This window comes from Lactuca sativa, chromosome 5 (assembly GCF_002870075.4).
Source record: "Lactuca sativa cultivar Salinas chromosome 5, Lsat_Salinas_v11, whole genome shotgun sequence".
Lineage (NCBI taxonomy): Eukaryota > Viridiplantae > Streptophyta > Magnoliopsida > Asterales > Asteraceae > Lactuca > Lactuca sativa.
The window spans coordinates 366,249,630-366,393,808 of NC_056627.2; the positions used below are offsets into that span (position 1 = coordinate 366,249,630).

Here is a 144,179-nt window from a genome sequence, read left to right on the forward strand (position 1 = left end):
TATCCTCACATAGCCAGCCAGATCAAACTATAATCACTGTGTTTGTATAGAGTTAGCCCTAATTTGCAAAATAAATTCTAGAAGAACTCGGTTACAGGAATGGCAATTCAACAATAAACATTCGCCCTCATTGAAATGGATCATCGACTCGCTTACATAATTGTAAATTTTGCTTCTAATCTTAGACACGACCTTCTTTTGTAGACGACGGACCCCCGAGTCTCTCGTTATCTCGTTTTCTTTTATAATTTTGTCGCTTGTCATTCTCCCATTCAATTAGCCACATGTCATTTTGTCATAATTTTGAGATATATATTTATTTTCCACTTGTCATTTACTTCATTTCTCATTTCCAATATATCATTAATTTAGTTTCCATAAATTAAACCTACAATAATGACTATTTATTTCAAATTTCATATTCTAAATTTTAATTTCAATTTCAAATAAATTTACAGTTTAAACCTTTGTGTTTAACATTTTGTTATAATTTACCCATTTAGTACACAAATTTGATAACTAAACACATAATTTTAATTTATTTATTTTTTGCATGTGTTTTTCTCATAATTTTCAATTATTTTGAATTTCAAATTCAAATAAAATTTTCATTTAATCGTTTATATTAACATTTTGTTTTAATTAACCCGTATAATATACGGGTCTCACAACTAGTTAATTAATAAGTTACTATTTTATTTAGTATAATATAAAATAGATATATTAAATATGCTAAAATTTATAAAATGCATTGGTACAATATCCCTGTTCTAATGCACTTCTTAATAAAAGAAAGTAGATCGATCTATCCACGTATGATTTTCTTATAAAATTGCAAAAATTGTCCTATGCTATGTATTAAGTTTTAGTCTAAATCTTGATATTTTTGGATCGATACTAGTTTATATGCAGTTTTGGTCCATGTCCAAACTAAAAAGATTACTGTATCCTTAATGATTTTTTTTTATTTCACTTATTAAAATTATTATTATTATTAAATATAAAACCCTCTCTCTCTCTCTCTCTCTCTCTCTCTCTCTCTCTCTCTCTCTCTCTCTCTCTCTCTCTCTCTCTCTCTGAAATCAATTCACATAGACACATGGAAACCAATTCACAAGTTTGCACTTTAACACATACTGACACATACATAGGGATGGCAAAAAAGCTCGTACCCGACGGGAAAACCCGAAACCCGATCATTTCGGGTCAGGTAACGGGTCGTTGTCGGGTTTTTTATCAGATTCGGGGCAGGAAGTAAGTTCTTTTCGTCACTGCTAAAAGTAATAGATCCATTAAAACTTCTCATTATTGTCATCAAATACAACAAACATACTAGAGAAAATACGTGGGGCCTAGGAAGGCGTCAATTAGATTTTGAATCGGGTTTATCTTTAGAGTAGAGAAAGTATAATCATATATGCTAAACCAGATTCATAATTATCGAAAATACATGATTTTAAACTAGACTTTATAAGCAACAGATAACACTGTACGCCTGAGTAAGCACTTTCGTGTATCCATAGCCATTTCCTAATTCTTTTCCAACACAAAGAACAAAAACTTTGCGTATAAAAAAATGACGCGATACTGAGGGATTTCAATTGAGCTATTATTATTGAACTAATGCAGACCTGTCATCATAATCATACCGTGGATATTACTACTTTTATGTGAAACAAGTGATTATTCTATTGAATGAAGGAAAACACAGACATGAAGTAATCCGTTACACGAATGAAGAAACGAACCTGAGATTGTCGACTCCGGCTAGTGCGGCGGCGGCTCTGCCTCTTTCTTTCTTCCTGCTGGGTCCTCGGCTCGAATGGGGAAAAGAGGAAACCCTAGGGAGGCTTATAAACGTATTTGTAAATCATTGGATCTTGTAAGTTACTAAGAAGTAAGAAATATTGTAAAGTACTTTTTATGAACTTTTGTTATAATCTTAAAAATAAACTTATTAGCTTGTAAAAATAATCATACTTTGAATAAATTGGATTTTGCATAATTATTATTTGATGAAATTAATTTATGCAAAAAATAACCTTGTGCTTAATTTTAGTTCTCATATTAAGGATATCAACGGGATCAAACGGTAGCGTAAAGAATTGTCACCCCCCTCCTGAAATCAGTTATTACCCTGGCTCAGGCCCCCGAATCCCACGTTTACCCTTTATCCCGCCCCCGAATACCTTCACCACCCCCGTTCTCGCCCCCATTCCCCCGTTTTATAAGCTTAAATTTGATTTTTTTTTTTTTTTTGCTAACAAATGCTATATTTTTGGCTAAAAAACTATTTTTCATAACTTTAAAAGTTTAAAATCAAGTTTTTTTAGCAAACTAAAAATTAAAAATCCAACATTACAAAACAACAAATCCAACAAACTTATAAATATAAAATACGATAAATCCAACATTAGAAAAAATATGTTGTTTGATTTACATCTGACTGAATATGTGACTGATGCAAAATGATCACTTTATCATGATGCTCTATATGTTTCTATGTGTTATGCATTATATAAAATCTTTGAGCAAATATATCACAAAAGAACTTTCACCTTAGTGGTAAGTATGTTGGCTTGTGAGTATGAGGTGATGGGGTTTGAATTCCGTTGTCCCTTTTCCTCTTTCGGATTTTTATAGCCCAATGGTAAGATTGGAAAGCCTCTCTTCCTTTCTCGATTAGCTAACTCCTAACTTCTTTCTCAATCAAAAATTGTTGATCGCGTCATACGTCTAAATTTTGTTTATCAAACACCTTCAGTTGATCGAGTCAGCCAAAAATGTCTGACCTGACTCGGTCAGACACATATCAAAGAGAGCCTAAAATACATCGCATAAGCTTATTGTGTTTTGGAGTTGCATAATCTAAGTTAGACACTTTTTCCTGAACTCTGTTTTAATATTATATAAGCTAATAAACATTTTTATAAAATGAAATAAAAAAGAAGTATAAGGTGCTTAAAATAATAATAACTTGTGAGAGTGACAAAGTTTTGCAATTGAATACATTTATTCGGGTTCTTTTAACATATTTAACTAATAAGCTTACATAATTTCTTAAAAAAAATAACCAACTTTTGACGACCAATAAACTTATAATATAACCAACTTTTGAAGTTGTACATCTATTTTTGTGTAGAATTCACCAATAAACTTAAGTTAAAGGCCAAATTTAGCTAGTTTCAAATGTCTATAGATATTGTTTTGCACAACATGTTACCAATTTTATTTTCTACCAATTTGACCAAAGTTTTAATTTTGTTATAAATTTGGCCCAAGCTTTTTTTTTTTTTTAACTTTTTTTACATTTCTTTTATAACTTTTTTACAACGGTTTTCAAATGTTCTCTTACATACTTGTACCAACCCTATTACAACAAGTTTTGAAAATAACTTACATTTAGCAAACTTCTTTGTTTGTACCAACTGTATTTATTTGTTTTTCGTAACATCTATTATTTCAAAAGATTTAGATATTTAGGAGATGAGTATGTATTTGCTATTAGCACAATATAGTTAAGGAAAGTTGTAGATCTTCCATTGATAATTATATGGATATAAAGATCGTCGAAAAAAGAGTTTGTATGAGCAAGTTATTGGTGTTTGAATTTGAGATGAAAGTACGTTGTTATTTTGAGAAAGTCAACGGAAGTCAAAGTCAAATGTTCAATTCTTCGATCACCATGGCGTGATGGTATGCTCGCCACATCATGGTATGACATGAATCATTAATCGATGTCGTTGTATCAATCAAAAATAAACCAACTAACCTACGTAGATAGGGTATGTTGGGTCGAATCCACAAGGAGTCTGTGGTCAAACTATGTGTCAAAATAGTCGATGGAAAATAGATTACTTGTAATTGTGACGAAAAGGTTTAAACAAAGATTAACCAAAAATACTTAAAACTTTATTAATTGAAACAAACTTTAAATGAGAAAAGTAAGGTACTCCTAGTTTAGTTGTCGGACAATTCAAATTCACACACTTTCTTTCCTAAAATCCTAGTTCAATTACTTATATGTAATTAGGGTTTATGATATTGCAACACATAATTTTGGGTACACAATATGTTCATGCAACTAGTTGTCTTACTGCCTATGTCTATTTTGATTAAGAACAATGATTGAATTGACAATAAAGTGTCATGTAACTACTTATTACAATATTAAGATTTAATATCACAAGTCGGAATAACACATGTGGATTCAACCAATCGTTTTTGTTCCTAAACTACTTGAACTTGTAATAATCGATGAATTGCAATGCACTATTTTAGTTATGAAATCAAACAAATTCATACAACTCAATTTCAATTATTATTACCAAAAGTTTATCATATGAAACACAAAAGAACAATTGAAGTTAACTAGAACCAAGTAATAATCAAGTGTGTTCATCCAAAAGTCCTAAACATCCCCGAAAGTAACCTAATGATTTAGCATTCCATTAAATTCATAAAAAACAATAACTTGGATGAAACAAATAAAATGCATAATAGAATTCATAAACAAACTTAAAATCATCTAACAATTATAGCCTAATGATTATCAAAATATGAAAACAAAAAAAAAACATTGGGGAAGAAGTAATCATTTCTGAAAATTACTAGAATTGATGAGAATCACCGATTGAATGATCTTACAATGTAGTTTGAAGTTGAAATTGATGAACTATGGACTTGAATCCGGATTGAAATGGAATGGATTTGTGTTTTCAAATGTTTCCAAGGTTTAGAAGCCTCAAAAAAATGCAAGAAAAAGCTCTGAAAATAAAAGGGTGGAACCATAAAAACGAATGCATAAGTCCATATTTATATTATTTGGCAGAAAATAGTGAAATCGGGCAATGTGTGACGTTGGATGTCCTAGGAAACGTCTTAGACGTCATGTATAATGTCTTGGTGTTTTATGTACGTCTTTGCATGCCTTCTGACATCCTTGAATTACACTAAAAATTGGCCAAAAATGCTTGACATATTAGGGGACGTCTTAGACACGTTCTAGGACGTCCTTCCTTGATTTCTAAACTTTTCTAAATACGTCGTTCCAACACGGGAATCCCCTAAAATGCCCGGAAGTCCTATGGCACGTCTTAAACGTTGTTTGAGATGCCGACATGGTCCTCCTATTCTTTTATACTCCGAAACTCGACTAGATGCTCAACATTTGACTTGGACGTCCTAGGGGACTTCTTAGATGCCCTGAGGTGTCCTTCACCTTCTGTGCAAGTTTTGGTGATCAAAATGACATAACTAGCAGAAATGCAAAACACAAAAGTTGTAGAAAATCTAATCTCCAAAACTTCTTTATCCATATCAATCAGAGCTCTTGAACTTGAAATATGATCAAAATATTGAAGCATGGTCAATTTTCCCAACAACGTTTCTTCATTCCTTTAGCAATTCGTTTTACTTGCAGGTTCCGCCCACTTTTAGTACAATATATATTGACCTTCATATGAAGTCCAACAAGTCATCAGAGTAGTGCCATTATTGGACAATTATACATCAATTCAACAAATTTATGACAATTTAGTACATTTATAAAATAGACTTATCAATCATCAAGATACGTGTCCAACGTTGAAGGACACATAGCAGAAGAAGGCAATATGTGGCAATTGTCGTAGAGACTCATGGCCACGGCGTGGAATCACTAATGGTATAAATAGATCTTATTTGGTGTCAATTGGGAGATTGTTGGCACACTTGATCAAAGATGTTGGTCGATAAGTGTTCTTGGGAGATTATAACGAACAAAATATACCATTGAACGAGAGATACATGGATGGGTTATGAGATTCATTGATGTATCTTTTACCCCGTTAATTGTGATTATGATATGTATTATTTGTTGAGATCTACTAGACTCAAGTATGTGTTATGGGATATGTTGTTTTTGTTGGATTAGTGTCTAAGTCCATAACTATTTTGGTATGTACTTGACCCGATGGTGCATGGTCATTTTGGGTTGCCTTCACCAAAGCAATTTGATTGGAGAAATAAATAAAGAGAGAGGTTATTATGATTTATCAATATGTTATAAGAATAATATATTAAAGGAGAAATCATATTTGTTTAATTAATATTGGTCAATAATTAATTAAGAATTAATTTTGTGATCAAGTGTAATTAATTAAACTAGAGGGGCTGAATTGTAATTATGTGATAGTTACTGTAACATCCCCCTCTGACACGTATCACAATATTGTCCGCTTTGGGCCACTCGGCACGAGGACTTCCCAGGGGGTCACCCATCCTGGTACTACTCCCGCCCGAGCACGCTTAACTGCAGAGTTCTTATGGGATCTGCTTGTAACGACCCAAATTTCACGTCCAAAAATTTCGTTTTAAAAACATTACTTTAGAAATACATTAATTGTTAAAAACATTGTTTGATCAAACCATAACAAAACGTAAGCCATGTCTAAAAATCAAATCATACAATCATCATAATATCAGAGTATAAATCCCAGAGAATCTTGTAAGTGCGGAAATCCGTGTGTGTGCATGATGTGCCGCTACCGCGCCGGCTCCTTCCCCTTCGACGAAGAGGTACCTGAAACCAAAACTATAAACTGTAAGCACAAAGCTTAGTGAGTTCCCCCATCGTACCACATACCATACAAACACGTAACATACATACTGCCAGGCTATTCTGGGGTGCCTGACTACCCCGTACGGCCGTTCTGGGGTGTCGTCCTACCCGTGTCAAGCCATTCGGGGTGCTGACTACCCATGTCAAGCCATTCTGGGGTGCTGACTACCCGTGTCAAGCCATTATGGGGTGCTGACTACCCGTCGGTCCTAACAACCGACCCTCGGGGACTATTCCACCCCCTACTGCTACTATCACATATATCATAACATAAACATACTATCAGACATATATGGGGTGCCTGAACTACCCTTCGGTCCTGACAACCGAACACAGGGACTGGTCCCCTCATACTACCTCTATCGCATATAACATAACAAGCCAGCATGCAAACATATCATCACATACTGTCAGACGTATCTGGGGTGTCTGACTACCCTTCGGTCCTAACAACCGAACTCGACTACTATCACATACAACATATCATGCTAGCATATAACATATCAGGTAGTAGCAACCTAGATGATATCACAAAGACAATCATCTATCATACGTCTCCTACTGGTGGGTCGGCATTGTGGCTTTAGACCCACCGCTACTGGAAGGTAACTCACCTCGAATAGGCTGCTGGTCTGTCTGGGAATTGGCTGTCTACTGCTGCTGCTGCTGCTAACGTCCCTCGACTGTAATTCCCACAAAACGATCAGTCAAACACGCTAGATGTTCTTAGGGTAAAATGACCCTTTTACCCCTCACCAAGTCAAAGACCAGGTCAAATTCAACTTCCAGTTGACTGGACTCGCCGAGTCTAGAGAGCAACTCGCCGAGTCCATCTCTCACTGATCCGGTCCCACTCACCAGGTCCCTCTTTCACTCACTGAGTCACCCCTGACTCGCTATCCGGGACTTTGGGGCCGACTCGAGTACCAACTCGCCGAGTCCTGCGAGCAACTCGCCGAGTTCCTTGAGCAGGTCCTCTGCTTGCTTCCAATCTACACTAAAACACCCCATTCGAGGGTTTGGGAGTTTCGGGACTACGTTATACGGTTAATTCCGTGCACAGGTACGAAGGGTTGAGCCTTCGACGCTTAAACCCCTCGTGTTCTGTGGATGTTCATATTACTCGCCGAGTTTGAAGAACTACTCGTCGAGTTCCAGGCAATCTTCATAGGACTCGCCGAGTTTGTTCATCCAACTCGCCGAGTCGACGACCATCTTCATAGAACTCGCCGAGTTCCACCTTGGGACTCGCCGAGTCCTTCGACCCACTTCCTGAGTAGGCCAGATTTAGGACATGCAACACTGCCAGACCACAGATCCATGGTCCTAGGGTTCATTTACCACGTAAAGTTGTAAACTTTACGTGCATGCATGGCCCTATGAGCTCAAACATGCACTTCCAAGCTATACAAGAGGTCCTATGCTCATTGGGGACTTCCACCACCTCAACCACAGAGACTTTATGCTACTATGAAGTCCAAAAGGTCCACATCCGAAGTTCTTGCAGAACATTAGCCATAAACACATAGAGATTTAGGTTTTTAGGGGTTAAAACCTCTTTTCTTAGGGACAAAAGGGGACTAACGAGCTAAAGGTCAAGTTAGGGTCTTTTCTACCTAAATAGAGGCCTTTCACAGAGTAGATTTCGGATCTCCTTCCCTTCTTGCACTCTTCAATCTTCTCCTTCTTCTCCCAAGCCCCAAATCACCTTCAAAATGTTAACAATCACCCACAAGGACACAAAGGAGGCTAAGGTTTCGTTCTACAGGTCTCTGGGAGTGCTAAGGGAAGTGGAGGCTGGGTTAGATCGATTAAATAGGGTGCAAACACCCGGGTTAGGGTTTAAGTCCAAACAGGGTCTACTCGCCGAGTCCATCGGACCTACTCACTGAGTAGACCGAGTAGATCCCGTGTCTAGTCCCGCTTCTACTCAGCGAGTCAGTCCCTCAACTCGTCGAGTCCAAGGCTAATTATGCAAAATAAGCAGATTTAATAATCACGAATACATACCAGGAATCATGTGCTACAGTTACAAAATAGGGCAATGGTTATCCTTGTTAAAGGATGGACGAATTCAAGGATAAGGATATCCTTAAAATTGTCCAAGGTCCAAAAGATAGGGATTTTCAAGGCTTATCTTATGGTTGCTTGATGGGCAAGCAACTAGATAGGGATAAGGATTGAAACCCTAATCGTAACCCTATATAAAGACCCCAAGGCTCATCAATTTGTCTAAGACTTCCCAAGAGGTCCTAGAAACGAATTCAATACCTCCCCTCTCTCCTTATACCTTCTCCACTTGCTTATGGTGTTTGTAAGCCATTAAGTGAGTGACACTTGTGACTCTAAGCCTTCCAAAGTCAATTCAAGGAGGAATTGGGATTGTTATTGCTACATAACAATCAAGGTAATATCATAAACCTAATTATATGTTAATATTGATTTCCATATGCTAGAATTAGGGTTTGTAGTCTTGGATTCAAAGCATGTACAATAGAGAAACCTAGATCCAAGCATTAGGGTTTGTATGAGCACATAGGATGTCTTATGACCAAAACCCATTAGTGGTATCAGAGCCTAGCTTGGTTTCAATTGTATTGATGCATTGTATAATTGGAAAATTCGTTTTTTGGGTTTCTGGAGGCTGGACTCGCCGAGTCCATAGCTGAACTCGCCGAGTCCAGGCTTGACTCGACGAGTCAACTCGTCAGATGGAGGTTATCTCGGGATTTCTTGCTGTTTTTGCATTGGGATAGTTACCTTATCATGTTAGATCAATATTAATCCGATTATATGATATATTTGACTATAATTTTGATCTAATTGAAATATTTATCAATTAATAAGATAATTGTTTCCTTATAAGATAATTGATTAATTATTTTGACTAAATTGATAAATTGTTTTGCAAGAAATCATTAAACAAATCAAATATGGGTAATTATGTGATTAAATGTTAATTTAAATTATTTGTTATTTGATCCTTGTTGTTATGAAAAGTTTCATATTTTGCCCTTTAGGTTTTATAGTTTAAATTTGAACCCAAAAGTTTTGTTGTTTTGAAATTTAAATAGTCGAAACCCTAATGTTTTGAAAAAGGTTTCAAAACTTGCCCTCAAGTTTTGGAATTTAAATTTTGATTAAATGGTTTAATTTTGATGTATATTTAAATTCAAAACCCTAATGTGTTAAAATTTTTCAAAACTTGCCCTCAAGTTTTGGAATTTAAAAGTTGATTAAAAGTTTAATTAGGAATGTTAAATTCTAAAACTCTAGTATAGTTTTGAAAAGGTTCAAATCACACCCTTATGGTTTTATTAATTAATTAAAGTGTATAATTAAAAGAGGTTTAATAAATCCATAAAAGTTTTGGTTTACAATTTAATTGAATTAAAAGTATAATTGTTAAATTTGACCACCTAGTATTTTGAAAGTATAAAATACACCTTATACTATATATAACATTAAAAGTCTAACATTATATATGAGTGAAAGTCAGTCTTACCGTTAGTAGGCCTCATTCACGAAGCTGGTATGTAAGGGGTGTTTAAGGAAATTGCCTATAAAATAGCGATTGAATGGGTATCCACTCTTACCCACCGCACTCTTGACTAGTGGAGGGTCGTTAGCCGAACGAGTAGGATAGGACGAAACCTTCCATTATAAGTATAATGAATTATTAAAGTAACTAAATGTTTTTATAGAATTCCCAATCTTAGTTACTTAGGCAAAAGTGAATTGATGCAATTCCATGAAATTACACTTTGTGCCTTTGCGAAGACGTTAGTGGAGCGTGTGTGGTTTACCGGCACACTAAATGGTTCTAAGCAAAGGTAGCAAAGGGTGACTCAATGTTTGTCATAGTTCGGTGGAGCGTGTGTGGTTTACCGACACATCGAATAGGTGACTGTAACATGTGAGGGCACCATGTAAGTTTGCATGGTTATTCACACCCGCTTTGTGATCCTCGACATCTCAGTCACAAACAAGAGGGGCATATCAAGATTTAAACATGACATTGAAATGTTCAATGAATCTCAAAGGATCTAGGAGTTTTCATAGATTTAAAACTTAAATTCTTTTTCGTTTTTCGTGGTAGAAATTAGTGAATCGTCATTCACTTACCTTCAAATATTCTGCAATTAGGGTTACGACATCCCTCTCCCGAGTTGTAGAATATTGTGTTGGGTCCTAGCCTTAGTATCTCATTTTGGTGATTTGCTAAGGACTCAATCAATCAACTAACTTGAATTCATTTTCTCCCGTATTGTAGATGTCAAAGTTCGACAACTATGGTCTTCCCAAATCCCGTGGAACAAGCATTCCACATGAAAATGATATTCCACGATTCGATCAAGGAACAAGAAATCATGCTTCACTTCCTCCACATCCTCCAATTATTCTCCCTAACCCACAAGTTCAAAGGCTTGAAAAGTTCAAGATCACTCAAGCCCTTTTGGCATGTAAACATAAAGAAGGAAAGTCGGTGTGTGCACACGTCCTAGGGATGAAGTCACACATTGATAGGTTAAGAATGTTGGGATTCGTTGTCTGTGAGGAAATGGCTGTTGATTGGGTTCTTCAGTCACTTCCTAACTCATATAGTGAGTTCGTAAGAGAGTACTATATGATGAACCGCGACGTGACCCTTATAGATCTCACCTATATGCTTATTGCTGCTGAATCAGCAATGGTTTGGCGCAATAGAAAAGCAAAGTTGATTGGTGAATCTGCCTTCAAGACCTCTATGGATATAGACAATGACGACGAAAGAAATGCTATGATCAGAAGGTTTGATCATATGAGAAAGGCAATGTCTAAAGTAGTTCCATGTCATGTTCCAAAAGAGTCAATTTTCTTTTATTGCCAAGAGAAAGGGCATTGGAGACGAAGCTGCCCCGTTTACCTAAGAGATCTAAGAGATGGGAGAGTCGAAACGTATGGCTCTAATATAGGTAAGATCCATTAACTAACTCTTTTAAGCTTCTATTCTAGATTCTTAATACATAATTTGATAAGATTACAATTGATGTTTTGTAGGATCGAAGAAAAGAAAGGAAGCTTAAGGGAAGAAGTGAGCAGAATCTAACCGTGAAGGAATGGATTTCGATCGCATTTCTCGAAGATTAGATTCTTGAGCTACTACTTAGAGTTACAATTAGATTGCTAAGAAAGATGTATTAACATAGTTTTTCAATGAATTGCGTTGTAAGGAAAAAAAATTTCCGCAATAAAATAAATTTTGATTTTAAATTTTATTTATTTATCCTTGCAATGGCGTGTATGAAAAATTGATGTTAAAATGTTTCGATAATGGATTTGGTTCTTATTATGTTATTTATGGGATGTCGAGAATTTACCAAACAGGGAGAGTTTCTCATCGCCCAAGTTTCAATTGGATAGAAACTTGGAATCATGCAACTTGGTTGCACGATGAATGAGAAATTTCATATTTGGAAAATAGACTAATTCATTGACAAAGTGTCAAGTGAAGGAGATCGAGCACACAAAGTTGCGTGTTGATCAAGTCCGCCATAAGAGTAACAATGATATTCGTCATGATTTACTAAAGGTTTAATAAATATGATTATACTTACAAGATTAAGTGTAATTATGAATTGATTGAAAAAGTTTAAATCAATAGCAAAACGAATAAGAAGAATCAAGTAGGCAGAAAGATAAAAGTTTCTCCATTCTAAGAAGAAGGGAGAGTAGCTTTTATGCTTTATGATAGGTCTTAATGATTAAGAACCATATCTCAATTGGTCCTCTAAGTGAGTCTTAGTATAGTTGTATATCTAATAAGAGGAATCGAGGATTGAAGAAATGGTTAAATCAAGAAGTCAATCATACTTCATTCCAATAACAAGTCTTAAAGTTAAGATTGTGACAATGAGTGAAAAGTATTAAAGGTTTATAACATTCATCAAATGTGGAAAGTTGTGATGTCTTGGATAAGACAAAGACCAACTAGGATCAATTTATGAAGTGTTTTGATAAAATATACACTAACTCCTGAATATTTGTTTGTTAAGAAATGTTTATTGACAAGAGAATCTTATATGTCAAGGAGTCAGTTGGAGTCTTAATGGTCTTGAAAGGTTTCAAGAACAAATCAAATAAACCTTACCGATCATCACTAGCACACGAGTTGAGGTTTACAACCTATCGTGTTGACATTATTTTGTTTCTGTGCCAATCCAATCGAGTTAATTATGCATGTGAGTTCTATGAGTTCTCATTTTGAACGCATAAAAGGCAAAACACCTTAATCAATGAAAGGTACATTGATAGGAAAAGGTGAGCTGCTTAACTACTTGGAAGACATGGTGGGCAGCTGTGCTACCATAAGGCAAGAAATCAAGATTAAGAAAGTTCGGTCCATATGAGTTTGAATTTATCGTAAACTTTGTTTTTGACAAATTCACATGGATAGGAACACATACACCGTTTAAATCTAAGTGTCATAAGATTTCCTCCTTCATGAAAATGATTGTGAGGAAATGCTTTCACTAAGAAAGATTTTAAGAAGATAGTGATTGTAAAAATTGCATTCTCGAATTCGATTATGGTTACGGTATCTGATGTGTGTAAAACCCACTAGTTTTAAACCTACTTTTAATTATCAAATAACACACAAAAGGTAGTGAACCTATCAATTGTGGTATAGCTAAATAAGCAGGGTATCGAACACAGGGAACGGCAAATTAAACTAAAAACTAATTTAATCTAAGTTAATTAAAAAGCAGGGGTTGTTCTCTAGTTTTACAAGACTAGAAACTTACTAATTATTACTAATTTAAGCTAGAAAATAAAGACTTTGACTAGTTTCAATAACGGAAAAGTACTTCTATTTAGTTCAACTTAATTGATCATATGGTTGATTTCAAGGTAAAAGTGCAATGGATTAATTCTTTTGCTAGTTACCGATTCAATTGATTAATTCCGTATTCACTTCATTAATCCTTAGCAAATAAATCAATTTAAACAATGGTCAGTTGTCTATTTCAATTAAATTTACTAGATATAATATTCGGGTTAAATTAGACTTGCAATAGCTAATTAATCTCTCTTTTAATTAACTTCTTGTTTAATGGTCATCTCACAAGCTTGCACATAAATTTACTTGATTTTCTTATTAATCCTAGTTTCATGTTCACTACACTAGACATATGATAAAAAGTGTTCACTAAGCATATGAGATCGATAACTAATAGATGTTCATGCTAATTAATTATCTCCCTATTAACAGAAAATCAATTATCATTCACACACAAGGTTCTTTAGCAAGCTAAAATAACTAAATTAACCAACATAGAATTAATCCTACCAAGAATCAAACCATACTACCAATTTCGTATCCCCAAATAGAAGTTTAAAGGGTTTAGCTCATCATTGAAGTAAAATTCAGCAAACAAACAGAATCTAAATGTTCAAACATAGTAACTAAACACAAAGATTTAAGAGGTATGATAAATTTTGCCTCAATTACTCTCCGGAATCGAATTCTAGCTTCCTTCGTCGTCTTCTAGGGTTTTTCAGGCTTCTCAATCGTAGCAAGATACTTCTGAATCGTCCCAAAACTCCTCTCTCTCGATCTGTAGAATTATCTTTAAATAAGCGGTCCGACTCGTCGAGTCAAGTGGTGACTCGTCGAGTCCCTCTCACATTCCCCGTATTGCGATAACTATCTGGGATCCCGAGTCATTATCCTTCTGATTCCTCGACCGGACTCGTCGAGTAGCTATCTGACTCGCCGAGTAGGTGCCTTTTTTAGTGTTTTTCCTTCTTCACTCCACTCTCTAGCTCCTAACTGCTTCTCTTGCTTCCTTTTGCTTCCGAGCTTCATCTTTGGACTGAAAAACATAATTTAACACTTTTAAGTACCTTTTGTCCATAATATGCGATAATTTAGCTAATATATGAATAAAAAAACTATACTAAATACACACTAAATATGCACATATCAGTATCCCTTTCCATAATTTGAATTGTGAGGTTTGGCAATTAGTCTTAATTCTTTAGACACACATATGAACTATCTAAGGCAAAGGTGTATAAGTTCAAGAAGCCTTGATAAAATATTATCAAATCACTAAGTATTAGAAACATAAACTTAAGAAATTCAATAAACATTGTTTTTCTGAAAGTTAAGATGTTTATGAATACATGTCGAAGCTAGTGGGAGCATAAGTGTTATGTTTTATAATAATCATCATGATAGTGGGAGCATAAATGTTATGATTGTATGATTATTAAGGCGCGTATTGCAAGTTGGCAATATTAATTAAAGAAAACAAGAGTTATACCTTGCAAAGTAGTAAGGGTTATAAAGTTGTTTTGCTATAATTCAGGGAGAGAATATTATGCTTCATTTCAAATCTAAAGGATTAGGTTGAGAAATGTTAATAAATTTAGTCAAAGGTACATAGTGTGTTCTTAAAATTTCGATTATGATTACGGCATTCCTCTTCACAATTCGAATTTTGAGAACATAGCAAATAAAACATTATGCGTCGTGTCCCATACTCTTCGGGTAAAGGATCGATTGCAAATGCTTTAATGTTTGACCATTCTAAGATTTTCCAAATGTCTAGCGCATTTAAAGGGAAAAGGGACTAGAATCGGTTTTGACTAAAATAATTAAACAACTATCAAAGGACAATCCAAAGTTCGACGAGGATTGGTTGCTTGTGAGTAGTTGGAAGCATGGTATTGAATGGACCATATCGACATTATTATGAATAGAAAAAATTCTATTAAGAATAAGTGGTCATATGGAAAATATGGAATGTTTCCATATTGGATGGACCATATCGACATTATCATGAATAGAAAAGATTCTATTAAGAATGAGTTGTCATATGGAAAATATGGAAGCGTGTCCATGTTGGGAATTGAATACTGAAAATCTATGACTAGATTAGGAACTTTTATGCAAAAGGATGTTCAAAGGAATGTACTTTGAGTGAGAGACATCATATCTAAGGAATTGTCTTGTAACAATCTCCGATAGAGGACTTTGTAGCATCATTGGCAAAAGTCTTTGTGACTTTGGTGCAGTGACATTACAAAAGGATAGTTGCATAAAATGTTAGAATCTAGCATATTCTATAAGTGGCAAGAATTTGATATTCTTAAACTTATGAAAAAGGATTTGAAGTTGTGAAATGAGAATGATTGGAAATGTGTTCAATGTGATGTATTTCACAAAGTAAGAACCATAGGTAAACATTGTGTGCATGCTAGGAGCATGGGACAAGTGTAGTAATTCAAGTAAGAAGTTGATTACCCGAAACGACAAATAATGAGTAATCAATATGGTGATAAATAAAAGTCGTTTTATTTATACTCAAGGTTTGAGGCCATATGGGATTAGTATTATTCTTGTGTTTCACATTTGCATGTTTTGGCTTCCAGAATAATTGAGTTTATTAAGAATAATCGAATTATTCAAACGGACCACAGTTAGTCATACGTTGGAAGTAAGTATGAATGAAGACTGTCATGAATTGGTTTGTAGATTGTCTAGAGCGTATTAGACATAGCAAAGGTTTGCTGCAACGTTCATGAGTGCTTATGAATATGAATTTGAGCATTGGATTAAACCCACGCTCACTTGGATCACTCCATGAATTGTATCACGAGTGATTGGTAAGACGATAACATCTTATATTCTTGAAACCGAGATGTGTGAGTTGCATCTTGCAAATCGGTTGCACATTGATAATATATAAACGCACTAGTAACTTGGTGTTATAAAACATATTGTTTTGTGTGATTCGGTGAGTGAGTGCAAGCAAGCATTGTATCAAAGTTTATCCGTTCCTTTTATCCAAGGTAGGATAAAAGCGATATCTTTGGGCCCCTCGATGATTTAGTGATGACAAACGTAAATGCTCGGCCGGGCTAGGGCTAATTTGATTTGTTCAATTAGTCAGTCGTCATAAATCGGAAATCGAGATATAGTACAAAGAGAATGATTTGAAATCATATCTCATATGATATCTAGAATGGAGGAATATATGATCCCTTATCTAAGGACACGCGTATCTGATATGATCAGAGTTGACAGCGGCTTTGGAAAGCTACGATTGCAGATCAGGATCTGAAGTCATACGCACAATAGTTATTAGACTTATCCAAGTGGGAGACTGTTGGATTAGTGTCTAAGTCCATAACTATTTTGGTATGTACTTGACCCGATGGTGCATGGTCCTTTTGGGTCGCCTTCACCAAAGTAACTTGATTGGAGAAATAAATAAAGAGAGAGGTTATTATGATTTATTAATATGTTATAAGAATAATATATTAAAGGAGAAATCATATTTGTTTAATTAATATTGGTCAATAATTAATTAAGAATTAATTTTGTGATCAAGTGTAATTAATTATACTAGAGGGGCTGAATTGTAATTATGTGATAGTTACAAAATAGGGCAATGGTTATCCTTGTTAAAGGATGGACGAATTCAAGGATAAGGATATCCTTAAAATCGTCCAAGGTCCAAAAGATAGGGATTTTCAAGGCTTATCTTATGGTTGTTTGATGGGCAAGCAACTAGATAGGGATAAGGACTGAAACCCTAATCCTAACCCTATATAAAGACCCCAAGGCTCATGAATTCGTCTAATACTTCCCAAGAGGTCCTAGAAACGAATTCAATACCTCCCCTCTCTCCTTATACCTTCTCCACTTGCTTATGGTGTTTGTAAGCCATTAAAGGAGTGACACTTGTGACTCTAAGCCTTCCAAAGTCAATTCAAGGAGGAATTGGGATTGTTATTGCTACATAACAATCAAGGTAATATCATAAACCTAATTATATGTTAATATTGATTTCCATATGCTAGAATTAGGGTTTGTAGTCTTGGATTCAAAGCATGTACAATAGAGAAACCTAGATCCAAGCATTAGGGTTTGTATGAGCACATAGGATGTCTTATGACCAAAACCCATCAGTTTTTGCAAACTCATTGATAAGATTAGTGAGTAAATCTTATGATTGATATCGAGTTTGAATGATTAGGGTTATAACCCACGATGATCGACAGATTACCCGTTATGAGAGATCTAGCTAGTGTCACACCCCCAAATCGAATTGGCGGAAACATTCGGGGGTGGAGGACGTCATGTACAGTATCACAACAATGCATAATAGTAAACAAGCAACAACATTATCCATTGCATTAATAGTATAATTCAATACAAGTGTCATCATATAAACATAGAGAGAGAGTCTAGAGAGAGAAATAAGTGGGGAAATGTGTGAGAAATGAGAGAACCCGACACTTCTATTTATAGGGTGAAATCCTGATGGACTCGCCGAGTCGGTGCCACGTGTCATCACCTGGTGGCTTTCCTTGGGGAGAAAGCCTTGGCTCATATTCAGCCACGCCACCCCTTTTGCAGCAGCACCCTGTCGACTTCTAAACCCTGCAACTTTCGCATACGAGCTCCGTTTTCAACGTTCTTTATATCCACGTGTAGGTAAAAACAAGATCTACAACTTTCATTTAGACTATGTCGGCTAATTCTCTAACCGATCTTAAATTTAACAATAGGAGGAGATTAGACTGCTAAATGACCGCAAAGAATTCGTAACTCTTTCATACGGACTCTGTTTTCATCTGTATTTTTACCGCTCGAACTAAAATTCGAGTTTCGGGCTGTACACTGCTAAGCGGAAACTTTGAAAAATCATAACTTCCTCATACGAAGTCAGATTTGGGCGTTCTTTTTATGGATGTTATCAGTTTAACATATACTACAACTTTGGTTTAGACCACTAAGGCTAAAAAGTATTCTATCATAATTTCACTTTTTACGCTTCCCGATGTCGTGCCGGTTTTGCCGTAAAACTTCGACGGGTCATAACTTCTTCGTTATAACTCGGATTTCGACGTACTTTATATCCCTGAAATCCTTGTTTCGACCACTACAACTTTATGTAAAGATATCGGACTTATCTCACACTTTAATTTTGACACTTATTTTTATCCTTTGTTAATTATAATTTTATAATTAAGTAATAAGCACACAAATACACATAATTCACATAGAATTCAAATATTTCATCTTTATTACTTCAAAAAGATTTACAATAGTTGACATAGACTATTACATTTTCTAAAAATGCTTAGCCCCAAAACCCGGGCGTTACAAAATAATCATGTGCGCATACTATCATATACTGGCATATACAAACATCCAACATATCTATCTCACTGATCATCAATCATAGAATTCTCCTATAACTAGAGTACCGACCTAGCACGTCACTAACATACCAATCCCTACGGATCATAAGAGCATAACATACTGTCTACCCCGATTCCGATCTAACAGATCATAACCATATTTAGTATACCATAACAATAACAACTAAAGGGTCGACTTTGGTGCCGTAGACCCTATCGATATAGTGAGGATAACTCACCTTGCAGATGTCGACTCGGAAGGTAAACTCCAACTCACGGATCACTTGAGACTGGCTCCACCACCTATTATTGTAACATCCCGAGTTCAGGAGTGCAAGTTCAGGGTTCAAAGTGGAAAATTGGAAGGGCAGCTCGGCGAGTCCATGAGTGGACTCGGCGAGTAGGGTCGCAACTCAGGTCGCGTGTTAAGTGGCCAACTCGGCGAGTCCAAGGCTGGACTCGGCGAGTAGGAGCTGAGTGAAGAAAACCCTAATTTCGGGGGATGAGCCCTATATAAAGGACATTATACCCTCTCTCCAGCCTCCTTACCTTCCCTTGAAGTCCAGAAAACCCTAGAAGCGTGATTGGGAAGGATTCGAGTGCAATTGAGCCTTGGAGAAGAGATTTGGAGGAAGATCTTGGAGAGTTAAAAGGCTTGGAGCAAGGGGCTTTGCTTAGATTCGGATTTCCTTGCTATTGGGGTTTCCTTTTGAGGTATTATCTCGTTTTTGGGCTGCTATTCATCTAGATTCATCATTTTTGGGATGTGTGGGAAGTTTAGCTTGTGGTATTTAGAGTTTGAAGGTTAGATATGAGGTTGCCACCTCAAATCTGGAATGGAGAAGGTCTAGGGTGCATTGAAGTCCCTGTTATTGAGTGTTTGGTGAAGCCATCTTGTCCCAAACCCTAGCCCTAGAGTGTAAAATGCCTATATCTCTTTGGATTCACGTAAAGTTTGCCACTTTACATGATGGAAGGATTGTAGAAGGGTAGATCTACGTTTTGGATCGACTGCATGGCCTGGAAGGCTTCTGTATGGGTTAAGAGCTAGTGGTACTTGGCAAGTCACAAGGGTGTACTCGGCGAGTTGCTTGAAGGCGGGCAGGAACTCAACGAGTTGAAAGAACAACTCAGCGAGTTGGTTGAAGATAGCCTTGGACTCGACGAGTCTGTTCTTGGACTCGGCGAGTCTGGTCTTGAGGTCTTAGCCTTTCCTGGTTAAGCTATGAATCGGTGAGTCAAGGGATGACTCAGTGAGTTGAGTGGGACTTTTCAATGTTGGAGGACTCCGCGAGTCATCAGGCTAACTCGGCGAGTAGAGTCAGCCAGAAGGTTTAATTTGACTTTGACTTTGATCAAGAGTTGACCAGTTGACTTCTAAGGGCATTTTGGTAATTGTTGGCTTTTGTTTTGAGTTCAGTGTTGGTGCTAGCCAGTGGTGGAGATCGTGTCAGTGGTCGGAGCATCTCGGTCTTATCTTTCCAGTCAGCAGTTGCGAGGTGAGTTAGCCTCACTATATCAACAAGGTCTAAGGCACCAAGGTCGGCCCTTTATCGGATTGTAATCTGGGTATCGTTGTTATGTTGTTGCCTTGTTATGTTTGCATCCGGGTATCAGGATGGTATATGCTAGTGACCTGTTAGGTCGGTATCCTGTTTAGAGTATATTATGATACGTGATCTGCTTGATCGGTTTGATTGAATGTGAATTGTTATATGATTGTATGTTTATGTGCACATGGTTGTTTGATTGGGGATGGGTTGAGGCGGGACCCGCTTTGTGCTGTAGCCCAACATACCCACGGCGGACCGGTTATTCCGAAGGCCTAGCGAGCGGTCCGGATAGGCTGTAGGCCCCACGAGGGCGGACCAGACGTGCCGAGGCTCGGAGAGTGGACCAGGCCGACTGAAGGCCCGGTGCGGGCGGACCAGTCATACTGTAGACTCAAAGAGTGGACCAGGTGGATTGAAGGCCCAATGTGGGCGGACCAACCACACTGCAGACTCGATGTATATGGCTAGACTCGGAGGGTAGACCAGGTGGACTGTTGGCCGGTGCGGCGGACCAGTCACACAGTAGTCCCGATATGCATGGCTGTTCTATGATTCGTTATGATATAGCATGTTATGTGTGTATGGTATATGTGGTTGGTATTTTGGGGGTATCTCACTAAGATTTCGGGCTTACAGTTGTGGTTTAATGTTTTTCAGGTTCTTCAGGAGACCGTGGCAAGGCAAAGGCGTGATCGTACCGCTCCTTGTGTTTATGTTTTATGTTATGGTTCTGGGAAGACTTTGATAATAATTGTATTGAAAACCTTTTTGTAATAACATTATGAAAATGGATTGTTTTGAAAAGTTAAAATTTATTGAAAATTTATGGTCGTTACAAGTTGGTATCAGAGCCTTGGTTTGAGTGAATTGGAGGAACATTCGTGTGAATCCAGTCTCAAATCAAGGAGAGTTTATAAAAGAGAATTTAAGATGGTTTTCAAAATAAGTAAAAGGGGGACGCAAAGGTACGATCAGCCGGAGCCAGTAAGTAACCCCAAAATACCATGCATGATATTTGTTTTCGAGCTTTGATAGATCACCATGCTGGTACTAGGCTAGAGATCTTCGGGATTTCATGATAATGTTGCATGTTTTATGATGCCTGCTAGCCTAGGGTTTCCTTCTGTATGAGATTTCCAGTGTTCCTCTAGGAGTTAGGATTGAGCGCTTGCTATGTATATTTGTCACTAGGGTGTTGTGGTAGTACTTCATACAAATATGGGTAGGTGTGGAAGGTAGTATGGGCCCGTACTACTGAAAGCACAGGACCCATACGCGTATCAGGGAAACCATGACCTTTAGGGTTGGGTTGGGAGTTGGTTCCTGGGTTAGTGGGAAGTATCTGAGATTTTGTGGTTTTTTTTCAGTATGGTGGTCACGAGGCATGCTGGGAGTGGATCCGGGTCAGGATCGGAAGCAGGAGAGGGAGGTCAGGGCGGGTCAGTACCCCCCGAGGTTGTTGGTCAGATGAGCTCCGGCGAGTTGGATGCTAGGATTCGTGAGATCTTGCATGATGAGGTTGCTGCGTTGTTCCGGGCCGAGCTGTCGGAACTGTTTGGGTCGATCAAGACCGCCATGGTGGAGTATTTTGATGAGCGTTATGCGGCTCTCGCAGAGACGGCTGCCGCGGCGGCTACAACGGCTGTAGCAGCGGCAGGGGGAGGAGCTGGTAGAGGTTTCCAATATCGGGACTTCGATAATATGAAGCCCCCTACCTTTGATGGAGTTCAGGACCCGATTGTTGCTATGAGATGGTTGTCAGACGTGGAAGGGTGTTTCTTCATGTGTTCATGCCTTGCTGATCAGAGGGTAAGGTGTGCTATGAACCTGTTGAGGCTTAGGGCGAAGGATTGGTGGAGATTGACCACGGGGTCATATTCGGATGCACAGAGGGTTGCAATTTCATGGGATCAGTTCCGAGAGATGTTTAGCACTCGTTATGTTTCGCAGGTTGAGAGAGAGAGGTTGAGAGGGAGAGATTGACTCAGGAGTTCCTTGAGCTGAAGCAGGATTCGGAGTCGGTGAGGGAGATCACCAGGATGTTCACTGAGAGGGCGATGTTTTGCCCCGAGTTTGCTTCGGAGCAGGCTCAGATGTCCCGATATCTGAGTATGCTCAAGAGGGATATCAGGCAGTTCGTGTCTACGTAGAGGTGCGAGACCTTGTTAGAGTTACAGGAGGCCGCCAGGCGGCGTGAGTTGGAGATTGAGTTGCAGTTACGAGAGCAGAGGCAGGCTCTGGTGCAGTCGCAACCAGCACCGAAACGGTCTAAGACCGTTGATTCTAGATTGGGGGATCAGAGCAGCCACACTTGTGGGAAGTGTGGGAAGGGTCACACCAGGGTTTGTCGGTCCGGTGGTGCATGCCGCAAGTGCGGAAAGGAGGGGCATTATGCGAGGGATTGTTGGCAGGCAGCCCCGGTTCGGGATTTCAGGATCTGTTATCATTGTCATAAGGTTGGGCACTTGAGGGTCAACTGTCCACAGCTTGCTGTAGGACCGGTGCAGACTCCCGCACCGGCCACGTTGAGGATCATGGGTGGAGGTCAGGGTGGAGCGGAGCCCCCAAGGGCTCAGGTCGTGCTTTCCAGCCTACGACGGAGGAGGTCAGGGCAGTGCCGGATGCAGCTGCGAGTATGTTTCTTCTTGATGTCTTATTATTTTATGATTATTGTGGAGTATTGTTTATCTGCTAGTCTCGTTGTGTGGTTTTCGGTATTGTATTCATTGATTTTGAGGATTATGGCATGGTTATGGGTTTAGTGTTAGAAATTTCGTTGGTTATCATTCATGAGGGTTATTCATGGGAATCGGGTGTTGGTCTAGATATCGGGTAGCATCTGCAGTCTGAGGAGTGGTTAGCTGAAGATCGAGTTTCTTTCGAGCCCGGGATGATCAGTTTTGATACGTGATTTGTGAAGGTTGCTCGTGTTAGTGGAAATCAGTTCGTGTGTAAGTGCTTGTGTCGTGAAGGGTTGTTGAGGGAGGTTGGTAATGGGGACCGGTAGTTGATAGTCAGTGCTCTAAGTGGGGGAGAATTGGAGAATTCTCCGGAAGATCGACGAGTTTGGGAGGTCGTTTAGCTGCATGGGATTCGGCAGTGTATCGGTCAGCCAAAAGCGTAGGCTGGTATGAGTAAGTGGCAGGTATGCGGGGCGGGATACAGACCAAGGGGGATTGATGGTGGAAGGCCTGGGATCAGGCCGGGACTGAGTATGTAGGATGGAGGTAGAGTTCGGAACCCCTAGAGGGCTAGAAAAATATGCATGGGAGGAGTTTCCCGAAGGAGTAACTCGGAATGTTGATTGCTAGTTGAGTGGTCCAGATAGACTGAAGGCCAGTAGGTGTACCAGTCAGGCCGAAGGTTCGGAGAACGGTCCAGCCAGACTAAAGGCCCTGGAGGGAGGTCCAGGTCTGCTGAAGGTTTAGAGAGTGGTCCAGTTTGGCCGAAGGCCTGGTAAGGCGGTCCAGTCATACTGAAGACTCTGCATGTGTCGTTAGATCGTTGCGAGGAAATGGATTGAGTATGTCGCGATACGTTAGCGTTGGAAGGTCTGGCCCCGGGTATTGATCATGATAGGAAGTCGAGCATGGACTTGAGAGTCTTCGCGAGTGGATTCAGAGTATGTGTGGTGCATGGGATAGCAGTTATGCCATAAGGAAACGGTGTAGTATTGGGTGAGCACCTTGGCACTTGTGGTAGTGTCAAGGCAGCCAAGTGGATCTCATTGGTAAGGAAAAAGGGAAGGAATGTGGCTCTGAGAGGGAATGTAAGTCACGAAAGTGAAATCAGTAGTGCGAAGTTATGATTGAAGTGTTTCAATTAGGGTTATTGCGCGGTGTGTGCGGCGGTGATATGGAATCACATCCGGTTTGGATGTTTGCCGAGGTCACGGAAGGAAATTCCGAGGGTGTAAAGTCAAGAGGCTCGTAAGAGATGCAGAGATGGAGTCTTGGATTCCCAGCTCGATTTCGGTTAAGAAATTGTGTATGTAGTGGTAATTCATCCTGGGGGATGTTTGGAGGTATTGTCAGTGTATCGGGTTTTCCAACCTGAGGATGCTAGAGCCAGTTCAGCATGGGTATGAGATTGCGGAGGGGAACTCATGAGAGTTGCTATGAGATTAAGGGATGTATCATCCTGTAAGCATGGAGTGGGTAAAGTTGAATTCAGACCGGGATTCTAGTGGTTCAGGGATTATCTCTATCTCGTATAAGTCAAGTGAGTGTTGTGACTTAAAGCGAGCGAAGTATCAGGGAGTGGTACTCGGTGGTTAGGTGTGATTATAAGAGTATGAGCCCGGTGGCCGGTTTGAAGCGGGGGTCAGAACACCGCAAGAAAAGAGAAAGTTGGGATTCGGGTTTCGATGGCTGTGTTTTAAGGGATCTGGTCTGGTTAATGCCAGGAGGTGCATTGCGAGAGTAGTTCTGAAGTTGTGTTGTCGTAGGCTTCGAGGACGAAGCCTAATTTAAATGGGGGAAAATTGTAACATCCCGAGTTCAAGAGTGCAAGTTCAGGGTTCAAAGTAGAAATTTGGAAGGGCAGCTCGACGAGTCCATGAGTGGACTCTGCGAGTAGGGTCGCAACTCAGGTCGTGTGTTAAGTGGCCAACTCGGCGAGTCCAAGGTTGGACTCGGTGAGTAGGCGCTGAGTGAAGAAAACCCTAATTTCGGGGGATGAGCCCTATATAAAGGAAATTATACCCTCTCTCCAGCCTCCTTACCTTCCCTTGAAGTCCAGAAAACCCTAGAAACGTGATTGGGAAGGATTTGAGTGCAATTGAGCCTTGGAGAAGAGATTTGGAGGAAGATCTTGGAGAGTTAGGAGGCTTGGAGCGAGGGGCTTTGCTTAGATTCGGATTTCCTTGCTGTTGGGGCTTCCTTTTGAGGTATTATCTCGTTTTTGGGCTGCTATTCATCTAGATTCATCATTTTTAGGATGTGTGGGAAGTTTAGCTTTAGAGTTTGAAGGTTAGATCTGAGGTTGCCACCTCAGATCTGGAATGGAGAAGGTCTAGGGTGCACTAAAGTCCCTGTTATTGAGTGTTTGGTGAAGCCATCTTGTCCCAAACCCTAGCCCTAGAGTGTAAAATGCCTAGATCTCTTTGGATTCACGTAAAGTTTGCCACTTTACGTGATGGAAGGATTGTAGAAGGGTAGATCTACGTTTTGGATCGACTGCATGGCCTGGAAGGCTTCTGTATGGGTTAAGAGCTAGTGGTACTCGGCGAGTTACAAGGGTGTACTCGGCGAGTTGCTTGAAGGCGGGCAGGAACTCGACGAGTTGAAAGAACAACTCGGCGAGTTGGTTGAAGATAGCCTTGGACTCGACGAGTCTGTTCTTGGACTCGGCGAGTCTGGTCTTGAGGTCTTAGCCTTTCCTGGTTAAGCTATGAATCGGTGAGTCAAGGGATGACTCAGTTAGTTGAGTAGGACTTTTCAGTGTTGGAGGACTCCGCGAGTCATCAGGCTGACTCGACGAGTAGAGTCAGCCAGAAGGTTGACTTTGACTTTGACTTTGACTTTGACTTTGATCAAGAGTTGACCAGTTGACTTCTAAGGGCATTTTGGTAATTGTTGGCTTTTGTTTTGAGTTCAGTGTTGGTGCTAGCCAGTGGTGGAGATCGTGTCAGTGGTCAGAGCATCTCGGTCTTATCTTTCCAGTCAGCAGTTGCGAGGTGAGTTATCCTCACTATATCAACAGGGTCTAAGGCACCAAGGCCAGCTTTTTATCGGATTGTAATCTGGGTATCGTTGTTATGTTGTTGCCTTGTTATGTTTGCATCCGGGTATCAGGATGGTATATGCTAGTGACCTGTTAGGTCGGTATCCTGTTTAGAGTATATTATGATACGTGATCTGCTTGATCGGTTTGATTGAATGTGAATTGTTATATGATTGTATCTTTATGTGCACATGGTTGTTTGATTGGGGTTGGGTTGAGGCGGGACCCGCTTTGTGCTGTAGCCCAACATACCCATGGCGGACCGGTTATTCCGAAGGCCTAGCGAGCGGTCCGGATAGGCTGTAGGCCCCACGAGGGCGGACCAGACGTGCCGAGGCTCGGAGAGTGGACCAGGCCGACTGAAGGCCCGGTGCGGGCGGACCAGTCATACTGTAGACTCAGAGAGTGGACCATGTGGATTGAAGGCCCAGTGCGGGCGGACCAACCACACTGCAGACTTGATGTATATGGCTAGACTCGGAGGGTGGACCAGGTGGATTGTTGGCTGGTGCGGCGGACCAGTCACACAGTAGACCCGATATGCATGGTTGTTCTGTGATTCGTTATGATATAGCATGTTACGTGTGTATGGTATATGTGGTTGGTATTTTGGGGGTATCTCACTAAGCTTTTGGGCTTACAGTTGTGGTTTAATGTTTTTCAGGTTCTTCAGGAGACCGTGGCAAGGCAAAGGCGTGATCGTACCGCTCCTCGTGTTTATGTTTTATGTTATGGTTCTGGGAAGACTCTGATAATAATTGTATTGAAAACCTTTTTGTAATAACATTATGAAAATGGGTTGTTTTGAAAAGTTAAAATTTATTGAAAATTTATGGTCGTTACAATTATCATAGTACAATATACTCGTAAGTCCTTAACCTTATAAGGTACTCCATAACCCACTAGTCAACCCCTAATCAAAGTTAAAACCCTCAGTCAAGGTCAATAGTACTATCATATACTGGCATATACAAACATCATACATATCTATCTCACTGATCATCAATCATAGAATTCTCCTGTAACTAGAGTACCGACCTAACAGGTCACTAACATACCAATCCCTACGGATCATAAGAACATAACATACTGTCTACCCCGATTCCGATCTAACAGATCATAACCATATGTAGTATACCATAACAATAACAACTAAAGGGCCGACTTAGGTGTCGTAGACCCTATCGATATAGTGAGGATAACTCACCTTGCAGATGTCGACTCGGAAGGTAAACTCCAACTCACGAATCACTTGACACCAACTCCGCCACCTATTATCATAGTACAATATACTCGTAAGTCCTTAACCTTATAAGGTACTCCATAACCCACTAGTCAACCCCTGATCAAAGTCAAAACCCTCAGTCAAGGTCAGCAGTCCATGTTGACCCCAACTCAATCCAACTCGTTGAGTCATTGGGGTGACTTGTCGAGTTCCTTCGATTCTCGTTCAAACTTTAAGACCACCCGTCGAGTTCCCTCCTTGCAACTCGACGGACACACATGCATACATATTCTAGGGAAAACTCACCCGACTCGCCAAGTTGTTCTTCAACTCGTAGAGTTTATGGCAATCTTTATCGGACTCCCGAGTTGTTCATCCAACTCGTCGAGTTCACGACCATCTTCATGTGACTCGTTGTGTCGACCTTGCGACTCGCCGAGTTCATTCAGTCCACTTTCCATACTGACTTGTTTTGAGCCATGCAGTGGCTCCAAATCACAGATCCAAGCTTCTAGGGCATGCTTATCACGTAAAGTTGCAAACTTTACGTGCATGCATGGCTGTAAAGGCTCTAAATGCCTATTTTAAGTTCTTAATGGAACTTCATGCTCAAGAGGGACCTTAATCACGACCAAGACTGAAACTTTATGCTTCTAGAATCCAAGGAGGGTCCAGATCTGAAGTTACAACTTCAGATCTAGCCCATAGCTCATCATACCAACTTGAAAATCCATAAAAGCCCTAGAAACTCAACAAAAGGGAAAAAGGGAAGTAAGGATTGGCACTTTGATACCTCTAAAGGATGCTAGCTGAGGTAAATCCTGCTTCCCACGCATTCCTTGCTCCAATTCCTTTGCACTCTTAGCTTTCTTCCTCCAAGATTCTCCTTCCAAGCTTCAAACACCACACCAAGGCACACACACATATTAGGGTTTTAAGGGGCTCTTAAAGACTGCAAAGAGGCCAAATGAGGCTAAGGCTCCTTTAAATAGAGGTGCAAACACCGAGATTTAGGGTTTCATCTGCCAGATCCTACTCGTCGAGTCCCAATATGGACTCGTCGAGTAGGTCACTTAACACGCGATCTCATCCACTTGCTACTCGACGAGTAGGTCAACCAACTCGTTGAGTAGAGCTTAACCCAAAAAATATTATTTAAGCAATACCTGAGAATCGGGGCGTTACATTTACATATATTATATGTGATAACACATATTTTTCTCAAGGTTTTTATGAAGATCCAAGTGATAAACTTCATATTCTTAACATATTTTTAGATTTATGAAGTAAACAACACATAATCACCAAATAATTCATGAAAACACACATAGTCATGCATATACACATAGATCTACACAAAACAATTTGTATTCTCCCAAAAAACAAAGTAAAAATCGAAAATAGGGGGGGTATGAACTCACTTGGAGGTTTGGATTCGGTTTTGATGAAGAATGAAGTGAAGATCTCTACTTTAGCAAGCTCCTTAAAGGATTTTCGAACTCTATGAAGCAAAGATGTATAATCCATGAAATGTTATGGTCTAAGAAGAGATTTTTGAAGAAATCAATAAGCTAAACCATAGATCCAAGTGAAAACTTACCAAAGATGATGATCTTGGTGAAAAATCTCTTGAGAATACCCATAAATCTCGAAATTTAGAGGAAGAAGGAGGAGTTCTTTTGAGAGAGTTTTGAAGGTGTTTGAATGAAAAATAGAGGTGATATGGTGGGGGTTTTGGCCGAGATTAATTAGAGAATAGAGAGATATGGTGAGGTGATGTTTGCATGGAAGACCACCATGCAAACATGAGGTGTCCAATGTACAAATTTCCTCTTTTTTTTTTTTGTATAATAAGCTCAATGGATAATGGGTAACGGGCCGAAAATTTGGGCTAAAGAGAGATGATGATGAATTGATTTGGCCCATTATTAATCTTGTTCGAATTTACGAAGTTTAATAATATTTTTCAGCCTATTGGGCCCTTATTAAGGGTTTCGCCATAAGAAGACTCTAAGATGAATAAAATAGTCTGGAAGAGAAATGAGGGGAGTGTTCATATTGTTTCTTATATTTTCACATTTAGTTCCTCTAGTTCATGCATTTTGTCGATTTTTACCATTACTCCATTTGTTTTCACATTTGACTAACAGACTGACATAATAAGTCCTCCTTCATCCATTAGATAACTTTGGTAGTCATTTCCACTAATTACGTTAACACTTTGGTCAACTCATTTTTCTAAATCAACACTTTTGACCCTTTAACTTCTGAACTGTTTTTATTTTATCTTCTAACTTCGTAAACTCCATATTAACCAATGATATGATTACCTCATAATGATTTGTTTATATAAATCATTTTTATTTACTTTATTAACTTAAGAATACACTCTTCGATTTTAGGATGTTACATTGTTCCTTAGAGGGGTTGATATTTCGCGGTCTCTTTGTTCTATATGTACAAATCAATTTGAGTCAGTTAATCATTTGTTTGTGGAGCGTAGGGTAACAAAAACTTTGATTCAGAAACCAAGTTGATGGTGTGATATTGATAGCTTTTTGTTGATATTGGTTGGAGGTTTCAAGTCTTTGTTGGATGTGTACTTGTCCTCTATTAAAAGATTGGTGTTGGAGGCTATTTTTAGCACAACCTGGTGGGCTATTTGGAACATCAGAAACAGATGCATGTTTGATCATACGAAACCTAGACAAGATAAATTATTTGATGATATTGTTAATTTTCTTTTAATTGGGTTGTTCACCGGAAAAATAAGTTTCACAGTTCTTCAGATTTATGCTCCAAAATCTTATTTTGAACATTTCGATTTAATTGTCCTGTTTTAGCCCAAGCACCTTGCTAGAAACTTTATTTATATTTCTATTTAGTCGGCCAAAAAAAAACTTAGAAGAATCAAAGTAATGCCCCGTTTGATAGTTACTGACTGAGAAATTGCTTACTGGAAAATGTATTTCTGAGTAATAGATTCTGATCGAATAAGAAACCATGTTGTTTGATAGTATATCTGACTGAATGTGCTGGCTAATACAAAATGATAATTTTACCCTAATGCTCTAATAATAATAATAATAAAATAATAATAATAATAATAATAATAATAATAATAATAATAATAATAGTAACAGTAACAGTAACAGTAACAGTAACAGTAACAGTAATAATAATAATAATAATAATAATAATAATAATAATAATAATAATAATAATAATAATAATAACTGATTATAAAAGTTCAGGGTCCAACTAGTAATTTCGTAAAAGTAGTTATGCAAGACAATTTAAAGTTGTGGTAGATTATGGCAAGATGGGTATCTTTAAGGACCAAAGTTGGCTAATTTTAATTTTGAGTTGTCTTCTTCCCCTGATCCCCTGAGCATCAGCATCGATACTCTCTATTTGTGTTTCTGTTTTTTGTGCCTCTTTTCGTGTGTGTGTGTGTGTTTTTTTTTTTTTTTTTTTTTTTTTTTCCATAGATTAAATTGATGTAAGGGTTGTCCATGGTCCAGTTTTTTCGGTTTTAGGTCAAATCGAAGCCAAACCATTACTAACGGTTTTTGCTCTTTGTCAAGCAAAAACCGAAGCTGAACCGTTGAAAATTTAAAACTGAACCAAACCAAACCGTTACTAACGGTTTGACTCTGGTTTGGTTTCACGGTTTGGGTGTTTTAGGTCTATTTTAATCGAGTCCATTAAACTAATTTATTAAAAAAAACTACATTATTAAAGGTATTAAAACAGTTAAAATTTTACGAAATATTGTTAAAAATACTACAATATTAAAGCTGTCAAAACAATAAAAAATTGGCCTAATATTGTTAAAAAATCTGCAATATTAAAGTTGTCATAAAAAAACTATAGTAAATAAAAAGCAGTAAATGAAAACATATAAAAAAATTTAATTAATATATATACAATCCTACGGTCCGGTTTGGTTTTTATACGTTTTTTTGAAATTTTAAAAACCGTAAGCCAAACTGTTCAATACGGTTTGAAAAGTTCGAACCGTAAACCAAACCTTAAAGAAAAATACAAATCGTAAAACTAAACCGATGACCGGTTTGGCCGGTTTCACGGTTTCAAACCAAACTGCGAATACCCCTAAATTGATGTGTGGAGAAGGAGGATGAGGGTGGTGCTGGTTGAGGGGCAATGGTGGAATGGATTTCAATTAGATTCAGTTAGCAAGATTTTTTGGTATGTGCGAGTCAGATATTATTGATCCGGATAGATGCAAAGTTGAGCCATATCAAAACATGGAGCTGACCGAGTCAAACATTTTTGTCAGATCCAAAGCAAGCATGACCTGAGTTGGTAAAGGACTAAACTGGATATTTAAATAGTGTAGGGGTTCCAAAGAAATTTTGCCAACCGAGGTTATTATAGGGCTCAAACCAACGGATTTCGCCATTTTCGTTTCTTTCAAACCACTGCTTTCAAATGGGATACACCGCTTCCGTCATTGAAGTCCCCTTAGAGCGACGTCGCGGCCATAAAGAAACCCGCAACTACTCGCCGGATTCTCGTGCGCCAAGTGACCGTCGGAATCGCAGTTCTCGTCGCAGCCCAGACTATTCAAGGTACGATGATGAGTTCAATCGTCCGGGTAACCGTCGTTCCCCCGATTATTCAAAATCGAGGAATCGTAATCGCAGTGTTAGCCGTAGCCGGAGTCGCAGCCCGGACTATAGCAGGTACGATAATCAAAATAGTTATCGCCGCACTCATCGTTCCCCTGATTATCCTAGATCTAAAAGAAGCCCTAGCCCTAGAATCAAAACCATGAATACGAACAGGAAACCTTATTACGGTGACCAAAAGAAACAGTATCTTGATCGTAATAACCTGAACGGGAACGGGAACGGACCAGAGTCTGAATCCGACGAAGAGTTAAAAGGAGCCAGTTATGAAGATTACCGGAGGCTAAAACGTCAAAAGTTAAGGAAAATGTTGAGGAATTGTATATGGAACATCACACCTAGTCCTCCAAGGCGCGATGATGATCCCGATGAGCTTGAACCCGAGGAAATTGCAGAGAAGGATGCTGAAGAAGATAATGAAAAGTACAAGGATACAAAGTCTGAGTTAGATTCAAAGGAGAGGAGCCATTCATCCGAGTCTGAATCAGAATCAGAGGACTCGGAATCTGATTCAGATGATTCCAGATCGAGGAGGAGGAAGAAGAGCAAGCGTTCAAGTTCTAGGCGTAAGCGGAGAAGCAGGAAATCAGTATCCGTGAGTGACAGCGAATCAGATGAATCCACTGATGATTCTGAAGAGGAAGATAGGAGGAGGAAGAAAAAGAAGCAGAAGAGGAAATCCACCAAACGAAAGAGCAGCAGCAGGAGAGATAGTAAGAGAAAGAGAAGAAGTACATCAAGAAAAAGTAAAGATAGTGATTCTGAAGAAAGCAGCGAAAGTAATGGAGAAGAGGGATCATCAAAGACTAAAAGAAGTCGTTCTTCTTCCTCAAGCAAGAAAAGGAGCTTAAAGGGCAGTGACAATTCAGCATCTGATAAGAATTCAGACTCTGAAGATGATGATAGAAGCAAACCACAGGTGGATGAACCAGTGAAAACAGAAGAAGCTGAACGGGAGTTGATATTGCTGAAAGAGATGATTGAATCAAGAAAGAAAGCTGGTTTAGATGATGATGATGATGAAGAAGCAGAAGTAGGTCCAATGCCATTGCCAAGAGCAGAAGGGCATATCAGCTATGGAGGTGCACTGAGGCCTGGTGAAGGTGATGCAATTGCACAGTATGTTCAACAAGGGAAACGTATCCCTCGAAGAGGAGAAGTTGGTCTTTCAGCTGAAGAGATTAGTAAGTTTGAGGATCTTGGTTATGTGATGAGTGGTAGTAGGCATCAAAGGATGAATGCAATTCGTATTAGGAAAGAAAACCAAGTTTATAGTGCTGAAGACAAAAGAGCTCTTGCCATGTTTAACTATGAAGAAAAGGCAAAACGTGAACAGAAAGTTATGGCTGATTTGCAGCGTTTGGTGCAACGCCATATTGGAGAAGAAACTGGTCCTTCTCATGATCCTTTTGGTGGAACTGGAAGAGTTGCAGAGGATCCTGCTGATGCTTGAGATCACAGAGTATGTTGTCTTTTACTTAATTTCTTCATATTTGTGTTATGTTTCTTTGTCATTGCTTTTACTTTACATAGTTTTGTGGAATTGGATTTTGATGAATTATTTATATTTGCCAAGTTTTAACCTTTTTGGACTTTGGATGTAATACCCAAATTTCATAAACAAGCAATCATAATTCATAAAGTAATAAATATCTATTTCCATCAAGATATTTGATACACAGACCCTCATGGATGTAGACATGACAACATGTGGGTTGTTTAGATCTTAGTTTTTTGATTCGTTTGCTTGTTAACGACATGTAATTAATTAATGTGTTGGGTATTGATAATGATTGATAGTTATAACCTATCTGCCCCCATTTAAGACTCTTTGATATTTCCATCCGTTTCTTTGTAGCTCCAGCTCCAGTTTTCAAATCCAAAGGGAGAACTAAGGAGAGTCATTACAGTCTCTTTGTAAAGTTGCCATTTATAACTCAAGAAATTCACATCTGGCAATCGGATTGCCCCACTAGAATAGATGAATGATGAATCTACTTTTTTGATGATTCAAGATGGGTTAAAAGTCATCTTCGATGTAGTATTATATTGCACTTTTAAGTATCTAGTAAAAAGGTGATTGTTGTTATATTTGATTTTACTTATCAAGTAAAATTGTGATTCGTGTTATATTTTATGGATAGTACTTGTGGCATACATTGTGTTGTAGAAAAAAAAAAAGACAATTTAGGGACTGTTTTGTAATTTACTATATACACAATAAACTTGTAAAACTAAAAACCATTTCTAAAGTAGTTTGTGTAAAACATGTACAAGTAACACATTTTTTTAATATCTTCAGGAACTCAACTGGAGCTAGTAAATGTGTAAATTGTTTGACGCCTATAATCTACTTTATTTTATTTTTTATATTATTGCAATATAAGATTGTGCGAGACCTTTAAAGTAGTTTATAAATTAGTTTTTTAATAAGCAGTTTGAGATATAATTTATTGATAAGCCATAAAACTAGTTTTTTTAGTCAGAATGCTAACCCAGCCTAAGAGCAATTCCAACGGTCCTTCATTTAACATCATTTTTGTCTTTTAGAGCAACCAACCTTTAAATTTAACATAATTTTTGCGTTGGTTTCATTTTAACACTAAATATGGATGTCAAATATGAAAACCTCTAAAAAAAACATCATTTTCGAGGTTGGTTGTAATTAAATCATCATTTTGATGTTAAACAATCACTATTTTAGTGTAATATGGTTTAAATCCATTGTTTTAGCTTTCCAATATTTCACCACATATGTATTTGTCATACAATATTTAGTTAAACTAGTCCTAAACACAATATATGCAAAGTGCAAACCCTATCCATTTATAGCAGATCATACTAATACTATCCAAACATCAAACATGATAATTCTTGGCAACGACAAGACAATCTACTTTTGAAAGAAAAAAAAGAGAGACAGGGTGGAATCTCAATCTCATTCTCGATTTTGCTTTTTGACTTGTATCTGCACGATGATGTCTATTGACTATTGAGTAGTCGATAGAGGGAGGCAACAAAGTGGCTTTTCTCTCTCTCTAGCAGTAAAAAGCTTGTAGAAAGTGCTTAATGTCCACTGTTTTATTTCATGCTATTGTAGCTTTCAAGTATTCATTCTTAATTACCTTTTTTTTTTTTTTTTTTCTTTCTTTCTTCTCGAAATTATGCCTGTTTTGTTATTTTTTTCTTCCAAAGTATCTAATCACTGAGATAACATGCTAACAAAATTATAAAATATCAAAGGGGACCTAGCGTTATTAGGAGTTGTTGGATATGTGTCCATCAGCTAAAGGTTGAAGGTTTAAAGATTTAAAAGTTAAATTAGTGAGTGCATGAAAGTTGTGTAGATTTAAGAGTAAAATTAGTGAGTACATGTGTTAATTGTTTTTTTTTAAAAGATAATTGATGTGTGATATGTGGGAAATACACACATGACACATGCACTGCACATCTTGCATTACGTTAATTCAAAATGTGAAACTAAAACAAAGATGTTTAAGTTTGAAAGGTAAGAAAACCGGGTTGCTTTTTGGTTTTAGATTGGATCGGACTCAAAAGAAAGTTCAAAAGTTGGTTTCTGGAAAAAGAAAACATAAAATTAACATTTGTTATTTTATACTATTCTAAGAATATTATAGAAAATTTAGGAAGTCACTGTACCTAAAAATTTAATAGTAGGTTATACCAATTTAGTTTTAACTTATAGAAAGAAAAAACATTGTGGGTGATAAAGCATGACAAGGATTTTAAAGATTTCAGAAAAAGAATAAACAATGCTTGCTTATATATATATATATATATATATATATATATATATATATATATATATATATATATATATATATATATATATATATATATATATATATATATATATATATATATATATATATATATAATATGGTCCAAAGCTTCAACATTACCGTCACATATCAGACATAAAAGCGAATCAACATCTATATCTTTCCTATTTAGATTGGCATTTGTAATTGTAGGCAAGCGATCAAGAATACTATGATACCCAAAACATTTAATCTTATATGCACAAACTTATTCCAATGAGCTGTAATTCCTCCTTTTAACTACATTAATACAAGTATAGTCAAATGACGACCTAAAGAAACCACGAAAATTTCGTAACCATCAAGCACCCAAACCCATATATCATTTGCATCCCAGGAAAACTGAGAATACATAATTGGATCTCTTCTAAGCCTCCTCCACTTCTCCTCGACACCATTTCCACCTTAACTCCCATGATAGAGCCTATCTTTCACCAAACAATCATTATCAACTTTAAGAGCATAAAGTCGTGTAAATCTATCACGAAAAGTAAATTCATCAATCCAATGATCGTTCCAAAATTTTGTAGGATTTTCATTTCCCACATTCTTATTAAAAACATGTCTAAATAAATATTTTCTACTTGGATATGTTAATGGTTCCAATAATCTAGCTCTAGACTCTTTAAATTTGATTTGATTCCCACTTATTTAGATCCACCCATCAAACCATGAATAGTCATAATAATAGAAGTCCATGACCCATTAGGTTTGGTTGAAAATCTTCGTTATCAACCGCGAATAAACTTCCAATCTCCAAACCACCCTCATCTTTAGAGGCTGGAATGTTTTTCCATTTAACCCAAGATATATTTCGATCTCCGGGATCACAACCCCAAAAAATGTTAGCACACATAAATTCCAAAAGGTCAAGAATGGTGATCGATGCTTCAAAAAGAGACAAAAATATCCATCCACGTTTCTAAGAACTGTCTTAATAAGAATGATACAATCTCCTATAGACAAAGCTCTTGATTTCAATTAGAAAGAATTTTAAATAACTTATCTATAATACATTTCCATCCTTACAAAATGTCATGTTACTCTCTATGCGAAAACCATCAGGTACATGATTATTAATAATAACCATGCTTGCTTTTCAACCCCGAAGTAAAATAAAAAAACATCTTATGATTCAAAAGACATTTCTTGCATTTTATGTAGAAGACTATCCAAGTAAGATGATAACATCTGTAAATATACATAGTATATCTATTTTTATTTTATATATAATATAAAATATATTAGCTAACAAAAGAATAATATAGATTTTATATCTCTATATATCTAGGGGTAATGGAATACTATAACATTTAAGGGTAGAAATATACAAACTTGAAAAAGGACATCCATAATGTATTGAAATTTTATAGAGTTTAATGAATTGTCACATCAACATTTTATTTTTCATTTGACTATATTATTTTATTGCAACAATACATGAAACTCTACAAATTTTAATGGAACATATTAAAGACATCATATACATACACATATATTTTTCATTTATGAGTAGACATAATATTTATAAATCTATCACACCTTCAAAATGAAGCAATATAAACCATGCCTCTTGTTTTTTATGTTGAAAAGAAAATTAGTTTTACTCATATTTCTATCCATAAATCTTGTACAGACTCAAAATAAAAAAGCTATTTATATGTATATGAAGTCCTTCTTCGTACCTTTATTTTGATATAATCTCAAGAGAAATTGTATAAAACACATTAAGTTTATATAAAAATTTGATTTTATATTATTTTTATTTATTTTCTCAATTAAGTCGTTAAGTTTATAAATTTGTTATAAATTTAATTAATCGATCGGTTTCCTTCAGAAGTTTTATGTTTCTCACTTGTTGACTAGTCAAAACTTGATGTGGCTTACATATATGTTACTAATTACCAAATATTTAGGTTAAATTAAACATTTACGTAGATTTGTACCCACTTTCTCTTATTTTTTCGTTTTTTTTCCTCTTAGAGCATCACGATTTTATGCAATAACTTACCAAGGTCGCTCAAGTGGTTCATCACCCTAAAGTGATGTAAGCAAGCTAATGAAATTTTGTAATAACACAATTGAAAAAAATAAAACCCAATTTCAAAATCTCCCAATCAAATTTTGTATAAACTTTGTGTATTTTATATAATTTGTCATAATTCTAACTCCTCACAAGTTTATATGCAATATTTTATAGATCTATCAAGCCCTTAATTAATGACCTCAACTCCTCAACTAGGGCTGACAATTCTCGATACGACCCACAACAGGACACGAAATAAATGAGTTTGGGTTGAATTTTTCAACCCGCCAACCCGCCAAACCGTCAACCCGATAATTAAACGGGTAATATACGAGTTTCTTAAAAAATAAACGGGTTGACCCGCCAACCCGTTTATATTTTTAATAAAAAAATTATTTTATGTTTAAATGTTATTACGTATCTAGTATTAATATTTAATAAATATTATATAATATATACTATTTATTCATAGACTATTTGACGGTTTTGAAATTTTAACTCGTGGTGGATGATCTAAGGTCGTAAGTCGTAACCTGTAAGACTAAGTCTGTAACCATTTTGCCCATTTGCCCTAAATAATAATCTCAAAATCAAATCGCGTATGAGTATATCTCCCTCTTCCAGACATCCAGTCTCCCGGTCTCCCACAATCCCACTTTCACCTGTGTTACTTTGTGATCGAAATCAGATATCAAAATGGTGTTAGAGAATTGACTTTGTTTTTATGAGAGAAAAAAATGGGAACTGTGGCTATTACTTTAACACTTGAATTGTCTATGTTTGTATTAATATTTAGTTTGAATATGTTTCTATGAATATTTTTAATTTTCGTTTGGATGTTTAAAACTTAAGTGTCTAAAATTCGGATATGTTTGAATCAACAATCAAGAATTTATTCATGTTTCATTGTCAATTTTATTTATGGAATCGAACCCACGAACCCAAATCTGACCCACGAACCCGCCAACCTGTGAACCCGGGTAAATAAATGAGTTTGCGGGTCATATATGAGTTTATGCTCCAAACCCGTCAACCCGCGACCTGTATATTTAAATGGGTCGTGTTTGGGTTGACATGTTTTGACCCGCCAACCAGCAACCCGCGACACGCCAACCTGAACATAACACGATTGTCAGGCCTATCCTCAACTTTATTTGCAACATTTTATAGATCTATCAGACGATCATAGTTTACAGATCTATCACACCATCGATTATAAATTACAAATATTAAAACTAACGATTAAAATATCCATTGATACATATAAAGTTGCGGGATCCAAATCCGCCAATTGGAAAATCTTTATCTTCAAGGGCCCAAAAACTAGTTCCCATAATACCCCGATTAAGAGATGTTCCTTTTTTCACATGCCTTTCATTATTGTTATTTACATTCTTAAGCAAAGATATTGTTGAGCAAACGCCATTTATTGAGACAATAAAGAAACACCAATCATAAAAAGGGGGCCCTAAACTAAAGCATGAAAAGCAAACTCATTCGAATTCTCCCTCACTACAACTCTGTGTATTTATGTGTGAGAGAGAAAGTTCATTGCAAAGCTGCTATCTTTTTCTTCATGAAGGCCTGAACCCCATTTCTTCAGACATGGAAGATTTCTTTACAGAACATCAAGAATTATTCGTATTTTATCAGTCTGATCTTCATGCACCCTACACTCATTTCTCTCTTCATGAAATCTTGTCCATTCTGTAGGGCAATCTTCTAGGTTCAAAAAAATCAAGAAATCTTGAACCCTTTGCCAATCTAAGCTTCATGTACACAATGTCCTTTTAAATATTGACCCCTTTGTAAGTCGAATTTCAGGGCACCCTTCAGAAATTCACCTACAAATTCTTCTTTAAGCTTCATGTACACCAATGCCCCTTTCATTCGACAAATCTTGACCCTTTTCTAAGTCAAATTTCAGAAATTATCCTACAAGTCCTTCTTTAAGCTTCATCTACACAACAACCATTTCATTCAAGAATATTGACCAGATTGTAAGTCGAAATTTAAGGGTACCCTTCATAGATTGCTCACAAATCCTTTAAGCTTCATGTGCACGTTCAAGAAATCTTGATCTTTGGCGAGACAAATTGCAGGGCACCCTTCAGATATTCCCTACAAAGCTTCACAAAAACCAATCCAATACCATTTCATTCAAGAAATCCCGACCCTTTTATAAAGACATACTTCAGGGTACCCTTCAAAGATTATCCCAAAGCTCCTTTCTCATTCCATTCAAGTAACCTTGACTCTTGTAAGTCAAATTTAAGGGGACCCTTCAAAGATTATCACTACCCAGTTGCGGAATTGTGGGTTAGATGTTAAGAATGAGGGATTTCCCTTCTTGTTTCGGTGAAAATGGCGTTCAAATTGCCGATGCTTCTTCGTCTTCTTCTTCGTCAGGTGTTTCCACCGATAGAAATGCACAGAGTCTTGTTACTTGTGTTTACCAGTGTAAATTACACAGTTGTTGCTTCATCGTCACGACAACTTGGACTAAAAACATAATGGGTCAAGCTCTTTCTGTTGAAATCGATGATTCCAGTACGCAATCTGTCTGTAAACTCGAAATCAAACCATGGTTGTTCTCCAAAAGAAAAGGGTTTAAAACCATGGAAATGGGTTCAAATTCAATCCACGCCTTTTGGGATCTTTCATCTGCTAAATTCGGTTCTTCCCCTGAACCAATCGAGGGTTTCTATTTTGCCATCACTGTCAACCAAGAACTGATCTTGTTGCTGGGTGATATGGAGAAAGAAGTGTACAAAAAGATGAATCATGTGATGACTTCTTCACCGAATTCTGTTTTCGTATCGAAAAAAGAACATATTTTTGGTAAAAAAGTGTATGCAACGACAGCCCAGTTTTGTGGTAAGGGACAAGTACATGAGGTACTGATCGAGTGCGATACAATTAGCACTAATGATCCGTGTTTATTGATACGTATTGATGGTAAATTGGTGTTGCAAGTGAAGCGACTTCGATGGAAGTTTAGGGGAAACTGCACAATTTTGATCGATGGATTGCCGGTTGAGGTTTATTGGGATGTTTATGGTTGGTTTTTTGGTAATTTTATAGGGAATGCGGTGTTTTTGTTTCAAACTTGTCTTTCGGCTGAGAAATTATGGGGTTCTGGTTCGGGTTCGGATCACTCAGGGGTAAGTTGGTCGAGTTCGTTGGGTAAAGATTCTCGATCACAAGGTCTTGGTTTTTCTTTGGTGTTGTATGCTTGGAAAAATGAATAGGGTTTTTGTGTTTGTGTAAACTTTGTTTATTAGTGGTTTTATCTCATAATGGAGTGATCTCGTTTTATAGTATGATTTTATCTTTCTAGGTTTATCTCGTAATGGCGTGATATTGCTTCGAGGCTTGGAAATAACAATGTAGGGGTTTGTTATTGGTTCCCTTTCCCCTATCTATGGTTTTGTTTAGCATTTTATGATATTAGCAAACTGTTATATACTTTATTTACCTCACACACAATATATTTTATCAAACATTATATTTTTATCATTTAGCAGTTAGCTTTTCAGCCAACAACTTGCTTTTGAGCTAGTCTGCCAAACATAAACATTTTACAAGCACGGCAAAGTTTCAACATATGATTTGGAGGGCTGAAAATATAATATGTATAAAAATTGGTAAGCATGGGGGCCACCGTCAAAATTTTATATTTTTTGGTCTAATATATATAAAATGAAAGCATAGGGGACTATTTGTAACAAAAAAGTCAGGGGGACTATGCCCCCTTGTCCTAATAAAGTTCCGCCCATGTTTACAAGTCTTGCTAAAATAGAAAGAATGATGGTGTTGTAGCTTAGCCACATCATTTGAAAAAAGATTTGCAAGAGAAATTTATTTGTGCAAATAAATATATATATATATATATATATATATATATATATATATATATATATATATATATATATTAACAAGTTATATATAATAGTTTTTGGTGGCCTTATCTTAGTATTTTTGGTAAAGAAAAAAAAATATGAATAGGAGTTTAAAGCACATATCCTGTTGGTTAATAGCCCAATATTTTTATTGAGGATATCTTCTAATATACATAGTTTAATACAAATTAACTTAAAAAAAAGTGAGTCAAAATCAACATAGCTCCATTCACAAAATATACCTTAAGTTTTTCTTTCACTCAAGCACTTTGGCAATTGGGAATTTGGGATATCCTCATAGCCACACAACACAATTAAATAAATATTCATCTTTTTCTAAACAATAAAATATGAAGGAATTGTATTTCCAAATCCTTTTTCATCTAAAAGCATAATTTTTATTCACTGTTTGGCCGTTCAATTGTATATAATTTATTTTATTATTATTTTTTAAATATTGTTTCATACTCTTAATACTCTTAATGTGATATGATTATTTGATTGTTGTTAATTTGTTTGATTATTTGATTGTTGTTTCTTTTAGAAATTAAAATCAAACGACCATCTGATACTTGATGGGGTTCTCATTTTTCATCTCTATTGAATATCAAGAACATATATTCTTCCATTTGTGAAGTACTTGAAGACCTTGGTAAAGATAATAGTGATCGTGATCATAAAGCTGGAGCAATTCACATCTTAAGGTTATTAAAGTCCTTTGATTTTGTGTTTTGTCTACACTTGATGGTTGATATCTTGGGAGTTACAGATCATTTGAATACAACATTACAAAGAAAAGATCAATATATCGTAAATGCAATGAATCAAATAAGTAGCTCTAAAAAAGCAATTCAAGACATTAGAGATTTAGGATGGGAACCACTTTTAGGGAATGTTACTTTATTTTGTGATAAACACTATGTTAGAATCGTGGATATGGAAGATGAATATTATGACGGATTTAGTCGTCGAAGAGGTTCACAGGTTAGTAACGTTTGATATTACCAACTTGATTTATTTATTGTGTTTTCTCATTTGCATATTAAAGATTCATTTTATTTTTAGGTTAATAACTTGCACCACTATCATGTTGATTTATTTAAGGCGGTGATTGATATGCAACTTCAAGAGCTTAACCATCACTTTAATGAAGCCAACACGAAATTACTTCTTTGCATAACTTGGAGATGGCTACACTTTATCAGGAAGAGTTTCGAACAAAATATGATCTTCAAGTTCTTGAAGTTGAACTTAAAAATTACATTAAGGATGTAAGAGAAGACGAAAGATTTAATCAATTGAAGAACATTGGAGAACTTGCCAAAAAGATGGTCGAAGTACATAAGCATATAATATATCCTAAGGTTTATATTCTCTTGAAACTTGCATTGATCTTACCCATTGCAACAACGAGTGTGGAACACACATTTTCAGCAATGAAGTTGGTAAAGACTGATGTACGTAACAAAATGAGTGATCAGTTTTTAAGTGATAGTTTGGTGTCATATATTGAAAAAAATGTTTTGGGAAGAATTAGTAATGACATGATTGTGAAATTATATCAAGCTATAAGACCTCGTCGGGTACAGTGAACAATGTGGTTTTAGGTTCTAGACTCCCCACTGCTTGTTATGCACAGTGAACAAAAACCCTTTAATCTCATTTAAAAACTCTTTGATTTTTACTAACACATACTAATTATACAAAGAACACGGGGGTTGTGACATTATTTACAAATATTGGTTGAGAGTGATTTCCAACCAATCGTCTGCCCACATAAGTCACCCCACATGTGAGTTCCTTGCATCTCTTTCGCGTGATTTTAGAATCAATCAAACATGAGTTTTAGAGAATTTTGTCATGTTTACATCTCTTATCCTGATTTTCTATATGTTTATTTAACCGTGAATTTTAGAGAATTTAGCAAAAGGAGTAGAGAATCATGAACAATCATTGCAGCCAAATAAATGACAGAATGTAACAAAAAAAGGGTAAAGGGTTAACAATATTACTAAAGATACATAAAGCTTATGAGAATTATGGTAGTAAGAAATGCAGGAAGATTAACATGCATTGTTGCTTATAGTGTGTGGCGAGAATGAGAGCACAAAGGTGTTGCTAAATGAAGAAAAAGTTTTTACCAATCGTCATGAAGAAAACGAGAAGAACCGATGGTATCTTGAGAATGGAACAAGCAATAACATGACAAGGGTGAGAGATATGTTTGCTAAGCTCGATGATAGGGTAATAGGTCAGATATGGTTAGGTAACGACTCGAGGGTACCAATTGAAGGCAAATGTTCAATTTTGCTTGATTGAAAAACCATAATATCATCGTGTGGTAGCACCTATTCATAAAATAACAAGTTTCTCAAAACTTGTCATAACTCACTACTAGCTACCCTTAGGGACCTCTTGTCACCAAACTAATCAAATCTCATAATATTATCATAATAGGCTTAACCCGTAATCCATTATTTAAATATCTCATAATGGATATTTCACAAATATTAGGGTTTATAACCCTTAAAGTCTCAACTAAGTCTTTAACGGTAAGATTTACCCACTGATCTTACAAACGGGTTCGTAACAGTACCATATTACGAATACCCATAACCACCAGGTCAAATATATCTCAATAAATATAATATTTTTAAATCATAAATTAACGGGGTAAAAGATACCTCAACGCATCTCGTACTCGGCCCCATATCATCCATACAATGGTATCGCATCTCCGGTATAATCTCCGGAGAATGGCTCATGAGCAATATCTCTGATCACACGTACCAAAACCCTCCAAATGACTTCAAAATCATTCATATTTATACTTTGGAAGACTTCACATCATGACACCCAAAAGAATTTGCTTCTGCCACGTGCCGCACTCTCTCGTCGTGTATCTCGCTGACTCAACCATTTTCACATTGTGAGGATCATGTTTTCATGTCGTGAAAGTGTATATTCACATCTTAATGGTCAAGGGTTTGACCTGTAATACCCATAATCAGAAAGACCAAGAAAGGAAAGGAAAAAACCTAAGTCAAAGGGTCAACTCATCAAGTCCAGGGAGGAACTCGGCGAGTCGGAGCGGGATCCCGGGGATCGATTAAGTAGCCGACTCGGCAAAAAGGACTCGGCGAGTCCGGTCTGAAGAGGGAAACCCTAAATCCAGGACTTTGGGCACTATTTAAGCGTCTTATTCTCTCCATTAGGGTTCCTTGGAGCCTCTCTCATCCAGAAACTAAAACCTTCAGCCTCTATTGTTGCATATTCAAGTCCCTTGCCATTTTTGGGTGATTTGAAGGAAGAAGGAAGGAAGGAATCTTCGGGGCTTCAAGGATTGGATTTGGATCCAAAGTTTGGGTCACCTTTCAGATTTATTGAAGGTATTAAGTCGTTATTTTCACCCTTCTTCATCTAGTTTTCCCGTTTGTTATGAGATTTGGGGCTTTTATGCTATGTCCTTGAACCATTTCGAGTTAGAGCTCAAATCTGAAGTTGCTACTTCAGATCTAAGTGTATTCTGGCCTAGAGAGTCATAAAGTATCAGTCTTGGGGGTGTAGGTGAAGCATGGTTGTCCTAAACCCGAGTTTGGAGTGTTTTGGGCCTAGATCTCCTTAACTACACGTAAAGTTTGCACCTTTACGAGAGGGATAGACTTTAGAAGGATGGATCTATGATTTGGAACCCCTGCATGGCTCGAAAAGCCACTGAATGGATTAAGAACTGGAGCGACGCGACGAGTCACATGGGTGGACTCGGCGTGTTGGATGAAGTTGGGCAGGAACTCGGCGAGTTGGAAGAACAGCTCGGTGAGTCTGTTGAAGATTGCCTGGGACTCGGCGAGTCTGTTCTTGGACTTTTGGAGAACAGTTAAGCTAAGTGATATATGTTTTGGTACTGGTAGCTCGGGGAGCTAGTGGAGCAGCGGTTCAGGGAATTGTCAGTCAGCATCCAATGGGGTTACCAACAAGTTCAGTAGTACCAGGTGAGTTTCCCTTTGTGTGAATGGGTCTACGGCCACAATGCCGACCCATGTAGTTATGAGTAGGAAGACCCGGGGGTTATCCCTAGGCGCAGAATGCTAGAATGATATTCAGGACCAAGGTCCAATGATAGCGGGAGGGTGCCCAAGGAATGGTTTATATGATAGTTTATACTTGTTGTCTGTGTGATACATGTATGTGCCTGGTAGAGAGGTGAGTGTGGGCGAGGTCCCGTATCTCACCAATAGCAGAGTGTGGATGGTGTTCCACATCTCATTAGCAGCAGAACAAAAGCGAGGCCCAAGTTAAGGAAAGAGTGAGTGTGGGCTAGGCCCATATCTCATTATCAGAAGGAGCGTGGACGGGGTTCCATGACTCATCAGTAGCAGGACAAAGGCAAGGCCCAAGATAGGCGAGGCCTCAGGACAAGATTTATTAGTATATGTTAGCTTATGTGTTGTGATATGCCTATGTGTTAGTATATGTTAGTGGACGAGGCCCAGTGACAGGCGAGGCCTAAGTGAAACAGATCTGTATCCGAGCGGGTCTCGTAGCCAGGCGGGGCCTGGAGCGGCGGGGCCGTTGTAGCGGGCGAGGCCCGAAGTAGCGGGTGTGACCCAGTATATGTTGTATATTGTTAGGCGTGTCAAACCCAACAAATAATAGGGGTACAATAGACTCCAAATACACTGCTTTAATGCACTAAAAAGTAGTACAAGGCAAGCAGGGTCGAACCACAGAGACACGGGGCAAAAGTCTATACCTTTTTGCACAAGGTACTTTGGTCACAAAGAGGGGTTTGTTTGCAAAAGTAAATAACTAAATAACAATCTACTTTAAAAGCATGCAGAAAATGAAATAGATTTGTAAACAAATTGATTGAATGGTTCTAGTTCTAGTTCTCAATGTTGTTGTTCAACTTGATTATGACTTGATGTAATTCAAGATTGCTATTCTATGTTGGTACTGAAAGATATTAACACGCTCTAATAACTCTCGCTTGCCAAATTATCTAACCAAAACACGCTCTTTGATTAGACCTAGCTTTACTAATTCAACCTAAACACGCTCTTAGATTGTATTGAAAAACCGCATTAAGTTTTGTACAAGCTTCCCAACAATGTTCATTTCTTCTCATACGCTCGGAAGTGTGAAAACATGTGATATATGTTTTACAATAAGAAAACTTATTGCTTGTTACCAATTATTAACTCAATAGAACGATTAGGTGCCCTAAAAGTTAATTAACTGCACAAAAATTCAATTCATGAAAGTGGCCAATCAAACACAAATCAAATTCAAGGGTTCTAGTTTAAACAAAAACATAATCACTAGAATAGAATCACAAATTAAACATCAAATCATATGCTTCAAGTCAAGCAATCAACATGTTTTGAACAAGAACTAGAAACTAGGGTTTCTTAGCCACACATGGCTAAGAACAAATCAAACAAGAATGAAGATGGAATTGGAATGCTTAATCCTTACAAAAATCAAATCCAAATGTTTGCAATGATTAGGTCTTCTCAAAAGCTCCAAGAATTCTCCCTGAAATCGCCCAAGATCGCCCCAACTGCTCCCAAAACCGTTCTCTCCTTCAAAATGACGTCTCCTGCTCTTTTATTAAAGTTCACGTGACATGCCATGAGGCCATGCGTTTTTAGCATGGCCATGCCTTTTGCCCATGTGTTTTTCTTTGGCATGGCCATTTGTCTTGACCATGCGTTTTTGGCATGGCCCATGCTCTTTGCTAAAATTCCAAAACGTCTTCACTGTTGGCTCCATCTTCATGTTCCAAAGCTCTACGCTCCAAGCATCCAAGCATCCATGCATCCAAGCTCCATAATGCCTGCAAAATAAATCAAAAATAGTGAAGTACCAGGCATTCTTAATGAAATATGTAATTGCCCTAATAATCAACTAAATGCAAGAATTATGAAGTAGAATGCTATAAAAAGACAGAAATAAACATGCAAAATAGGTGCATAAAATGCACCTATCAAACCTCCCCAAGCTTAGACCTTTCTTGTCCTCAAGAAAGAACAAAATTGAGAATCGACCTAGAGAAGGCGATAGGCGACTAAAAAGAAACTAAGATGAAAAGAATGGAAGGGACGAAAAGGACTAAATGGAATTAAGAATGTGCACATGCAATAAAAGAAGAACTAAAGAAAATAACATATGTACAAAAAGTTTTTTTTTTTTTTTTTTTTTTTTTTTTTTTTTTTTTTTTTCAAACGTTAATGCTATGAACAAAACAAACGAACATATTCAATCCAATTAACTTCATTATGTCATACAGTCGAAGGTGTACCTGTCGGGCCTTGAGATAACTTGACATTAACCCCACAAAGATATATAACAAGTAAAACAAGGTTTTTTTTTTTTTTTAGCCATTCCCTAACGCAACTCAACAAAATCAAAAGCTACAACACTTGTTCACTTTTACAGGTATTAGGTTAGCACATGGAACAAATTATGGTCTTACTCTCGTGAAAACATGTGATGCAAAATATGCTCATTTTCCTTTTTCAAATCATGACAATGACCGACTCCAGCTATTTGTTGACTGACAACAATCTTTTTCTAAAAAATATTTTCTAAAAATTCCCTAATATTTACCCAGATTGGTTACATGTTTCAAACCACTTACACCAGTCAAAGTAGTTTACAGTCAGTCCCAATGTTTACAGCCAAACATTTTTCTTTCAAACACATTATTCAATTAAACTATAAACATAAATATAAACAAACTATCTAATTATATTTCTCTACAAATAAAGCTCATGGCTTTCTTTGAAATCCGTGTAACGGGCTTCCAACCAACACATCCAAATCAGATGACCTTAGTATGCTAGATTTAAAGAGATCCCTCAGGTTTACTCGCCCGAACCTCAAAGGCCACAGATTAGCTTTATTTGTTATTATTAAGTTCATGACTTTCTATGGAACCCGTGTAGCGAACTTTCAACCCAATCAGTCCCAAACAGTTTTGCTTTAGGCAATTAGGTGTAAAACACCCTCAGAGTTTACTTGTTCGAATCCCAAAGGTCACAGATTAACTTAATAATATTTTTATTTATTTATTTATTTATTTATTTATTTTTATTTATTTTTATTTTTTTATTTATTTTTATTTTTTTTATTTTTTTATTTTTATTTTTAATTTTTTTTTATTTAGAGGACTGATGTAAACGCGCAAAGACCCGTAAGTATAGTCGGAAACAATGTCCCCAAGCAGGGTATTTAGAAGGGAATAGACAGAAAAGACTTTTTAGAGCGCTGGAGAATTCAAGTCACTGAAATTTTATATTCATTTTATAACTCTTTGAAATTGGAGTTTGGATATGAATGAGCAATAATTCATAAGACCGGTCGTGTGTTCCAAGGGCTAAACTATATCTGTCTTCATGATTCGGTGTTGATAACCTTATCATTTTTTGTTTTGCACGAGTAGCTTTGGGAGACGTGTTCGTGTGAAATTAGGTTGCTTCAAGATTTTTAATAAAAACGAACAAGTTCTAATCTCAGGCCACGACTAATCTACCACTTCAACTTATTCAAGAGGATTAGGTTTCTTTAGATTGAATTTTTTTTTTTATTTTTTATTTTATTTTTTATTTTATTTTGAATGCATGAAAAGAAAATAAAAATAAGAAAACAGCAAATTAAAAATAAAAATTTTAATGCATGTTGAAACTAAAACCTAATGTACAAAGACCCCTCCCCAAGCTTAAGATTTAGCATCGTCCTCGATGCTCGGAGAGGGTAGGGCAATCTACTAGCTGCGAGGGGCCCAACGCTGCATGAACTGCATGGCTTGTTGTACCGTTTGTGTCAATTGTTGAACGTCATCGCGAATGTCAGCAACAGCTTGATCAAGGTGATCAAAACGCCTCATGTATATGTCGTGGTACGGAGTCACCCGCCTGGTGTAGAAATGACGTGCAGTCTCTACTGGGGCAACAGAAGTGGACCCCCTCGCAGTGGGAGCAATAGGGATGTCGTCTTCGTGGTCGACGACTGGCCGCTCAGGAGCTCTCGGGATGGACATGGGGGCGCGTGGGGTGGAATTTGCAGAAGTGTTCTTTGGTAGACACCACCGAGTCTGAGTGATGTCTTGCTGGAGTTGGAGAGAGCTGAAATCCCCAGCAGGAACTCGGAAGTGTGGCTCACCTTGTACCAACCATGTAATACTACCATCACCTTCTTGACGGAAGAAAGATGAGGCTACAAGGACATTTGAGGTGATGGCATTAGTGCCTTGTGTGATTTTCTCGAGGCCCGGGCGCTTGCTCTCAAAAAGCTCGGCACAAGTAAGGCGGGTGGCAAGATAGGAGATAATCCCGCCACAATGAATAGGGCCCGAATCGCTAGTGGAGACCTTAAGGAGTTTGGAAGCAAGGAAGGCGCCAAAATGAGGTCTCTTCAAGCCGGTGACCATGCACCAAAGAATTTCCAGCTCCATTTTACCGGCTCTGCTAACGTCTTCTTGGGGGAAGACAAGATTAGCAATAATTCGGAGAGCCACCCTTAAGACTGGATGGATGATATGAGATGCTTTGGCGGATCGAGCCTCATACACATCAAGTCCCGTGATTTCCTTCCAAAAGGCTTTGGCTTGGGCTTTAAAAAGATTGTTCTTCTCTCGCATGTAGCCTAATTTAGGACCATATGTATTGAATTTAGAAATCCCAACAAACCCACTAAGATCGTCTAGACTCAGTTTAAATTGCAAACGCATGAGACGAAAAGAGAGACATTTGGCATTGTCATTGAATTCCAAAGATTGTAAGAATTCAATGGTTGTGTTTTTATATGATTCCATTGGTGCCAAAGTGAGAAGTCTCTCCCAGCCGATGTTGCTAAACAATTTATGGACGCCATCATAAACTCCTAGTTCTTGGAGAGTGGGAATATCTACAAACCGTTGTTGAGAATATTCGCGGTCCTTGAGGTGAAGGAATCGCTCACGCTGCTCAAGAGAGTTGTGAATGAGGGTGGTGACACCATATTTGGATTCCCATTGTTCTTTTGGTTGTGGGTTTTTTCGTTTTGGCATGATGACAAACCGGATTGATGACAAACGAGTGGTGCCCAAAGATGATAACACAACTAGACAAGCACGAATGAACAATTATATGAAGCACAAGAACGGATTCACAATTATTCCAGCCAAACAATTGTAAATTCAAAGCGTAAAACTTGAGATATGGAAGGAATTTACCGTTTAAACGCTTGGATTTGGGGTGTTGGCTTGTATTATTCACTTCATCTTCAACCTCAAGAAGGCTTGAACTCTTCAATGGTGGAATGTCAAATTGGAGATGAAAGCTTTTAATCTTCCTTCCAAAAGCACCTCCCCAAGCTTGGTCTTGAACCCTATACAAGAATTAATTCAAATTATACAACTCAAGAACTAGGGTTTATAGGGTTTATGAAGGAAAATTCGATCTTTTACCCTCTAATTGAAGAAATCGATCTAGAGAATGAAGATCATGAAGTTAAGAACCGATAGTAACATACCTTTGTGCCTCAATCTTGGATTAATTGGAGAGAAAAAAAATCAAACCCTAGCCTAGGGTTGTGGGGATCGGTCGACAATTATGAGGAGAGGGAAGGAGGGTAACACGATGTGAGAAGAAAGGGAAACGAAGAATGCACGATTGATCGAATGGCAATGTGTTCACCAAGTCGCACGACCTAAACTGTCGAAGAATGCACGATTGGCTTCGTCCGTGAGTTCGTGGGTTTTTCAGCCGTGCCCCTTTGTTTTTTTTATGAAGGCTGTGCGTTTTTTAAGGGTCTTGATCAATTCGCACGGGCCGTGTGTTTAGGCCGTGCGTTTTTTTTAATTGCCCGTGCGTTTTTTTTTCTGTTTGCTACAATCTGCGATGACACGCATGGTCTAGGATTTAGGCCGTGCGTTTTGGCCCTTACCCATGCGATTTGGAGCCAGCCCATGCCAGAATTTTTTTTTTCTTAAAAACCTCGAAGTGGAAGCATGGGCAAAATTATGACCATGCGTTTTTGGCTTACCCCGTGCGTTTTCTTTCTGTTAACATGAAACTCACGAATTTTTTTTTTTTTTTTTTTTTTTTTTTTTTTTTTTTTTTTAAACAAAAACATATTTTCTTTGATCTTTAAATAGAAAAGTTATTTGCGTGGAACTCTCGAAAAGACGTAAAAACATTGCAACACGGATGAAATAAATCAAAATAAAGAGAATAGAAAGAAATACTCCCGAGTTGCCTCTCGGTTAGCCGCCCTTGTTTCAAGTCTTTGGCTCGACTTTGCCCTTTAGATTCACTCAATGTAGTCCGGGCGTTCCAAGCTATCAACCTCCATATCTTTCTCTTGGAAACCTTCATAGAAAACCTTTAACCTGTGGCCATTAACTTTGAACACTTTTCCAGTTTTGTTACTCTTAATCTCAACTGCACCATGATCAAATACATTAGTAACAATGAACGGTCCTACCCACCGGGACCGTAGCTTACCAGAAAACCATTTAAGTCGAGAGTCATAGAGTAATACCTTTTGACCAATCTCAAAGGTCTTACGAGAGAGGTACTTATCATGGAATGCTTTGGTCTTGTCTTTGTAGATGCGTGAACTCTCGAATGCTTCATTTCTTATCTCCTCCAGCTCTTGGATCTCTAACTTTCGTTGAACGCCCGCTTCATCCATCTTCATGTTTAGCTTTTTGACAGCCCAGAAAGCTTTGTGTTCCAGTTCAACAGGGAGGTGGCAAGCTTTACCAAACACGAGTCTATAAGGTGACATCCCAATTGGAGTTTTATATGCAGTTCGATATGCCCAAAGTGCATCTTCTAATCTCAAACTCCAATCTTTGCGGTTTGTGTTCACTGTTTTCTCAAGTATGGACTTGATTTCTCGGTTTGACACTTCAGCTTGTCCATTTGTTTGCGGGTGATAAGCTGTGGACACCCGGTGTTGGACTCCATACTTCTTGAGAACTGATCCAAGAGTTTTGTTGCAGAAGTGTGTGCCCCTGTCACTGATCAAGGCTTTTGGAGTTCCAAACCTACATAAAATGTTAGCCTTGACAAAATCTACAACAACTTTTGCATCATCAGTTCTTGTTGCCTTTGCTTCTACCCATTTGGAAACATAGTCAACAGCCAAAAGGATGTATAAATTCCCAAAGGATGAAGGAAAAGGACCCATAAAGTCAATACCCCATATATCAAATATTTCACAAACCAAGATGGGGGTCAAGGGCATTTGGTTTCGGGAACTCAAAGAACTGGTCATTTGACATCTCTCACAACTTTTACAAAAAGTGTAAGAGTCATGAAAAAGTCGGGGCCAATAAAATCCACAGTCTAAAATTTTCCTGGCAGTTCTTTGAGGACCAAAATGCCCTCCACAAGCATAACTATGACAAAAGTTGAGAATAGATTGTACCTCATGTTCTTCAACACATCTTCTTATTACCTGATCTGCACAATGTTTCCAAAGGTACGGTTCATCCCAAATGTACCTTCTCGCCTCTTTTTTGATCTTATCTCTCTGTGACCTCGTGAGCTCGGGTGGGAACTTTCCCGTCACCATGAAGTTGCATATATCCGCATACCAAGGTGGTGTTTGGATAGCAAACAAATGCTCGTCCGGGAATGTGTCATGGATGGGGATTGCATCTTCGGGTTGAACTATTCGGCTCAAATGGTCGGCGACTAGGTTCTCTTTCCCGCTCTTATCTTTGATCTCAATATCGAACTCTTGCAAAAGCAGCATCCACCGTATTAACCTCGGCTTCGAATCTTTCTTGGTAAGTAAGTGCTTTATGGCTGCATGGTCCGAGTATATGATCACTTTAGTTCCAAGGAGGTATTGCCGGAACTTTTCCAGTGCAAAAACAATAGCGAGCAACTCTTTTTCTGTTGTGGTGTAGTTGCATTGTGCACTGTCAAGGGTCTTTGATGCATAGTAGATGACATGGTGTGCTCGACCCACCTTTTGACCCAATACTGCTCCTACAGCCGTGTTACTCGCGTCACACATGATCTCAAACGGGAGATCCCAATTAGGTGGTTGGATGATTGGAGCAGAGGTGAGTAAATCCTTCAAACGATCGAAGGCATCCTTGCATGGCTGAGTGAATTCAAATTCAGCATCTTTTTGGAGTAGTTGACACATCGGCACTGTAATCTTTGAAAAATCTTTAATGAACCGCCGATAAAAACCTGCATGGCCAAGAAACGAACGAACTTCCCGAACATTTGTCGGGTAAGGAAGACTTTTGATAACATCTATCTTGGCTTTGTCAACTTCCAAGCCTTTTCGGGACACAATATGACCTAGAATCAATCCTTTGTCCACCATGAAATGGCATTTTTCATAGTTAAGCACAAGATCTGTGTCAATGCACCTTTGCAAAATTTTTGTTAGATTGCTCAAACATTCATCAAAGGAGTTTCCATAGACTGTGAAGTCATCCATGAAAACTTCAATGATGTTTTCAACATATTCAGAAAAAATGCTCATCATGCATCTCTGAAATGTTGCGGGTGCATTACATAGGCCAAAAGGCATACGCCTATAAGCAAATGTGCCAAAGGGACAAGTGAAGGTGGTTTTCTCTTGGTCTTCCGGGGCTACCAGAATTTGATGAAAACCCGAGAAACCATCCAAGCAACAGTAATGAGATTTACCCGCCAATCTCTCTAGCATTTGGTCAATAAATGGCAAAGGAAAATGGTCTTTTCTCGTTGAGGCATTCAACTTTCTATAGTCAATACAAACCCGCCACCCGTTTTGCACACGGGTTGGCACCAAATCTCCCTCAGAATTCTTGACAACTGTGACCCCTGCTTTTTTCGGGACTACCTGAACGGGGCTCACCCATTTACTATCTGAGATAGGGTAAATCATACCTGCATCCAACAGCTTCATGATTTCTTTCTTTACCACCTCCATCATGGGTGGATTCAGTCTTCTTTGTGCCTCTCGAGTTGGTTTGAAGTCCTCCTCCATGAGGATCTTATGCATGCACAAGGAAGGGCTCAACCCTTTTATGTCAGCAATTGTCCACCCAATAGCTTTCTTATACTTTTTTCAGCAAAGTCACCAACTCATCTTCTTCTACCATGGACAACTTGTTGGAGATAATGACAGGCAAAGTCTTCTCTTCCCTAAGGTACGCATACTTCAAATGATCTGGAAGAGTCTTCAATTCTAGCTTAGGTGCCTGTACAACGGAAGGAAGAAGTTTTGTGTCAGAAATGGGCAATTTCACATTGCTATTATCATACCTTATTTGCTTCTTTTCTTCCATGCTCTCCACAATTTCCAGCAACTCTTCATCTAGCTTGAAATTTTCTGCAATTTCTTTGACTGACTTGCTATCAAAATTCCTGCTCAAGACTAACTCCAACAAATCATGGTTAGTCAACTCAAAACACTTTTCAGTCAAAGGTTGGATTATATCAACAAAATTTATACAATGAACATCACTTGGGTACCTCATTGCTTCATAGATATTGAAGTTGATGACCTCCCCATCGAATTCCATGGACAATGTACCATTGTAGACATCAATTTTTGTTCTTGCTGTTTTCAAGAATGGTCTACCTAAAAGTATGGAACTCGAGGATGGATGGTCATCATCTCCCATATCAAGCACATAAAAATCTGCAGGAAAGACAAGCTCATTAACTTGCACCAAAACATCCTCTAATACACCTTTTGGGTGTACTATAGAACGATCTGCAAGTTGGATGATTACCCCTGTTTTTGTTAAAGTGCCTATGCCAATAGATTTATAAACAGAATATGGTAAAACATTAATTGAAGCTACTAAATCTAGCATAGCACGGGGGACATACAAGTTTCCCAATTTGCAAGGAACGGTAAAAACACCTGGATCCTTGCACTTTGGGGGCATCCTTTTCTGCAAAACTGCAGACACATTTTCACTTACTTTCACTGTCTCATTACCTCGCAGTTTCTTTTTAGATGTGCAAAGTTCCTTAAGAAACTTAGCATACCTAGGTACCTGTTTGATCGCATCTAAGAGAGGAATGTTGACTTCAACTTTCCGGAACATTGCCATGATTTCACTATCTTCTCTCTCTTTTTTGTTGTTGCTCAATCTTGATGGAAAAGGTGGTGGTGTGATCTTTGCTTCTTTCTCTCCCGGCTTCTTTTTCTCCACCATTTCTTCTTTCTTTGCATCCTTCTTTGGTGGTTCTTCTATCACTAACTCCTCTTCTTCTTCTTCGGGCATCTTCGGGCCGTCATATTTCTTTCCACTCCTCAAGCTAATTGCACAAGCATTGTGCTTTGGGTTCTTTTCAGTTTGAGGAGGTAGCTTTCCTTGATTCTCCATTTTGCTCACCGATTGAGCAAGTTGTGCCATTTGTTGCTCAAGATTCTTGATGCTTGCCTTGGTCTCTTGCTGAAAACTTTGGGTGCTGGTGGCAAGGCTTTTGACTATGTCTTCTAAGGACATATTTGAGGATCCAGCTTGTTGAGGGGGTTGTAGTTGCCTCGGTTGGTAATTTTGTTGTGAGAATGGAGGCCTTATTTGGTAATGGAGTGGGGGTCTTTGTTGATAACCCATGTTTTGGTTGTTGTTCCACCCTTGATTGCCTCGGGGCTGATCATAAGTTCTTTGATTATGTCCGGAATAGCCTCCTATAACATTTGCTTCTTCATATTCTTCTTCTTGCAATTGAGGACACATATCAGTCGGGTGTCCCACTTGAGTGCAAATGCCACAGGGACGGGGTGTGGATTGCACACCTTTGTACTTAGCAAGCATCATTACCACCTTAGTCAATTCGGATAGTTGAGCTTCAATTTGAGGAGTGTGCACCTCTTTTACACCTCGAGGTGCATCTGTGTACCAATCTTCATCTAGACTAGTATGCTTTGAATCCTCCGCCATGTTTTTTATGAGATCCCGAATCTCCGTTGGGGTCTTGTCAGTCAAAGATCCTCCACTTGAAGCATTAAGAAGTCTTCTTTCCCAAGGAGTCATGCCTTCAATGAAGTATTGAAGGATATGATACTCACTAATACCATGCTTTGGGCAACGGGCACAAAGCTTTTTGAACCTCTCCCAATATGTATGAAAGGCTTCTCTTTTGTGTTGTTTGATCCCAATTATCTCTCTTCTTAGAGCTGAGGCTTTCATTTCTGGGAAGTATTTGTCTAAGAAGAGGCGTGTAAGATCTACCCATGTGTTGACCGTCCCCGGTGGAAGGTCATAAAGCCAATCTTTTGCTGAGTCTTGCACTGCAAAGGGGAATGCCCTAAGCTTGATTTGGTCTTCAGTGACATTGTGCGGTTTCATGCCAACACACACAACATGGAACTCCGTGAGGAACTTGTGGGGATCTTCATTTTCTAAGCCTCTAAAGGTTGGGAGTAAGTGAATGAGACCAAATTTTAATTCTAGGTTTGTGGCTGCCGGATAGGTGATGCAAAGAGGTTGTTGAGTAACCTCTTGCCTCGCCCATTGGCGAAGGGTTTGTTCGGGTGGTGGATTTGGAGGCGGATTCCCTCCATGGTTGTCTCCCATGGTATGAGTAGTGGTTGAAGTTTCTGTGGGTGTAGTGTTTGGGTTGTGATGAGTAGGTGAAGAGGGTGGGGTGGTATTTCTGGATGAGGATGGTTGAGGTGAAGGTAATGGACTTTCTGTTTCGGATGCGGACACACTTGAGAGGGTAATATCCTCCCAAATGTTAATGACCGGGGGATTGGATGATGAAGAAGTACCGGAAACCGGTTGCCTCTTACGAAGCTTGGCTTGCTTCCTTAACTTCTTTGTAGTCTTCTCTATCTCCGAGTCAATTGGCAGTGGTGTACCTGTACGAAAAGATCTAGGCATAAACAATTAGTAACACCGTGTCCCCGGCAACGGCGCCAATTTGTTAGGCGTGTCAAACCCAACAAATAATAGGGGTACAATAGACTCCAAATACACTGCTTTAATGCACTAAAAAGTAGTACAAGGCAAGCAGGGTCGAACCACAGAGACACGGGGCAAAAGTCTATACCTTTTTGCACAAGGTACTTTGGTCACAAAGAGGGGTTTGTTTGCAAAAGTAAATAACTAAATAACAATCTACTTTAAAAGCATGCAGAAAATGAAATAGATTTGTAAACAAATTGATTGAATGGTTCTAGTTCTAGTTCTCAATGTTGTTGTTCAACTTGATTATGACTTGATGTAATTCAAGATTGCTATTCTATGTTGGTACTGAAAGATATTAACACGCTCTAATAACTCTCGCTTGCCAAATTATCTAACCAAAACACGCTCTTTGATTAGACCTAGCTTTACTAATTCAACCTAAACACGCTCTTAGATTGTATTGAAAAACCGCATTAAGTTTTGTACAAGCTTCCCAACAATGTTCATTTCTTCTCATACGCTCGGAAGTGTGAAAACATGTGATATATGTTTTACAATAAGAAAACTTATTGCTTGTTACCAATTATTAACTCAATAGAACGATTAGGTGCCCTAAAAGTTAATTAACTGCACAAAAATTCAATTCATGAAAGTGGCCAATCAAACACAAATCAAATTCAAGGGTTCTAGTTTAAACAAAAACATAATCACTAGAATAGAATCACAAATTAAACATCAAATCATATGCTTCAAGTCAAGCAATCAACATGTTTTGAACAAGAACTAGAAACTAGGGTTTCTTAGCCACACATGGCTAAGAACAAATCAAACAAGAATGAAGATGGAATTGGAATGCTTAATCCTTACAAAAATCAAATCCAAATGTTTGCAATGATTAGGTCTTCTCAAAAGCTCCAAGAATTCTCCCTGAAATCACCCAAGATCGCCCCAACTGCTCCCAAAACCGTTCTCTCCTTCAAAATGACGTCTCCTGCTCTTTTATTAAAGTTCACGTGACATGCCATGAGGCCATGCGTTTTTAGCATGGCCATGCCTTTTGCCCATGTGTTTTTCTTTGGCATGGCCATTTGTCTTGACCATGCGTTTTTGGCATGGCCCATGCTCTTTGCTAAAATTCCAAAACGTCTTCACTGTTGGCTCCATCTTCATGTTCCAAAGCTCTACGCTCCAAGCATCCAAGCATCCATGCATCCAAGCTCCATAATGCCTGCAAAATAAATCAAAAATAGTGAAGTACCAGGCATTCTTAATGAAATATGTAATTGCCCTAATAATCAACTAAATGCAAGAATTATGAAGTAGAATGCTATAAAAAGACGGAAATAAACATGCAAAATAGGTGCATAAAATGCACCTATCATATATGTTTATGTAGGGTATGTGGTAGGTTGGGGAACTCACTAAGCTTCATGCTTACGGTTTTCAGTTTTGGTTTCAGGTACTTCCAGTAGCGGAGGGAAGAGCTCGGGGTGATCGCATTGCACACACCATAGTTTAGACAGCCTGGGATGTTTTACTCTGATAATGAAAATATGTTTTGGAAATGATACTCTGAATTCATGTTATGACTTATGATATACTTTTATGAATATGGTTTTGGTAATGATTTAAAGAAAATTTTTAGTACGAATTTTGGGACGTGACATGACCATTGACTTGAGTTTTGTTAATTTTCTCAAAGTAGCAACGTATTTCATCTCAACTTCAAACGACCATAAATTTCTCATACGAAGTCCGTTTTCAACAATCTTTATATCCACGGAATCCTCTCAAAAAGTTATTCAACATTACTCTATTATCGTTTGCTAAATAACATTCCTCATTTTAAAGTAACATTCCTCATTGATATATGAATCTATGATTATAAATAATAACCATGGTTGCTTTGAACATATTGAACCTAATCTTGCATTAGTGAACTAAAAGGACTACATGAATCGTTTCCAATGGTTAAAAGGATAGAGTTCAAATTTGATAAAAATTGTTGATTTTGGATATGGAAGAAACTCATCATTAAGTAGCTTTTATGGCAGCATTAAACAACATCAAGGCGCATGAGCTCATAATTAAAATGCTTATGATAGATCATGTGCAAGAAAATGAGATGGAAATTGAAGCTCTAAAGGCCATCCTAATTGATAAGTATGAAGATTTTTGCAATAATTCTCTACACGTGTTTCACTTTCACTCCCTTTGGTTTATAAAATAAATCTATAATCTTTAACTTTGAAAATCAAACATGTTTGTGTACGCCATAAAATCAAAAGGCTGAATTTTGAAGGATACCTTTTTAGGGGTAATGTAACATTAATGTGTATGGTATGTTCAAATGTTCTCTTTTTAAGTTGTTTAGGAGTAGTTTCTTTACACACGCTCCTATGTTTTATATATATTGTTGTCATGGATTTGACTACTTATTTTTTATAATCGTTGCTCGGATGAAATTTTATGTCTTTGCTATATGCTTTTCAAATAAAGAGATTTTTTCAATCCTTTATTTCAACAGTTAAAGGGTAATAATATAAATGGTTAGCCTCATTCTTGGTGTAATTAAGATATTAAACGATTATTTATTTCTGTTTCAGCTTTGTTTCTGATGCCTTAGATGCATCTATCACAACTTTTAATTTGCTTTGGTACGATTTTCTATTGAAGATTGGTAGAAAGAGATCAACATGAACAATGAGGGTGGAGGGTTAGGAGAAAGAGATCAAATTAAAGACGGTGGTGGCGATGACCAGTAATGTAGATGACTATGGTGATCAAGGATATGCCATCATATATTAACCCACAAACTTATGTTCATTTATGAACATATGTTCCTTTATGAATATGTTATGTTTTCACGTTTTGTCCATATATTCACAAATGAATCTTCTCTTCCAGTAAATTTGAGATCTAGTGTAAATATGAACTTATGTTCGTTTATGAGCATAAGTTCATATTTACACTAGATCTCAAATTTACTGGAGGAGAAGATTCATTTATGAATATATGGACAATACGTGAAAACATAATGACAAAGAACACATGGATGAGTCCAATAGTGAGGAGCAGCCCAATGGGCCCAAACCATTTATGGTTTATCGAAGGAGATCCAATGCACGTGCCAAGGAATAATTATGTTACGTGGGAGTCAGTTAGAATAAAATCTATATATGCCAGTAGAATGGGATAATTTTGTTGTATTCGGCATTGTTGCTTAGGCAGGAAGACTCATTTGAGCTTCTCTGATTGAATAAATTCAGTTCTTCTTTTGATTCTTCTTCCATTCTCTCTTTTATTCTTATCAATTGGTTCCATTGCCCTTACCTTTCCCTCTCCTTCGTGAACCATGGTACATACCGACACTCCCACTACCAATACCAGATCTCAATCTCGTATTATGTCATCGGATGAGAAGATTGAACACCTCACAAATCAGTTGTTAGAGCTCTCCAAAAAGATGACCTCAATGCAAGTCATCATCTCCAACCTCCCTAGTACCGTGGAAAAGATGGCCCGTTCATCCTCACAGGGTGCCCAGTTTCTGAATCGGTGGTCAACTCTGCTTCCCCAAACCCAAAATCCAACCCCTTCCTCTTCAACTACCGTCTAACTCCACCTTCATCCCTCCCATCATCCATGAAAACCATTTTGACAATACCCTATTTTCTCTGCTTCCCCAAACCCAAAATCTTTTGATTAAACTACCCCAATTCGATGGAACTGATCCCAGAGGCTGGATCACCAAAGCTGAATTGTATTTCCAAGTTAATCAGATCCCTACTACTTAAAAACTCCACCTCACCTAGATGTGTATGGACGGCGTGGCTCTCAACTGGTTTACCAATCTTTTGATCAAACATCCTCACACAGATTGGCCCCAATTTCGCGATAAACTCCTGGTGCGTTTTAATGGCACGAAATTTCGTAACGCTTATGAAGCTCTGGGTTCACTCTTCTAACAGGGCTCCATTGAAGAATATATTGAGGAATTTGAAGCCCTTGGAATGTTCCTTAAGGGATTACAAGAGGAGATTCGCAACCGGGTACGAGCCCTCAACCGTATTTCGTGTGATCATGCCATGGATCTTTCCAGACACGTCTCTATCGCCACCAATGGTATCTCGGTGACGACCACCAAATCCCGTCTTTCGTCTTCATGGAGTATTACGTCCCCATCCACACCGATGAGCACTCGAACCTTCCCAAAGTCGGATACACCTCAACCCATTTCATTCAATAAAACACTTCCTGCTATTAGACCACCCGGTGCAAAAGGGCCCATTTCCTCATCCATTAACTGGACCCGCCCTTTATCCAAATCCGATTGGGAAGAACGACGTCGTTTGGGATTATGCTTTAGCTATGGGCAGAAATACTCTCCTCAACACAAATGCGCTTCAGGACAATTACGCATCATGCTTCTTGCTGATGATGACGAGGTGACTGAAGATGGTGAAATGCGCCTTGCTGACCTAGACACTACCGATGACACCCCGCCAGATGGCGAATGTCATGCCCTCGAGCTCTGTGGTGTTACACTCGATTCTTCCTCTTCCGATATGAAAACACTGAAATTACTAGGAGATATTCATGGGTTTCCTGCGCTAATCCTTATTATTGATAGTGGAGCCTCCCACAATTTCCTCTCAAAGAAGCTTGCTCGCACTCTTGGTCTCCACCTCCAGCCCATCGGTCCTTTGGGTATCCACCTCGGCGACGAAAATCGTGTCCATCAGTGCCGCAACGTCCCTTTACGTTTCGGATCTTTCATCTGCTCTATCGACGTCCTCATTTACGATCTCGGCCCACTTGACTTTATTTTAGACGTTGCGTGGTTGTGCCACCTTGGAGATGTGCAACTGGGAAACTCAGGAAATCAAATTCTGGCAACAAGGGGGACAAATTAAACTCAAAGGTATTAATTCTCCACTTCTTAACCACTCTTCTTTGAAGAACTGCTTAGAACCCCATTTAATCAGCCTCAGTGTCGATACCAAGGAACCAACTACTCTCACCGTTTCCCAATAGCAATCCTTGGACAGCCTTTTTCACCAACATATTTCCCTTTTCCAAACTCCACAAGGATTGCCTCCTATTCGTAACATTGAGCACAAAATTACCCTCTTCAAGGGCCAGTGCCCGGTCTGTGTTCGCCCATATCGCTACCCTCATGCCCAAAAGAACGAGATACAACGCCAAGTTAACGACATGTTACAGACAGGCATCATTCGGGTCAGCCAAAGTTCCTTCTCCAGCCTAGTAATTCTGGTAAAAAAAAGATGACTCCTGGCGCCTATGTATTGATTACAGAGCTCTAAACAGAGTGACGATTCCCGACAAATACCCCATTCCCGTGGTTGAAGAATTTCTCGATGAATTGCATGGTTCTCATTACTTCCCCAAGATTGATCTCAAGTCTGGTTTTTATCAAGTCCGGGTGCGGGATGAAGATATCGAAAAGACTGCTTTCCGCACACATGATGGGCACTTTGAATTTCTCGTGATGCCTTTCGGCCTCACCAACGCTCCGGCCACCTTTCAAGCATTGATGAACGATATTTTCCGACCACTTCTTCGACAGGGAGTGCTTGTTTTCTTTGATGACATCCTTGTGTATGGGACCATCATCTCAATCTCTTATCGCAAGTATTGACCTTATTGCAGGAACATCAATTAGTAGTCAACCAAAAGAAGAGCCATTTTGGTCTGGATTCGATGGAGTACCTTGGCCATATCATCGACAAACATGGCGTCTCTATGGACCCCCGACAAGATCCAATCCATCTTGGATTGGCCCGTTCCAATTAATGTGAAGGGCGTACGGGGTTTCCTTGGTCTTACGGGGTTTCCTTGGTCTTACGGGGTATTACGGCAAGTTCATCAAGGGGTATGGCAAGCTGGCACAACCACTCAGGAACTCACCAAGAAGGACAACTTCAATTGGGGACCTGAAACTCAGCAAGCTTTCCAGACCCTGAAGCTCCTTATGACATCCGCTCCGGTCCTTGCCCTCCCAAATTTCCTTAAACCGTTCGAGATTGAGTGTGATGCCTCCGGGAGAGGACTTGGAGCAGTCCTCATGCAAGAAAAACAACCCATTGCCTTTTACAGTAGGGCTTTATCAACTAAGACTTTAGCCAAATTTACATACGAAAAGGAGATTATGGCACTTGCCATTTCAATCCAACATTGGCGGCCCTACCTCCTCGGTCGAACCTTTACCGTATTCACTGATCAAAAAAGCCTCAAACATTTGCTGGAACAAAGAATCACCACCCCGGATCAGCAAAACTGGTTAGCCAAATTAATGGGTTACCACTTCTCTATCCAATATAAACCTATCCAATATAAACCAGGTCGTGAGAACCGAGCCGCCGATGCACTCTCTCGGATTCATGAAGGCTCTGGGTTACTTACCATGGTATCTACTCCATAATGGCTCGATGGGAACAACCACTTAGACGGTTACGATTCTGATCCCAAGCTCCAAAAAATTCTCAATAGCCTACTGGAAAACCCCCTCTCCTATCCTAAGTTCTCCATTCAAAACGGGCGTCTCTTTTATAAGCATAAGTTGGTTATTCCATCTACCTCACCATGGATATCAAAACTTAAAAGAATTTCATTGCAGTCCTAGTGGGGGACATTCTGGTTACTACCGTACCTATAAGAAATTATCAGCTAACATCTATTGGTTTGGGATGACTGATGTTGTCAAACGCTTTGTTCAAGAATGTGACACTTGTCAGCGTTATAAATCATCTACCTTGGCTCCTGCGGGTCTCTTACAGCCCCTTCCCATTCCCACAGCAGTCTGGGAAGACATATCCCTTGACTTCATCACTGGATTACCAAAATCAAAAGGGTATGAAGACATATCCCATTCCCACAGCCCGTTCCTTGGCTGGAATTTTCCTCAAGGAAGTTATTCGCCTCCATGGTATCCCCAAGACAATCCTTAGCGATTGTGACCCCTTGTTTCTTAGCAAATTCTGGAAAGAGATTTTTAAAATGCACGGAAGCGATTTGAAGTTTAGCTCAGCTTATCACCCTGAAACAGATGGTTAAACTGAGGTGGTTAATCGCATCCTCAAAACTTATTTACGATGCTTGGTTACCGATCAACCCAAAACTTGGGCCTATTGGGTTCCTTGGGCCGAATTTTGGCATAACACCACCTATCACTCCTCCACAAACACCACCCCCTTTGAGATTGTTTATGGTTGCCCGCCTCCTACCATTTTTCGTTATGCTTCTGGTGAAGTACAATGTGAGGCTGTCCAACAAGAATTGTAGGATGGAGATGAAGCAATCCAACAATTGAAATATCATCTATCACGGGCCCAATCCTACATGAAAACTTCAGCCGACAAACATCGTCGTGACGTCTAATTTCAAATCGGGTAGTGGGTCTTCCTCAAATTGCGTCCCCACCGACAACAATCAATCATAAGGAGAATCAATCAAAAATTATCAACACGTTTTTATGGTCCTTTCCCCATCATTACACGAGTGGGACCTGTGGCCTACAAACTCCAATTACCAGAATCGGCTTGCATCCATCCAGTATTTCATGTCTCTTTACTCAAGAAAGTTGTGGGGACAGCCATAGTGGTACCTGAACTACCACTTGGGCTGTTGGGAGACACTAATGAAGAGAAATGTCCTATGCACTGGCTGGCTAAACGGATGATCACAAAAGAGGGAGGCCAAGTTGAACAATGGTTGATACAATGGACATAAGGTTTGAGTGAGGATGTTGTTGCCCTTCAGACACAGTTTCCTACTTTCAAGCTTGAGGACAAGCTTGTATTTCAAGAAGCGAGTATTGATAAAGACCAAATGGATGAGTCCAATAGTGTGGAGCAGCCCAATGGGCCCAAACCATTTCTGGTTTATCGAAGGAGATCCAAAGCACGTGCCAAGGAATAATTCTGTTACGTGGGAGTCAGTTAGAATAAAATCTATATATGCCAGTAGAATGGGATAGGGAGGTCATTTAGAAAATTCAGGTTGTTATTGTATTCGGCATTGTTGCTTGGGCAGGGAGACTCATTTGAGCTTCTCTGATTGAATAAATTCAGTTCTTTTGATTCTTCTTCCATTCTCTCTTTTATTCTTATCACATAACAAGTTAAACAACTTGTTAAGATATTGATTATGAAAGTATAATGTCACAATAGAAGGTTCTATACCTTAGCATCTAGATAGCATTACAATATTCTACCAAGTTTTAGCAATGCCATACAAATACCAAGTGATTTTCACAGCTTAATTAGGTACATTTTTTAGAGTATAATGCAAAACAGTGGAATGTACGATGCTATAAATCAGTAGATTATTCAGAGGATAAGTAATGTCACAATAGGAAAGAAGAACCGGTATAAGTGGGTAAAATTTTCAAAGCATAAAGCCCTACCTAATAAGAAAAAAGATGAAAGTACAATGCTATAATAGGGTAGACATCTAAAAGTATATTGTTAAGATAATAGCTAAAAGACTAAAAGTACTATGCTATGATTGGGTAAATTTTTCAAAGTCTTGGTAAGAAAAAGTTGAAAGTAGAATACTGTAATAGAAAGAAATGAAGCTAGGATGCAATAAAACACAAATGAATGAAAGTAGGTTGTTATTTATTGCAGTTAGCACTAAAAAAAACCTACACTTTAAAAATTCGGGACCTGAGGAGACAAGCAAGGGTGATTGCAAAGTTTGTCTTTCATTTTGTTAAATAGTAATCTGTCTCACATAGGAAATGCATCCTTGCCCGAAAGATATTATATTCTTGAAGCGCTGAAGAAAGTTCCAGTTATGGTAAGAAAAGTTAATTTCAAGACTTCCACCAGTAACATGTTTGGAATCAGGTTTCCCCAATCTTATCAGTTATCACTATGGAATAAGTTCCACTTATGTTAAGAAAAGTTTCAACTTTGGTAGAATTGAAAAGAAACAAAAAAACTTATTGTAGCAACATTATCTGGTTTTGGTAGACAAATAGGGTGATTGATGGTTGTTACTTCCCTAAAATGCACCAATTCATATGGCAGAAATCATGAAATATTAACTAACTCAAATCAAAGAAACTCATGTTATTGGAGATAGATGTTTAAGTCTGTTATTATGATAACAAAAACAAGAGTTTTTTCTTGATGTCTTTCCCAAGATTCACAGTTATATGAGTTGAAACAAATCTAGGGGGAATACCTAGCATTCACCTGTAATTAATTTACAAATTGATTAAAGGCTTGCTAACAACAGACATTATATTAATTATTCTTCCTTGAAAATATTTTAAACATGCATGGTAAACAGATGCAAATAAAATACTAAAATACACTTGATGGGAGTGGGACTACCTTTTTCTTCTTAGTAAAATGAAAATCAATGGAAGAGAAACAAGTAAAAAGTTAAGTGACGGATCGCTTACCCACACACAAAAAAATATCAAAGTATCAACAAAAACACACTCTAAAACAAACCTACCAGGAAAATAACCCAAAAAAAAAGATAAGGGAAAAGATCAACATAACTACAAAAAAAACTATGTAATTTCCTTCTGTTTTTAAGTTGCAATACAACTAGTGCAGTTAGAAAATCAGATTTTACAGAAAAAAAAAGTTGAAAGTACAATACTATAATAGAAAGAAACGGAAATAGGATGCTATAAAACACAAACAAAGGAAAGTAAGTTGTTGTTTATTGCATTTAGCCCTAAAAATAACTTGCACTTTCAGAAAATCAACGATATCAGGAGATGTATTCTTGTCTGAATGATATACTATCAGACATTTTATATATAATCTTTAAAGTATGGAAAAAACATAAAAGTTGTGAAGAAAACTTTGTAAATTGCTACCTTTAACTTTAAGTAATGCTTGTCTCTTTGCATTATTAAATAGTCTTTCTCTTAGACCACCAAATGACTTCACTAAGCCTTACTGTTTTAAGTGAAGGGTCATGGTTGTTTGTTACTTTTGTAGAAGCACCAATTCATATGGAAAAAAAAATCAGTAATAAAATGGCAGAAATCATTAAAGATTACCCGACTCAAATCAGAAACTCATCAGTCTGTTTTCATGATAACAAGACAGAGTTAGCGAAAGTCAAACACTAAATTGCACATGGCATTAGCTCAGCTAACCCTCCAACCACCTATATATCAACTAACAGTCAATATCAGTAAAGAATCTTATCAGTGCAATTAATTGATAAGAAAAGATTAACCATCACATCATGCATGCCACTATCAGCAACTAATCACAAATTTAAGCATTTATTTAAAAGTTTTAAAGTGTGAAACTTACACTAAGCAATATCTGTGGCACAAAAAATGTGGCTTATGTAGAAAAGTGATTCACAATAGCATCTGAACCTGCAAGATTACAAATAGGGGATAAAACCAAGGGACAATTCCAACACAGGATTCCTGATGCAATGTTATACAATTCAACTTAACAAGGAGAAATTAGTATACAACAACAGTCACATACATGCCTTGGCTATTATTAACACAAAAAACTAATACTTAATTGGCTAACCTGCTTCTGAATATTTATTTGTATCTTATAAAGCAAATGCAGATAAACAAACTACTAGTATCCAATCCTCCTTATATAATTAATAACCATACACTACTTAATTAACACACTCTCCAATACCTCCATCAAATACTCAGATGCATACCTTAAGCAGAAGCAAATGGTTGATGTATTTTTTTTCCAAATATATACAATTTCAGTGAAGAAAGTATAATACAGTGAATGACATGAAATCCATACTTTCTTAACATATTTGGTTTGGCTAAAATAAAAGGTAATAATAAAATGCATGTTCAATCAATACATCTGAATGAAGAGAGTCCAGCTAAAAAATTGAAGTTATTTACCAAAAATTCTCATATATGTAATTAATACTTTTATTCACAAAAGAGAATTGATTATTACCTCATTCATTATATTGACCGATTGATTATTACCTCATTCACCATGTGGCATTTCCTTTCCCTGATGTCCCAACTCCCAACTTATTAAATAAAAAAGTACACTTTTTAAATAAATATAAAAATTGACTAAATAACAAATATCTTTTGTAAAGAATTACCAGAAATACTAAACAGAGGGGTATTTAAGGATTCTTCATTGTAAGTTTTGGTTAATTTTCAGCTGCAACTTCACACCATATCTTTATCTCAAACATATTCAGACACATTGTTAATTCAGCTTTCGTAATAACAATCTTTATAATAAGCAACATTGACTTAAGAGTGTTATAACTTGTTAAAACAACAAAGCCTTATACATTTATATTTTCATTGTAATGGATGCAATCAAAATCAAAGTGAAGATTTGGAACACTTATCAGATTTGCTCCGATTGCAAAGAGATCTGATTCTCATTTAACAATCCTAAAATATTGCATAAATTGGTTATAGGTTGCATATTTAGTTTGTTGTGTATATAATAACCATTCAACTCTTCAACCTATATGTAAATCTTGCAACTTCACATCAAAAGTACCATATAAACTAGTTTTTAGACGACCTGTGCATTATCAGCATTAAATCAATTTCATCTTAAGCTGCATCCACAAAAAAGTATACATCTCATGAAGGTAAAATAAATACAAAAGTCTGTACATACCATAAGCTTTTTTATTTTATTTTTCAAGAGATAATTAGACAATGAAAAAAGAGTAGTTACACATTGTTAAGGAATTTACCAAATTAAGGAGTTTGCTCCTTTTATCACTGTATACATTCATAAACTTTTTCAGCTGAGTGTTGTGCATAATCCTGAGGAACACCTCATTGATATCTACATAGTTTGTATAAAAACAGGACACATATTAGACGAAATAGCCACTTACATTATATGCAGTCGCAATTTATTACAAGGTAAACAAACTTGTTCTGCTTCTTTAGGCAAGGTTGCATTGCATAATTAACCAAAAAAATGCAGATAAACTACTTGTATCCAATCCTCCTTTATATAATAACCATACACTACTTAATTAACACACTCTCCAATACCTCCATCAAGTACTTATAATCTCAGAAGGTTTCAGATGCATACCCCTATAGTGGAAGCAAATGGTTGATGTATTTTTTTTTCAAATATATACAACTTAAGTGAAGAAAGTATAATATAGTCAACTTAGACGGGTAGAAATTTAGAGCAAAATATTCCCCTTTCTCTGGAAGAACGACACTGTGCCCTTGTTCTACAACTACCACAGTAAAAAAAATCAGTAACTATGGTGATGAAATGAGAGCAAAACAAATGTGTATATGAATGAATATGAAATCTAGAGTTGATAAAAAAAATGTACAACTGTCTCTCGATTTGATGATTCAAATCCTAACCTTCGTGAAAGTCCCTTCAGAACATAATCCCCAAAATTTGAAATGCCAAGATTTAATAAATACTTTTATATGTGTGAAACGTATTTTACATAGATGCTTACACACAATGAATCCAAGATTTAATAAACCAAATGAAACTTTTAAGGGTTTAGCGAATTCTATTATATGCGTTTTAGAGAGTGAGAGAGAGTTACCAGTGAAAAACTCACCGACTGTTTGGTTTTGTTGCGCCATTGAGCAGAGGTGATGTGTTTCACCTTTTGATTTTTCAATTAGACTATTTATTATATTAAACCCCGTGTCAATCGATCAGAGTACGCATTCATCAGCATTGCTTGGCTTTGAAATTGATTCCTACAAGCCTACCACCTATGTCCAATGAGGGTAATAATGTAATTTTCAACCATTTCAGCGTATTATATTTAGAGCTTATTGTCCTATATGAAAATGGACATGTTCCTGAATATGACTCCATGTTGTTCTTTTAAACTTTAAAGGAAAAAAGTGTGTTTCTTTATGCACACGCATGTTTCATCTGCTAAAAAAAAGGCGCAACTTGTCAGAAGAATATAAAGCACACAAACTTAGAATAAAGAGTAAAATACACTTTTAAATTATTAACAGAAGTTACAATACCTGATCGTATTTCTTGTACAAATCACCAGAAAGAATGAGATTAACACCCCGTTCCCGAGTGCAACTTAACGAGAGAAAGGAAAGGAAATGGGTGGAAATAAGAATAAAATATAAGAAATTTGTGTTCCCGAGTTTCATTAAAGGAGAGAAGTGGAAGGAAGTGGAGGGAAATGGGAGGATCACTTTCTCTCCTAACTTTCCTTCCGATTTGGGAGGATTTGGAAAGAAAGAACAAAATTATTCATTTTCCTTCCACTTCTCTCCAACTCGGGAACACAAAAGAAAATTTTGTTTTCATTTCCTTTCTCTTCTTTTCTCTCATGACTTTCTTTTCTCTTCTCTTCTTTTCTTTTGTTAAACTCGGGAACGAGGCGTAAATCCATACTTTCTCACCATAATTGGTTTGGCTAAAATAAAGGGTAACAATAACATAGATGCTTTTTATTCAAGAATCACGGCTGAATGAAGTGATTCCTGCAAAAATTGAAGTTTTTAACAAAATTCTCATATATAAAAAATATTTTTATGCACAAAAGACAAATGATTATTACTTCTCTATATTGACCACTTGTTTTTTACATAAAGAGTTGGCTAAATAACAAAATATCTTTTGTAAATAATTACCAGGTGAACTAAATAAGTGCTCAAGGAGTTTTCCATGCAGTATTCAACATCTTTTTTATTATAAAAACACATAATTTCCTGAAGATAACAAAAAAATAAGCACACATTTTAAAAACAAAAGGGTATTTCTGGAAATACATAAACAAGAATGATTCAAGATTGCTCACTTGGCCATCCTCATTGTAAGTTTTGGTTGATTTTCAGCTGCATATCTTTATCTCTAACATATTCAGACACATTTTAAAGCATTAAGAGGTAAAAACAACTTTCATAATAACAATCTTTATAATAAGCAATATTGACTATAAGTTGTTAAAATAGCAAAGCCTTCATAGACCATCAAAATCCCTATAAGTTTATATTTTCTTTGTATTAGATGCCAACAAAAAACCAAGTGAACATTTAGACCAGTTATCAGAATTGCTCCGATTGCAAAGAGAACATATTCACATTTTAACAATGTTTCATGTTTTAAGACGACAATGTTATAATCAATCCTAAAATGTTTCATATATTGGTTATAGGTTGCATATTTTCTCCAAAAATCCAGTTTCTTAACTATTAAACTCGTTAACTTGTATGTATGTATGTATGTATGTATGTATATCAAAATAACACTACATGTACATTAGACTCTTCTTCTGATGAAACCAGATAACAGGAATGTCTTGGAGCACCACCTACAAACCTTTCCCTTCAGTAGGTGGCATTCAGATCCCACTTAAACTAATTTCCTCACCTTGCTCCATCTTAAGCTGCATATACAAAAAAGTATCTCATGTATGTACATACCATATGCTTTTTTATTTTTCAAATAGATAATTAAACAATGAAAAAAGAGTACTTACACAGTGTTAAAAAAAAATTAACCTCATCAGGAGTACGATGATATAGATTGTTAGATTATTCAAAGTATAATTAATGTCATATAAGAAAAACAATTACAGTTAGCCCTTAAAACTACTTACACTTTAAGAAATTCCATGACATCAGAAGACAATAGTGATGGCCATGTTTGTCTTTCATTTTGTTAAAAAGTATCTCTTAGACCACCAGATGACTTCACTGCAGTCATGACAACACTGCATAACCAAACACCTAAAAAAACCAACAGTTCATATGGCAAAGAAATCAATAAGCAAATGGCAGAAATCATGAAATATTAATCATGTTATTGGAGAGAGATGTTTAAGTCTGTTATTATGAGTTGAAATAAATCCAGGAGGAATGCCATTCACCTGTAACTACTATACAAATTGATTAAAGGCTACATGACCTACAAAACTGAGAGGTAAAAGATCATAGATGTAAGTGCCTCACAAACACACAACCTGTAATGAGTTTAAGGTCAACAAAATTCCACAAGTTTTTTAAATGAAGAATTATGGCTCACTGTTTTGATCATAGATGCAACATCTGCTTCTTTTGATTCATTTCCCATTAATGTAAGTGCCTCACAAACATGCAACCTCAATCTAAAAGAAATAGCCACTTGGTTATATGCAGCCTCAAACTATATATTCACCTCTTTACAAACTTGTTATGCTTCCTTAGACGACCTTGCATAATTAACCAAAACCTTAAATGTTATTTTTATTTTAAATATAAAGGCATTATGCTATTCTTTCATTAAAAATGATGTAACATGTAAGTTTTGTTTTAAAAATGAAATTAGCATGCTATTTATGTCATAACAATGAGAGCAGCATGAGAGTAAACTAGTTGATATAAAAAATATAAGAAAAGTGATACATAAGAGAAGTAAAAGAACTATCACACTTGAAATACATTTTCAAACGACCAGACCAACAAAAAACATCCAAACACACATTAAATTTTCAAATGATCAACAAATCCACAATAACGCATTCTGAAATAAGCCTACCAAAAATCATATTCTACAAAACAAAAAAGAAAAGATTAACAAATATGACAAAAAGTTTTTAAAGAAAGAGCGAAATTAAAAGTACAATGCTATAAATGGGTAGATTATTCAATGTATAATGTTACATTAAGAAAAAAAAATGCTAAAATTGGGTAGAATTTTCAAAGCATGATGCTTTAAGAAGAAAAAAAAATGGAAGTACAATGATATAATTGGGCAGACAGCTGAAGGTTTTTAAAGTACATTTCTTTAATAAGAAAAAGTTTAAGTACAATATTGTAATAGAAAGAAACAAAGTAAGATGTTGTAAAGAGAAATGATTATTACCTCTCTATATTGACTTGTTTTTTACATTTGAACCACACCATTTGCCCTTTATTTTCCCCTGCTGTCCCAATTCATTAAATAATAAAAGTACACTTTCTAAATAAATAAAAGAATCAACTAAATAGCAAAATGTCTTTTGTAAAGAATTACCAGGTGTACTAAATAAGTGCTCAAGGAGTTTTCCATGCAGTCTTCAGTGTCTAACTTCAAAGGTTGAACAACTGTCACCAAATGAGAAATATGTCAAGTTGGTTTCAAGCAATTTCATGTTTGATGATATGTAGAGCAAAACATTTCCCTTTCTTTGGAGGAACAATACCACAACAACAAATTCATTAACTATGGTCATAAAAGGTTGAGGGTTTACTTACTTTCCAAACATTTTTGTTTTATCGTATCCGAATTCCCATAAACGTGTGATAATTTTTATTAGAAGAATTGTAGTTTGTTGTTGTACAAGTGTAAATTTACTTGCCTTTTGAATTGGATCTGAAGTCATGGGAAACAGAAGAAGCAATCAGTCCATGTTGATCCTTTAAAAAGATGAATACAGAAAGGCATGAATTTGTCAGAAGAATACACAACACACAAACTTAGAAACAAAATTAAATTACACTTTTGGTTCCTTATTATTAAAGCTATCTTATGAATTTGAGTTCTTATCTGAGGTTTATTGTAACATTTCCAGTCTTTGTTCCAAGTAAAGTGGCTATTTTTGGTAAAATCCTTTGAAAATAGATTTTAGGGGAATTTTGATGGAATCAAATTTCATTCCATATATCCTTCAAATTTCTATGGAATCCATGAACCAAATAGAAAAGGTAGGAAAAAAAAAACGACATGCTGATTTAGAGCACATATTTTTGCCCCATGTTAGGAGTAGATCTATCAAAAACAAAACCTTTTAGCTGTTGCAATTGAGAGAAGTTAATGAGTTTATAATTTAAAAATAGTTATCCTACTACAAAGCGTCAACAAAATCCACATCCTCTTTAACATCTGTGTTGTTAGAGTTGACAACCCATTGACCAAAAATGTTATGAAACAATGAAATGAGTACTTACTAAAAGTACAAACAATATTCTTTTTTTAGAGAAACTTCTCAGGAATTAAGGGATAGCTATGCTCCTTAAACATATAGGACATGTAATTTTTAGGAAAAGTGATGAATTTTGTTAGGGGTAAATTTATGCTCCTTGAACATGGAATGGAATAGACGATGAAGACATTTAGGAGTATGACACCATGAAATGAGTAGTATAATTTCAAAAAGATTCTATTTTTAAGTTTTTAAGTTTTAGTTTTTCTCCTTCAACAAATATGGCAATAGTTTTTAAGGAGACAGAAATTTTGTTGAAAATAGAAATCAAAGAGATTGAGATGAGAGAGACAAAATGGTCAGTTTCATAAATTTAACATCTGGGTTTGTTAGAGTTGTCAACCAAAAGCCTTATTAAACCATGAAAATAAGGACCAAAATTACAAAAAAAAAGATTCCCTTTTGGACCTAAACCACCAACCTGATAAAAAGGACATGTTAAACTGTAGCAGGAAACTCCCAGACTCCTCCACAATAGAAGTAAAAGAGGAGGGAATGCTTACCCTGAAAATAGTACTGCTTTATTACTGATATCAGAAAATGGTGTGCCTAATTGCATATACATATAAAGAGTCAAAAGATGAGGCTAGCTTTTCTCAGACACAAATCCAGAAAAATTAAGACATTATTATCCAGGGTAGCAGTTTATCAGTGCAGCAGTTGATGAAAAAGAACAAAAGGGTTATGTGCCTTATCAGGAGCAATACACAATCTGATATAAGCTCTTTTTTTTCCAAAATCAGTTGGACATGCTAAATATCAAACCCATCATAAGGTGTAACGACTTAAAGTAAAGATTCAAGAACCAATGTAATAGAGTTCTTATTTTCTTCAAACTTTACAGTAACGGAAAAAAAATAAATTTGGTTCCATTTTGATATATGTAATAATTTATGGCATGCCAATTGACAAATATCATATGGGAATTGTACTATTCTCTAGTTGAAATTATAAAGTTTCATTTTGTACTGCATGTTTAAAATTACTAATTGCTACCGAAAGAATTTACCATTTTGATCAACTTCTTTTAGCTTCTCCTTAATCTTCTTCTTTGACAACTGAAGAATCTCAGGGGTCTGCACGTTTAACAAATCAGAATATTTGAGAGAAAAACTGATATGAGCATGTGTAGAGGAAAAGTAGATCCTCTTCAATGAAGCATTTCCTGAACTTCATTTGGATACAAGTTAAAGTCTATCTCAACCTAACCAAGTTGCTAGTTCAATTTTGATGTCTGAGCTTCAACTGATTTACCAGGCATTTAATTGAAGAGATGGAGGTTGAACATTTGTGCAAGAATCTTGGGTTCTTAGGGCTTAGATACCTTCTGGTATTGCTGTTTCTTTGGCTTGTTGATGATCTTACATCCCAGATTTTGACCAAAGTTATCATCTTATTAGTATATTCAAATCAGTGGACGAGAAATAGGAAACATAATCAACATTAGGTGATGGAGTCTTCCATGCTCACACACCCACAAAAGAGATTTGATTAGAGCATCGTGATATGAAAATTGGTTTTGGTTATTCATAAGAATGCTGACAGAATCTGAAATGCATTCTCAAACGACCAACAAAAAACCATCCAAACACACAATACATGATCGAATGATCAACAAAACCACATAAACATATTCTGAAATAAGCCTTCCAGACACGCTTAATCAAGAATTTACAGAAAACAGAAAACCTATTAAAAAGATAAGAGAAGAAAACCCCAACAAAACTACAGAAAAACTATGTAGTTTCCTTCTGTTTTTATGTTGCAATACAACTTGTGCAGTTAGAAAAACAGATTTTAACCCGCCAACGGAAAGACCATGAAAGAGACCGGGTAATAGTAGAAACCCCAATCAGAAGAAAGAAAACTAAAAAAAAAACAGCTTGGATTTTTTTTTCTTAGCTATACATACAGAGGAAATTTCAACATCTTCAATTAGAGAAAAACCCTAGAGAACTAAAATAAAAGGCAGAAGAGAAAAATGATAAGAATGAAAACTTACAGAGGACCTTGATAATTTCTTTGGATTGCAGACATGGTTGTGAGTGTCCGACGAAGGATGGGGTAGTTACTTGGGTCTCAGGGAAACAGAGTTACAGAGATCGGGATGAGTCTCCGGCAGTTTGGAGAAGAGTCGGAGGAGTGAAGAATGGAAGAGCGAAGAAGGGGATAATATAAAGCGTCGATACACCACCGACCCAACCTTTTCAACTTCCCACTTCCAACGGTTCTCTTTTAAAATCTTTCCAAATTAACTTTTGATTTCTACCGTTTTAACCTAGATTTTAATTTTTTTATTACGAAACTAGTCCTTTACTTTTTCTTTTTACATTAGACCCATTTTTACTATGAATTTGGTCCAAACCGGTTTTTAGAAAAAAATTTAATTTCTTAAATATTTTTAAAAACTTAGTTTTTTTTTAAAGATTATTTTATTACAACTTTTTTTTATATGAAATCATTTTTGCAAAAATAGTTTTGTAAATATCTTTTATTTGTGTTTTATGTATGTTTTTTAGGATATCTTTATTTTACAAAAAAAAACATTTTTTTTATAATTTCTTTTATATCTTTGTTGTTTTAATCAGTTTGTTTTCATAAAATTATTATTCTTTAGAAAAATATCTTTTATAAATATATTCATTTGTTTTTTATATATTCGTTTTGTAACATTCTATAATTTAAGACTAGGTTTTTAAATTAATAAAATAAATAAATGAAAGATAATTTATTTAATTAAATTAATAAGAAATAATCATATTATTAGTTGATATGAAGTTTAGAAAGTTATAAGTGAAAATAATAACATTTTTTTAAGTAGAGGGAAAAAAATATCAAGTTGGCAAAGTGAGTTGACCAAAGGGTTTGACTCAATTAATGGAAGATAGACCGTCAAGTTTATAAAAATGTGTGAGGGTGAACTTTTTATGTCAAAATGTAAGTTAAAAATCATTAATATAAACTTATGGTGAAATTAGTAAAATGAGCAAACTTAGGTAACCAATTTGTAAACTACGGAGAAATAAAATGCATCAATTCCCCTATATGGAGACAACGTGATTGAGCTTCTTACCACCTCCTCTAATGGCGATTTTTATCTCAAGAGATTTTGGGGTTTGATTCAAGTAAAGATTTGAAAATCGAAGAAAATAATGGAACAAAGGCTTAGAGAGTATAATTTCTCTTCCTTTCAACCTATAAATCAATTTTCTGAAGTGGGTAAACCCCAATGTCGAAACTAGTTTATCCAAATGATTATGGTTTGGTTTTCTAACCTCCCTTGAGTAGTTTTGATGATCTCAATCTCAATTCAATCATCCCATTGACGGATTTAAAGATTTGGGGTGAAAACCCTCATGAACCCTAGAAAACTCAAATTGGGGATATTGCAATTACTGATGAAATGATATTGGATTTTATGACCTAGATGGTATTTGATAGCAACAAATCAAATTAAAATGCTCAAATTCATCCATGATGGTAGAATGTTGCATAAACATGAATTTTAGGTGGTTTTGGGAAAATATGACGACACCAATGAATTTTATGCATTATGGTATATTTGTTGAGCAAATGAAGTTCATAACCATGAATAGATGTTATACGAATGATTTGGATGCAAAACACTACGTGTTGATTGATTATTGGATGAACCCATGAACTTTGCACTTATAAGGGTATTTTGGAGAATTTATTGATAACTACATAATGATTGACATATTAGAAATGAATGACATTCACAAAAATGAATTGATAGTCTAAAGCTGGAATTGGAACATAAACATGAAAGAATGATAGTGAAGTTCTAGCTCTAGTGAAGAATAAAAAGAACCATAACAGATAAAATAAAGGGAAATCTTCAGAAAAGTCTCAATGTTTACGGAAAAGTTACACTTTAGTCCAAAGATTTTTTTTTGAACGAAAAAGTCATGAAAACCGGCAAAAATTTGCAATTTGACCCTTTTTGACCGGTTGAAACCGGTACCAAATTAATTTGGGACTATTTCATAAACTAACCTAATATATTGGGACTTTTCTATAAACAAAAAATATTATAACTTTTCTGTAAACAAAAATATTAGGACTTTTCTACAAACAAAACCATTATTATTATTATTATTATTATTATTATTATTATTATTATTATAAATAAAAATACTATTTTTTGAACTTGTTATTATTAATATTGTTACTAATACATTTAAATGCATTTAAACGAAAAAATAATATTAATGAAATTATTTAAGGATGGAGGTCGAGGAGATGGTGATGTTTTTAGCATTGAAATCATGAATGTTTGCTTGTATATTTTTACTTTGTATATGGTCATTTCACATTTTTTATTATTGTTTTCAATTCAAAATATTAATACTTAAGAATTTAAAATAAGTTGCATGTTTGTAAAATTGTTTATAAATAGTTTAAGGTAGATAGGTTTCTCACTTTGTATATAAAATTGTTTAAGGTAGAAGAAATACTTTTCAGATCCAATAAATCCACTCCAAACATCTACATAGGTAGCCCATATCAAAATTCAAAAGTAACAAATTATAATATCTTGTTTAATAAAAAAGTAATATGACATGTTTTTTGGATTAATACTTTTGAATTTTGATTAATACTTTTGAATTATTCCTATTATTTTTTACTATTAAACAATATATTGTAATTAATACTTTTGAATTTTGATATGAGTTACACATGTAGATGTTTGTAGGGGAGTTGTTAGATTTGAAAAGTAATTATTCTACCTTAAACAATTTTATATACAAAGTGAGAAACTCATCTACCTTAAACTATTTATAAACAATTTTACAAATATGCAACTTCTTTTTAAATTATTAAGTATTAATATTCTGAATTGAAAACAATAATAAATGACAAAAATGAGATAATCGATGTTGGTTGAAAGAGATATGAGGGTTGGTGCACCGATAATATATAGAAAATGAGAGTGAGAGGATAAAGAACATATCTCAAATTAAAGGAAAAAAATGAAAAGGGGTGTACCTGATGAAGGATTCAATCGATGGTTGGGAAAAACGACTCTTAAGGATGGGATGAGGGGTTTTCTTGTTTCTATAATTTAATAAATAGTAAATAAATATTAAAAAATGTAAAAAATAAATAAAAGAGACAAAATAGTTTTTTTCAATTTAAATGGGACAAAGACCAAAGAAATCACGTCTCCAATTTTGAAAGTTAATAAAAAGACATCCAAAAAATTCAAAAAAAAAAAATTTGTAATTTACTCATGAAACTTTAATATAAACGATGATAAATAAGCATATTCATAAATTTAAGGTTATTATATTTATTTGCTTGTATAACAAGCTGTTAATTTTGGAAAGGTTTTATAAAAAGAGCCGTTAGGAAGTCAAAAAGTTTGGGTCGGTGTATTTGGCGCATAAAATGACCGTTCGTCACTCTTCACTCATCGCGCTGTCCGAACACCGTCGGAGAGACTCACCGTGTTCTCTGTAACTCCACTTCTCGGAGACCCAAAGATCGCTGTAAGTTTACTTACAATCCAAAGAAACTGACAAAGATCGTTGTAAGTTTTCATTCCTTTCGTTTTTCTCTTTCTCACTTTTGTTGTAGTTTTCTAGGGTTTTTTTTTTCTTCTGTAATTCAGATGTTATGATTTCCTCTCTATGTATGGATAAGAAAAAAATAGAAGGTTAGCTGTTGTTTCTTTTTTAATTCTATTTCTTTTCATTGTTCTAGTAGAAACCATGTCTTCTTCTTCTTCATCGTTTTGTTGGCGTTTTTATTTTTCTATAAAGTCTAATTTTCGAACTGGACCAGTAGTATTGCAATTTAAAAATAGAAGGAAGCCACATATTGTTTCTGTAGTTCTGTTAATCTTTTGGGTGGGGGTTTTTGAGAATGTATTTCGGATTTTGTTATTTACTGTTCCTAAGGCCAAATCAGAGCAATAGCTCTTTTTCTTCTCTTTAAAGCTGTCTGTCTTCATAAATATGATCACATTTCTTATTTATTCTTTTTAATCAGTTTCTTTCAGGGCGTTGTGCATTTTACCATGTTTGGATTGCTGTTTTGCTCTTTCAGCAAGTACTACAAAAGGGTCTCTTAGTATACAATGTTCTGCACTGTGAGGCAAATTATTATGATGGAATGATGACAAATCTGCATGATTGCAATCCATAAAATTCTGACTTTGTTGATTTCAAAATCAGTTATTACTTTGTCAAAGCAAAAAAATTTGAGAAATCCATGTTTGATTTCATGTGTCAATACCCTTGGTCACTAGATATATTATATTTCAAGATTCGAAGTGCAGTTTATGACCAGATATCAACATTGATGCACTAAATTCCCAAATGTTTTGAATTAATAGTATTGTTCATTAATAATGCAGATAGATACTCAAAGATCACTATTGGATGCACTCCAAACAGGGGTTTTCAATCTGTTTCTGAAGCAACCAAGGTGAACAGATAACCTGATCATATTTCAGTTGGATTTTATTAAGTAGTAAGAAATTCAAGGTTATGTTTTTTTTTTTTTTTAAATTAAGTTCATGATAATGATTTCTTTAGTGTACTCAATCACATTATGATAAAACCGCTGTTTCATTTTGACTTATTGGGGGGCAAAACTTAACATTGTATTTTCATTTGTGTAGGACAACTTGAAATTGTTGGATGGCATGGCAGAATTGAAACCTACTGTGTTCTGCCTGAAGTGTTCCACAATTACATAACAGAGTATATGGTAAATTGATGTATTTTTCAATCAGTAAGGCTTATTTAGGTTTATAGTTATTGGCATTGTTCTAAGAGAAAGTCTGTCTAATGTTGTTGCATATAATGCAAAGAGACAAACATTACTTAAAGGTAACAATTTTCAAAACATTCTTCAACACTTTTAGTTTTCCATATTTTAAAGAATATATCTTGTTTATGTTCCATTGTGCTCTTGATGCAAAAGATCTGGATCCTTTGATTGCAGTTGGTTGTTATTTTTGGTGGTATTTACTGATAAGAGTCTCATTTATAATATGTGTCCTGTTTTTTTACAAACAATGTAGATGTCAATCAGCTGAAAAAGTTTATGCATACAGTGATAGAAGGAGCAAACTCTTGATGAGGTAAATTTTTTTAATAGTGTGTAAGCACTCTTTTTTCATTGTTTAATTATCGCTTTGAAAAATAAAAATGTACAGACTTTTGTATTTATATTTCCTTCATGAGATGTATACTTTTTTTTTTTTTTTGTATGGAGCAAGGTGATGAAATTGATTTAATGTTGCGCCTACTGAAAGGGAAAAGTTTGTAGGTGGTGCTCCAGTATTGATATCATGTTATCTGGTTTCATCTGAACAAGAGTCTAAATACTAATTTATAGTGTATTTTTTATGTGAAGTTACAAGGTCTAAATAAATACCAATATATGCAACATTTTAGGATTATAACATTAAAACGTGAAATGTTAAAAACATCAGGGAAAGGAAATGCCACATGGTGGGTTGAAATGTTAAAAACAAGTGGTCAATATAATGAGGTAATAATCAATTCTCTTTTGTAAATAAAAATATCATTTACATGTATGAGAATTTTGTTTAAAAAATTCATTTTCTTTTTGCAGGAATCTTTTCATTCAGCTGTGATGCTTGAACAAGCATCTTATTGCTATAGAATCACCTTGTTCTTTTTAGCGATCTATCTGTAACAGAAATGCGATCATGTATTGCAGTTTTTGTTAATTATTTAATAGATAACTTTGTTTTACTATTAGTACTTAATAAATACCTTTCATTATCGAATATCAATGATTCTGTAACAATAATTTAAAGTAATACTATATGAATGATTTATCTCTTTTTAGAGTAATATTATGTTTTTGCTCCCTGAGTATAGCTGATTCGTTTTTTAAAAATTTGGTCCTTAGTTGAGGTATGTTATGTTTTCATATTTGTGCCTAGTAAAATGACAATACTTACTCTTCTTTCTAAGTTAGTGTGCTTTATTATGTTCTTCTGAGTTCTGACAAGTTCTGCCTTTTTGTATCAGAAAAAACCTCTGGCTTATAATGAAAGAACATGGAGTCATATTCGGGATCATGTCTATTTTCATATAGGACAGTAAGTTAGTTCTAAATAAAGTTTTATATAGTAATATTATGCTGAAATGGTTGGAATTTTATTATCACCCTCTTTGGATACAGATGGTAGGCTTGTAGTCATCAATAAAAGCCAAGGAATTTTGTTGAGGAATGCAAAAAAATTTCATTATATATATATAACAAATGTAACTACTTTAGAATTTGGCATATTTTAGATCTAGCTAAACGCCTAAAAGTTTTTAATGGCATATCAAATCTATATATAGCTAAAAACTCTGAACAGAATTAGTTTAATAGGAGGAGATTGTCAAATATGACTTGAGTAGTTGATACGTTTCACACTTAAAAGTTGCATATCAAATTTTGTTCTGAAGGGACATTCACGAAGGTTAGGATTTGAATCATCAAATCGAGAGACAATTAATTGCCTAAATCAATCCACATTTTTTATCAACTCTAGATTTCATATCCATATACACTTTCTTAACGTAAACCTCTTGTTTTGCTCTACATTTACTGATATTATTGTTCTTCCAGAAAAATGGGAATGTTCTGCTCTACATTTCATCAAATATGACATATTTCCCATTTGATGAAGTTAGTCTACATTGAAAATATTGGAATTTTATATCAAACAGTGGGTGTCAATCCAAACCGAGTCAAAATCACGTGATTTGATTGATTGTCTTAGGGGTATTTTAGTCTTTTGCTTTGTTTGATCCAGTTAAAGCCATTTTGGCAGTAGTTGAACTAGTGGGTAGAAGTCTGGGTTTTTTAGAATGTTTTTATGCTATTTATTTGGTCCTTAGTTGTTGATTTGCAGTGTGGAATAATACAAAAAATTGCCCCACAAACAGTCTCTTCTTCTGTTTTTCGTTGGTCGGTGCTTTTTTGTTTCAGTTTGCTACCACTATCTACAGGTATGCATCTGAAACCTTCCAAGATTACAAGTATTAGATTGTTTTTAGGGCTAAATGCAATAATCAACTCTCCAATCATTGACCACTTTTAAAGTGTTGATTTTGCTTTTTTTTTTAATTGACTAATTTACCCTCATGCTACTTTCAATAATTTCATTTTTATGACAAAAATTGCGTGCTACTTTCATTTCTAAAACAAAAATAACATGCTACGTTTGTTGTTATGATAAAAATTGTAAGTGGCTATTTCTGATAATGTGTCCTGTTTTTATACAAACTATGTAGATCTCAATGAGGTGTTCTTCAGGATTATGCACAACACTCAGCTGAAAAAGTTTATGAATGCATACAGTGATAAAAGGAGCAAACTCCTAATGAGGTAAATTTCTTAACAATGTGTAAGCACTCTTTTTTCATTGTCTAATTATCTCTTGAAAAATAAATTAAAAAAGCTTATGGTATGTAGTATGTACAGACTTTTTTTATATATATTACCTTCATGAGATGTATACTTTTTTGTGGATGCAGCTTAAGATGGAGCTAGGTGATGAAATTGATTTAATGCTGCTGATAAAATGCACAGGTAGTCTAAATACTAAGTTTATATTGTATTTTTGATGTGAAGTTGCAAGATTTACATATAAGTTGAAGAGTTTAGTAGTTATTATATACACAACAAAATGGATTATAACATTTTCGTGAAGCATTGTTAAACGAGAATCAGATCTCTTTGCAATTGGAGCAATTCTGATAACTGGTCCAAATCTTCACTTTAATTTTGATTACATCCATTACAATGAAAATATAAATTTAGAAGGCTTTGCTGTTTTAACAACTTATAGTACTCTTAAGTCAATGTTGCTTATTATAAAGATTGTTATTACAAAAGCTAAATTAACCTCTTAATGCTTGCTTAAAATGTGTCTGAATATGTTAGAGATAAAGATATAGTGTGAAGTTGCAGCTGAAAATTAACGAAAACTTACAATGAAGAATCCATAAATACCCCTATGTTTAGTATGTCTGGTAATTCTTTACAAAAGATATTTGTTATTTAGTCAATTCTTATACTTATTTAAAAAGTGTACTTTTTTATTTAATAAGTTGGGACATCAGAGAAAGGAAATGCCGCATGGTGTGGGTTGAAATGCCAAAAACAATTGGTCAATATAATGAATGAGGTAATAATCAATTCTCTTTTGTGAGTAAAAGTATTAATTACATATATGAGAATTTTTGGTAAAAAACTTCAATTTTTTTTGCAGGAATCTCTTCATTCAGATGTAATGACGTGACCTATTTTGCGATTTGGTCCTATTTTCTTCATGGTTTCACAATGCTTTTGGTCGCAACTCTAATAACCTAGATTAGATGTTAAATTTATGAAAATGATCTTTTTGTCCTTGATGTCATCTTTATCTCTTTTTTCAGAATGTGTTTTTGTGGTTTTTGTTGGTAAATGTTTAAAGGTATCTATCTGGTGGTCTGTTTAAAGGTAACAATTTACAAAACTTTGTTCAGCACTTTTAGTTTTCCATGCTTTAAAGAATATATAATCTGCCATGTCTGATATTATTATATCTTTCAGGCAACAATGCATCTCCCATGCCATGTGGGACAAACTTGGCCATCATGTCATGGATTTTATTAAAGTGTAAGTTATGTTTATGTGTTGTGTTTCATTATAGCATCCTAGTTTCATTTCTTTCTATTACAGTATTAAACTTTCAACTCTTATATTTTTTCTACCCAATTACATTTTACCTATTTTCTTCATTGGACATTATACCTAATTAAGCATTGTACTTTATGTTTTTTTTCTTATTGTGACATTAAACTTTGAATAATCTACCCATTTATAACATCATAGTTTCATTTTTTTTATTAGGACATTATACTCTAAAAAGCTTACCAAAAACTGGGTGGATTTTTGAAAATAGAATGTTTTGATAAGATGAAAGTAAAGTAGGATGCTATATATAAACCAATATATAATATCCGTGTGTGTTTATGAACTAAAGCTTGTGGATGCTCCTGAGATGAACTACACATCTGATGATCAACCATACCATACCCTCGTGATTAAATTTGAATACTTGAAAAATCTAAACGACTATTAAATAGTATTTTCTTAAATCTATAGACAGGAGGTATTTTGTTTCATTATTTATTTAACAAATGTAAGTAATCTTTTTTCATTGTTTAATAGTTTGTTTGAAAAATAATGTCTAATTGCATTTTTATGGGCTATAATTTGATCATGTTTATTTGTTATTAATATCTCTGAAATTTTCATGTGCATTTGTGTATGCTATTTAGATGCTAAGGTGTAAAACTTTATATTAAAACATTAATACTTTCATAATCAAAGACCATGTGATTGCATTATTTTTCCTATCAAGTCACTGTACTTAGAAAAACTGAACATGTTTAAAAAATTCTAATATCAAGACATTGTACTCTCAAAATCTAACAAATTGCAACATTATATTCTCATAATATAACCTACTAAGACATTGTAGTTGTAATACATTGTACCTTTAAAATCTAAAGTTTTTTTTTTCTATTCAGAAATTATATATTGAAAACTGTAGTATTATACTCTCAGTTACTTGTGTAGTATTATACTTTTTCTCAATAATTGCTACATTGATAGAGTGCTACCTGGATAATGATGTCTTAAGATCTTTGTTTGACTTGATAAAACAATGTTTTCATTTAGTGAAGAATTCAATCGATTTTAATGTTAAAAGTTGTCAATAATTAAGTAATGGCTGTTGATCAAAGGTGAAGAAACTTATGGCTTTTGTTATGGTCACTATAGTAATATATATAATGTTGATCATCAAGGGTAAATAGTGATGGGTGAAAAGGTCGATAACCCTTTTGTTTTGCTACATCTGATTTTCACAAACCTTTCTTTTATTTTTAAATCGACTAATTTACCCTCATGCTACTTTCATTTTTAAAACAAAACTAACATGCTAATTTTATTGTCATGACAAAAATAGCATGATAATGTTGCCTAGGTTGATATTGATCCATAAGGTTAAGCAATTTTCACTGCTATTATGGGTGGATTTTACAAAGTATAATAATGAATGTCTCAACAAAAAAAAGTTAAAAGTTCAATGCTATGTGATAGATTTTTTATTAACATTTCTAAGTCTTATGCTCAAACTTTTATTGATGAAGCTTATATGTAACACTTACTTGGTTTGCATACTTTTATGATGAAGCTTTTATTGACTTTGGTGATTTCAAAATCAGTAGTTATTTTTGTCAAAGCAAAATAATTGAGAATTTCATTTTCATGTGTAAATCCCCTTGGTCTCTACATATATTATTTTTCAAGATTTGAAGTACTCTGATGCACTTAATTCCTAAATATTTTGATAGATGCTCATAGATCACCATTGGCTGCACACCTAGCAAAATACACTCAAAATTTATGTTCTTTGGTTCTTTAAATGTATTTCATTCCACTATTTTTCAACTTTCTGATCGTATTCAGTCTTATATAGTTTCTGAAAGGGGACATACCCTTCAACTGTCTATTCCTGTTCATTTGGGGCTTCCCCTTTAGGGCTTTCTTTCTTGGGATGGCTATTGATCAAAGGTGAAGAAAATTGGCTTTTGCTACACTGTATATCCATGATTTTGTTTTTTAGAAAAAAATATATCGGGTTCCTCAAGTATTGATTAAAGCACTTATGGCCACTATACTAATATAATGTTGATCATCAAGGGTAACTTTTTCAAATTAGTCCCATAGTCGAAAGCATCAATCAAAAGAAGGTGATTGGCGATGTTTTGAAATCCAAAAAGGTATTGTTTAGTTGTAGATTGTTTCTTCTGTGTGCACTCTAGGTTTTTGATGAAATGTCTTAATTAATTTAAAGAGTTGTTTTGCTTTGTTTTGACTGTGAAAATGTTATTGGATTAAATTATGTAGAGAGAGAAGTAAATTACTTATTGTGAGCTATTAGAGATTCAATTAGGGAAAGATAATTTACTGTTTGTATTTTTAACTCATTTAGAAATAAAGTTGTGCATTTCTGTTTAATTGAGATGGGTTTACTTTCCAATTAATTTGCAGACACAACCCAAATGTATGAGAAGAAAATATTCGGCATTAGTATTTGGTTTGTGTTGCATTTTTTAAAGTGTACATAATGTTGATATTACTAATTCTTCTATTTTTAAAATAACTAGTTGTTTTCATTTTCCAATAGCAATACCAGATGCATGAAAAGAATTAATTATATGTAGTTAGTTACAAGAATTAATTATATGCATGGAATGTTGGTTTGGAAGAAAACATGATTTCATTAAAGAAAGTTTCAAGTAATCATCATAGTTCACTATAAGTAAGTTTTCACATAAAATCAATGTTTCCTATTTTAACTAGGGTGGGTTCTAAGTTGTATTTATTTATAGTGTGTCATATATCTATTTCAAGTTTTCAACCCAAACTAGTTGACTTATCATGAATCACAAAACTTGGTTTTTAAAAAGATACCTGATTATATCATAAAAACTTTTGGAGTTTAGGTTCTTTAACTTCTTTATCCTAACATACAACTCTATAAATGTTGATATTTATAATCAATTGTTATATTATTGTACTTAAATCACATCATGTTAGAACTGATGCTTCTATTTTACTTATTTACTGTATCTTCATTCAACTACTTGAAACTGTTGGATGACATGCATGATTATATAACAACAGAGTATATGATGTGACATTATAATCTAAAAGTTAACCTAAAACTGGGTAGGTTTTTAAGAGTAGAATGTTGTAATAAAATGAAAGGAAAGTTGGATGCTATAGATATATATATAACAAGCAATCACTAAAACTACATCTCTCCTTTATTGTAACCATTTAATAATCTCTTGGCTATGATTCTTTTCTCTGAATCTCTACCTCACCTATACATGGGAAATTAATTTCTCCTAAATTATGTGCTCTGAATCTCTATCTCACCTCACAGCTGTTGAAGAATAAGGAACAAACTAAACCCAAATTTACAATCATTAGAATCCGAGTAAAATCTTTTACTCTGGGTAAACATTTGTTTCTTATAGAAATAAGTAGGTATTTAAAGAAAATGTAATGAAAATTACTAGTATATTTTATGTGGCAGAGTCAAATTTAAGTAAAATAAAAAATAAAAAAAAAAACTCCGTCCTGTGGGCATATCACCTAGTTGCTATGATATTTAAAGTAATATATTTCCATTTATTTGACTTGAACAATTATAGTTTTATAACAGGGTTATTTGAATTTAACGAACGAAAGTTATCAAGTAAAATCATATTATGTATATTATGATTCTATGAATGATAAACATAGAAGTTTAGAAAATAAAATGATGAAAGTGATATTTTACAAAGTTCAAAATTATATTTTAAAAAATAAATGAGTGAATGTCATTTTACAAAGTAAATTGGTGATGGTCAAAGTTGAACATAACACAGTTTTTTTAAAAAAATGGTGGAATATTAAAAATGTGAAGTTTGTAATATGACATCCTAAATATTAGTATATTAAAATAAAATTCATTTTCTACTCAACTTTAGTAGAATGAAGATCTGATGATGATGTTGGTGTTGGGTTATGGAATTTAGGAATGGTATTTTTTTCATTATTGAGAAAAAAACAAATCATTAATCATATTTATTACTTTTTTAAAAGAAAAATAAAAAACTCGTCAAATAGCCTTTAGTTTTATAGAAGTTTTATTTATGCAAAATCATCAAGTGGGAAGAGAAATCTTCAAGACGTCGTTTTAAAAAATAAACAAAAATCTGGAGGTTTGACTTCGGAATACAGGTTTTATCTACCAAAAAAAAAAAAAAAAAAAAAAAAAAACATTTTTTACGGTAAATCTTCAAAGACAATTTCCATAACAAAAAGAGCTTTATATTATAGTTTTAACCTCAAAAAAAAAACTTAAAGAGCTTTATATACATGTCGAATAAACCTGCGATATCTTTTTATGTTAAAATCTTCAAAAATATCATTTCCACAACAAAAAGAGCTTTATTATATTGTAGCTTTGACCTAAAAAATAACTCACATAATTTTGCAGATATAAACTGCGAAATTCTTAATATTATCATATTTGACCTACGATTTTTTCTCTATTTGGTAAATGTGAATAGTCTTTTTTTTTTTTTTTTTTTTTTTGGAAAATGATAAATGAGATTAGTCTTTATTGTCTTTTGCCTCTCTATTATTTATGTTAGGATCTGAATCAATTTATCATGAAATTTAGATACTGTAAACTTTGTATGATTATTATATGTATACAATATTTGTGTATTAAAGTTGTTGATATTTTAAAAATTGGAACCTTACTAATTTTTGGATGAGAATGTGATTAGATTTTAGGTAATAGAAATTCCAACCGGTAAAGTTTACCATAGTCTATGATTATTTAAGGAATCTGTACAAGATTTAGACTGTAATTGAATGAGTTTAGTTTACGAATTTGTACGTACAGTGTTAGTTTAAGGCTTTAAGGCTTTAAGCGGCCCTTTTTTTCTTATAGAAAGAAAAGAAAACTACTACAAAGATGGGCCGATATGTTTTGAGAATATATGATAGAATAAACAAGTATTTTGATTTTGTTTATTTTGAGTTTGCATCTTCATCCAGGTTAAATAGAAAACAATAATAGCCAACTAAATTACAAGTTTATTTTCCAAAATAAGAATTCCATTAGACGATATTAATTAAATTTGAATCTATGGAATCTACGTTATTCTATGTGTCGGAAAAACCAAGCTAAAACTAATCTGAATTTTCCTCCTCATAACTTACAAAACTGGTTTCAACACTGTCTTCATTACCACTACCACTGCCATTACCATGATCCAATGTGCTCATAAAAACCGATCCATCAGATCCCGATGTATCCGACTGTGATGCTGATGGCGATGGTAAACTCACATCACTTCCCGTTGTCATTTCTTCAACCTCAATATAACTGCATTCAATACATATATTTTCAACAAAACCAAAATATTATATACTACTAGTATTACATTTTCCTTCACAAAAAATCATACCTTCCTACTGGAAATTCTGCTACCAGACAGAAATCAGGCCTCTGTTCCAATACTTCCTTTATAGGAATAAAACTGCATACATAATTCCCAACCAATTTCTAAATTTCTTCTTTACAAAAAAAATATTTTTCAACTAATAATAATAAACGACTCTGCCTACCTGGCACTGTAACATCTGTTGTACCAGTCACCCTCGCATGCTAGACCTTCCCTGTTAGATATGTCCTGTTCTCCCAAATATTTTATTTTCGTTTATCAATATTATTACATCTCTCACACAAAAAATAAATAAATAAATAAATAAATGAATTTTTTTTTACTACGTACAAGGTGTTTGAGGTGTCTGAATTCGCCTGCAAGAACAGCTGCCATAAAGCGTTCCACTTCAATTTCCTTGAGATGCATGCAGTCCCTTAAAATCATCACCTCCAAATTATCTCCACCACCATTCGCACTGAGGTTCCTATCATTTCAATTTTCAATTTTCAATTTTCAAATTTCCAATAATAGTCAGCAACACAATTTTGCTTACTTTAAGAAGGAACCCGTGAATGAGTACGATGTTGAAAGGTCAATATGTTTCAATTTCTGTAGCCCCTGAAATATTAACAACATACTTCAATACATTTTGTTACTTGTTGTTACTAGGATATAACAACTAGTAACTGTACCTTCACCAGCATACGGGCCTTATAGTCATGGAGTTTGAATCCTTTTAGTGCTAAAGTTGTTATGTTAGGACAGTTGAGCACAAATTCATTGCAGGTTGGGAATTTTAAACCATCATCTCTACCTGTATTGTATATGAGGAGAAAATAATTAATGAATGTATGTTGCAATTTCTTGTAAAAACAAAAGGTCGAGCATGAAAGAAGAGGTACATAACAATTAATATATACCTGTTTTTGAAGATTCAAAGACCAAACGTTCTAACAAGGGACAATTCTTGCTTATCGACTCCAGAGTATGCCTCAACTCAACATGCCTATCAATATCATAACAGGATTTATTTAGTGAATGGGAAAAAGAAGAAAATTTTGTCAAGAAAATAAAATAAAGGACTTACAGGCCGACAATTTCAAGATCAAGGAGAGATGGACAAGCTGATAATGATGCCCAGAGGGCAGTATTGTCCATTCTTTCAATGTTGAATAGGTGCAATCTCCTTAAATGAGCCCTAATCACATGATATAGATAAAACCTCAGAACATATATAGTAGAGTAAACAGGATTTACTCATTTATTTACTCTAAATAAAGAAAACATACCCAGGTGCACCACCATTAACACTCAAAGAACTCAAGCAGGATCTTGTAAGAATGGAAGATTCTTTTCCTTGCCTTGATCGCTTGTCATTCCATGAGAATCCTGATGCATCATTAGAGTTCCTAATGCTATAAACTAATGGCTGAGATGAAAAGAACGGAGGTGCAGGAATAGGTGGCAATACACCAAGCTTGATAGACCTGATATGTCACAAAGTACAAATACAAAAAAAGAAAATCATGTTTGTATTCGTATACCATATAATATGCCACATAAAAGAGAAAAACATGTTACCTAAGTGCACCTCCAGCTCGATGAATCATGGTAGACACCACAGCGTTATTCACTTTGGGGACTATTGTAGCCAAGTCAATGTTAGCAAAACACAGAGGATCCATAGCACACTTCTGAAAAAATGAACATGTAGCCGCAGCATAACACACACTTTGTGTATCCAGCATTGAAAAAACCTATGGATCATTATACAATACAAACAAGTGAAGTTAAGAAACAATAACAAACAAGAGAGAGAGTTGCAAAAATCTCTGAACTAAATAAGCATGATGTTCCTTATCCCAGGTCTAGGAGATATGAACAAAACAGAAAGAAAACTATTTGAATAAACAGATCGAAATCAAATACCCAATATAGCATACAAGACAAATGAGTGAAGCTCACAAACAAGAAAATTAAATTGCAGAGAAACATCCGAACAAAATAATGTTTATTTCATATCTTAATTCACGAGGATATGTACAGAAAATAGAACTAAAACCATTCGCATAGACAGATCGAAATAGGATCCAAATCAAAAAGTTAATACATTATACAAGACAAGCAAATGAACTAAAAAAAAATACCAATACATTAATCAGACAAGGAAGCTAAGCCATAGAACGATAGAAAACTGCACATAAACATGATTTCCTTCTTCCTCATCCTAATAAACCAGACTATCAACAGAAAACAAAATTTGAAACAATAAATATTTGCTTAAAAGGATTGAAATATAATCCAAATAAAAAAAACTCGATATCAAAGGAAACAAATAAATTAATATAAAAAAAAAAACAATAATTTGATGAGATAAGGAAGCAAGCCATAGCACAAGAAGGAGAAGACTGAAACTCCGATACCATTTGAACTAGATGCAAAACATGATACACTTCTTCCTTGTACTAATTCTCGATAGCATAAAAAAATTATTCGCATAAATAGATCGAAACATAATCAAACAAATAAAAAAATCAATATACCTTGATGGTGAGGTCGGGTGAGAGTGGCCAAATAACGGCGTTATGAGACGAGGAGCATTTCCGAGCAGATCGATTACCAGCTTCAAGTAAAAGAGATCCGAGATGCAAAGCTCGTTGAATCAACTGATTTTGATCGGAATCGGAGGACGTACATTCGATGAGGCGGTCGAATGAGGCGTTGATTGAGGGAGAATCGGAGAGAGCTAAGAAGGATTTTAAGATAGCGTCCATGTTGAAGTGATCGGAAGAAGAATCAGATGACGTAGGTTTGGGGGAGGAGCAAGGGCGTTTGGCCATGGAAGAGGAGAGAAGGGAATCCATTGGAGGACAAGGGGGTGGGGTGGGGGGTGGGGGTGGTTTACTTTAACAGGGAGTGAGTGAGAGTAAAGAAGAGGAAAAGGGTACGGACGAGTGACACGTGCGGTGTAGATTGCGTACGTGTAGGTCTAGATTGGTCGCTTCAATTCACAGATAGAAAGGTGTTTATTGGATGACTTCATTTATATACAATAAATAAATTAACCGATTAAAGTGTCCTTTAAACGGGTAAAATATAAATCTCTTTAATGAGAACGATTTCTATTTTAAATTCTATAATTCAAAACCTACGTGTGTTTGGTTGGCAATAAATGAATGAAATTCAAAGAAAAAAAAGACTATAATTACTCATGTGTTTGGTTCGACTTAGCGGGGGAAAAAGATTCAAAACCGACCACCACCACCGCCGCCACCACCACTACTACTATCGCCGCCGTCACCACCACCACCGTTGTCGCCGCCACCCACCACCACCATCGTCGCCACTGTCGTCGTCGCCACCGACCACCATCGTCATCGTCGTCGTCATTGCCGCCACTACCACTACCATCACCCACCACCACCACTACCAAAGCGGCCATCACCCACCACCACTACCAACGTCGCCACCACCATGATCGCCACCATCACTACGATCCAGAAACTCTTTCACTTTGTGCATCTTTTGAAGGTATAAAGCTCATGCCTTGCTGATATTCCTTCTATATCTCATTTGATGGCCATTTATGAGTTCTTTGTCCCAAAGTTTGGATCTTTGTGAGTTGGAGCACTCCAGAGCTTATTATCTATCATTTTAGGTGTTTTAGGATGCTTTGGTTCATAAAAATGGTTGTTTGATCGTTTCCTTTGGCCCATGCATGAGTTAAGTGACCTTGAATGTTGTGAAAGTTAGGGTTTTGAGGATTGATCCCTCTTTAGCGATTGCAAGGCTTAAATTCGGAGACTTTATGGATTAAGACTTTATTTAGAGGTCAGATATGGGGTTGGAATAAGTGTCTTAAAGGAATAAGACGTTTTATTTGAGAGTTTAGCGTTAGACCGTCTACGCTAGGCGTACTCCTGGCTACGCCCAACGTAGTCATGAATGGCCCCCGATCATGTTGGTTCATTGTTAGGCCTTGGGCCTTCTTGGAATTGGGCCCATAATGGGCTTTGGGTGCCATTTAGGAATTCAGGCCACTCTAGGCTTTTGGGTGTCTTTAGGCAGGGCCCGATTTGTGTTTTATGTCATGATTATTAATTAGGATATTATTTGATGATATTTAGTACGGAGGTTTCCTGGATCAGTAGTCTGAACATTTATCTGGTTGTTTCAGCAGTTTGAGGTGAGTCTTCTCCCTGTGTTTGTGAGTCGAAGGCACCAATGCCGCCTCACCAAATGGTGTATGTAGGATGCTAGTTGTCTTTGTGACTTTTGCATGTTTGTATGAGCATGTGTGGTAGAATATTTGTATCTATGATGACCAACTAAGTCTAGTTGCTATTATTGTTTTATGCTTTTATGTGTGGTTGAGACAGCTAATAGTCTCTAGGGTTGCTGATAACCTACCCGGGCATGTTGTTAGCCTACTAGGACTACTGATAGTCCCCAAGGTTATTGATAACTCATAGTTGTTTATTTGTATAGTGATGTGTGTGGTATTTTGAGAACTCTCTAAGCTATGTGCTTACGATTTATAGTTTACATGTTTCAGGTTTTTCTTAAATTAAAGGAGGGGGACGGCTCAATTGTATCGCATTAATGGGGGACTTGTGCACATGATAAATTTTAAATGACACTCTGATAAATGTTTTAAGATCTTGTAGTTGTGATTTGAATAAACACTTAATGTTTTAATTGAAAATTTGGGTTGAACTTTGGGGCGTTACAAGTTGTTATCAGAAGCTTGGTTTGAGGGATTCATGCATACTCTCGGGTGTGCTTGAACTCAAACTGAGAAGTTGGTAAAATTTTCTAAAAGAAAAAGATTTTCTAAGAAAATTTTTAAATTAAAAAGGGTGCGATGCATGCAATCAACCGAACTCAAGTAAGTATTTCCCAAAATACCCATGCATGTTTTATGCTTTATGTTTGATTTAAGTATATGAGAATTTCATGCTAGGTTAGGGCTAAGGATCTGCTCAGTGTTGCATGGTAGGATGCCTGATTAGGAGAGATGCATTTATGCATGTTATGTGAGTTGGTAGTGATGCATGCTAGTGACTAGAGGTCTTCGTGAGCTTCTAAGATAGAATTGTCTGTTTATGCAATGATATTAGTTCTTGATGCTCAAACGTTGCTTGCTTTGTGCTTTATAGGACTCATATTGATGTAAGTTAGTTATCGCATGAATATGTTGAGTTATATGCAGTAAGGGTTAAATAATCTTAAAGTGGGTGACTTGGCCTTATTGCGCAGCTCTTGTTTGATTCTAACCGTTGTAGGGTTGAGTCCTTTAGTCAAAGGATTATCTAAGCTTTGGTGCATGTAATTGTATTCATGAAGTACTTAAGTGACATTAATAGAGGTCCTTCAATAGCTGATGGCAGAGTGAGGTGGGAATCTGTCACACCCCAAAACCGAGAACGGCGAAATACGTTCTGGGGTGGAGGACGTCTTGTACAGTATCATAACAGTGTATAATAGTAAAGTCAAGCAACAAGATCCATTTCATTAATATAATAATTGTAATACAAGCGTGTTCTGTACAATTAGATAGACACCAAAAGTATAATCAAAATAAAAGATGAGTCTTATATATGCACTATCTTCTCAAAAGCTGCATCTGTACCTGTCTACTGATGACCTGAGAATACAAGTTATTTTGGAAACGAGTATTAGCATAAAGTTGGTGAGTTCATAAGTATTTAGTGTCATTGCTTGAATAAAAGTGTTCAAACATTTAGTGATACAGTAATTGTTATCACGTTTTGAAAATGGTGCGATCCCTAGAAAATCCTATATTTTCCAGCAAAAGTAGTCTTCTACCAAGACTCGGTTATTTTCAGGTTTGATTCTTTGAAAATGTAAAGGTTTCCTCCAGTGAAATTATCAATGTAAAAATATAGTTTTAAATTTCATTCATATAAAATAATTAAGAAAATAGAGTTTTACCCCAGCAGTATCACTGCCGGCTGAATGTAGTAGAGGTGCAAGCTCCAGGTGGTATTAGATGTGTATACACCTCGGGGAGTCTGTTTTACTTTTAATTCTTAATGTGTTAATTAAGGTCTGAATGTGAACTTGTATGTAACCATGCTGAGTGTAACACCCGTTTATTTATTAAATAAATAAATAAATAAATAAATAAAGGACTCATAGCCCTAAAATAAATAATTATGTATAAAAGGATGGTCTCGAAGAGCTAATTGCCACCATTTTAGAAGTCGAGGGTTAAAAGTGTAATTTTCGGACTCAGTTTATAATTATTTATGAAGATAGGGGCTCTGTGGTAATTATTTGAATTTAATTTAAAAGGGAATGAGGTGGAAAGGTTGATTATGTCATAACTAAGATATTGGGGGCTGTTTGATAGTTTATGGGACTTAATTTGTAAGAGATTTCCATGGATTGGGTTGAAAAGGTAAAATTTGGACTTCAATTGTAAAGGATTCAGGAGGCAGGGTTCAAATTTTGGATCATAGTTGAAAAGAATTGTATGGAGAGGGACCAGACTTGCCATTATGGGGTGAAGTTTCTAAGTTATGGGATATATAACTCAATCTAAACCCTAACCCTAGCACAAACAAGAGCATCCGCAACTCCCTTCTTCTATTGTCGGCGTTGCACCATCGGAGATCTCCAGCCGCCGCTTCCAATTCCCTCGTCGCCACCTTGCACCACCGCCATGATGAGCGTCGCCGCTGCTGCCCTTCAATGACGAACGTTGTTGTCGTTGCTCCTTCTCTGCCGTTTTGTTGCAGTGCTACTCCGTTGTCGACGACAACGAGGCCGCCGTCGCCACCCCCTCGTTTCCTGTTGCGTCGTCACAAGTTTGTTGCCGCCATCTTCATGTTGCAGTCACCTCCGGTTGTCGCTCGCCGCCGAGAAAAGATGGTTGCGGTTTCGTTTCTGAGATCGGTGTGGACTGCCGACTCACACCTGTTCATGGCGGGGCTATGTGGGTCGTTCCACATATGGGAGTGTGTTCCAAATCGTGTTTTGTGTTGTTGTGTTATTTGGAGCCCAAAAAGGAATCACTGCCACCACCGTGAGGTGGTGGCTGCCGACGAGAAATCACCACTGCCGCCGCCTTATGTCACATAATGGGTGGTTGGGCTCCCTTTTCGAGTAAAGGAGTGAAGAAGTGCATGTGCAGTCGATGTGTGTGTGTGGATGTATGGCTGGAGTCCTCAGAAAAGGCATCGACCACCATAGGGTGGTGGCTGCCGCCACTTGTCACCGCCGGCCACGACAAGGTGTTGATATGTGTGTATGTTTAGCTTAGTTAGTGTGTGTGTTGCTTTGGTATTTTCCTTGTAAATTGTAAAATGGAATAATGAAAGGAAATTCCACCACCTTAGGGTGGTGGCTGCTGCCTCCTGCCGCCACCGGCCGCCGTGTCGGGTGGCGGTGCGCTTTGCCTCTTGTGATAGATTCGTTTGGGGTGCTAGAAACCCTAATGGGCTCAAAGGAGCTCTAATGGGCCCAATGAAGTTTAATGGACTCTAATGGAACCAATAAAACCCATATGGGCTTAATAAGATTTTAGTGGGCTTATTAGGACCAATAAAGCCCTATGTAACGCCTGTGTTTCGGGCTTGCCATTTGTAGCAATGTAATAGTCTAGGTTGACCTTTGTAACCCGTTTTGAAATAATAAAAGTGTATTATTTGAGTATTATGTGTTTTGTGCTTAATTGCTTAATTATGTGGTTTGATTAATTAAGAATAAAAATAAGTGTCAAAATTTAAGTGTAAAATAAACTTAATGTCTTTGGTTAATGTTGTAGTAATTGAAACGAGGTTTCCGAATATATATAGAACGCCCAAATCTGACTTCGTATGAGGAAGTTATGATTTATCGAAGTTCCGGCTTAGCGATATACAGCCTGTTTTACTCGATTTGAGATCGAGCGGTTGTTAGCCGAAGCAATCTAAATGAGAATCGAAGATCTCATTGTTGGTATTGAAACGATAAAAAGTTAGGCGAGAACGGACGTCAAACGAAGAAGTTATGAATTTATAACGAAAGTTTCTGTCCCGGCCTATTAAAAATAATTAATAAAAATAAAGTCAAAATTAGCCGACGGAGTCTAAACGAAAGTCGTAGAGCGTAGTCTCACCTTCGCGTGGATATAAAGAACGTCGAAAACGGAGTTCGTATGAAGAAGATATGAATTTCCGAAGTTTATTAATCATTTTGTATTTATTTTTAATTCAAAATTCGGAAGCATTATCCGAAGGAGTCACCGATCTGATCCGAGGTACGCCCCGCGTACTCCGAGGGTGTCGACATCGCAGCAAGTGGCTTTGGATGACGCATGCACTTACGAACTTGAAGCAGTACGCGCTGCGTACTGCTGTACGCCCCGCGTAATTGAGGCTTCCAACCTCCTATAAATAGGATGCGAGGGTTCCGGGTTCTTTTGCCAATTTCTTCTCTTCTCTCTCCCGTTTTGCATCGTTTTGCGTGCCAGAAATACCCCGAAGCCCCGGTATCATACTCTAGCCCCGAAGCAAGTCCCGAGATCCCGAAGATCCCGAGAAGTGCGGTTCCCGAGTCGAAGCTCTGCCCGCGAGAAGTTCGATTTTTGTGAAGATCTTCCAGATCTGCGGTGGATTACTACTTCTATAAGCCGTAGTGTTGTTGGATCATCTTCTGATCAAGTGAGTGTATACTAACTTTCATAAACACAATAATAATACGAGTTTGGTTCGAGTGTATTAAGAGTATTGTTGTTTATAAGTGTGAGTGTGTAGTTACTTTCTTCTAATACAATAATACGAAGTATTTTATATAAAAATACGTGCTATGTGTATATATTTGGTTGTGTTATGTGTGAATGAGTATTCACTCTCTTCTATCTTATAGATCTGCTTATTTCTTTATGAGATACGTGTTATGTGTGTGTGTGCCTCATCTGTTATGTGATATATGTGTTGATTAAAGCATGTTATACAGGTTTTCTTTAAACTATGTATACAAATGTATATTTTTATCTACTAATATGTTGGGTAGAACATGGGTAGACCGTTGGTGTGTAATAAACAGATGAGAGGCCTCGTTGTTGTTTGATTGAGTCATCTAGCGGAGTTTAGATGACGACCACTGGCTATTCTAGACAGTCTTGTGGAAACATTAGCAGGTTCGCCACCTGTAGGTGTTAATGAACTTGGGTGTTCATTCGCTGTACTCCATCCCCCTCATGGTTGCCTTATTTGACTTATATTGCTGAGGTACCCCCGAAGCATGTGTTGTCGCCCCGATGAAATATTCTTAGACTAGGTCCCTTATGTTAGTTGTTTTAGGGACATTAAAGTGAGAATAACGGGAATGGGTAATTGGGTTATTGTTGGTTGGTGAAAATTAAATATGATATTTATTGTGGGTTGAAAACCCTATATGCTCACCAGGCTCCCAAGCCTGACCCACTCAGTTTTAAATTGTATTACAGGTAGTGGCGGAAGGGCATGAGATGGATGAACCATCAAGTTGTTTTGTTTACAAGTCTGCATATGTTTATATTTGTTATATGACTTGTAATGTATTCGTTTATGCTTATTGGTCTGTATCGGAACATGACACCCCGAGTTTTGAGCATTCTAACACTCCTAAGTGTACATGCAACCCTAAATACCTTGGATGTATGTTTTCTCTATTATACATGCAATTATGAACATCCAAGGTATTATCCTAATCTAGCATACAAAATAATGAATATAACAAGATATAATACATACCTCTTTGATGTAGAATGTCTTCATGAAGCTTGAGTGCCTAGTGCCTCAAGTGTGACACCTCAAATGGTTCACACAACACCAAATACACTTGGAATAACTTGAGAGAAACTTGAACACTCCTAAAATCGGCTAGCCCTTTCTTATTCTTCATAGTTGTCGATTTTTCCCAAAGAATATGATCTTATATAGTTGTTACAATTAGGGTAAACCCTAATTGTCATGGCCTTCCATTTCCTTGGATCCATGGGTTCAAATACACCATGGAGCATCCATGAACCATCCTATGGGTTTTAGCCCAACTTGATTATCCATGGAGCATTAGCCCACTATACAAGTATGGATGATTTACACAATCAACCCATATATTTAATTAGTCTTCTTTTGATAACTTAATTAATTCTAGATTAATTCTTGATCAATACTAATTAAATAATCCTATTAATATATTGGAACTTATAATATATTAATCAACCTTAAGCGTTATTTCTCTCATTATAGTCTATCCAAGTGCATGATGTCATGCAACCCAAATGGACCATGTCGGGTCGGGTCAAGTCTTACCAATTATAATTATGGACTTAGACATTAATCCAACAGTCTCCCACTTGGATATGTCTAAAACTATTATTGCAAGTATGACTTCAAGAACCGACTGGCAATCGTAGCTCTCAAAAGCTTCCGTCGAACTCTGACCTTGCCGATGAACTCTGACCTTTGTCAATGACTTGTCCATTAGATAAGTGATCATATATTCCTCTATTCTGGATATCGAATGGACTGAGACATGGATTATCAATCATTCTCTCTGTCCATTTGGTGTTTCCCGATTTCTGATTCATGATGACTGACTGATTTGATTTGATCATTCTCTCTGTCCATTTGGTGTTTCCCGATTTCCGATTCATGATGACTGACTGATTGAACAAATCAAATCAGTCCTGGCTTGGCCAAGCACTCACACGTGTCATCATTAAATCATCGAGGGGCCCACAGATATCGCTTTTATCCCGAAGGTAAAAGGAATGGATAAACTTCGACTCATATCGCTTGTTCTACTACTTGTTGAATCATACACAAAGGCACATTTTATAACATCGAGTTACCAATGCGTTTTCGTGCAATCAATGTACTATCAACTCATAGTAACAACTCATATCTCTAGGTTTGAAGAATATAAGATATTATCATCTCATGATCACTCGTGATAAAATCCATGAAGTGATTCAAATGAGCGCTGGTTGAATTCAATACTCAGAACTTATGAGCACTCAGGAGTGTTGTAGCACAACTTTGTCAACCAACTTGGACCTCTACAAGCCAACCCATTACAGTTTTGATTCATATCTACTTCCAACATATGACCGACTGTGGATGGTTTGAATAACTTAGTCATTCCGGAAGAATAACCTAGTTTATTCTGGAAGTCAAAACATGCAAAATGAAACACAAGAATAATTGAATCTTAATATGGTATCAAAACCTATGAGCATAAATAAAACACCTTTTATTTATCACCATATGATTACACATTATTCATTCCATACTGTTTCAGCTATCAACTTTATTCTTGAATTAAAACAATAGTTGTCCCATGCTCCGAGCATGTACTCTATGTTTTCTAAACACTAGTCATGCCATACACCAAGTATGCATACTATGTTTGTCTATGACCCTTACTTTGTGAAATAAACCAATTGACCAAACTTTCAATGATTCTAATTTCACACTCCCGAATTCTTATGGCAAATGCAGGAATTCCAAATTCATGCCATTTTACCTACATCTATTAGATTCTTAATTTATATGCAATGATTCTCTTGTAATGATTATGCATAAAGTCACAAAGATTTGACAACAAACATTACAGAGCATTCCAAAGAAGATCAACTCCTTGGAAACATCCTTCTTGCATTAAGTTTCCTAATCTTACAAATTGAATACTTTCTAACTTTGAAATATTTCCATATTCCATTTTGACTACAACTTCAGAACAATAGTTGCCTCTTTTCAGACTATGTCAATATGGTCCTTCCAACAATTAACACTATACTTCCAACTGTCCCTGAGCAACCAATCTTTGGTAAACCTTAGATTGTCCTCGACAATTGCTTAATTGTTTTAGTCATATCCAGTTCTAGACCTTTTCCCTTCTTAATGCCCTAGGCATCTGGAAAATTTTAGACAGGATGAATATAGTACATGTAATCGATCCTATATCTGAAGCATATGGGACACGATTCATGATGTCTCACATAAAGACTAAACCAGTCTTTTGCTATAATATTTTCATTTCTATTTGCCAAGTTCTCATAATTCAGATTATGAAAAGGGATGTCATAATCATAATCGAATTTTAGAACGCAAATAATGAACCCATATAGAATTTCCTTATGTTGAGTCATTCCAACATGAAATTCATATATATTCTTGACTAAATTTGATTAAAATCTCAATCTATGCTTTTAGAATTGAAATGAAGTATAATTTCCTCTCCCTTAATTATAGCAAAACAACTTTTTCAACCACTGCAGCCTCACGAATTGAAACTTTTGTTTTCTATAATTAACATTGCTAACCTGCAACCTTTATCATAATTATCATACTCCCACTAACATGGTGATTATTAGAATAACACATATACTCCCACTAGCTTTGACATGTACTCAGAAATCAGATGGACTTCTAGAAATCAATATTTTATTGACTTTCTTACCAAAGTTCAGATTTCTGATACTAGATTGCTTTGATAAAACTTTATCAAAATCATACACCTTGCCTTAGATAGCTCACAGGTGTGTCTAAACAATTATGAAAAGGGATGCCGTAATCATAATGTTTAGACCTTTTGGCATTCCCATAATTGTTATCTACTCAAAATCTACTTAGTGAAAGAGTTTCCTTACCATCATTTTCATGAATCGAAGATAAACCTTATGACACTTAGATTTTATGGTGTATGTGTTCTTATCCATGTGAATTGTCAAAACCATAGTCACAAGACAAGGATAATGACAAATCCAAACTCATATGGACTGAACTCAATCTTAATTTCTTGCCATCTGGCAGCTCAAGGGCCTGCCATTGCTTCCAAGTGATGGGTTTTAGGCATAAGAACAATCCTATGTGCTCATACAAACCCTAATGCTTGGATCTAGGTTTCTCTATTGTACATGCTTTGAATCCAAGACTAATAGACTTAGATCTAACATATTATAAACTGAATTAGGGTTTATAGAATTACCTTTGATTGTTATATAGTAATAGCAATCAATTCCTTGCTTGGATTGGCCTTAGAAAGCTTAGTGTCTCAAGTGCTGCACCTCTAATGGAGTCACAAACACCATATACAACTTGGATGAAGAGGAGAAGAAAGGGGAGGCACCAAAAACGGCTGGAAACCCTAATGGAAGACTTGTCCACGTTTTTGGGGCATAGGGGCCCTTTATATATACATGTAGGCTATTAGGGTTTACAACCAGGAAACCCTAATTTGACTGCTTAGTCCCTAAGCAGCCCATGGATTACTTAAACATATCCCTTGAACGATTTCTAATGGGTTTCCCATAGAATTCGTCCAACCTATATATTATTAGGTGATCTATAGCCCAATTATAATTATCTTATAATTACAACTTCAGTCCCCTAAGTTTAATTAATCTCTTTTAGCCACAAAATTAATTAACAATTAATTCTTGACTAATATTAATTAAACAATATGATTTCTCCTTTAATATATTATTCTCATAATATATTAATAAATCATATTTAAACCTTTCTCTCCTTAAATCATCCTACATATTGCTATGGTGAAGGCAACCCAAAAGGACCATGCTCATAATCGGGTCAAGTACATACCAAAATAGTTATGGACTTAGACACTAATTCAACAGTCTCCCACTTGGATAAGTCTAATAACTATTTTCCGTATGACTTCAGAACCTGATCAGCAATCGTAGCTTTCAAAAGCCGCTGTCAACTCTGATCTTATCAGATAGCGTGTCCTCTAGATAAGGGATTATATATTCCTCCATTCTCAAGATATCGTATAGACAAAAGACATGAGTTTCAATCATTCTCTCTATATTGTTTCCCGACTTCCGATTTATGACGACTGACAACAGACTACAATTGAACACATCAACTTAGTCCTGGCTTGGCCAAGCGCTTAGGTGTCATCACTAAATCATCGAGAGGCCCACAGATATCGCTTTTATCCCACTTTAGATAAAAGGAATGGATAAACTTCGACTCAAATGCTCGCTTGCATTTACTGATCGAATCACACACAACAATAAGTTTTATAACACCAAGTTACTGGTGCGTTTACTTATTATCAATGTGCAACCGACCAACAAATAACAACTCACATGTCTCGGTTTCAAGAATATACAATATTATCGTCTCACTAATCACTCGTGATAAAACCATTAAGTGATCCAAGTGAGCGTGGGTTTAATCCAATACTTTAATCTTATCAAAGCACTCATGAACTCTGCAGCAAACTTGTGCTATGTCTAAACACTTCGGACAATCTACAGACAGATTCATGACAATCTTCCTTCATACTTACTCCCTACGTATGACCGACTGTGGATGTTTGAATAACCTAGTTATTCTGGAAGTCAAAACATGCAAATTGAAACATAAGAATAATACTTAATCCTATATGGCCTCAAACTTGTGAGAGTAAATAAAACACTTCTATTTAACCACCATATTGATTACTCATTATTATCGTTTACTGTTTCAGAAAATCAACTTATTACTCGAATTACAACAATAGTTATCCCATGCATAAAGCATGCACACTATGTTTCCTATGGTCCTTACTTTGTGAAATAGATCAATTGAAAAACCTTTTTAATGATGCTAATTTCACAATTCCCAATCCTTATCATTAGTGTAAGAACACAAGGTTCTTGCCACTACTAGAATATGCTAGATTCTAACATTTTACGCAACGATCCTTTCGTAAAGTCATAGCACAAAAGTCACCAAGACTTGACCAATGAAATTACAAAGTACTCTATCGGGAATTGTTACAAGACAATTCTATAGACATGAAGTCTCACATTCAAAGTACATTCCTTTGAACATCCTTCTTGCATAAAAGTTTCTAATCTAGACATAGATTCTTAATATCCAACTCTCAATATGGAAACATTTCCACATTTGCCATATGACAACTCATTCTTGATAGAATCTTATCTATTCATAATAATGTCGATATGGTCCATCCAATACCATACTTCCAACTACTCACAAGCGACCAATCCTCAGCGAACTTTGGATCGTCCTTTGATAGTTGTTTAATAATTTTAGTCAAAATCCATTCTAGTCTTTTTTTTTCTTAATGCGCTAAACATTTAAAAAAAAAATTGAGAATGGTAAATTATTATAGCATTTGCAATCGATCCTATACCCGAAGTGTATGGGACACGATGCATAATGTCTCACATAAAGATATGATACTTTACTAATCTTTTGCCATAATATTTTATGTGTCATGTTCTCATAATTCGAACTATGAAGAGGGATGCCGTAATCATAATCGAATTTTAAGAACACACAATGTACCCTTTGACTGAAAATATTAAAATTTCTTAATCTAAGCTTTAGATTTTGAAACGAAGTATAATATTCTCTCCCTTAATTATAGCAAAACAACTTTTCAACCCATGCAACTTTGCAAATTTGAATCTTTGTTTTTTCTATAATTAATATTGCTAACTTGCAATACTCGCCATAATAATCATACAATCATAACACTTATGCTCCCACTATCATGATGATTACTATCATATAAGCATAACACTTATGCTCCCACTAGCTTTGACATGTATTCAGAAAACAAATGAGCTTCCAGAAAAACAATGCCTATTGAATTTCTGAAATTCATATTTTTAATACCAGATGCTTCGATAAGCCGTTATCTAAGCTTCTTAAACTTATACACCTTTGCCTTAGATAGCTCATATGTGTGTTTAAACAATCTAGAACTTATGTTACTAAGTTCCAAATGTTCAAACTAATTGCCAGATCTCACAATTCGAATTATGGAAAGGGATGCCGTAACCATAATCAAATTTTGAGAATACAATTTTCACAATCGCTATCTTCTTAAAATCTCTTTTAGTGAAAGCATTTCCTCACAGTCATTTTCATGAAGGAGGGAATCTTATGACACTTAGATTTTATGGTGTATGAGTTCCTATCCATGTGAATTTGCCAAAACCAAGGTTTGCGACAAATCCAAACTCATATGGACTGAACTTTCTTGATCTTGATTTCTTGCCTTGTGGTAACACGAGTGCCCACCATGTCTTCCAAGTAGTTTAGTAACTTGTCCTTACACATCAATGTACATTCCATCGACTAAGGCTCTAGTATGCATTCAAATGAGAACTCATAGAACTCACATACGCAATTAACTCAATTGGAATGGCACAGAAACAAAATTATGTCAGCACGATAGGTTGTAAACCTCAAGTCGTGTGCTAGTGATGATCGATAAGGTTTATTCTTGATTTGTTCTTGAAACCTTTCAAGACCATTAAGACTCCCACTGACTCCTTGACATATAAGATTCTCTTGTCAAGAAACATTTCTTGACAAACCAAATATTCAAGAGTTAGTGTAGTTCTTATCAAGACAAAACACTTCACACAATTGGTCTTAGTTGGTCTTTGTCTTATCCAAGACAGCAGAACTTACCAATTTCAAATGTGCAAGAATAAGAAAACTTTTTTTTCAAATTCCACATTTGATGAGTGTTAAAGACTTTTCACTTAATGTCACAATCTTGACTCTAAGACTTGATATTGGAACGAAGTATGATTGACTTATTGATTTAACCATTTCTACAATACTTGATTCCTCTTCTTAGACATGCAAATGCACTAAGACTCACTTAGAGGATCAATTGAGATATGGTTCTTAATCATTAAGACTTCATCATAAAACACAACAAAAGGTACTCTCCCTTCTTCTTAGAATGGAGAAACTTTTATCTTTCTGCCTTCTTGATTCTTCTTATTCGTTCTGCTATTGATTGAAACTATTTCAGTTAACTCAGAATTATACTCAATCTTATAAGTATAACCATATTTACTAAACTTTAGTAAATCATGACGAATATCTTTGTCACTCTTGTGGTAGACTTGATCAACGTACTACCTAGTGTACTCGATCTCCTAGTTCTTCAATTGACACTTTGTCAAAGAATTAGTCTAAGTTTCCCAAATGTGAAAGTTTTTCATTCATCATACAATACACATTGCATGATTCCAAGTTTCTGTCCAATTGAAACTTGGGCGATGAGAAACTCTCCCTATTTGGTAAACTTTCAATATTTCCACAAATAATACAATTAAGAATCAAATCCATTATTGCTAATAATAGAAACATTCAAACATCAATTTTTCATACATGCCATCGCAAGGATAAATAAGATAAAATCAAAATTCATTTTATTGCGGAAAAAATTTTGTCCTTACAATGCAATTCAATTGAAAACTATGTTATTACATATTTCTTAACAATCTATTCTAACTCCAAGTAGTAGCTCAAGAATCCATTCTTCAAGTAATGCGATCGAAATCCATTTCTTCATGATTAGATTCAGCTCACTTCTTTTCTCAAGCTTCCTCTCTTTTTTTTTCGATCCTACAAAACATCAAAATGTAATCTTATCACATCATGTATTAAGAATCTAGAATAGGAACTCAAAAGAGTTAGGTAATGGATTTTACCTGGAGTAGAGCCATACATCTTGACTCTCCCATCTCTTAGATCTTTCAGGTGGTTAGGGCAGCTTCGTCTCCAATGCCCCTTCTCTTGGCAATAAAAGCAAATGGACTCCTTTGGCACAGCACATCGGACAATCACAGGCTTAGTTCTTTCTGGACTTCCAATGTTGCCAGTGTCCGTTGAAGTTTGGGAGTTTGATTCACTAGACAAATTTGCTTGACCAGCACGCCAAATCATTGCTGATTCAGCAACTATAAGCAAATAGGTGAGATCAATTAGGGTCACGTCGGGGTCCATCATATAGTACTCTCTAACGAACTCACTATATGATTCAGGAAGTGACTGAAGAACCCAGTCAATAGCCAACTCACTTGAAATTTTGACACCCAACATGCTTAACCTATCAATGTGTGACTTCATCTCTAAGACGTGTGTACACACAGGTTTCCCATTTTCGTGTTTACTTGCCAAAAGGGCTTCAGTGAGCTTGAACTTTTCAAGCCTTTGAACTTGTGGGTCAGGGAGAACAATTGGAGGAGGTGGAGGAAGTGAAGCATGACTCTCATTTCTTTGATCGTATCTCGGAACGTCATCTTCATTTGGAAAACTTGTTCCATGGGATTTGGGAAGACCATTGTAAGATTCAGACATCTACAAAACGGGAGAAAATTCAAGTTATGTTGATTAGAATTCTTGATGTAACACCCAAATGAAACATCAAGCTAGGATCCAACACAATACTCTACAACCTAGAAGAGGGATGCCGTAATCTAGTTGCAGAATATTTGAAGGTAGGTAAATGACGATTTACCAATTTCCACCATGAAAAACGAAAAAGAAGTTTAAGTTTTAAATGAATTGAAACTCCTAGATCTTTTGAGATTCATTGAACTTTTCAATGGCATGTTTAATCTCGATTATGCCCTACTATTTGTGACTGGGATGCCGAGGATCACAAATAAGGTGTGAATAACCATACGAATCACGTGGTGCACCTAATGCTACAATCACCTAATCAATGTGCCGGTTAGCCACACACGCTCCATTGATCTATGATAAGCATCGAGCCATCCTTCGCCACCAATGTCATCCCCAAATTAGTGTGCCGGTTAACCACACACGCTCCACTAACGTTTGACAAGGGTACGAAGTGTAATTCCATGGGTTAGCATACAATTTCACATTTTGCCTAAAGTAACTATGATTTGGGAATTTGAAAAAGCATTTAGTTACTTTGTACTTCATTATACTTATAATGGAAGGTTTCTGTCCTATCCTACCCGTTCGGCTAACGACCCTTCACTAGTCAAGAGTGCGGTGGGTAAGAGTAGATACCTATTCAATCGCCATTTTATAGGCAATTTCCTTAAACACCCCTTATAGACCAGCTTCGTGAATGAGGCCTACTAACGGTAAGACTGACTGTTTACTCATACATATATATAATATTAGACTTTTAATGTTATATATAGTATAGGGTGTATTTTACACTTTTAAAATACTAGGTGGTTTAATTTAGTAAAATTATACTTTTAATTAAATTAAATGTAAACCAAAAACTTTATGGAATTATTAAATCACCTTTAATTATACACTTTAATTAATTAATAAAACCATAAGGGTGTGATTTGAACTTTTCAAATTACTAGGGTTTTAGAATTTAACATTTCAAAATTAAACTTTTAATCAAATTTAAAATTCCAAAACTTGAGGGCAAGTTTTGAAACATTTCAAAACATTAGGGTTTAACTTATTTAAATTTCATAAACGAAACTTTTAAGTTCAAATTTAAACTATAAAACCTAAAGGGTGCAATTGAGATTTTTTCACATCACAAGGATCAAATAACAAGTAATATAAGTTAAACAATTAATTTATTCATTATCTATATTTGACCTAATCTTATTTTAGTCATTAGATAATTACCAAATAATTTGAAATAATCCATATTTATCATATAAACAACCAATATTTAAAAGATTTGAAATTATCTATTGTTTTGGCAATATAATCACTAATTTAAGATAAAAATCGGATTTTAACTTCAAAAAACGAATTAGGTATCAAATCCAAGTCAAAACAGCAGCAAAAAACCCGGAATCCCCTCTGTCTGACCCCTGAACTCGCCGAGTCAGGGACTGGACTCGCCGAGTCAGGGACAGACTCGCCGAGTTCTCCACTGACTCGCCGAGTCAGGTCGGGCAGAGGCCAAAAATCAATTTTCCAGCAAATAAAGCAGTTAAGCATCACATACAACTGAAACCAATCAAGGCTCTGATACCACTGATGGGTTTTAGGCATAAGAACAATCCTATGTGCTCATACAAACCCTAATGCTTGGATCTAGGTTTCTCTATTGTACATGCTTTGAATCCAAGACTAATAGACTTAGATCTAACATATTATAAACTGAATTAGGGTTTATAGAATTACCTTTGATTGTTATATAGTAATAGCAATCAATTCCTTGCTTGGATTGGCCTTAGAAAGCTTAGTGCCTCAAGTGCTGCACCTCTAATGGAGTCACAAACACCATATACAACTTGGATGAAGAGGAGAAGAAAGGGGAGGCACCAAAAATGGCTGGAAACCCTAATGGAAGACTTGTCCACGTTTTTGGGGCATAGGGGCCCTTTATATATACATGTAGGCTATTAGGGTTTACAACCAGGAAACCCTAATTTGACTGCTTAGTCCCTAAGCAGCCCATGGATTACTTAAACATATCCCTTGAACGATTTCTAATGGGTTTCCCATAGAATTCGTCCAACCTATATATTATTAGGTGATCTATAGCCCAATTATAATTATCTTATAATTACAACTTCAGTCCCCTAAGTTTAATTAATCTCTTTTAGCCACAAAATTAATTAACAATTAATTCTTGACTAATATTAATTAAACAATATGATTTCTCCTTTAATATATTATTCTCATAATATATTAATAAATCATATTTAAACCTTTCTCTCCTTAAATCATCCTACATATTGCTATGGTGAAGGCAACCCAAAAGGACCATGCTCATAATCGGGTCAAGTACATACCAAAATAGTTATGGACTTAGACACTAATTCAACACCAAGTTGTTGTGCAACCAATTCAGAACTCTAAGAACTCATATGTAAAGCCAACCTTAATTGGAATGGGCACAGAATATGTTAACACGATAGGTTATAAACCTCAAGTCGTGTGCTAGTGAAGAACTTCAGGTTTTATTCTTGATTAGTTCTTGAGACTTTCAAGACCTTTAAGACTCCCACTGTCCTCTTGACATACAAGACTTTCTTGTCAGATATTCAAGAGATAGTGCGGATTCTAATCAAGACAAACACTTCACACAATTGACCTTAGTTGGTCTTTGTTTTGTCCAAAACATCACAACTTACCAATTTCAAATTTACAAGAGTAGAAAACTTTTATTCTGACATTTGACAAGTGTTTTTAAACCTTCTTTAAGACATGTCACTCAAGTTACAATCTTGGAGTATGACTCTAAGAATTGTTTTGGAATGAAATATGACTCATCTTCTTGATTTAACCACTTCAACAATTCATAGCTCCTCTTCTTAGCTATCAGAATGCACTTAGAGGATGAATTGCGATAAGGTCTCTTAATCATTAAGATGATCATATGGCATGATACTAAAGTACTCTCCATCTTTTCAGATTTGAGAAACTTTTATCCTTCTTCCTAATTTGATTCTTCTTATTCGCTCTGCCATACATTTGAACCTTTTCTAATGTCTCAGAATTACACTTAGGCTTGTAAGTATAACCATATTTACTGAGCTTTAGTAAATTATGACAAATAATCTTATCGATCTTTTGTGGTGGACTTTGGCCAGTGCACAAGAATATGTAGTCGATCCCTTAGTCCTTCACTTGACTCGCATATACATGTGAACAAGGAACTAGTCTTAATTTTCCAAAGATGAAAAATTCTCATTCATCATGCTATACAACTTGCATGATTCCAAGTTTCGGCCCAATTGAAACTTGGGTGATGATGATCTTTCCTTATTTGGTAAATTTAGACATTACCACAAATGAAAGAATCAATTTCATATTTCCACTCTTGCTATTAATGGAATCATATAAGCAACAATTTTTTTCCTCAAATGCCATTGTAAGGATATTTTAAAATAAATAAAATTATCATTTTTTTCCTTTTATGTGACAACCCGAAGTTTATCCCGTCTTTCTAACCCGTTCCGTTATTAAAATTCGTCTTTTTCGAATTGTTTTCGTTTACATTTTTTTAAATTAAGTCATTTAAATTAATGAATGTCCAAACACGTTAGAAACCCATGAAAACATCCCGAATTATTACTTAGAAATTTTTTAGTTTCGACCATATCGGGTTACAACGACTTAATCGGGAGCGACCAAAAGCCTCGTTTAACATCAATATCGAGTAGAATTCCACCGTGTCTCAAACTCAACCCATATATAAAGTTGAGTGAGCCTAATTTGAATCCTTTTCCACTCTCTCTCTCTACTCTCTCTCCTCAATCCAAGTTCTAGGTCCCAAAATCATCAAATTCAAGCTCCAAATCGATAAGGTAACTACCTTAACTCATAGATTAGCATCCTCAGCCTTCAAATTCGTATTCAAATCATGGAATAGGACCAACATCATGTGTTTACGGCCCTAGAAGAGTCTTGGGCCGCAAACACACATAAAAGGGGTTTTTGAGCCCCAAAACCCTCTCAAACCACTTTTGGAGCCTGGATATGGCTTAAGGACTTATTTGAATGGACTAGGAATACCATAAACTCAAAATTTAGGGGGTAAATATGAGTTTACGGCCCAAGAACATGCTTGGACCGTAAACACCCTTTCATGGGCAGTAAACTCCTTCTATAGTGTTAAGATGCCCCTTAAACACCTCCTAAGCCTTGGAATAAAGTCTAGAAGCAACCAAAAACGAGTTAGGGGCCTTAAACTTGATAAAAACCACTTCCTTAGGAGTTCACAGCCATAAACCCCCCCAAGGATGGGTTCCTGGGCCGTAAACTCCTATAAATGGGTCAAATGGTGCCTTAACTTCATCCTATGACTTGTATATTGACTTAGAATCACATGTGATTGACCTAGGACCACCAAAACACCAAAGGAATGGGTATGAGGGAGCTTACGACCATAAACTCCTAGTTTACTACCGTAAACTCCTCAAATGGTCCATGTGTTGATTTAATCCCTTTCCAATGCCCTAGAACCAAACCTAGCATCATCCCTCAAATGTTATAAGGCCAATTAGCACCCAAGAACACCACCCATGAGTTTACGGACGTAAACTCACGGGATATGGTCATTAGGGCCGTAAACTCCCCTAGGAGTTTACTCTTGAAGAGCAAACTCCATATCTATGCCCTATACGTCCGTAGATGTCACCCGGGTCACTCCAAACACTTGTAATGAAGTGTTTTCGCGTCTCAAAGTGTTTATTCATATTTAATTAGTAGTTCAAAGCCTAATTAGATACAAATGTGTATCTCTTCATATAACATAGGAACCTCGCGCGTTTTCAAGCCTCGAACTGACTTTTAACACCCAAACCGACACGCTTCTCGACCGGTGAGTTCATACCCCTACTCCTTTTTCCGTGTTTTTCAAATGTTTTCAGGGGGAATACAAGCAAAAGTACAAGGAAATCTTGTACTCAAATTTATTATTTCGGTTCAAATGTTTATATTTTGTATGCTTTTAATATCGAAAACCATATTAACCAATAGTTCGAATTGCAGAGTTAGTTTTCAGACTAATTGTAGATTTCTTTATAAAGTGTTATAATCTATGTTACATTTTATAATTTGCAAAGGATTCATACTAATCATAAACTAGGATTAATACTAATAAGATACACCCTCGGATAGTAACAGAACGACGAAAGTACAGTTAGGAACAGAACGACGAAAGTACAGTTAGGAACAGAACGACGAAAGTACAGCTAGGAACAGAACGACGAAAGTACAGTTAGGAACAGAACGACGAAAGTACAGCTAGGAATAGAACGAAGAAAGTACATATAGTGCACGCCTTTGGATGGCACAGAACTTCGAAATTACATCTAGTGTGCGTCTTTGAGTGCCACCAGAGTTTCGGAAATAATTCGAAAGTATGCCTTTGGACATCGACAGACTTTCGAAAACATACGCCTTTGGATGTCGACAGAGCTTCTAAAATACTTCTAAAACATGCCTTTGGATCTCACCAGAACTTCGAATATACAGTTAGAGTACATCTCTGAGTGTCTCCAATGATTCGAAATTGCGAATAAGTACAGTAGACATTCGACATTTGGGTGTAGGATAACCAAATTTTCAGAATACTTATCTAATATTAACGATATGGTAGATACTAGTACATTGAAATCCGAATTAAGAACTAACCACGACTATTAGGAAAATAAGAGTTTTTCCTGGGATAACATAACTGCTCTCAACCAAACCGTGTAACGAATGGATAACTAAACTTTCTTTATAAGAAAATATGGGATTTTCTTGGATAACGACTTTTTCAGAAAACCAAAGGAAACTTGTATTTTACAAAAATAAACCGCTTATCAACTCACCAGCTTTATGCTGATTTTCAAACTGCTTGTATTCTCAGGTCCACATTAGACAGGTACACCGTGATCTTTTGGAGAAGACGGAGTGTATAGAAGACTCGTCTTTACTTTTGTTCATATGATATATAAGTATAACACATGTAACTCTTTGTTTTGAGACAATGTAAATGAATCTATGTAATGTAAAGTTTTGTGTTTACTATGCTTACTATGTACATTGGTTGCGATACTTCATGACGTCCTCCGCCCCGAAACGTTTCCGCCTTCGGTTTCGGGGTGTGACAGATTGGTATCAGAGCCCTTGTTTATAGTGAACTAGTATACCAAACCTTCCACGGTATAAGACTATAAACACTAAGGGGCCTAAGTGCTCTGAACTAAAAGTATACTTTAAAATATAAGTATTTTCAAAAGTATACAAGTATACCTAACCGTCGAAATCCGTAACTACGAGTAGAACAAAACATAAGTAAATGGGTGTTGGACGCTGCGGTTAAACCTGGGCAGTTATGTAATCGTGTCTAGGGTCAATATAGTCTGATCAACTATATTCATTCGAGACACGACCAACATGTGCTTGGGAGTGACTGTGGTGTTCAGCATGCCTAAAACTTACCCAATACCCAAACAACGAGCCGTCGTCGCAGCGAAACATGAAATATTGTGGGAGTATTTCTAGGGCTAACTTCGTTATAGAAATCCTCATTCCAGCATTGCTCCTCAATCATTCCTTTAGCGATAGTTTATTTGCTTTGATAACTCTTTCCTGCTTATCGTTTATAGAATTATATATCTGTCTTAATGAGATATCCCACGTTCCATATCTCTTGATTCAATTCAGAGGACTTATGTGATGGGTTTTAGCCATAAGAACTTTCCTATGTGCGCATGCAAAACCCTAATGCTTGGATCTAGGCTTTCTAATAAACATGCATTGAATCCAAGTCTTCTAATGACTAAATAGGTTAAATAACAACATTGAAAAAGATCTAGAATCATACCTTTGAGTTCCTAGTTGATCTTGAGGTCTTGGAGCTTCTAGAGTCACAAGTGTCACTCCTCTAATGGCTTACAAACACCAATAGCAACAAGAATGATTTAGGAGAGAGGAGAGGGGAGGAATTCGACCAGAGGTTCCTTGCTTTAGGTCAAAGTGTCGAATTCCATCAGCCATAGGGTCTATTTATACTTGTAGACTCCTTAAGGGTTACAATCTAAACCTTAATTGGATAATCTTCTCTTAAGGCTATCCAAATCCATTCCATAGATAAGCATATGGACGATTTTAGCTATCCTAAAGCTCTTAGAATTCGTCCAAGGCATATCCTAATGGATTTACAGTCTAAAGCTTAACTATCAAACAATTGACAGTTTATACCCCTTTATTTAATTAATCTCTTTAAGTCACCAAATTAATTCTAATTAATTCTATGACTTATATTAATCAAATAACAATATATTATTCATTATATTATTCCCATAATATATTAATAATATTTACTCTCTCTTATTAAATCATCCTATAAAGTTGCTATGGTGAAGGCAACCCAAAAGGACCATGCACAACCGGATCAAATACTAGACTAATATAGTTACACCCTTAGACACTATTCCAACAGTCTCCCACTTGGATAAGTCTAGTAACTATACAAGTACAATTCGGTTTGCAATCATAGCTCTCAAAGACGCTGTCAACTCTGACCTAATCAATCTTGTCCTTTAGATAAGGGAACGTACAGTCCTCTGTTAGATATCATGCTGACAATCCTATGGAATGGTTAGTCACGCATTTAGGTTTCTCGATCTCTGATTTATTTGACATAGAACTTAATCGAACACATCAATTCAGTTCTGACCGGGCCCGGCACATAAGTCAAATCAAATCATCGAGCGGCCGAGATATCGCTTTTACCTTCTTAGATAAAAGTTACAGATAAACTTTGACTTATATGCATTTACTTATTCATTAACCAACTATACACAACAATACGTTTTATAACACCAAGTTACTGATGCGTTTTCGTATTATCAATGTACAATCAATTAACAAATAATAAACCATATATCTAGGTTTTAAGACTATATGATATTATCGTCTTGCGATCACCTTTTATATCGTATTCCATTAGGTGATTCCAGCAAGCGCGGGTTTATTCCAATGCTCAAAACTAGTTCATAAGCACTCATGAACGTTGCAGCAATCCTTTGCTATGTCTAACACCATTTAGACATTCTACACACCAATTCATGACAATCTTCTTTCATATCTATTTCCAACATATGAACGATTGTGGATCATTTGAACAATTCGATTATTCCTAATAAACTCAATTATTCTGGAAGTCAAAACATGCAAAGTGAAACAATAGCTAAACAATTAACATAAGATAGTAACATTACTCATAAATAAAACTCCTTTATTTAATCATCAAATGTCAATTACATTTATCTATTACACGTTTCTAATACTATCTAATCTACGCTAATATCATCCTTCAGCCCAATACTCCTAGCATGCTGCAAGTGCTTAACCCTACTCAATCCCTTCGTAAGCGGATCTGCTGGGTTATCTTCTGATGATATCCTCTTCACCACGAGTTGTCCTTCTTCTACACGATGTCTAATGAAGTGATACTTTCTGTCGATATGTCTTGATCTACCATGATCCCTCGGTTCCTTGGTTAAGGCAACCGCGCCTTCGTTATCACAGAAAATCTCCATTGGCTCCTTTATGGCGGGTACAACTCCAAGATCACCGATGAAGTTCTTTAGCCATATTGCCTCCTTCGACGCTTCGCTCGCTGCAATGTACTCTGATTCGCACGTTGAATCAGCTACGGTTTCCTGCTTGGAACTCTTCCATGTCACTGCTCCTCCATTTAGGGTAAAGACCCAGCCCGACTGCGAACGGTAGTTGTCCCTGTCGGTCTGAAAACTGGCGTCACTATACCCTCGCACCTTCAAGTCATCACTCCCTCCGAGGACTAAGAACCATTCCTTCGTCCTCCGAAGGTACTTAAGGATATTCTTCACCGCAATCCAATGTGCTTTGCCAGGATTCCCTTGATATCTGCTAACCATGCTCAAAGCGAAGGCTACATCAGGGCGAGTACAAGTCATAGCGTACATGATTGAGCCAACTGCGGAAGCGTATGGTACTCGGCTCATTTCTGCTATCTCAGCTTCGGTACTCGGACTTTGAGTCTTACTCAACTTGGCATTACTTTGTATTGGTAATTCTCCCTTCTTTGAGTTTTCCATACTAAAACGTTTCAGTACCTTCTCCAAGTAAGTGTTCTGACTAAGTCCAATTAGTCTCTTACTTCTTTCTCTTACTATCCTTATTCCCAAAATGTAAGAAGCCTCTCCGAGGTCCTTCATAGCGAAGCACTTCCCGAGCCAGGACTTAACTTCCTGCAGAGTCGGGATGTCGTTTCCTATGAGTAGTATGTCATCGACATATAGAACGAGGAAGCTTACTATACTCCCACTGGCTTTGACATATACACAAGATTCGTCTTCGCTTCGTACAAATCCAAACTCTTTGACTTTCTCATCGAAGCAAAGATTCCATCTGCGAGACGCTTGCTTAAGTCCATAAATGGACTTCTCAAGCTTACACACTCTATCCGGATGCTTCGGATCCACAAACCCCTCTGGCTGAGCCATGTAAACATCCTCAGCCAGCTTTCCATTAAGGAAAGCGGTTTTGACATCCATTTGCCAAATCTCATAATCATGAAACGCGGCAATAGCTAGCATCACTCTTATAGATTTAATCTTCGCAACTGGTGAGAAGGTCTCATCATAGTCAACTCCGGGAGTTTGAGTAAAGCCCTTCGCAACCAATCGCGCTTTATATGTGTGCACGTTTCCATCCACGTCGGTCTTCTTCTTGAAGATCCATTTGCACCCAACGGTCTTACGTCCGGGCACATAATCAACCAAATTCCAAACTTGGTTGTCATACATGGATTGAATCTCGCTATCCATTGCCTCTTTCCATTTTGCAGACTCCGGGCCTGCCATGGCTTCCTTATAGCTATTAGGTTCATCAGGATTTACTAGTGTACCATCACTAATATACGTGTCCCCTTCAGTGGTTATATGAAAACCATAAAACTGGGGTAGAACTCTAACTCTATCGGAACGTCTAAGAGGTAAGGATTCGTCAATCGGTTCAACCGGAGTTTCCTCCTCGGGTTGAGTGCCAGCGGTAGAGGTTCCTTCATCTATCGACTCTTGAATCTCTTCAAGCTCGATTTGCCTCCCACTGTCTCCTTGGCTTATGAGTTCTCGCTCTCGGAAAACTCCTCTCCTCGCAACGAAGACAACATTGTCCTTCGGTCTATAGAAGAGATATCCAAAGGATGTCTGCGGGTAGCCGATGAAAATACATCGCTCACTTCGAGGTTCAAGCTTGTCGTGAGTATCTCGTCTTACGAAAGCCTTGCAACCCCAAACCTTGATATGTGCCAACGAGGGAGCTTTCCCTGTCCACATCTCGTGAGGTGTTTTGGCAACCTTCTTAGTAGGGACTCGGTTAAGGATATGGGTGGCAGTCTCTAAGGCATACCCCCAAAAAGAGATTGGTAGCGAAGAACGACTCATCATGGAGCGAACCATATCCAATAAGGTTCGATTACGCCTTTCTGCCACACCATTCAACTGCGGTGTCCTAGGAGGCGTCAATTGTGAAACTATTCCACACTCCTTGAGATAATCGTGGAATTCAAGACTTAGGTACTCTCCTCCTCGATCGGATCGAAGCATCTTGATTTTCCTGCCCAATTGATTCTCCACTTCATTCTTGAACTCTTTGAACTTTTCAAAGGTGTCTGACTTTTGCTTGATTAAGTAGATATACCCATATCTACTATAGTCATCGGTAAAAGTCACATAGAAGCGGTTCCCATCCTTCGTGGTTGATCTAAACGGTCCACACACATCGGTATGTATTAGGTCCAATAGACCCTCGCTCCTTTCACATGTACTCGTGAAGGGCGACTTGGTCATCTTTTCAAGCAAACAAGACTCGCATGTGTCATCTTCCCTAAGGTCGAATGACTCCAACACTCCATCCTTTTGGAGTTGGGCTATGCGTTTCTTGTTGACATGTCCAAGACGACAATGCCACAAGGATGCTTTATCCATACTAGTGGAAGAATCAATATTCAAAACATCATTTCCTAAGTTATCAACAATCATAACGGTTTCATATATTCCATTACATGGTATAGCTTCAAAGTAAAAGACACCATTTAGATAAGCCAAAATAGAACCATTCTCATTATTAAAAGAAAATCTAAATCCTTGTCTATATAAACCATGAAATGAAATGATGTTTCTTGCCATTTCTGGCGAATAGCAACAATTGTTCAAATCTAAAACAAAACTATTCCTAAGCACTAAGGAATACACTCCAATCTTGGTCACAGGCGACGATCTTCTGTTCCCCATGATTAGATTGATCCTTCCTTGCTCCACATCCCTACTTCTCCTTAGTCCCTGCACATTAGAACAAATGTGATAACCACAACCGGTATCAAGAACCCAAGAAATAGCATGATTAGAATCGTTAGATTTGATTGTATATATACCTGCAAAAAATGGCTTGATCTTTCCTTCTTTGATTGCTTGCAGGTAATCCGGGCAGCTTCTCTTCCAATGTCCTATCTTGTGGCAGTGGTGGCACTCTGCCTCCTTCGGGTTAGAGCAGGGCTTAGCGGGATCAACTTTGGTCCCACTAGAAGAGGCACCATCTCGGGCTTTCACCTTGCGATAGTTCTTCGATGAAGCTTTCCTCTTCTTTCCCTTCCCTTGTCCAATAGCCAAGACAGGAGCAGCGGGCGGATTGGGAGTGGGTGCAACAGACTTGTCTTTGAAGTTGCTCTCAGCAACCCTCAAGAGACCTTGGAGCTTGCTTAGGGTGACCTCTTCTTTGTTCATGTGGTAGGTCATCCTAAATTGATTGTACATCGGAGGCAAAGAGTGAAGCACCATGTCGATCGCCAAGTCCTCACCGAAGTCAACATTTAACTTGCGAAGGCGGTCGACATACCTTTGCATCTTTTGCAAGTGCACGGTAAGAGATTCTCCATGACCCATCTTCGCGGAAATCATGTTAGTGAAAATCTCGTACCTCTCTTGTCTCGCGTTTTGGCGCTAAAATCGTCCATATGCATCTCGTATGGGTACATGTCCTCGTAGGACTTTTGGAATTCGGAGTTCATGGTGGCGATCATGATGCAATGTACCTTCGTTGCATCTCGCTCATGAGTTTCAAAGGCGGTGATTTCGGCGGGAGTAGCAATTTCGGGGTTGATTTTCTCGAGCTTCTCATCGAGGACATACTCCTTGTCCTCATAGCGAGCAATGGTGCGAATGTATCTTATCCATTCGCTAAAGTTCGTTCCATCGAAGATGACCTTTTGGCAAAGGCTCATCAACGTGAAAGAACTAGCAGCAGCGTTGTTTGCGTTCGACATCTACAATTAGAAAAAGGACAAAGATAGATTAGAATAAGAATCCCTAATTATCACCCAATAAGAAAATTAGGGCTAGGATCCAACAATAACATTTACATATTAGAAAAGGGATGCCGTAATCTAACATGCAAATAAATTGAAGGTAAGTGAATGACGATTCACTAATTCTCCATCACAAAAACCTAAACTATTAGTCCTAAGTGTTTTTGAGAATTCCTAGGTTCGGATGAGATTCATTGAAACTATTCAATGGCATGTTTAAATCTCGATATGCCCCTCTCGTTTGTGACTGGGATGCCGAGGATCACAAAGCGGGTGTGAATTACCATGCAAATTCACATGGTGCCTTCATTGTAACAATCACCTATTCGATGTGCCGGTAAACCACACACGCTCCATCGAACTATGATAAACAATGAATCACCCTTTGCCACCTTCGCTTAGAACCAATTAGTGTGCCGGTAAACCACACACGCTCCACTAACATCTTAGCAAGGTGCAAAGTGTAATTTCATGGGATTGCATCAATTCACTTTTCCTAAAGTAACTAGGATTGGGAAATTTTGAAAAAATATGTGTAGTTACTTTGTATTTCTTATTATACTTTTAATGAGAGAATGAGGTTGCCCTATCCTACCCGTTCGGCTAACGACCCTCCACCAATCAAGCAAGCGGTGGGTGTGAGTGTACACCCATTAAGCGCCATTTTATAGGCCGCAACCTTATACCCACCTTATAGATCGGCTTCGTGAATGAGGCCTACTAACGGTAAGACTAGCATTTAGTTGTACATATATATATTATTCTAGTAATATCATATTAGTATAGGGTTGTATTTTAAAACTTTTAAAATCTAGGGTTTGAAATTTAAGTTGTCTAAATTAAAGCTTTTAATCACAAAAGTAAATTTCAAAACATGAGGGTAGGTTTTAAACATTTAAAACATGGAGGATCAAATAACAAATAATTCCAATCAACAATTAATATCCTAATTATCTATATTTGATTTATTCAAGATTTCTTTGAAAGATAATTACCAAAATAGTTGAATAATTAATTAATTATCATATAAGGAAATTAAATATTTAATTAGTTGATAAATATCCTTTTCTAGATCAAGATAATAGTCATATATATCATAAAATCGGATTTAGGTTGATCTATTATCATTAAGGTAAGTTTCCATAAGATAAACACAAAGAAATCCCGAATCTGGTCATTCCTGACGCCTGGACTCGCCGAGTGCACAAGGGGACTCGCCGAGTCAGGCCTACTCGCCGAGTCCACCTTGGGACTCGCCGAGTCAGTGACTCAGAAACCAAAAAATTGAATTTTGCAGGTTTGTTTCAGTTAATCAAGCAACAATTTAAAGAAAACCAAGCTAGGCTCTGATACCACTGATGGGTTTTAGCCATAAGAACTTTCCTATGTGCGCATGCAAAACCCTAATGCTTGGATCTAGGCTTTCTAATAAACATGCATTGAATCCAAGTCTTCTAATGAATAAATAGGTTAAATAACAACATTGAAACAGATCTAGAATCATACCTTTGAGTTCCTAGTTGATCTTGAGGTCTTGGAGCTTCTAGAGTCACAAGTGTCACTCCTCTAATGGCTTACAAACACCAATAGCAACAAGAATGATTTAGGAGAGAGGAGAGGGGAGGAATTCGACCAGAGGTTCCTTGCTTTAGGTCAAAGTGTCGAATTCCATCAGCCATAGGGTCTATTTATACTTGTAGACTCCTTAAGGGTTACAATCTAAACCCTAATTGGATAATCTTCTCTTAAGGCTATCCAAATCCATTCCATAGATAAGCATATGGACGATTTTAGCTATCCTAAAGCTCTTAGAATTCGTCCAAGGCATATCCTAATGGATTTACAGTCTAAAGCTTAACTATCAAACAATTGACAGTTTATACCCCTTTATTTAATTAATCTCTTTAAGTCACCAAATTAATTCTAATTAATTCTATGACTTATATTAATCAAATAACAATATATTATTCATTATATTATTCCCATAATATATTAATAATATTTACTCTCTCTTATTAAATCATTCTATCAAGTTGCTATGGTGAAGGCAACCCAAAAGGACCATGCACAACCGGATCAAATACTTGACTAATATAGTTACAGCCTTAGACACTATTCCAACATTATGATCCTCTTTTTCCTGGCAATTTTAGATCAAGATGCCTCAAAGGAAAAGACCCAGCTCAAAGAATAACAATCCTCCTCCGCCACCACCTCCTCCTCAATTTTATCCCGTCATGTTTCAAGCAGCTGTTACTGCTGCTGTGGCTGCTACCATATCACAAATAAACCTCAGTGTTTTAGGTGGGCAAGGAGGTGGTCCCCAGCCCCAAAACCAGGAACGTAGCCAGGGACACCGAAAGGAGTGTTCCTATAAGGACTTTATGAACGCAAAACCCACATTCTTCGATGGCACAGGAGGTGTCATTGTCCTAACTCGGTGGTTAGAGAAAATCAAATCTATCTTCGAGATCTGTGCCTGTTTAGAATCCAACAAGGTGAAATTCGTTGTCTGCACGTTCACAGATAAAACTCTGACTTGGTGGAACGGCCGAGTCAAATCTCTAACCCTACTTGTAGCCAATGCTATGGGTTGGGAGGTCATGAAGGAACTTCTGCTTGCAGAGTACTGCCCTCGGGGCGAAATGCAGAAGCTGGAGCATGAACTATGGAACCTGAAGATGAAGGGTTCCGATATCGCCGCTTACCCTTCCAGATTCGATGACTTGACATTACTCTGTCCGGGAATGGTTACCCCGGAGAGTAAGAAGATTGAGAGGTTCATCTGGGAGTTGACCCAGCCAACCAAAGGGAATGTTTTAGCTGCGAAGCTGGATACCTATGACAACGCCAAATGCCTAGCGCAAACCCTGATCGACTATAGTGATGACATGGAGGAAGCAGCCACCACTCCTGAGCCGACAGAGAGAAGTGGTGAGAAAAGAAAGTTTTGGAAGAAGAAGAAGAAGAGTCGGCCTTCACAGGAGTCCTCGAAGAAACCGCAGATAATGGCAGTCCACGTTGCCACTACCCCTGCTGATGTTTCTGTCGTCGGTTTCTCAGCCCAAACACCTATCACTGGATATGCTGGTATTCTTCTGTGGTGCAACAGGTGCAGTTACCACCATCGTATCCCTGGTCCATGTCGTGAGAAGTTTTGCAAAAACTGTGGCCAAGAGGGTCACCTTGCGCAAAGCTGCAGAACACCAACCCAATCAACCAGTCAAGCTTCCGGAGCGGGTATCAGTCAGGCCTGCTACGGTTGCGGTGAAGTTGGGTATTACAAGCAAAACTGCCCCAAGGCAGCAGCAACTGGCAACACTGGGAGAGTCCTAGCTATTGGACAAGATGAGGCAGCCGCCGACCCCACCGTTGCCACAGGTATATTCCTCCTCGATAAATCTTATGCCTATAATCCTTTTCGATTCTAGTGCTGAAAGAAAAATTGTTAGTTATTCATTCAAACACCTTCCTAAACTTAATTATGCGTTAGTAACCAAAACGTTTACCGTCGAAATGGCTATCAGTGAGAAAGAGAACGTTAACTTCATATCCATAAGTTGTATCCTTACTCTGTACAATTATTCCTTTTCCATTCGACCTAATGTCATTTTTTTATGAAGAGCTTTGATGTTATCATTGGCTTGAATTAACGGAGTCCAATCATACTGATATTCTTGGTTTCGAAAAGGCCATCCGTCTCAATCTCCCCTCTGACCCGACTCTCATGATCTACGGCGACAAACCTAATTCCAATTTTCGTATCGATCAAATTCCTGGAGCTAACCCTGTAACTAAATCTCAGTATCGATTAGCGCCAACAGAAATCCAGGAGCATTCCAGTCAGCTTGATGAGCTACTCAGCAAAGAGTCCATCAGGCCAAATTCCTCACCCCGAGGAACCCCGGTATTGCTATTCCTTTCGAATGTGTATCGACTACCGTTAGCTGAATAAGTTGACCGTCAAAAACTGATATCCTTTTCTTCGAATAGATGACCTCTTCGACCAACTTCAGAGAGCCAGCTACTTCTCATAAGACCTTAGGTCAAGGGACCATCAGCTACGAGTTCACAAGAAAGATGTTTCCAAAACAGTATTCAGGACTCGATATGGTCACTACGAAGATGTAGTGATGCCTTTCGGTCTAACCATTTTTTTGGTCACGTAGTAAGCGAAGAAGGCATGATACATTTTGAAACGCGTAAAACTTAACCCGAGGTACATAGGACGTTTCGAAATCCTCATTAGGATCGATCCCATAACCTACAAACTCCGACTACCCTTAGAACTTAGCAGCATCCATCCGGTATTCCACGTCTCTGTTCTTAAGAAGTGTCTATTCGACTAAACCCTAGTAATCCATTTGATGAGACCGAAACCAATGAAAGTCTGAACCCCATGGAAGAACCAATTGAAATCATAGATCGATAGATTAAACGTACGAAACAAAACCGTATCCTGATAAGTGAAGGATCCGAGTTCACTTGGGGGCATGAAGATCCGATGAAACAAAAGTATCCGTATCTCTTTCCAAATCCTTGAATTGTATCTAAAGTTTGAATTTTGGGACGAAATTCCCTCTAACGGGGGGATAATGTGACAACCCGAAGTTTATCCCGTCTTTGTAACCCGTTCCGTTATTAAAATTTGTCTAAAACACGCCTTTGGATGTCACCAGAACTTCGAATATACAGTTAGAGTATGTCTCTGAGTGTCTCTAAAGATTCGAAATTGCGAATAAGTATAGTAGACATTCGACATTTGGGTGTAGGATAACCAACTTTTCATAATACTTATCTAATATTAACGGTATGGTAGATACTAGTACATTGAAATCCGAACTAAGGACTAACCACGACTATTAGGAAAATAAGGGTTTTTCCTGGGATAACATAACTGCTCTCAACCAAACCGTGTAACGAATGGATAACTAAACTTCCTTTATAAGAAAATATGGGATTTTCTTAGATAACGACTTTTTCAGAAAACCAAAGGAAACTTGTCTTTTACAAAAATAAACCGCTTACGAACTCACCTACTTTATGCTGATTTTCAAACTGCTTGTATTCTCAGGTCCACATTAGACAAGTAAACCGCGATCTTTTGGAGAAGACGGAGCGTATAGAAGAATCGTCTTTACTTTTGTTCATATGATATATAAGTATAACACATGTAACTCTTTGTTTCCAGACAATGTAAATGAATCTATGTAATGTAAAGTTTTGTGTTTACTATGCTTACTATGTACATTGGTTGCGATACTTCATGACGTCTTCAGCCCCGGAACGTTTCCGCCTTCGGTTTCGGGGTGTGACATTTTATTTTAAAAACTTTGCAGAAAAACTATCCTTACAGTGCAAAAGCACATGAAAACTTTGTTGTTATCTATTCCTAAGCAATATATCATAACTCCTAAGAAGTAGCTCAAGAATCCGATCTTCAAACTATGCAATAGAAATCCATCTACGCGATCAGATTCAGCATATTCTTTCTTTAAGTTTCTTCACTTTTCTTTGATTCTTAAAACATCAACATGTGACCCAGTCACATCTTGTATCAAGAATCTCAGAATAGAAACTTAGCAAAGTTAGATAGTGGACTTTACCTAAAGTAGAGTCGAACTTACTGACTTTAACATCCTTAGGTAAAATTTGGCGGTTTCGCAACTAATGCCCCTTCCTTTGGCAATATAAACATATGGAGCCTTTGGTAATGGTACCGGTACTATCACAGACTTAGCTTTTCTCTTTACCATTTGGTCAACCGAGTTGACTATGGCTAATCTCTTTCCATTAGAAAGAGAATGCTTTTTCTGGATTTCCAATGTCATCATTGTCAATGTCCATAAAGTTTTAGGAAGTTGATCTTAGCAAATAGATAAGATCATTAAGGGTCTTGTCATAGTCTGTTTCATAGGAGTCCCAAAGGAACTCACTATGTGACTTAGAAAGTGATTGAACCACCAACTTTCTCAAGACTTTGACACCCAACTCTTCCGGCTTGTCAGTATGTGACTTCACCTCCAAGATGTGGGCACACCTAGACCTTGCCTTGCCAATAGGGCTTAAGTGACCTTAAACTTTTCAAGAACTTGTGGGTTAGGGAGAATAATTGGAGGATGTGAAAGAAGTATGATTTCCATGGGACATCATCTTCATTTAGGAAAGCTTGTTCCAAGAGATTTGGGAAGATCATAAATGTCTAAACCAGACATCTTTTGGGAGATATTCAAGATAGTTGATCTAAAGTCCTTAATATGACACCCAATATGAAATATTAAGGCTAGGACACAACAAACTATTTTATAACTTAGAAGAGGGATGTCGTAATCCAAGCTATAAAATATTTGAAGGTAGGTGAATGACGATTCACCAATTTCCACCAAGATAAACGAAATGTATTATTAGGTTTTAATTGGATTTGAAACTCCTAGATCTTTTGAGATTCATTAAACTTTTCAATGGCATGTTTCAATCTCGAGTGTGCCCTTCAGGTTTTGTGACTAGGATGCCGAGGATCACAAAACAAGGTGTGAATAACCATGCAAATATACTTGGTACCCTTAAGTGTTTACCCCTCAATTGATGTGTCGGTTAACCCCACACGCTCCATCGATACTATGATAAACATTAAGTTACCCTTTGCCTACCTTGTTAAATACGAGTTAGTGTGCCGGTTAACCACACACGCTCCACTAACCGACTTAAACAAAGAGCAAAGTGTAATTTCATGGATTAGCACCTTATTCACATTTTCCTAAGTAAATAAGATTTGGTATTTATAAATGGTTTGGTTACTTAGTATTTATCATTAATACTTTTAATGAAGGAGAATTCTAGTCCTTTTCCTACCCGTTCGGCTAACGACCCTCCAACGGTGAAGGAAGCGGTGGGTGAGAGTGGACACCCATTAAACTGCCATTTTATAGGCAGTAACCTTATACCCCCTTATAGACCGGCTTCGTGAATGAGGCCTACTAACGGTAAGACTGACTTGCTCTTATACATATATTAATATTATTAACTTATAATATTATAAAGTATAAGGGCTGAATTTTAACTCTTTAAAATTCTAAGGGCTTAACTTGGAATTAAAGTATTCATAAGAGAAAACTTTTTCAATTTCCAAAACTTGAGGGCAAGTTTTGAAACTATTCAAAACTAATTAATTCCATAACTTATGAGTTTAAAATAGTTTTAATTAAAACTCTACAAGTTCCATAACTTGAGGACAAGTTATGGAAGACTTTAAACTAATTAAAAAAATAGCCTTTTTTTATATTGTAACTTATGGAACTAATAAGGTTACACTTTTTATTTATTTATTATTTAATGAAGAGACTCTTGAACCTCCATAACTTGAGGACAAGTTATGGAGTCATAAAACCATTTAATTAGAACTAGACTCTTCATTTTGTAACCTTTACCAACTTTTATGAGTTTTATGATTCTTAAATGTGACTTTTCATATAACTTGAGGACAAGTTACAAAAACACACTGTGGAATCAACTTTTAGATTAAAATGGATTGAAATCAACTATTTCAAACAACTTTTCTATTAATCTAAGAACAAGATAATTCAAATCATCAATCTTCAAGAAATTAGCATGAACATACAAACTAATACAAATCTTGAAATTATGACAATTATCTTAGAAATTGGATTAGCTTGAACATTACCACATCAAAAACAAGTTTATAAGTTCAAAAACATCTTAGGGTAATGTTCCTAGTCCAATTCCAGCCAAAACAATAGAATATATGCTGTCAGGGGGTCCAACTCGTCGAGTGCACGAACCAACTCGACGAGTTGGATGCATTTTGCCTTGGACTCGGCGAGTCTGCTGTGCAGACAGCATCAAAACTCGATTTTTCAGCTACTTTTGCAAGTATAACAAGAAAACAAGCCTAGGCTCTGATACCACTGTTGGGTTTTGATCATTCTAACACTCCTAAGTGTACATCCAACCCTAAATACCTTGGATGTATGTTTTCTCTATTATACATGCAATTATGAACATCCAAGGTATTATCCTAATCTAGCATACAAAATAATGAATATAACAAGATAGAATACATACCTCTTTGATGTAGAATGTCTTCATGAAGCTTGAGTGCCTAGTGCCTCAAGTGTGACACCTCAAATGGTTCACACAACACCAAATACACTTGGAATAACTTGAGAGAAACTTGAACACTCCTAAAATCGGCTAGCCCTTTCTTATTCTTCATAGTCGCCGATTTTTCCCAAAGAATATGATCTTATATAGTTGTTACAATTAGGGTAAACCCTAATTGTCATGGCCTTCCATTTCCTTGGATCCATGGGTTCAAATACACCATAGAGCATCCATGAACCATCCTATGGGTTTTAGCCCAACTTGATTATCCATGAATCATTAGCCCACTATACAAGTATGGATGATTTACACAATCAACTCATATATTTAATTAGTCTTCTTTTGATCACTTAATTAATTCTAGATTAGTTAGTGATCAATACTAATTAAATAATCCTATTAATATATTAGAACTTATAATATATTAATCAACCTTAAGTGTTATTTCTCTCATTATAGTCTATCCAAGTGCATGATGCCATGCAACCCAAATGGACCATGACGGGTCGGGTCAAGTCTTACCAATTATAGTTATGGACTTAGATATTAATCCAAAACTAAGGATTGGGCCTTGGGCTTGCATAAAGCCAACCTTGGGGTAATGTAGTAATTATCCAAGTGAGTATCTATGATTATGTGTTGGGACCCAATTATTAACTGGGTGTTATTTTGGTGTTGACAGTTCGGGAATCTGTCTTCTATAGGGATGCAAACGGGGGCGGATATTGGCGGATACTACAATACCCATCCCCGCACCCGACTCTGATCCCTATACCCATCCCCGCCCTGCCCCACCAAATCCCCGACGGGTACGGGTAGAAAAATCCATGTCGGATTCAGGGAACCCGATGGATATCCGTTTATTAAAAAAATCCATTTTGTTGTAAATCAGAAAAAAAAATATAAAAAAAACATAATAACAATCATCATATCCAAACATTCATAAGTTAATATTTCATTTTCATACCAAAAAAAACCCACAATATTCTCAATGTTTGTCCCAAAAAACTAAAATAAAAACAATAATTCTTCATAGGCTAAGTATTAGAATGCACAAAGCTTGAACCCTCTTCATCATCTTTTACAACTTCAATCTTTGAAAGATGTTTTTCTCTATTTGAATGTGCACCTAGCAATAAAAAATTAAACAAATAAATATTTTATGCTAAAGGATTCCATAGATGCAGTTAACATCATAGCCAAAAAACATATTACATTTATACACTTGATGCAGTTAACATCATAGCCAAAAAAAATATTACATTTATACACTTAATCATACTAAAAATGATTCCTTAAATGCAGTTTAATCAAGTTTCTATGATTTAATCAAGTTTCAGAATAATCTTATAAAAACAATCACAGTAAAAAAAGATAGTTCTCTTGGTTTTGTTTCTAGTTTTTGTATGGGTGTTCCTTTATACTTTTCTTTTTGGCTTTGTCAATCTCACTTGGCAAAATCATCAAACAGTGAGTATGCAATGAAATTTACTAGAGAACAATTTTTGGCAGTCTAAATCTAAGTTAGGCAAATCGTCGAACACTTGGCGGGCATATAACTTTGTATATAACTTTGTTTTCGTTTGGAATAAAAAACGAGGCCGGTAATTGTGTATAATCAGTTTAATCAAGATTAACCTTCTTCAATCTAACATGGCTGCAATAAAATCGATTTCAGATACAATCTAATATAGAAATTCAATTTAATCAATTTCTGATACAACTTGATAATACAATAAAATCAATTTCTAGGAAATCGTTAGTAAAAATCGTTTAATCAATTACAATATATCCATTATGGATTACAACTAATATATGGATTAATTAGTTACAAACTGATTGGAGTTAAGAAATCGTTTGTAGAAATTGATTATACTAGGCACATATAAATAGTTTGTAGAAAACCAAATCGAATACTAACCTGGGTTCATGATTTTTGGATGAAGCTATAACTTTTTGTAGATTGTTCTCCTCTAATCCCATGACCGTCAATGAGAATAGGGTGGATGAAGTTGAAGGATTATTGATTTGTTGTCATGAAGCATGAACCATAAATAATGAAGCTTGATTGTTTGAAGAGTGTAAAATTGAAGACCAAGGGATGAACTGAGCAAGGATTCTTGTCGTATTTGAATTCTTGATTCTAGGAAAAAAGTCTAGAAAGAATTATCATTGAATGGGTTAAAGAAACGAGGAGTCGATTCCTTGATTATTGAAGTGTCCGTTCTTGTTCTACGAATAAGATTTCCCATAAACATTATATATATATATATATATATATATATATATATATATATATATATATATATATATATATATATATATATATAATCGGGTTTTAAACGGGGCGGATAGTGCCACACCCGTCTCCGACCCGTCCCCGCTTCGGGTATAAAAATCTACATCCGTCCCCGCTCCGTTACTCGTGAAGACGGGTAATATCCGCCCTGTTAGGGTCGGGTACCCACGGGTCGCGGGTAATACCCGATCCGTTTGCATCACTAGTCTTCTAGCAGCTGGGGTGAAGTCTGCGGGACTTCGGCAATGTGGGGTTATGCCTACGGGACTTCAGCAGTGTGAGGTGAGTTACCTTCCAATAGTGGTGGGTCTACGGCTACAATGCCGGACCACCAGTAGGAGTTGTATGTTAGATGATTGTCTTTGTGATATTCATCTAGGTTTGCTAATACTTGATACGTTTACATGCTAGTATGTTATAATGTTATGTGATAGTGGTAGTAGGGGTGAAATAGTCCCCGGTTACCGATCGATAGGATCAAAGGGGTAGTCTAGTACCCAGCCATGCTAGCCAGATTATGATATATGTGATATGATATTATGTGGTAGTAGTAGGGGGTGAAATAGTCCCCGGTTACCGGTCGACAGGACCGAAGGGGTAGGCCAGCACCCAGATATGCTAGCCAGTATGTGATTCATGTTTATATGCTAGGGTTTTATGTGGTAGTGGTAGGGGTGAAATAGTCCCCAGTATCCAGTCGAGAGGACCGAAGGGGAGACCAATACCCATATATGCTAGACAGTATCCGGTTGAGAGGACCGAAGGGGAGGCCAGCACCCAAATATGCTAGCCAGTATCCGGTCGAGAGGACTGAAGGGGAGGCCAGCACCCATACATGTTAGCCAGTATCTGGTCGAGAGGACCGAAGGGGTAGGTCGGGCACCCAGATATGCCTGACAATATATGTATGTTATGTGATTATGGTATGTGGTATGATGGGGAAACTCACTAAGCTTTGTGCTTACGGTTTTCAGTTTTGGTTTCAGGTACTTCATGTCTAAAGGAAAGGAGCCGGCTTGATCGCATCGCATCACACTATGGTTTTCCGCACATGAGATCTTTGGGATTACACTCTGATATTGTTTTATGATAACATGTTTAATTATTTCTACTTTGGTTTTGACATGACATGATATTACAAATGTTTTATTACACTGTTGGTTTTATAATGACGTATTTAAAAATGAAATTTTTTGCCTGTATTTTTGGGATGTTACACTGAGTGACAGTAGTATAACAGTTGACCCTCCAGGTCACAAGTAGTGTAGTGATGTTTTGTTATCCCTGGGCCTAGTCGGCTCGGACTATAGCTAGCAGTCGGGATGTGGGAGTGTCCGTCCCGTATAGATCTATACACATAGTGTTCGCTCTCCCTCCAGGAGGCTCTGGTTATACGACGACCGCATAGCGAAGTGTCGTGTCGAGAAGTAGTGCATCACATTCTATTTTAGTATATTTTCTCGTATAGTATATAGTATTCTCTTCATGTAGTATATAGTGTTCTCTTCGTATAGTTTATAGTGTCTCTTCGTATAGTGTATAGTGTTCTCTTCGTATAGTGTATAGTGTTCTCTTCGTATAGTGTATAGTACGTATAGACTCGTAACTGTACTGACCATAGTGAGTATCATAATGCCTTTGATACACAAAGGTGTTGAACTGAAGTGAAGACTTTTATATCCAACACAAATATATATGATATATAACTAAGAATTCAACGACAGTCGGACAGATAACAGAATACACTAAGTCCACAATCAAACAAGAACAGGAAATAAGGTGAGCTATCAGTTCTAAGTCCTTCAATCCTTACTTATATAAATATATTAGTGTAGATATGATTTGGAAATAAAATGAGTTTAAAAGCATTGAAAAATAGTTTTAGAACAATTAAACATGAAAATGAGTTTGATAAACATTTAAAACAATTTTGTTGGCAAGGTAATTTGAAATTATAGAAAATCCTTTTGATAACAAGTTATAAATCACGTATGATTAGTGCCATAACTTGTTTGATTCAACTTGTATTCCCCCCCCCCCCTAAAAGCGTATAAAAACAATTAAAAGGTTGATTAAGGGGTATGAACTCACCTGCAGTGAGTGATGCGTCTGTAGGATCGGTTTAGGAGGTTAAGTGTAAATTGCGGACTTGAGCACAAACGGATCCTATTAACCATATAATGACATATATACGTGTGTAATTAGTGTTTTTGGAATAACTATTTATTATATTGGGACCTCTTTAGGGACTAGTAAACACTTATTATGAAGTGTTAAAATCATATAAGATTGTACATGAGCGGTATATGACCACACAAGGGAGTGTATGGTCAAAATGCACAACAAATGTGTGTGTGCGGTTGCACACATGAGTGTGCGGCCGTACAGTGGGTGTGTGCGGCCGTACACAGGAGTGTGCAGCCGTACACTCCTAATTTATTCCCAAAATGTTGATTTTTGAGGTGTTCTTAGGTCATATGAAGGTGTGTGGCCATCGTATGAAGGTGTGCGGCCACCGTATGAAGGTGTGCGGCCGCACTCCTTCAAAGGATGAAGAGCACATGAAGAACACTATGAGTTTTAAGCTTAGATTCAGATGTTTTACCAGTAACAAGCTGATTGAGGGGGTCCTTCCCTATATATAGAGGTGAGTGTGTGGCTGAAAACGGGTGTGCGGCCGCACACACCTGTGTATGGCCGTACACTCAAGTGTGTGGCCGCACACTCCATGTTTTGGAGTGCTTGGCCCGATTTTGCTTGATATGCATTGTGTTATCCTGTTTCTAGGTTCCTACCTCATTTGTATTACGTTTAGAACGCTCCAATAGACTCCAAACGGTGTTGAAAGCTAACAAAATGAGTTTAACTTGGATTCAATTGGTCTCTTGTTGTGACAATAGTCAATTTCGGGTCAGGTCAAAGTCAAACGAAGTCAACGAGTAAAACCGGCCGACTCAATTAAACGTTGTATATTAGGGTTTACGTTATGTAATTACTATTCAACTCACTATTTCAATGAGAAAGCATCATTTGGAAATTCGTGTGTTTAATTTTCCATTAGCCTTGATAGTGCTAAACCATGAACCAAAGCGATAAAACACTATTTCACACTCATCGGGAGTGTGTAGTACACTAAAACATGGCTTCACGGGTTTACAGACCTTGCGTTGCGAAGCCGGATGCTTAAAAAGGTCATAAATGGAACCACTCTTAAATCTCTTTCACTCTATCTCTCCAAGATTGTAAAATCTCTCCCAAATCTCTCTCCATATGAGGAATCTCTCAAAGATTGTAAAATCTCTCCCAAATCTCTCTCCATATAAGGAATCTCTCCAAGATTGTAAAATCTCTCCCAAATCTCTCTCCATATGAGGAATCTCTCCAAGATTATAAAATCTATCCCAAATCCCTCTCCATATGAGGAATCTCTCCAAGATTGTAAAATCTCTCCCGAAACCTCTCTTGAAATTTTTATAATCAATTGGGGCATCCCGATACTTGGCTTGATGAGGAACCACTCAAAGAAGGGAAAAATCTTGGAAAATACCCCTTTAAGACCGAAGCTTCCCATGGGGGCCAAGTCCTCCTTGGACCGAGGTCCCAAGAAGCCAAACCGGAGTCCACTTGGCTAACCGCAGCAAGCGAGCTGCAGTCAGCAAACCGCAGCAGCGAGCCGTAGTCAGCGAACCGCAGCCACCGACCGCAGCAGGCTTCGCTCCGGACCCTCCTGACGAACCCGCTCGCAGAGCCTCCTCGGACCGCAGCTCCTCTCTCTTCGGATCCGCATCAGCAGCCGATGCCACTCTGGATTTTGGACTGCTGATGACCAAGCCCTCACCTGACTTCGGATTTCTTCATTTTTCACCCGGTTTTCGATCATTGCTCCGTTTTAAGCCCGTTTTTAATTATTTTAACGGGGGACTTTCACCCAAACTCATATTTTGACATATGAGGCCTCAATTATTCATAAATTTAGTATATTTTTAAGGAAATATCTATTTAGGGATAAAATCTATTAAGTGAGATCATGAGGTGGAGTGTGAATCTTACTATAATATTTGACACAAACAACCACCTCATACCCATTCCCATGACCAGCCATTGTACTTCCCACCATACCTGGTCATTCAAGAGTACTTTCCCCACCATTTGACCAGCCCCACTCATGGTCAAAGGCTGAAGACTCTTATCTCTCCTCATTCTCACTCACTTGCTCTCATTTCACTAAAGATCAAACACCTCTTTTCTCTCTAACTCCCTCTCACAAACACGAGATTTCCAAGGCATTTCCAGCTTTTCTCCTTCACTTGGTAAGTATAATTTATCCTCCTTGTGATAATTACACTTCATTCTACTCAAATCATTGATGGCTTACACAAACTCCATCATTATTGTGTTAGATTCTTGAATCTTCAAAGCAATCCTTCAAATGTATTGAGTTGAACACTTCTCTTCTTCAACATTCAACCATTGAAATCACTCAAGGTGAGTTCATACCCCTAAATTTTCATGTTTTCTTAAGTTTTTAGGGGGGGGGGGGGGGAATACAAGTTAAAACACCAAGAACATTATCAAACTTTTCTAACAACTTTCATCAGAAAAGTTGGACTCCATTCACGAACTGTTTTGGACAACTTAAACATTTTAGTTTTCAAAAATATGTTAGATTCAGATATTTCAAGTTCTTAGCTTTAAAATTAATACTTGCACATCTCCATACGATTTTTCTACAATTTATGGTGATTTTTACAAAACTGCCTATCATTTCAAACATCAATTCGGACCAGTCTGTGATTATGGACTTGTTCACTCAAGTTAGAGGTCATTAAAAATCATGAGAAAAATTATGGAGAAACTAGACTCATTTTCCAAACTCTCAGAATTTTTTTATTATGATTTGTATCTTTGATGATTTTTCTACAAATTTTCTAAGAGCAGGGATAGAAAATGTTATCGACAGAAAAATACTATCAATTTCATTTCACCCTGTAACATGTTGAGCAAGGTGTATATCTTTATGTGATTATATGTTATTGCAATATATGACATTATTGTCTTAGTATGTAGACATACATCAGTTAACAAATGAAGTTTTCTAGACAAAGCATAGAAATAACAATTTATTATAATCAAAGTACATATATTACATACAAACATTTGAATAAACTATGTTAAGTATAGTTTATGTACATTACCACTTTTACCCTTGTTTGATAAACTATAATAGGTATAGTTTATGGTACATCACATAACACACTCAAACAAAAAGGGTACATTCATACAAAAAGGAATTTTCCATTACATTACACATGAATTCGTTGATGACTTTTGTGAGACATTCGCTTCACTTTACCAATAAGTCCTGTATTGTAACCAGAGTCTCCTGGAGGGAGAGCGTGATAGTTGTGTATAGATCTATATTGGGATTGATAAACCCACACCTGAGCTGCTTGCAACAGCTAGACCGGCAGGTCTGTGGTGACAAATGTCATAACAGTTCCAACACCCGAAGAACGTCGTTTCAGGCCAACTAGGTCATAGTATGGTTATAATAGCTCACATTAAGTATTAACAAACATAGAATTTACGGGGAATTCATGTAGATCAAACGAGTTTATGTAGAGTTAAACTTGCATCATTTTATCATAAGTATAACAAATTACTTGTACACCTCGGTCTTTGGGTTTTAAGACTACTTTTACATTTTAAGAAAAATATTGGATTTTTCTTAAACAAACACTACTTTTACAAGAAAAAGCTTTTCATAAACCGTCTACAAATGCTTATGAACTCACCAACCTTTGTGTTGACACTTTTTCAAACAACTTGTATTCTCAGGAAATGGCTAAACATGTAACCAAGTGCTTTTGAGGATGGGACGTTAAGGCGCCAAACATTTCACATTTTGTCAAGATATTGTAATTGATTTGGAAACATGTAATTCATACAATGATGTAACTTTTTCAATTATATATATGTTGGTTGTATTTGATTAAATCACTATTGCAATTGTTGTTATGATGCTATACATGAAGTCCTCCACCCCCGGACGTTTCCGCCATCCTCGGTTTGGGGGTGTGACACTTGTACAAGAAAGAAATTTCGAGTTGTAACATCATCCCCGCGTTAGAGGGAATTTTGTCCCGAAATTAGAGTTCAAGTAACTAAGTTATTAAAAAATAACTAGGCAACAAGATGAGGGTATTTAAGTTTCATTTGATCATCGTGCTCCCAAGTGAACTCCGGTCCTCGCTTGGCGTTCCAGCGAACCTTCACAATTGGGATGCGGCTTTGCTTTGTTCGTTTGACCTCTCGGTCCATAATCTCCACAGGTTCTTCTACGAAATTGAGGCTCTTGTTGATCTCGATCTCGTCGAGTGGGATTACAAGGGTCTTGTCGGATAGGCACTTTTTCAGGTTCGAGACGTGGAAGGTAGGATGAATATTACTGAGTTCACAGGGTACATTGAGTTTGTAAGCTACGGGGCCGATTCTAGCGAGAATCTCGAAAGGCCCTACGTATCTTGGATTCAGCTTTCCACGCTTCCCAAAGCGTATCGTGCCTTTCTAGGGTGAGACTTTCAAAAGGACTCGGTCTCCCACCTGGAACTCCAAGGGTTTTCTCCGTTTGTCTGCGTAGCTTTTCTGTCGGTCCCTATCGGCTTTCAATCGTTCACGAATCTGTACGATCTTCTCTGTCGTTTCTCGAATGATCTCCGGACTTGTGAGAGCGCTGTCAGGAACTCGTCCTTTAGCTAACTGAGTGTCACCCACCTCAGCCCAGCACAGAGGGGATCTGCACTTTCGGCCATAGAGGGCTTCAAATGGAGCTGCTTTGATGCTCGTGTGATAACTGTTGTTATAGGAAAACTCGACAAGGGGTAAGTGGGTATCCCACGCCTTACCAAAGTCGATCACACAGGCTCGCAGCATATCTTCCAACGTTTGGATTGTTCTCTCACTTTGTCCGTCGGTCTGCAGATGGTAGGCTGTACTCATGTCCAGCCTCGTTCCCAAGGAGTTTTGCAGCGACTGCCAAAATCTTGAAGTGAATCTGCTATCCCTATCGGAGATAATAGATATTGGAACACCATGCAGTCGTACAATCTCCTTAATGTATGTTCTCGTGAGCTTCTCCATCTTGTCTGTTTTCTTGATGGGTAGGAAGTGCGCGGACTTGGTCAATCTGTCGACGATTAGTAAAGAAAGAAAAACATGTTATTATAAAATAAAAAATAAAGCAGATTGTGTATATACTGGTAGCCAGAGTAAGGCATGTTGCTATTTTTGGCAAACTTGCAATTAAATATATGACTTATGAGACCACATCAAACAAAATTAAACATACCTGGATTGCATCCAAATGTGTTTGTATTTATCATGCATTTCACGAGAAAGATCATCTTTGCAAAATCCTAGGTTACTCAACACCATCAGCAACTTTTGATGTGGATGTGTAATACTTACCGGAAGAGGATCAGATAAACTTTCTTCCAGATCATCTACAAGATACCCATCTTTTGATCTGAATAGCCCGAGATATTGGGCGAAAAAAAAGATGGATCACGCTGCACATACAGTAAAGCAACCTGGGAAATTTCCGAAGTAATGACATTTTTTAACTTTCAAAAGGGTAAATATTTCAGATATTAGGGATCAAGTTATTAAAAAAGATTGGTGGAATGAAAAGAACCTCAATCATTGCATTAACGCAAGGATCATCAAAGATCTCAAGGCTACAATCGACAAAATAATTAATCTGGAAATAATTAGTGTAATGAATTAAAATATATAGAGAATCTTGAATTATATAAAGCAAACAGAAACATGCATCCTTTAGTGTAATGAATTGTAAAGTTTATAGATTTACTTGTTGGCTAAGGGGTGCAATTGGAGTGACGACCTATCAAAGAAGAGAGGCATGAAGGAGTCTGAATAATTTGTTCAACAAGAACCAAAAAAAACCTATTAATATAATTTATGAAAATCTTCATTAAAGCTTAAAAAATCGGCAGTGACCACAACTTTCAAGATGAGAGTTTTTGAGGGTTCTAATCTTGTCACACAGAATAAATGCACATGTATACTATATACAAATACGTAAATAGATATGTGTGAGGATACAAATTTGTCAAGAAAAGTGGATAAAAACAATGATAAAAAAAAGAACAAAGGTTCCTGAATCGCGAAACAGATAATGGGGGCATGAGACCTTGTTGTAAATATGGAATACACATCAATATTGATCTGAAATAAAAGTCCATTAACAAAATTCAGAACCAACGGAGTTGCGGTTTTACAAATAAGGCAGAAGAAATATGGAATAAAATACAAGTAGGCTTCTTGAATTATTATTCATGTTCATAACTATACAAAGTTATGTGATGTGTGTACCTAATAGGGAAATCCCAGTCTCATAACTCCCATTGAGTTTGCTTCTTGAAAGAAACCCCCCATTATATTGCCTTAGTTGTTGTACATTCGGAGATGGGATACATTCAGGAACAAGATCTCATTATTAAAGTAGCCTGGAACAGAAACACCACAGAAGCATTTCCAGGAACACTTTAGAGGCAGCAAAAAAAAAGGAAATGAAGTTAGGAGCGAAGCATAACTTTAACTTTCCTCTTCCCCAACTCCATTCCAACCTTTTCCAAACCACCCTCATATTGCTCCTCGTTCATCTTATTCATCGCTTCCTCCAACCACCATCCTTCACCGCCTCCTCCGATTTTCATGGATCCCATCCGCTACTCCAGCCTCCGAGCGGAGCCCTCAAGTCGATCAAACCACTCGGTGGTCTCGAATCTCACATGATGCACGTCATCGAGGACTTGAGCCCGAAGAGGGCTCTGTAAGAACCTCGATATCTTCTTCTCGACCTTCTCCATCTTCCGCAACAACTATACATGTTGGGGTTAACTCCATGCCTGAGTAGTTGATCTGAGATACCAGCTTGGTTGTGTTATTCCTTAAGGATAAAGTAGTGGTGGAGGCGGATTAGGGTTTGCAGACAAAAGGAGAAGGAGAGAGTGAGAAGCGGGGTTTTAATTTTTTTAGGGATTTCATGCCGGAGTAGTTGATCTGAGATACCAACTTGGTTGTGTTAATCCTTAAGGATAAAGTAGTGGTGGAGGCGGATTAGGGTTTTCAGAGAAAAGGAGAAGGAGAGAGTGAGAAGCGGGGTTTTAATTTTTTTTAGGGATTTCATGCCGGAGTAGTTGATCTGAGATACCAACTTGGTTGTGTTAATCCTTAAGGATAAAGTAGTGGTGGAGGCGGATTAGGGTTTTCAGAGAAAAGGAGAAGGAGAGAGTGAGAAGCGGGGTTTTAATTTTTTTAGGGATTTCATTCCCTCCCCCCCCCCCTTCTACTAAACGTGCGTTCATTAATATTATAAAGCGACACTCATAGAGGACGCGCATTTAAGATACAGCGCCCTCCGTCTTTTTAAATTTTTTTCTTATGACACTAATTTAAGGGCACTCAATAATGCGCGCGCCTAAATCCTAATTTTTTTTAAGAGATGACACTTTTTTAATGTCACTCTCTTTTGCGTAACATAAATCAATGAGTGTCATGGTTTGTGCGTCGTAAAAGGGTCTTTTTCTTGTAGTGTACCCTTTCTAAGACGTTAGTGGAGCGTGTGTGGTTAACTGGCACATTAATTTGGCTTTAATCAAAGGTGGCAAAGGGTGACTCGATGTTTGTCATAGATCAATGGAGCATGTGTGGCTAACCGGCACATTTATTAGGTGACTGTAACTTTGGGGGTTCCATGTACATTTGCATGGTTATTCATACCTTGTTTGTGATCCTCAATATCACAGTCACAAACTTGAAGGGCATATCGAGATTTAAACATGCCATTGAAAAGAAAATGAATCTCAAAAGATCTAGGAGTTTTCAATACATTTAAAACTTAATTTTTTTAGTTTTTTCATGGTGGAAATTAGTGAATCATCATTCACTTACCTTCAAATTATTTGTTGTTTAGATTACAACATCCCTCTTCTAAATTGCAAATAATGTTGTTGGATCCTAACCCTAATTTCTCATTTGGGTGTTTAATTGGGGATTTTTATCTAATCAAACTTTGTCTCTTTTCCTTTTTAGATGTCTAACTCGAACACCAACAACGCTTTAGGCTCAACCTCATCCGGCTCGTTCTCACTCATGAACTTGTGTGGGAGGGTGATCTTCGATGGGACCAATTTTAATGATTGGATCCGGAACATCCGAATGGTTACCCGCTACGAGAACAAGGAGTATGTCCTCGACAAGGAGCTGAAGGTGGTGAACGTCAACACTGGTACTCCCGATGAGATTGTTGCCTTCGAGGCCCAAGCGAGATGCTACGAAAGTCCATTGCATCATGCTCACGACTATGACTGCAGAACTCCAAAAGTCCTACGAGGAACTATCTGTATGAGATGCACTAGGATTTGCTGGACCGGTACCACCAAAGTGCCAGGCAGGGGAGGTACGAGATCATCAATTCGATGATCACAACCAAGATGAGGGATGGAGAGTATGTCAGTTTTCATCTGCAAAAGATGCAGAGATATGTCGACCGGATGCTGAAGTTAAATGTTAACTTCGATGAAGAGTTGGCGATTGATATTATTCTTCACTCACTATCACCCTGCTTTAACCAGTTTCGGATGACCTACCACATGAACAAAGATGAGTTCAGCTTGAGCAAGCTTCAAGGCTTGTTGAGGACTGCTGAGAGCAACCTCAAGGATAAATTCGTTGCATCAACTCCCGCTACAGCTTCCCCCGTCTTGGCTATTGGGCAGGGGAAGGGTAAAAAGAGGAAGGCTCCTTCAAAGAGCCACCAAAAGGAAAAGTCTCATGATGGCACTTCTTCTTGTGGAACCAAGGGTCCCGCTGCACCCACCTCCAACCCAAAGGATGCAGAGTGCTACTACTTCCATGAGAAGGGGCATTGGAAATGAAGCTGCCCGAAATATCTGCAAGATATCAAGGATAGGAAGATCAAGCCGTCCTTCGCAAGTATTTATAACTCATCGCATGCTATTTCTTGGTTTCTTTATACCGGATGTGGTTTTCACATTTGTTCTGATTTGCAGGGCCTAAGAAGAAATAGGGATGTGGAGCATGGGAAGATAAACTTGATCATGGGGAACAGAAGATCGTCGCTTGTCACCAAGATTGGAGTTTACTCTTTGGTGCTTAATAGTGGGTTAGGACTAGAGTTAAATAATTATTTCTATTCGCTAGAAATGGAAAGAAACATCATTTCTTTTCATGGTTTGTATAGACAAGGATTTAGATTTTCGTTTGATAATGAAAAAGGTTCTATTAATGCTTTTCTTAAAGGTGTTTTCTATTTTGAAGCATTTCCTTGTAATGGAATATATGAAACTGTGATGGTTGTAGACAACTTAGGAAATGATGTGTTTCATATTGACTCTTACAATAGTTTGGACAAATCATGCTTGTGTCATTGTCATCTTGGACATGTCAACAAGAAACGTATAGCCCAACTCCAAAAGGATGGAGTGTTGGAGTCATTCAACCTTAAGGATGATGACGTGTGCAAGTCTTGTTTACTTGGAAAGATGACCAAGTCACCATTCACTGGTACTTGTGAAAGGGGTGAGGGTTTATTGGATCTCATACACACTGATGTATGTGGGCCCTTTAGATCCACCACAAGGGACGCATGCTGCTTCTATGTGAATTTCACGATGATTATAGCAGATATGGGTATATCCACTTAATCAAACACAAGTTAGAAACCTTTGAAAAGTTCAAAGAGTTTAAGCAGGAAGTGGAGAATCAATTGGGCAGGAAAATCAAGATGCTTCGATCGGATCGAGGTGGAGAGTACCTTAGTCTTGAATTCCACGACTACCTCAAGGAATGCAGGATCGTTTCGTAATTGACGCCACCTAGGACACCACAGTTGAATGATGTAGCTGAGAGGCATAATCAAACCTTGCTAGACATGGTTCGTTCCATGATGAGTCGTGCTTCGCTACCTATCTTGTTTTGGGGGTATGCCTTAGAAATTGTCGCCCATATCCTTAACTAAGTCCTTACAAAGAAGGTTGCCAAAACACCTCACGAGATGTGGACATGGAAATCTCCCTCGTTGGCACATATCAAGATTTGGGTTTGTGAGGCTTTCGTAAGACGAGAGACTCACGACAAGCTCGATCCTCGTAGTGAGCGGTGTATTTTCATCGGCTACCCGCATAAGTCCTTTGGATATCTCTTCTATAGACCGAGTGACAATGTTGTCTTCATTGCGAAGAGAGGGGTTTTTCGAGAGCGAGAACTCATAAGACAAGGGGACAGTGGGAGGCAAATCGATCTTGAAGAGCTTCAAAAATCGAATGATAAAGGAACCTCTAACGTTGACGCTCAACCTGAGGAGGAAACTCCTGTTGAACCAATTGACGAGTCTCTACCTCTTAGACATATCGACAGGAAATATCACTTTATTAGACATCGGGTGGAAGAGGAACTCCTCGTAGTGAAGAGGTTATCATCAGAGGATAACCCAACTGATC

General features: G+C 36.7%; 4 protein-coding genes, 2 long non-coding RNA genes and 1 pseudogene across 70 annotated transcripts in view; 3 read left to right on the top strand and 4 right to left on the bottom strand.

Annotated features, from left to right (window-relative positions):
• The window catches only part of LOC111917644 (phosphatidylinositol N-acetylglucosaminyltransferase subunit C), a 1,726-nt gene extending 1,492 nt beyond the window's left edge, over nucleotides 1-234 (bottom strand). The window contains exon 1 of the mRNA XM_023913314.3: nucleotides 1-234. This exon is cut by the window's left edge and continues 55 nt beyond it. The gene's annotated coding sequence lies outside the window, so the exon portion shown is untranslated.
• Nucleotides 235-31,721: 31,487 nt separating this feature from the next.
• Nucleotides 31,722-34,089, top strand: LOC111917643 (uncharacterized). Of its 2 annotated transcripts, none has more exons than XM_023913312.3 (2): nucleotides 31,722-33,421; nucleotides 33,818-34,089. In XM_023913312.3, exon 1 carries the CDS (start codon nucleotides 31,760-31,762, stop codon nucleotides 33,410-33,412), a length of 1,653 nt encoding a protein of 550 aa, XP_023769080.1. In that variant the 5' UTR covers nucleotides 31,722-31,759; the 3' UTR covers nucleotides 33,413-33,421; nucleotides 33,818-34,089. The 2 variants fall into 2 exon arrangements, with proteins under 2 accessions (XP_023769080.1, XP_023769081.1); XM_023913313.3 differs by having other exon boundaries at nucleotides 33,824-34,089.
• Nucleotides 34,090-39,233: 5,144 nt separating this feature from the next.
• On the top strand, nucleotides 39,234-41,150 carry LOC111917641 (uncharacterized). The gene has a single exon (XM_023913311.3). The coding sequence runs from the start codon at nucleotides 40,152-40,154 to the stop codon at nucleotides 41,076-41,078; it is 927 nt and encodes a 308-aa protein (XP_023769079.1). The 5' UTR covers nucleotides 39,234-40,151; the 3' UTR covers nucleotides 41,079-41,150.
• Nucleotides 41,151-47,469: 6,319 nt separating this feature from the next.
• On the bottom strand, nucleotides 47,470-56,272 carry LOC128126173 (uncharacterized; annotated as a pseudogene).
• Nucleotides 56,273-58,290: 2,018 nt separating this feature from the next.
• On the bottom strand, nucleotides 58,291-76,776 carry LOC111917640 (uncharacterized). 40 transcript variants are annotated; one of them, XR_008223891.1, is made up of 9 exons: nucleotides 75,557-76,773; nucleotides 74,969-75,051; nucleotides 73,820-73,981; nucleotides 73,599-73,669; nucleotides 73,449-73,506; nucleotides 72,205-72,795; nucleotides 67,920-71,991; nucleotides 67,658-67,767; nucleotides 66,861-67,553 (listed from the first exon to the last, which is right to left on the bottom strand). It is a non-coding gene; the product is annotated as an uncharacterized LOC111917640 (long non-coding RNA). The 40 variants fall into 40 exon arrangements; XR_008223875.1 differs by having other exon boundaries at nucleotides 67,375-71,991; nucleotides 72,205-72,334; nucleotides 72,475-72,520; nucleotides 72,630-72,795; nucleotides 75,557-76,775; XR_008223883.1 differs by having other exon boundaries at nucleotides 67,375-67,767; nucleotides 67,920-67,987; nucleotides 68,559-71,991; nucleotides 75,557-76,772.
• A 3,152-nt stretch (nucleotides 76,777-79,928) lies between these two features.
• LOC111917639 (uncharacterized) lies at nucleotides 79,929-87,621 on the top strand. 24 transcript variants are annotated; one of them, XR_006191648.2, is made up of 11 exons: nucleotides 79,932-80,101; nucleotides 80,563-81,000; nucleotides 81,197-81,661; nucleotides 82,016-82,074; nucleotides 82,159-82,466; nucleotides 82,584-82,654; nucleotides 83,459-83,555; nucleotides 83,841-83,934; nucleotides 84,084-84,736; nucleotides 84,821-85,050; nucleotides 85,144-87,621. It is a non-coding gene; the product is annotated as an uncharacterized LOC111917639 (long non-coding RNA). The 24 variants fall into 24 exon arrangements; XR_008223923.1 differs by having other exon boundaries at nucleotides 79,929-80,101; nucleotides 80,563-80,662; nucleotides 80,930-81,045; nucleotides 82,159-83,555; XR_008223921.1 differs by having other exon boundaries at nucleotides 79,930-80,101; nucleotides 80,563-81,045; nucleotides 81,197-81,285; nucleotides 81,602-81,661; nucleotides 82,159-83,555.
• Nucleotides 87,622-90,244: 2,623 nt separating this feature from the next.
• On the bottom strand, nucleotides 90,245-93,505 carry LOC111917638 (F-box protein At4g02760). Of its 2 annotated transcripts, none has more exons than XM_042901961.2 (11): nucleotides 93,161-93,505; nucleotides 92,199-92,374; nucleotides 91,907-92,104; nucleotides 91,705-91,815; nucleotides 91,538-91,623; nucleotides 91,310-91,431; nucleotides 91,171-91,235; nucleotides 90,966-91,092; nucleotides 90,799-90,863; nucleotides 90,639-90,710; nucleotides 90,245-90,556 (listed from the first exon to the last, which is right to left on the bottom strand). In XM_042901961.2, exons 1-11 carry the CDS (start codon nucleotides 93,479-93,481, stop codon nucleotides 90,361-90,363), a joined length of 1,539 nt encoding a protein of 512 aa, XP_042757895.1. In that variant the 5' UTR covers nucleotides 93,482-93,505; the 3' UTR covers nucleotides 90,245-90,360. The 2 variants fall into 2 exon arrangements, with proteins under 2 accessions (XP_042757895.1, XP_023769078.1); XM_023913310.3 differs by having other exon boundaries at nucleotides 90,966-91,101.
• Nucleotides 93,506-144,179: the final 50,674 nt, after the last annotated feature.

Excerpts from the sequence above, each read along its gene's own strand:
- LOC111917643 (XM_023913312.3), top strand. The coding sequence starts at position 31,760 with ATGGGATACACCGCTTCCGTCATTGAAGTCCCCTTAGAGCGACGTCGC.
- LOC111917638 (XM_023913310.3), bottom strand. The coding sequence starts at position 93,481 with ATGGATTCCCTTCTCTCCTCTTCCATGGCCAAACGCCCTTGCTCCTCC. Across the intron at positions 91,236-91,309 it reads AGGCCCGTATGCTGGTGAAG|GGGCTACAGAAATTGAAACA; the intron begins GTACAGTTACTA and ends TTAATATTTCAG. Across the intron at positions 90,557-90,638 it reads GCAGAATTTCCAGTAGGAAG|TTATATTGAGGTTGAAGAAA; the intron begins GTATGATTTTTT and ends TATTGAATGCAG.
- LOC111917641 (XM_023913311.3), top strand. The coding sequence starts at position 40,152 with ATGTTAAGAATGAGGGATTTCCCTTCTTGTTTCGGTGAAAATGGCGTT.